At 39.6% G+C, this 144,179-nt stretch overlaps 1 protein-coding gene and 2 non-coding genes across 3 annotated transcripts; 1 reads left to right on the top strand and 2 right to left on the bottom strand.

Moving 5' to 3' along the window:
- The first annotated feature begins 108,347 nt into the window (after positions 1–108,347).
- On the top strand, positions 108,348–108,421 carry TRNAN-GUU (transfer RNA asparagine (anticodon GUU)). Its single transcript has one exon. It is a non-coding gene; the product is annotated as a tRNA-Asn (tRNA).
- Positions 108,422–108,483: 62 nt separating this feature from the next.
- On the bottom strand, positions 108,484–108,565 carry TRNAS-AGA (transfer RNA serine (anticodon AGA)). Its single transcript has one exon. It is a non-coding gene; the product is annotated as a tRNA-Ser (tRNA).
- Positions 108,566–109,282: 717 nt separating this feature from the next.
- Positions 109,283–109,579, bottom strand: LOC111876852 (polcalcin Ole e 3). Its single transcript, XM_023873417.2, has 2 exons — positions 109,341–109,579; positions 109,283–109,292 (listed from the first exon to the last, which is right to left on the bottom strand). Exons 1-2 carry the CDS (start codon positions 109,577–109,579, stop codon positions 109,283–109,285), a joined length of 249 nt encoding a protein of 82 aa, XP_023729185.2.
- Between the last annotated feature and the right edge of the window lie 34,600 nt (positions 109,580–144,179).

Here is a 144,179-nt window from a genome sequence, read left to right on the forward strand (position 1 = left end):
CAATCGAGTGAAGGCGCTTCGTACCGACAATGGAACAGAGTTTAAGAATTATGTTCTCGATCATTTTTGCGCAAAAAAGGGTATACTGCGTCAATTCAAATCTGCTCACACACCCCAACAAAATGGTGTTGCTGAAAGAAGGAACAGAACGTTAAAAGACGCCGCAAGAATGATGTTGTGTGATTCAAAACTACCAGTTTTCTTTTGGGCCGAGGCGATAAACACTGCCTGTTATGTTCAGAATCGAATGTTAATCAACAAAACTCAGATGAAAACCCCGTATGAAATTTTCTATGGTCAGTCACTTCCGTGTATTTGGCTGTCCTTGCACCCTTCTTCACTTAGATGCCAACCCGAAGTTCAATCCAAAAGCCGATGATTGTTACTTTGTAGGGTATGTTGCTCGCACGACCTATAGAGTCTACAACAAGAAGAAAAAGCAAATTGTGGAATCGTATAACGTGCGTTGGTTCGAAGAAAACGAGACAGACGCTAGAGTGGGTCCGGATTGGCTATTTGATTACACATCCCTATTCAAATCAATAAATGTGTCTTCGAGTGGCTCATCTAGATCTGTTTCTGGTTTGAAGAAGATTTCTGAAGACGAAGACGAAGAATTTGTTTACATATATCCATTTGAATCCCCTCTTCATTCATAGAGAAGTCTTCGGTTTCATCTGAAGGGGAGCCTTCTGCTACACCTGAGGGGGAGTCCGCTGCTACACCTGAGGGGGAGTCTGCTGCTACACCTCGAGGGGAGTCATCTATGCAACATGATAGTCCTAAATCTTCAGTCCAAATTTATTCTCCAGATGATGAAACTACACCTCGTATTTTAATAGAGAAAGAGTTATTCCCTAATGATGCTTCCGCTGTCTCTTCAACTTTTATGGAACTACTCTTTCCTGAACTTATCTCAAATGAGTTTGTAGCAGAGCTATCTAGAGCTGCTTAATCAGCAAATGAAGGAGGTATCAATATTCACACTCTTCCTGTCTCTCTCAATGACATCATCCAAGAAATACCTTCAAGGATTCAACGCGATCATTCGATCGACAACGTTATTGGTCAGCTAGCTGATGGTGTCAGAACCAGAAGTCACAGTGGAGATGTTAATGCTTTTCTTTACTCTTGCTTCATTTCTCAAATCGAGCCCAAGAATGTTGAAATGGCTCTAAATGAACCTAGCTGGGTAGATGCAATGCATGAGGAATTGCACCAATTTGAAAAACTCGGTGTTTGGAAGTTAGTTGAGCTGCCAAAGGGCAAGAAGTCTCTTGACACATGATGGGTTTATCGCAATAAGCAGGATGATTCAGGGGTTATAGTACGAAATAAAGCTCGATTAGTGGTTCGTGGGTTTCGACAAGTTGAGGGTCTTGATTACACTGAAGTTTATGCTCCAGTAGCTCGCATGGAGGCTATTCGTATCTTCCTAGCATATACTTCCTACATGAACTTTACCGTTTATCAAATGGACATCAAGACTGCCTTCTTGTATGGCAAGGTGAAGCAAGAAATCTATGTTGATCAACCTCCTGGGTTCGTTTATTCGAAGTTTCCACATCATGTCTACAAGTTGGATAAGACATTGTATGGGTTACATCAAGCTCCTAGAGTGTGGTATGCAACTCTAACAAAGCACTTTCTCGAACATGGTTACTCTCATGACACTATCGATCAGACGTTGTTTATCAAGCATGTCGAAAAGGACCAGATACTTGTACAAATATATGTCGACGACATTATCTTTGGGTCAACCAGTCCGCAGCTCTGCAAGGAATTCGAAAGTGTAATGAAGAAACAGTTCGAAATGAGTTCGTTGGGAGAAATGACCATGTTTTTGGGGCTTTAGGTTAAACAGAATTCAACCGGAATCCTGCTACATCAAGCCAAGTATGTGGAGGATATTCTTGAGAAGTTCGAGTTTCACGATGCTAAATCTGCTTCAACACCAATGGCTAAACGACCTCTTCTGACTCCAGATCCTGAAGCCGAATCCGTAGATCAGACTCACTATCAATCGATGATCGGATCGCTGATGTATCTTACTACAAGCCAACCTGCCATCATGTTTGCAGTTTGTCAATGCGCACGTTATCAGGCTAATCCAAAACTTTCACATCTTATTGTTGTCAAAAGAATTTTTCGGTATATCAAAGGCAGCCCAAAATTGGGTCTTTGGTATCCGAAGAATTCTGAATTTGATCTTTATGCTTTTACTGACAGTAATTATGGAGGCTGTGAGGTTGACAGGAAATCAACCTCAGGAGGATGCCAGTACCAAGGTGACAGACTAGTTTCGTGGCAATGCAAGAAGCAACACACTATCTCAACTTCTACAACAGAGGCGGAATACGTTGCTGCATCAGCTTGCTGCTCTCAAGTTATCTAGATCCAGCATCAGCTGTTGGACTACGGTTTGAATTATTTTGAAACGACCATTTATTGTGATAATGAAGCTGCCATTCAAATTGCCAAAAACCCAGTCCAACACTCTAAAACCAAGCACATCGGCATTAAAATTCATTACATCAGAGACTGTTATTAACGTTTGCTAATCCGGCTGGAACAGGTCCACACTGATAATAATGTGGCGGACTTATTCACAAAGCCATTAAACAAAGCTCGCTTCGATGTGCTTGTAGGATTTCTGAAAATGATACGTTTTGAGGATTAAGTTTTTTTTTTTTTTTTTTTTTTTTCTTCAACTCAAATTTTCAATTTTATTTTTATTTTTTTAGCTTATTTTTTAATTTTATTTTATTTTTAATTTCTTTTTTTTTTCTTGTTTCCTTAGGATAGATTAAATTTGCGCATCTTGTTTTCCTTTATCTTTATTCTCACCCATGCACAAATTTAGGGGGAGAAATAATCAAAAATCCAAAAACAAAAAAAAAATTCAAAAATCCAAAAACAATAAAAAAACACAGATAATTAAAAAAAAATATTGTTGACAGTTTCGTTTGTAGGTGTTGTGATGGGAAATGAAATTAGCAAGTGATAACGGGCAATCTGAATCGGCGTAACGTACCTAAATTGAATCGTCTACGCTCTGTGCTCGATGCGTTGGTAGGCACAAAAGATTTTAAATGAACTTGACTAGGGAGAGTTTAACCTAATGATTTTAAGGACTTGACAAATTTTGACCTAGTTAGATCTGTTTAACTTGATTTCACGACGCTCGGATAGGTTGAGCAGGGAGATATACATTGGAATCTATCGGTTGCATTAAATAACCCGTATCTAGAACTATAGATTCACTTTTCCTTGATGTGCGGATTCTGTCCTTAATTCCGGTTGGATGGGGCAATTGGTAAATTCCGATAAATTAGGTCTGTAGAATATCATTTTCTTTCTTTCTGTCTGTTAGTCATATGTTGTCTCCTTTGCGTAACTTCCAATCCGACCTGGTACACAACATATGCAACTCTATTTCTCAGCATGTTTTATATATGAAATTCCTCTTATCTGTTAGCCTTATGCTGTCTCCTTTGCGTGACTTCTAATCCGACCTGGTACACAGCATATGCAGCCTTCTACTTCTCAACCCCTCTAAAACAATAAGTAATAGAATTGTGAATCTATCCTCTCTCTGAATGGTTGTCTTCTCACTTGGTGTAAGGAGTACTCTGGAAGTTCGTGATGGCTGGGGCATGCCAGGAAGTGGGAAACACGTTCTAGTACACTTAAAATTGAACACAAACCGATTTTCTGTTGATCTCGCTGCTCGATTTAGCTGGACAACAATATCCCTGGTTGTAGTTAGTTAAATGGTCATAAGAAAATTTTATTTAAGAATTAGGGCCAATCATGATAGTAAAGTTACAATTAGATATATGCATGTATCATGTCATTGGTAAAATGTCCAAAACTGTCACAAATTTTTTTCGTGTTTAAGTGGACCATAATATTGGTGATCGATCAAACGAAGATGTGAAGATAAGGGTACCGACAAGTAGAATAAAACTGTCCAACAACTTTGATCCCAGTGTCACAAACTTAGTCACAATAGTTAAATTTTTGTGATTATGTTTTAGTCGAAGTTAAATTATTTTATTTTTATTTTATTTTTTTTGGTTTTTAATTTTAATTTTATTTTATTTTTATCAATTAAATTTTTTATGTTTTTTAATTTTTAATTTTATTTTTTACTTTCAATGTACAAAATTAAGTTATTATTTTATTTATTTTTATTTTTTAAATTTTTCTTTAGTAAAAATAATCCCCAGAAAGTTTTTTTTAATTTAATTGTGTTAGAATCTGTTTAATACAGGGCAGTTATCAGGTAAATGGTAAAAGGGTAAATAAAGGAGTTTACAGCCGGAATCTCCTGACTCTCAAGATTCCGGCCGCAAACTGCTCTCCCACCCTCTCTCTCTCCAAAAATAATTTCGTAAAATCTCGCAAATCTAATCTGACAATCTTGAAGGTAATGAGTTCTAGATCATAAATATGTATTTTATTGCGTGTTTCACAGTGTCGTTTGAGTAGAAATCGAAGAAAATTGTCCGACAGAGCTTATGGCCGCAAGCTTGGGCCGTAAACGTATTTTGACCGTGAATGGATTACGACCGCAAGCATTTATTGATTATTGTGTTGTTTGTGACCATATTCTCTCGTTTAAATGTGTTTTTTCAGGTGATGAACAAAATTGGTGTTCTTCGGCCGTAAACACAGATTCACGGCCGTAAACACTATTCTTGGGCCGTGAACTGTGTGTGACCGAGAACATTAATTTTCACATAAATAATTTTTGTTTTGACCAAATTTTCTAAATAAAACTTTTCTTTGGATCAAAATAAAAGTTAAATATTTTGGATGTTCATTTGGCATTATTTTTGTATGTTACTTTTTATGGTTGAGTGCAGGAAAATGGCAAACTTGAAATTCGCGGATATGCACAATCTTGCTATTGTGCTTGCAGATCCTCCAACTGTTCATTTAGACCTACGATCAATGATTCACAGGCTTTGGGAGTGCTGTCTGGCATCCGCTATCATAGTAAACCCTGTTGTGTATCAAAATTTAATCAGAGAATTCTAGGCAATTGCCAACGCGAGTATGGATAATGACGGTCATTTCACTGTAAAAGCTATGGTTCAGGGTTGTGAAATTGTGATCAATGAAAGCTTCATCAGAGACACACAGCTAGTTGACGATCAACCTAATTTCCCTACGGAGATTGGGATTGAAGACAAACAAAGAATGCTCAGAAGGATGAGCTACAAAGGCAATTCACCTCCGACTTTAAAGAAGCTTTTGCATCCATATTGGAGGTTTTTGGCGCATGTGTTCGTCAGCTGTGTTTCAGGGAGATGATCAGGAGCAGACGAAATTTCTCAGCGAACTACTGGTGCACTTGTTTCTCTTGTTGCAGGGGTGAAATTCAATTTCTCAAGATTCATCCTGGATGAGTTTGTTATAAACATCAGAGCCTCAACTCGAGATACTTTCTTGTTATATCCCAGATTTGTTCAGTTCTTTATCAACACTCAGTTTCTAGAAGTGAGAAAAGAGGGTGAAACTATAGATATGAAGTCTTTGGGTCCTCACATAGTAGGACTCATCAAGCAAAATCGAAGAGGAAAAATTGTTTTTCAAGGATTGTACCCTCTTGAAAAATTTGGAAAGTTCACTGAGCTGGATGAACCTACAGAATCTTATGGTTCATCTGATCAAGCTTCTTCTAAGCCAGCATCTACTGAGAAGTCATCTCCAAATAACATTGTCATTGATGTTTCTGAGGATGAAAGTACTGAAAATAAAGATACTCCCACTCCTGATGCTCATGTGGCTGTGGAACATGACAAAGTGTTTGATCGTGCTCAAGATGGTGATCTAGGAATGAATGTAGAGATTGGGGAAAATATTGGGGGAGATAAGAATGATTCTTTTAGTGACCTTGACCTCACCGGTTTTGATCACGATGATATTGCTGCTTCTTTAGCCAGTAGTGCTAACTTGGTGTCAAATGAGAATCTTGACACTATCTTCAACAATGTCGATGATGTTGTTCTTCCGACAACTGAGACAAGGGAGAAAAATGAAGTTTTTGAGACTACAACCCCTACTACAGGTCAAATGGCAAGTGTTTCAATTCCAATGGAGATGGTTATGGGATGTTCCCCTCCTGATTCTGTTTCTCCAACCACAGAGCCGTTTGTGAGTGATTTTGCAATGACACAATCTGATCAATCCCCATTGAAAATGTTGGGTTTTGAGCATTCTAACACTCCTATGGTGTACATGCAACCCTATAAACCTTGGATCTATGTTTTCTCTATAATACATGCAAATAAGAACTTTCCAAGGCTTTAATCCTAACTAGCATATTATGAAGTTCTTATACTACAAAGTACTAGTTAGATGACATACCTTTTGATGTAGCTTGATGTCTTCAAGCATTAAGAGCTTAGCCCCAATAGTGTGGAAGCCTCAAATGGAATCACAAATCACCAAAACACCTTGGAAGACTTTTAGAGACTATGGATACTTGGTTCTCTCTAGTGAAATTGGCTAGCCCTTCTTAGTGTACCACACTAGTGCCAATTTCACCAACCAAGGACATCTTTATATAGTGTGGAGGATTAGGGTTAAACCTAATACCCATGACCCTTCATTTCCTAGGATCCATGGGTTAAACACTCCATGGACTATCCATGAAAGCTTAGCCCAACCTAAATGAACTTGGCCCATTCCATATATATAAGAGTCCATATTTAATTAGTTCCTTTTTGATCACTTAATTAATTATAAATTAATTCTTGATCAATACTAATTAAATAATATGATTCCATATTAATATATTAGAACTTATAATATATTAATATTAATCATAAACATACTATTCTCAAAAGATTATCCATATAAATTGTGTCGGTGAAGTGCAACCTAAATGGACCATGCCGGGTCGGGTCAAGTACATATCAAATATAGTTATGAACTTAGACATTAATCCAACAGTCTCCCACTTGGATAAGTCTAAAACTATTATTGCGTATGACTTCAAACCTAACTGGCAATCGTAGCTCTTAAAGCCGCTGCCGAACTATGATCTTGTCAACGAACTTGTCCATTAGATAAGGGATCATATATTCCTCCATTCTAGATATCATATGGACTTAGACATGGATTATAATCATTCTCTCTGTCCATTTGTTGTTTCCCGATTTCCGATTTATGACGACTGACTAATTGAACAAATCAAATTAGTCCTGGCCCGGCCGAGCACTTCCATTTGCCATCATCAAATCATCGAGGGGTCCACAGATATCGCTTTTATCCCGAAGGTAAAAGGAATGGATAAACTTCGACGCATATGGCTTGTTCTACTACTTGTTGAATCATACACACAGGCACGTTTTGTAGCACCGAGTTACCAAATGCGTTTTCATGCAATCAATGTACAACCAACTCATAGTAACAACTCATATCTCTAGGTTTGAAGAATATAAGATATTATCATCTCATGATCACTCGTGATAAAATCCATGAAGTGATTCCAATGAGCGCGGGTTGAATCCAATACTCAGAACTTATGAGCACTCATGAGTGTTGTAGCTGTTTGTCCAACACCTTAGACCTCTACAAGCCAACCCATGACAGTCTTAATTCATATCTACTTCCAACATATGACCGACTGTGGATGGTTTGAATAACTTAGTCATTCCGGAAGAATAACCTAGTTTATTCTGGAAGTCAAAACATGCAAAATGAAACACAATAATAATTGAATCCAATATGGTATCAAAACCTATGAACATAAATAAAACACATTTTATTTATCACCATATGATTACACATTATTCATTTTATACTGTTTCAGCTATTAACTTTATTCTTGAATTTAAAACAATAGTTGTCCCATGCTCCAAGCATGTACACTATGTTTTCTAAACACTAGTCATGCCACACACCAAGTATGCATACTATGTTTGTCTATGATCTTTACTTTGTGAACTAGATCAATTGAACATAACTTCAATGATTCTCTTTTCACACTCCCAAATCCTTACTACAAATGCAAGAATTCCAAATTCATGCCATTTACTGAAATCTGTCAGATTCTAAACTTATATGCATTGAACCTCTTGTAATGATTATGCACAAAGTCAGAAAGACTTGACAACAATCATTATAGAGTATTCCAAAGGAGATCAGCTCCTTGGAAACATCCTTCTTGCATTAAGTTTCCTAATCTTACACAGATTGAATAATTTCTAACTTTGAAACATTTCCATATTCCATTTTGACTATCACTTCTGAACAGGAGTTGCCTCCTTACAGATTATGTCAATATGGTTCTTCCAGAATTATCACTATACTTCCAACTGTCCTTGAGCAACCAATCTTTTGTAAACCTTAGATTGTCCTCGACAATTGTTTAATCCTTTTAGTCATATCCAGTTCTAAACCTTTTCCCTTCTTAATGCCCCAGGCATTTGGAAAATTTAAGAAAGGATGAATATAACACATGTAATCGATCCTATATCTGAAGCATATGGGAATCGATTCATGATGTCTCACATAAAGACTAAACCAGTCTTTTGCTATAACATTTCCATTTCAATTTGCCAAGTTCTCATAATTCAGATTATGAAAAAGGATGCCGTAATCATAATCGAATTTTAGAACGCAAATAATGGACTCATATACAAAATTTCCTTATGTTGAGCCATTCCAACATGAAATTCATATATATCCTTGACTAAATGATTAAAACCTCACGATCTAAGCTTATAGATTTGAGATGAAGTATACTTTCCTCTCCCTTAATTACAACAAAACAACTCTTTCCCAATTGAAACTTTTGTTTTCTATAATTAACATTGCTAACTTGCAATACTTATCATAATTATCATGCTCCCACTAACATGATGAATATTAGCATAACACTTATGCTCCCACTAGCTTTGACATGTACTCAGAAATCAGCTGACTTTCTTACCAAAGTTCAGATTTCTGATACTAGATTGTTTTGATAAAACTTTATCAAAATCATACACCTTCCCTTAGATAGCACACTTGTGTGTCTAAACAATTATGAAGAGGGATGTCATAATCATAATGGTTAGACCTTTTTGCCACTTCTCACAAGTCCAGGTTAGTGTGTCGGTAAACCACACACGCTCCACTAACGACTTTGAGAAAGCAAATATCACAATTGCTATCTAGCTAAAATCTACTTAGTGAAAGTGTTTTCTCACCATCATTTTCATGAATCGGAGAGAAACCTTATGACACTTAGATTTAATGGTGTATGTGTTCTTATCCATGTGAATTGTCAAAACCATAGTCACGGGACAAGGATAATGACAAATCCAAACTCATATGGACTGAACTCAATCTTAACTTCTTGCCACCGGGCAGCTCAAGGGCCTGCCATTGCTTCCAAGTTGTTGTGCAGCACATTGAGAACTCTAAGAACTCATATGCAAAGCCAACTTTAACTGGAATGGGCACAGAATATGTCAACACGATAGGTTATAAACCTCAAGTCGTGTGCTAGTGAAGAACTTCAGGTTTTATTCTTGATTAGTTCTTGAGACTTTCAAGACATTTAAGACTCCCACTGTCCTCTTGACATATAAGACTTTCTTGTCAGATATTCAAGAGATAGTGTGGATTCTAATCAAGACAAACACTTCACAAAATTGGCCTAAGTTGGTCTTTGTTTTATCCAAAACATCAAAACTTACCAATTTCAAATGTACAAGAGCAGAAAACTTTTACTCTTACATTTAACAAGTGTTTTAAACCTTCTTTGAGACATATCACTCAAGTTACAATCTTGGAGTATGACTCTAAGACTTGTATTGGAACGAAGTATGACTCATCTTCTCGATTTAACCACTTCAACAATTCAAGTTCCTCTTCTTAGTCATAAGAATGCACTAAGATTTCCTTAGAGAACTAATTGTGCTATGGTTTCTTAATCATTAAGATGATCACAAAAACGGATACTAAAGTACTCTCCCATCTTTTAATATTTGAGAAACTTTTATCCTTCTGCCTAATTTGATTCCTTTTATTCGCTCTGCCTTACATTGAAATTTTTCCAATGTCTCAGAATTATACTTTAGCCTATAAGTATAACCATATTTACTAAGCTTTAGTAAATTATGACGAATAATCTTATCGATCTTTTGTGGTGGACTTAATCAGTGCATAAGAATGTGTACTCGATCCCTTAGTCCGTTACTTGACTCACATCCATGTGAACAAGTAGTTAGTCTTAATTTTCCAATACTTGAAAGTTCTCATTCATCATGCTATACAACTTGCATGATTGCAAGTTCCGGTCCAATTGAAACTTGGGTGATGAGAATCTTTCCTTATTTGCTAAATTTAGACATTACCACAAATGAAAGAATCAATTTCATATTTCTACTCTTGCTATTAATGGAATCATATAAGCAACAATTTTTTCCTCAGATACCATTGTAAGGATATTTTAAAATAAATAAAATGAAAAATTTTCTTTTATTTTAAAACTATGTGGAAAAACTTATCCTTACAATCCATATGAAAACTTGTTGTTATCTATTCCTAAGAAATATCTCATAACTCCTAACAAGTAGCTCAAGAATCCAATCTTCAAGCTAAGCGATAGAAATCCATCTACGCGATCAGATTCAACATATTCTTTCTTTAAGTTCCTTTACTTTTTTTTGATTCTTAAAACATCAACATGTAACCCAGTCACATCATGAATCAAGAATCTCAGATTAGAAACTTAGCAGAGTTACATAGTGGACTTTACCTGAAGTTGAGTCAAACTTATTGACTTCAACATCCTTAGGTAATTTTGGCAGACTCGTAACCAATGTCCCTTCCTTTGGCAATATAAACATATGGACCCTTTGATAATGGTACACGGGACTATCACAGACTTAGCTTTTCTCTTTACCATTTGGTCAACCGAGTTGACTATGGTCAATCCCTTTCCTTAGGAAGAGAATGCTTTTTCTGGATTTCCATTGTCACCATTGTCAATGTCCATAAAGTTTTAGGAAGTTGATCTTAGCAAAGATCATTAAGGGTCTTGTCATAGTCTATTTCATAGGAATCCCAAAAGAACTCACTATGTGACTTAGAAGGTGATTGAGCCACTAACTTTCTCAAGACTTTGACACCCAACTCTCCCGGCTTGTCAATATGTGACTACATCTCCATGATGTGATCACACCTAGACCTTGCCTTGCCAATAGGGCTTGAGTGACCTTAAACTTTTTAAGAACTTGTGGGTTAGGGAGAATAATTGGAGGAGGTGAAAGAAGTATGATTTCCAAGGAACATCATCTTCATTTAGGAAAGCTTGTTTCAAGAGATTTGGGAAGATCATAAATGTCTAAACCAGACATCTTTTGGGAGATATTCAAGATAGTTGATCTTAAGTCCTTAATATGACACCCAATATGAAATATTAAGGCTAGGACCCAACAAACTATTTTATAACTTATAAGAGGTATGCCGTAATCCAAGCTATAAAATATTTGAAGGTATGTGAATGACGATTCACCAATTTCCACCAAGATAAACGAAATGCATTATTAGGTTTTAATTGGTTTTGAAACTCCTAGATCTTTTGAGATTCATTGAACTGTTCAATGGAATATTTCAATCTCGAGTGTGCCCTTCAGGTTTTGTGGCTGGGATGCCGAGGATCACAAAACAAGGTGTGAAGTAACCATGCAAATTACTTGGTACCCTTAAGTGTTTACCCCTCAATCGATGTGCCGGTTAACCACACACGCTCCACCGATACTATGATAAACATTAAGTTACCCTTTGCCTACCTTGTTAAATACGAGTTAGTGTGCCGGTTAACCACACACACTCCACTAACCGACTTAAACAAAGTGCAAAGTGTAATTTCATGGATTAGCACCTTATTCACATTTTCCTAAGTAACTAAGATTGGGTATTATTAAGAGTTTAGTTACTTAGTATTTATCATTAATACTTTTAATGAAGGGAGAATTATAGTCCTGTCAAACCTGTTCGGCTAACGACCCTCCACCAGTCAAGCAAGCGGTGGGTGAGAGTGGACACCCATTAAGTTGCCATTTTATAGGGAACAACCTTATACCCACCTTATAGACCAGCTTCGTGAATGAGGCGTACTAGCGGTAAGACTGACTTTACTCTTATACATATATATATATATATATATATATATATATATATATATATATTATTAACTTATAATATTATAAAGTATAAGGGTTGAATTTTAACTCTTTAAAATTCTAATGGCTAACTTGGAATTAAAGTATTCATAAGTGAAAACTTTTCAAATTCCAAAACTTGAGGGCAAGTTTTTGAAACTATTCAAAACTAATGAATTCCATAACTAATGTGTTTAAAGTAGTTTTAATCCAAAAGCTCTTCAAGTTCCATAACTTGAGGACAAGTTATGGAAGACTTTAAACTAATAAAAGAATTAACTTTTCTTTATTTTATAACTTGAGGACAAGTTATGGAAGACTTTAAACTATACAAGACTTTAATTTATTATTTAATGAAGAGACTCTTGGTCCTCGATAACTTGAGGACAAGTTATGGAGTCATAACACCATTGAATGAGACAAGACTCTTCATTTTTGTAACCTTTGTCAACTTTTATGAGTTTTATGAAACTTAAATGTGACTTTTCATATAACTTGAGGACAAGTTACAAAAACACATTTTAGAATCAACTCTTAGATTAATTTGGATTGAAAACAATAATTTCACATAACTTTCCTATTAATCTAAGCAACTCATAAGAACAAGATAATTCAAATCAAACATTTTCATGTAATTAGTCTAAACCTTAAACTAACACAAAACATGAATCTATTGACAATTATCTTTGAAATTGGATTAGCATGAACATTAACACATCAAAAACAAGTTTATAAGTTCAAAAACATCTTAGGGTAATGTTCCTAGTCCAATTTCAGCCAAAAAAAAGTCGAATTTATGCTGTCTGGGGGTCCAACTCGTCGAGTTCATGAACCAACTTGGCGAGTTGGATCGATTTGATCACTTTTTAGGCATGGAATCGCCGAGTCTCCTGATGGACTCGCCGAGTCTGATGATCAGACAGCAATAACTTCGATTTTTTAAGCAGTTTTGCAAGTATAACAAGAAAACAAGCTGAGGCTCTGATACCACTGTTGGGTTTTGAGCATTCTAACACTCCTATGGTGTACATGCAACCCTATAAACCTTGGATCTATGTTTTCTCTATAATACATGCAAATAAGAACTTTCCAAGGCTTTAATCCTAACTAGCATATTATGAAGTTCTTATACTACAAAGTACTAGTTAGATGACATACCTTTTGATGTAGCTTGATGTCTTCAAGCTTTAAGAGCTTAGCCCCAATAGTGTGGAAGCCTCAAAAGGAATCAAAAATCACCAAAACACCTTGGAAGACTTTTAGAGAATATGGATACTTGGTTCTCTCTAGTGAAATTGGCTAGCCCTTCTTAGTGTACCACACTAGTGCCAATTTCACCAACCAAGGACATCTTTATATAGTGTGGAGGATTAGGGTTAAACCCTAATACCCATGACCTTTCATTTCCTAGGATCCATGGGTTAAACACTCCATGGACTATCCATGAAAGCTTAGCCCAACCTAAATGAACTTGGCCCATTCCATATATATAAGAGTCCATATTTAATTAGTTCCTTTTGATCACTTAATTAATTATAAATTAATTCTTGATCAATACTAATTAAATAATATGATTCCATATTAATATATTAGAACTTATAATATATTAATATTAATCATAAACATACTATTCTCAAAAGATTATCCATATAAATTGTGTCGGTGAAGTGCAACCCAAATGGACCATGCCGGGTCGGGTCAAGTACATACCAAATATAGTTATGGACTTAGACATTAATCTAACAGAAAAGACCAAGAAGGGATCCGAGGCAGGGTAAAGTAATTGCAAGACTTGTTAGCAGCCTCCCAGTATCACCTACTACTACCACTACTACCAGTATCACGACAACAAAGATGTTTGCTATGGGTTCGGGTACTGCTTTTGATGTTGGTGGTCCCTCTGTTCCATTAGGTTTTTCTACTCCTCGGTTTAATCGTGATGATGCTTCTGAGAGATTAGCCGTACATATGGCTGAGGAGCAACTTTTGACGCTTTCCCCTCATGGTAAAGGTGTTTCTATAGGAGGTGGTGGTTCTAGAGGAGATAACCTAACTATTTCCAGACTCCAGAAGGAAATATCGGTACTGAGTCAGAAAAATATTGAGCTAGATATCCAAGTGTCAGAGCTTCGAGCTGAAAATGCAAAGCTTAGTATTCAAGTGTCTGAACTTCAGTCTGATAAGTCGAGCCTTGGTGTGCAAGTAGCTGATCTTACAAATGATAAAGAGCTGAAGTCCAAACAAATTTCTGATCTTCAAGATCACTTCAATCTGCTGACTTCAAGTTATTTTGAATTGAAAAAGAAGATTGAGGAAGACTTTGGAGATAAATACCAGACATCTGCTGAAGAGTACAAGATTAATCTTCATGTCCAAGCCTTTCCAGTTATTTTGCCTACTGGTCAATCATCTGGAGTTGTTATTCATGTTGATAATGAGCCTCCTCAAGCCCCCCATGTGTTAGCAACCATTCGTAATGCTCAGGAGGAAGCAGTTAAGAAAGGACAATTATTGTTTAAAAGGAACCCTAATCAAAATGCCTCTTGGGATGAACCTTTAATTACAATGAATGAACTTGAAGTCGTTCGTTTCAGGGATACTTTTGGTGATCGGTCAGGAATTGTTTCTTGGGGATTTCATGATCCCCTCAAGTTGTGGATAGTGCTGCGGAAAAGTGGCAACTCTAAACTCTACAGAGATAGTCACGATTTCAGTCCATTGACTAGGGTTGATTTGACGGAATTGTCCCGAGCTCCTTTTTCAAATCTTACAAACAATCCGCAAGTGACCCAGTTCAAGCATTTTCTTGAAGATCAAGTCAAAAGAGGGTTTCCTACAATGCAAACTGTTGAGTCTGTGATATTTGAGCATCCAGATGTTGTCAATCACGCATATGATAAGCCTATGCAGGTGGTGATGTGGCATGCAACCAAGCAAGTCAAACAATTTCCAATGCTTCAGACCTGTCAAGACGGATCTCTCGGATCAATGAAGTATTGGGTCTTTGATGAGATCACTTCTGGTGCGGTCATATAGCTCAAGAATGGGTGCATTCGGCTCTACGACCGAAGAGATTTGTTGCAGTTTCGAAAAAGGGATATTCATCATCTTAGCAATTTTCAGATTTTGGTTGCAGAAGATATTTTTGAAGATGGTGAGAAGGTGTTCACAACGATGGTTGCAGAAATTCTCAAAAAACGAATGTGGAATGGGGCGATGGGGCAGGCGGATGTCATGGTGGTTACCAAAGGTTAACTCCGAGCTAGTCCAAACCAAGGGGGAGATTGAAGAGCTCAATTTAGTGGTTTGGTCTAGGCTTTACGATTTAATAGTAGGGAGTGTGTTGGTAGCTTGTTTTTTAATAGTTTAAGGTTGTAATGAGTTTACGGCTGTAAAATCTTCTCAGTTGTGTGGTATATAAATAGTGGGTTAGTCAGATGTTTTGTAGTTGTTGATGCCTTTAGAGTTCATGACTTCCATCAAGTTGTACCAGACGTTTATTGCTATAAAACGTGTGCAAGCTTGGTTTGTTCTCGTTCTGTGTTTATTATTTCTTTGTGTGATTTTATTTGCTTTTGATCTCTCCGGTAAGATCTATTATTTAGACCTTACAGATCTATCATCAATTAATGACTTTTCAGAGGATACAGATGACGAATTGGAGGCCAATTTGGGCAACCATTGATAATTGGCTTTTCTAACAGTCTCGGGTGGCTTTGAAATCGGATTTTTATCAGTTTGCTTGAGGCACTTGGGTTTTCCAACAGAATTGGTTGAAGACCCATTGTTGCTTCTTAACGAAACCGACCTTGGCTTGGCCATGTTTGGTTTTGGCAAACGGCTTGGGACTTTGTTATGAAAAATGTTTTTATGCTTTTGAAAAACAGCCCGTTTTCTACTCCGATCATCCTTCCAATCATCATTTCGAGAAAGATTTTTAGAGGACTTTCTAGTTAAAGACCTTCCTCTGAATGTGTTCTCTCCTCTTGGAGACTCAAAATGTACAAACATACGATTAGGACAATTCCTAGCTATATGAACACCAATACCACAACTGAAACAAATATTTTTTTATTATTAAAACTTGTACTACATTGTTCAGATTTGTTTTCCCTACCAACCCTTGCTTCTCTCACATGAACAAGAACAAGAATTAGGTTGTGAGACAAGTGAGGGTGCATTAGATGGAGAAACCTGTGAAACTGGTGGTTTTTTTATTATTATTATCACCACAAACACTAGAATTGCCAACCACATCATTCAAAACAGTATCAGACACTTTAAAACCATTCAAAACAGTATCAGAAGATGTAGAAACATCACAAAAAACATTGTCACTTGCAACATCAGAAAAATTATTGTCTTTATTTAAAACTAAAACTTCAGGTTCAGACTCAGTTTTATTTTCGGAAACAGTGGGGCCACTTGCTCCCTAAGCTACCAATACCAATAATAACACTTAGGCTAAACTGTCCTCCCTAGGTCAACTAAGTGAACTCTGGTCAAAGTCCTGGTCAAAGTCAAGCTTCCAGTTCACCCGACTCACCGAGTTGTTATACCAACTCGTCGAGTCCATGCTCCTCAAATCCCAAACAGTCCCGACTCCACTCGTCGAGACTTGCGAGAACTCGACGAGTTCTCCTTCATTTAACACTTCGGGACTATCTTTAACCGACTCGCCGAGTCCATCTTCATCGGCTATGGAGATTGTCTTGGACTCGCCGACTTCCTCCTTGAACTCGTCGAGTACCATGATCTTCATGTCCATGACGGGCACAGACTAGCTGAGTCCTTTTCTAACCCCACTCACTGATCCGACTCATAAACATAAGGGTTTGGATTTTGCGACCCAACTCGCCGATTCCATGAGCTGACTCGCCGAGTACTCCTTGTGACAACTCTATTTTGTCGATTTTAGTCTATTCCAAAACTTCCAACTCATAGATCTGGACTCCTTATGCTAGCATTGCACGTAAAGTTGCTAACTTTACGTGCATGCAAGGTGTTATGAGGCTAGAACACCCTAATCTAAATTACAATGGAGGTCTAAGTCATGAAAGGAAGCCATAACTGAGTAAAGCTTCTCACTCAGAGCTTCTAGAGCTCAGAAATGCTCAGATCCAATCTCCATTCGTCCTCATAGGCTCAATACTTGGGTTGGCCTAGGAAATGGTCCCAAAAGTGACAAGATACTAGCAAAGAAGGGGATCTAGATGATTAATAGCCAAGGTATGAGCTTCATACCTTAAAATGATCTGAGATAACACGCAAACTCTGGATATATACTCCTTTCCTTGCTCCTTTTTCCTTCAACCTTCAAGATGCACTCAAAAGGGACATTAATCTTCTCACCTAAGCTCAAGAATGAAGTTAGGTGGCTAGGGTTTCGTCTCTGGACAATGGAGGCTGTAAATGAAAACCTAGAAATGAGAATGAGATGTTTAAATAGGGTGCCAAGTCCTGAAACTAGGGTTTCCCAACCCATACCAGACTCGCCGAGTCGGTCACTTAATTTTCGTCATGGGTCACGCTCCGACTCGTTGAGTTCCTCCTTGGACTCGACGAGTTGACTCCTTTGACTTAGGTCTTTTCTTTCCTTTCCTGGTCTTCCTGATTCTGGGTGTTACAACTCTCCCGCACTTAGACTAGACTTCGTCCTTGAAGTCCGCTACGGCCAACTGTCCTGCAATCCGTTCGCATCACCCTTGCCAGATGAATATAACTCCGGCCGACCACTTCCATGGACCTTCCGCCCGGCCACTCAAAATAAAATTAGTTCTTGTAGCTAATCACCTTGAGTGCACTCTAATTCTCAACAATCCTAAGAACACATCTTACCATACTGACCATCCATCTGGTACTCCCTGGGTACTTATGATGAACATCCTAGGGGCTCACCCTCTTTTCCTTACACGTTTTCTAGCTTCCCCAAGGCAACTCTCCATGACTAACCATCTCTCCTGCCACTGTGAAGAACATTCCTTTCAAGCTATCCATTACTCCAGCCATCTAAATTATATTTCATCCTCGAAATCATTCCTTACATGCTAACTACTCCAGGTTCCCACTACAACAACAAAATTCACTGATCCACTTATCCCTACGATCCACTTATACTTGGCCATAACTCAGATAATCGTGCTATGAGTGACTTGCCACTCCCCAAGCTATCCATGAAAATCCAAAATACCATTACCGCTAGAGACCCAACACTGCCTGAAACATTGATCTGCCTAGAAACACTGAACTGCCTGAACACTGAACTGCTTGAACACTGAACTGCCTGAACATTGAAATGCTTGGAACATTGATTGCCTGAAACACTGAGTTACCTGAACACTGAACTGCCTGAAACACTGAACTGCCAGGAACACTGATTGCCTGAAACACTGAACTGCCTAAACACCATGCTGCTACATGGCTGCTTTCCAACATCTCTCGAGACCTTCCTGGTCTCAATTCATTCATCATCCATCTGAAATATCGTGTTCCAACCCGATTGCGAAGCCAAAGGACTCCCTATTTTAGTCGCCTCACACGACCTCCGAACAAAAACCTTCCCTAGAACTAGTTTCCCCTAGTTATCATGTCAGTGAGGCACTAACAACCTCCTGATCCAACCGATCGGGTCCGAGCGTCGAATCCTAATGTTACCAACCCGCGGCTAAACGTGATTTTTACATGACCAATTGTAGCCTTATATAACAAGTAACCTGAAGCAATCCATTGCTTCCTCGATATCAAAACTACAGCGGCATTCCAACAGTCTTATCACTGGCTCAACTAGGTCTAATCCATCCAGATAACTCCGAAATCCACTTTGTGGAATTCCACATCCTTACTGCTACGCCCGAACTGGGGGGCTAATGTCCCTTCCGCGTCCTAACAACGCGCTCATGTTGTCTACCAGCCAAGTGTATTCCACGGCTACGCCCACAGTCTCACAACACATTAGCACTACCTAACTGCTAGTGAACGCTACGGCTACACCTGAATACTTACAACACTCTTACACTATATGGCTGCTAGTGAATGTTACGGCTACACCCGTAGACTTACAACACTCTCAGACTATCTGGCTGCTAGTGAGTGCTACGGATACACTCGTAGACTTACAACACTCTCACACTATCTGGATGCTAGTGAATGCTACGACTACACCCGTAGACTTACAACACTCTGACATTATATGGCTGCTAGTGAATGCTACGGCTACCCCTACAGACTTACAACACTATGACACTATCTAAGTGCTAGTGAATGCTACGACTACACCCGTAGACTTTCAACACTCTGACGACGAGTATACACACGACCTATCATTCAAGACTGAACCCATGTCCTGACTGGAATCCCCAACCTGATTCCCTAAGGCTTGCTGGAAAACATTGCGGGAACGCGATCTCCTTACTGGCAAGTTTTTCCAAACTTCCATCTCACACTATCCTCAAACCACACAGCTGCCTGGGCTGTCTTCCTTTCTGATAAGGATGATACACTTATCCTAGTTTCAAAACTACTCCTACTTCTAAATCCTTGGATGATTCTCCCTTACTTTGATTCACCTAACGTCTTACAACACCCAATGCTGGAAGGATTCTCAATCCTTCTTACCATTCTATGCGCAATCTGTTGAAACCATGCTTGCCATTGCTAGTGTGCCAATACTAACCAGTCCAAAAGATCAGACCACTTCAAAGAATCCGAATACATCTCCGGTAATAACCTACTAGACCCAGGAAGCTCTGAATCTCAATTAGAGACCTCAGAAACTCCCACTATATCACGACCTCTATGTTACCCGGGACGACTAGAATACCCTTCTGATTTACAAGGTACCCAAGAAATTGCACCTTGCACAACCATAACTCACATTTGGAGTACCTTGCAAAAATTCTCTCCCTCCTCAAAGTCTCTAGCACCTCCCTCAGGTGCTCCTCGTGCTGGAATATAACCGATCTATACCCGAATGACACCTTCTCGAAGGTAGTGAGATACTACCGAGTCTCAGTCATACTTGTTATAGTTACTACATCCATAGAAACCTGCTTTACAGGGAACGACCTCTAGCTATCACTCCAAATCCAAGATATTCAAATGGCATATGACTCACTCGCAAGTAGGTAATACAATATTCCAGTATATGTACCTACTAAATCGGTGCAATAACATAACAACAACATAAATAATAATAATAATAATAATAATAATAATAATAATAATAATAATAATAATAATAATAATAATAATAATAATAATAATAATTGATAGGAAGGTAAAAGATACCTACCTCCAACATCTTGTGTTGCTCGAATCCTTGCTGAAATCAACCGGAATGCTCTGCTCCGAGACGTGGGTGCCCTTGCCCGACCCTAACGTCTACTGGCGGTTCTTGAAGTCATAGGGGTAGGAGCTGTCACCTGCCCTGCTAAACACAAACTCGGACAATGGGCCTTCTTGTGGCCCCTCCGACTGCAATGGAAACATATTGGGTCAAGTCCCTGGGCGATGGTAGCAGTACAATCTTTGCTAAAATGACCAGTCCAGACACACTTGAAATAGCCAGGATCACCACCTCTACTACTCCTAAACACACCCCCGTGCGTCCTGCCACACTTACCGAATCGGTTGCGGCCCTGGAAGCCTCTTGATCTCGAACTCGGCCCTCTAGTTCTTTTACCAGAACCTATGAGCCACTGAACCTCATCTGATTTCTTCTTCCTTTCCGACTCCCAGTTGATCTCTTGCTCCTGCGTTACCCTATTGTCCCCATCAACTGTCTGAATAACCACTGTATGATCCTGGAGCTTCTCGGTCAACCTGTCAGTGACCCTCTCGACGATGTTGGGTAGGTCCTCGCAAACAACTTGTGAAACCTCTGCAACAACCCAATCATGCAGAGAAATCTTCTAGGGATAGTGTGCCCCACTCACTCCCGACCCCTGATGGCAAGAGCTAAAAATGGGACCCCCCTCCCTGATGGATCCCTGGGATCCATAAGAATCGGGCTCTAGACGAGCCCCAATCTGCCCTGAAATTATCCCAGCCCTAGGGGCCTCAAGACGACTAACCAAAAGCTCTACGATGGCCTCCCTAACCGAACCGAATATCACAGGAGTCTGATCAATGATGTTGCACATAATCTCTGCGGAAATGACATCTCTCATCTGATCATCAAGCTGTCCGGCTCTAGAGCTTGATCCAGATCCCTCCCCGACACCTGAACTGCCAACTGGTATCTCGCACAACGTCACCATGTTGAAAACATATCACATTAATGGTCAAAATACTCATCGCTACTGAGGGATCTCACATATACTCTACAAATTCCCTGGTTTCGTCTTGGCCCCTCTTGAATCGAGTACAGATCCTATGCTTTCAGTAGTACGGGCCCATACTACCTTCTACATCTATCCGTATTTTCCTCAAGAGTTACCTTAAATCCACCAAGTCCCTTGTACTGCTACTGACCTCTGCTAATCTCATCCTAGGCTTGCCCTAGGGAAATCTATGACTCCACCCAAACCAATCCTTAGCTGCTGAAGGCCTCCTTGTAATGCCAATTAGCCATCACCTGAATACCATCACATGTGACGAGGCTCAGATAATCCTTCGAGTAGAAGACTCGTCCCTATAACGGTTGGACTCAGACAAGAGCTGTGCAATATGGCCAAATCCAGCACTCTGAGATTATTCAACCCTGATCACATGTGACGTGACGTATTCACCTAATGGCTAACTCCCATCACTCAGAGTCCCACAAAGCAGAAAGCAAGAAGCCTTCAGACACAGGAAACTGCTCAGGCAAATCTATTCTCACAACCATAAACTGTACTAGTATATAATTTTAAGCTCATACTATTAGGCATAACCTAAACAGGTTATCCTACTACTGTCTACTCAATACTAACATGCAACTCTCATAAAGCTGGAACACAAATACCAGGCACATAAGGCATCTTCCAAGATCCTTATTCCTATTCTAACATGCTGTTCTACTGAAAATGAAAACTGATAATCATAACATAAACTTGTATGGGTAATTTGGGAGTACTTACTTGAGCTCGACTGATTGCATGCACCACACCCTTTTCTATTTTCAATGTTCTTTTCTTTTCAAAAATTCTTTTCGCTTTTGCTAAAACTCTTTTCTTTTTAAGTTTCTTTTTCAAAAAAAATCAAAAGAGTTTTTCTTTTGAAAACCTCATACCACTTCCTTAGTTTGAGTTCAGACACACCCGAAAATGTGCCCGAATCCCTCAAACCAAGGCTCTAATACCAACTTGTAACGACCCAAAAATCATGACTAAAAATTTCGTTTGAAAAACATTACTTAAACCACGATTTTCAATCCATAACATGAATGATAACATAAAGTAAGAGTATTAATTGAAAACATATTCTTATCATCAGAGTAAAACATCCCAGACTGACTAACTATGGTTTGTGCCATGCGATCATCCCGAGCTCTTCCCTCCGCTACCGGAAGTACCTGAAACCAAAACTGAAAACTGTAAGCACTAATCTTAGTGAGCTCCCCCAAACTACCACATAACATACAATAACTTATAAAGCACATACTGGGCCTTGCCCACTGCATCGGACCGAAGTCCGAACTAACTGGGGCCTTGCCCCTTGCATCGGACCGAAATCCGGACTAACTGGCATGTTGCCTCCTGCATCGGACCAAATTCCAGACTAACTGGGGCCTTGCCCCCTACATCGGACCAAAATCCGGACTAACTTGGGCCTTGCCCACTACATCGGACCGAAGTCCGGACTAACTGCGGCCTTGCCCCCTGCATCGGACCAAAGTCCGGGCTAACTGAACATAGCATAACATGATCATAGCATATAACATAATCACATATACTGCATACTACATCGGACCAAGGCCCGGACTAACTAACACATAAGCATGCCCGAATCACAAAGACATCAAGCATACTGAACTACTACATCAGACCAAAGTCTGGAACTACTGTTATCTAAACGGGTTGTTATTGTAGTCGTAGACCCATTCCTACTCGAAGGAAAACTCACATGAACTGCTGAACTTGGCTGATAAGCCTCTGGCTGCTAACCGACAACTCTCTGAAATGCTGCTCCTCTAGCTCCTTGAGCTACCAATACCAATAATAACACTTAGGCTAAACTGTCCTCCCGAGGTAAACTAAGTCAACTCTAGTCAAAGTTCTGGTCAAAGTCAACCTGCCAGTTGACCCGACTCGCCGAGTTGTTATACCAACTCGCCGAGTCCATGCTCCTCAAATCCCAAACAATCCCGACTCCAATTGTCGAGTCTAGCGAGAACTCAACGAGTTCCCTTTCATTTAACACTTCAGGACTATCTTTAACCGACTCGTCGAGTTGTTCTACAACTCGCCGAGTCCATCTTCATCGGCTAAGGATATTGTCTTGGACTCCTCGAGTTCCTCCTTGAACTCGCCGAGTACCATGATCTTCATGTCCATCATGGGCACAGACTAGCTGAGTCCTTTTCTAAACCCACTCATAAATAGAAGGGTTTGGGTTTTGCGACCCAACTCGCTGAGTCCATGAGCTGAATCGCCGAGTCCTTCGTGTGACAACTCTATTATGTCAATTTTAGTCTATTCCAACACTTCCAACTCATATATCTGGAGTCCTTATGCTAGCATTGCACGTAAAGTTGCTAACTTTACGTGCATGCAAGGTGTTATGAGGCTAGAACACCCTAATCTAAATTACAATGGAGGTCTAAGTCATGAAAGGAAGCCATAACTGAGTAAAGCTTCTCACTCAGAGCTTCTAGAGCTCAGAAATGCTCATATCTAATCTCCATTCGTCCTCATAGGCTCAATACTTGGGTTGGCCTAGGAAATGGTCCCAAAAGTGACAAGATACTAGCAAAGAAGGGGATCTAGATGATTAATAGCCAAGGTATGAGCTTCATACCTTAAAATGATCAGAGATAATAACCAAACTCTGGATATATACTCCTTTCCTTGCTCCTTTCTCCTTCAACCTTCAAGATGCACTCAAAAGGGACCTTAATCTTCTCACCTAAGCTCAAGAATGAAGTTGGGTGGCTAGGGTTTCGTCCCTCGACAATGGAGGATATAAATGAAACCCTAGAATTGAGAATGAGATGTTTAAATAGGGTGCCAAGTCCCGAAACTAGGGTTTCCCAACCCATACCAGACTCCCCGAGTCAGTCTTCCTAACTCGCCGAGTCGGTCACTTAACTTGCGACACGGGTCACGCTCCGACTCATCGAGTTCCTCCTTGGACTCGACGAGTTGACTCCTTTGACTTAGGGATTTTCTTTCCTTTCCTGGTCTTCCTGATTCTGGGTGTTACATCTAAATTTGGTTATATAATTGAATTATATTGCGTTTTGGTCACTAAGTTTTAGAAAGTGTGAAAAAAGGTCCCGTGGTGGCAATTTGGTAAAAGTTGGGAATTGATGAGTACGTCGTGTGTATGTGTATGTACGTTAGGCGTACTAAGGTGCACCTTAGTACACTGGGCACACATTCGTGTGCAGGGCATACGTGGATTTCATGCAAAACCTAATTTCAGGGATTTGGCTCATATTTAAGCAACCTTATAGACTTATAACCTCTTCTTATCCAGCCTCCTTCTATGATTTCGAACCTCAAGCAATCCTAAAGCAAGAAAGATCAAAACTTGAGCCTTTTAGAGAGTTTTTGAGTGCTTTGGAAGAGAGAAAAGGGTGGTGAGAAGATCCCGGCGTTAAGAGCACTTTGGATTTGGGATTTCATCTTGGGTTGCAACATCTTGAAGGTATAAACCTTGCATCTTTTCCACCTTATCGTGTAGATCTATGTTTTTTTCTCTTTAAGTCACCTTTTTGCTCCTAAAATGATGATTCATGAACATAACGTGTTCTTGACCTATTAAGTTGTCGTTTCAGACACTTAGAAGGGCTCCGGGTCATAAAAATGGATTCCAAGTGGTTGGTTTTTCCCCATGCCTCATTTAGGAGGTCCTAATGGGTTAAGAAGTTGAGTTAAGCCGTTAATGGACATGAAAATTCATAAAGTTGAAAACTTTATGACTCTTGACAGTATTTTAGTCATGGATCTGAAAAATAGACGTGAGTGCTTAAGCCATTAAGCACTTATTGAGTTTTAAAGCATCTGGGAGTACACCCTATGTACTTGGAGTACACACTCCATACGAGGTCATTCACCACGATGGTTGTCAACATGCGAGTATGCCCTGCATACTCACTCTGAGTTTACTTAGCTGGGTTAACTCAGTTGACTTAGTTGATTTGACCTGTTTGACATTGGTCATTTGGTTGGAATGGGTGTCAATTAGAGCTGAAATTTGGAGTCGAGACCTCTTCAACTTTTGTCCAGTTTGTGAGGTGAGTTCTCCCTCACTATACTTACGGGAGGAAGGCACCAAGGCCAGTCCATTGGATTAGATATCCTATTATGTAATAGTATGTTGTCATGTTCTGTATCATGGTATATATGATTATGGTATGCTTAGTGATCTGTAGATCTACGTGACTGTCTGTGGACTAATTATATGTTTACCTGTTATATGTGCACATATATTTGGTTGGTGATTGATGCTTTAATGATTTGTGTCTAAGCCAACAGACCGAGGGCATTCCAACCCGATGGTTGATTGGGTCCGAGGGCATTCCATCTAGAGTATGACTGGACCAATAGTATATTCTCATTCCAGCTCGATGGTTGACAGGACCCATAGTATACTAGTATTCCAACCCGATGGTTGATTGGGCCTGGGGTATTCCAGTATGATCGTTAATTGGACACGACATGCTGTTATTGTATATACTGTATGTTTATGCATTGGTACTTTGGTGAAGCTCACTAAACGTTAGCTTACATTTTTGGGTTATGTTTCAGGTACCTTGGATGACCTCAGGAAGGCAAAGACGCGACCATACACATCCTCTTGTTTATGAATTATGATTTTGGGAGACTCTGATGTTGGAAAATGTTTTGAAAAATATGATTTGTAAACATTTATGAATTCGGGTGATTTTTAAAAGTTTAAGATTATTGTGATTTTTATGGATGTTACAAATACCTACTAAAAGATCAAGACACGAAGGACTGAATCGCGCCCGATTCAAATAACATACGGGCATGCAAAGAATTCACTAAGAATGTACCTATTAGAAACATAAATCTAAGCATACCATAAAAGAATCGGCATAACAATAAATAGGAACATACCAGTCATGATGTCTAATGTTGCTCTGGCCTCCTAGGCAGTGAGCTGAAAAGCGTGGCCCTGAACCCTCGGGGGCTCTACCCTGCCCTGACGCCCATTGGTGATCCACAGAGTGGCTGGCGCTAGGGCCTGCGTCGGCTTGGCAGGGAGCAATGGATAATTGAACTTCAGATGGCCAACCTGATCATAGTGGTAGCAAATCCTGCTACTCGAAACTTGGGATGGCTGGTGACAATCTGTAACACCCAGAATTAGAGAGACTAAGAAAGGAAAGGAAAACCCTAAGTCAAGGGGTCAACTCGTCGAGTCCATAGGTGAACTCGATGAGTCCGAGCGAGATCCGGGTCGAAGAGTAAGTGACTGCATCGACGAGTCGGAGAGTGGACTCGGCGAGTCCGGTCTGGATTGGGAAAACCCTAAGTTCGGGACTTGGTGCCCTATCTAAACGTCTCATTCTCTTCCCTAGGGTTCCTATACAGTCTCTCTCACCCAGAATACCTAACCCTAGCCACCATATCCATTTTGAGCAAGATCTAACCTTGGTGAAGTGATTTGAAGCTTGGAAGAGAAGGAGGTTCATAGTGGTGCAAGAGGAAGCCTTGGATACAGAGTTCGTGTGACTTTTCAAATCCTTTGAGGTAATAAGATGACCTTATTGCATTAAGATCTATCTTATGGTTGAGATTTGGGCATTTTGAGTATGGAGAAGGTTTATTTCGAGTTTGGAGTAGATCTGAGGTTACTACCTTAGATCTAGGCAATTAAGGATCTAGAAAGCCATAAAGTTTATGCCAATAAGTCGTTGGTGAAGCCCCTTTGTCACAAACCCTAGCCCTAGAGTGTTTTAAGCCTATAGCTCCTTGGTTTCACGTAAAGTTTGCAACTTTACGTGAGGAATAGACTTTGTAAGGGTGGATCTACAAGATGGAGCCCCTGCACAGCTCGAAAAGCCACTGTATGGATTAAGAACGGAAGCTACTCGGTGAGTCACATGGGTGGAATCAGCGAGTTGGATGAAGATAGGCAGGAACTCGACGATTTGGAAGAACAACTTGGCGAGTCTGTTGAATATTGCCATGGACACGGCGAGTTTGTTCTTGGACTCGACGAGTTGGATCGCAGAACCTCAACCTTTTCTGGTTAAGACTTAGATCGGTGAGTTGAGTGGTGACTCAGTGAGTTGGGCAGGATGGGACTCAGAGATCGTTGAACTCGATGAGTCTTGGGGTGACTTGGCGAGCTGAGTCGTTTTATGGGAGTTTCTGAATTCATGGACTCGACGAGTCTTGGGGTGACTCGGCGAGTAGAGTCAGTCAAGAGGGTTGACTTTGACCAGGAATTTGACATTGGCAAGAGTGGATTTAGATAGCTTCTTAGAGTTCTGTTTGGATCTAAGTGTTATATATATTGATATTGGTAGCTCGGGGAGCTAGTGGAGCAGCGGTTCAGAGAATTGTCGGTCAACAGTCAGAGGGTTATCAGCAAGAGTTCCTCAGTGCAAGTGAGTTTCCCTTTTGTGTGAATGGGTCTAAGGCCACATTTCCGACCCATGTAGTTATGAGTAGGAAGACCCGGGGGTTAGCCCTAGGAACTGTTTGCTATTATGATATTCAGGACCAAGGTCCGATGTCAGGCGGGTGCCCAAGGATTGGTTTGCATGATAGAGTATACTTGATGTCTGTGTGATGCATGTATGTGCCTGGTAGGAAGGTGAGTGTGGGCGAGGTCCCGTATCTCACCAATAGCAAAGTACGGACGGTGTTCCATATCTTATTAGTAGCAGAGCATGGGCGAGGCCCAAGATAGGTATGGAGTGAGTGTGGGTGTGGGCACATATCTCACTTACAGTAGGACCTTGGACGGGGTTCCATGACTCACTAGTGACAGGATAGGGGCGAGGCCTAAGGACAAGATTATAGTAGGGTATGTTCAGTTATGTGTTGTATGCTAATTGTATTATGTGGTTTGCAGGTGGGGCCCAGAGACAGGCAGGGCCTAAGAGAAACAGATTTGTATCCGAGCGGGGCTCGAAGCCAGGTGGGGCCTGGAGCGGCGGGGCCGTTGTAGCGGGCGAGGCTTGAAGTGGCAGGCGAGGCCCGAAATAGTGGGTGTGGCCTAGTATGTGCAGTATGTGTTTATGTAGGGTATGTGGTAGGTTGGGGGAACTCACTAAGCTTCGTGCTTACGGTTTTCAGTTTTGTTTTCAGGTACTTCCGGTAGCGGAGGGAAGAGCTCGAGGTGATCGCATGGCACACACCATATATTAGTCAGCCTGGGATGTTTTACTCTGATAATGAAATTATGTTTTGGAATTAATACTCTGAATTATGTTATGCTTTATGATATGTTTTTATAAAAATTGATTTAGTAATGATTTAAAGAACAAAGAATTGGTACGGATTTTTGGGATGTTACACAATCCCTCGCATAGTGGCCCTCCTTTTCACACTTTTGGCATCCATAAGTAAATTAATAAGGACCCTCATGAACCTTGCCGCACTTATCATAAGTGCAGCCCTCTGACTCACATATCTCAAATTAGTGAACTTAAGTCGTTTCTCTGTAGGATGAGACTGCATAGGGGCCGGCCTCTTCTCCCTTGTTTAAAGGTCCATCTTAATCTCACTCCGTATCGCGGCCTCCTGAAAATCAAGGAGTGAACCATAACGCTGAGTCGATACAAACTGACGGATGTCCATCTTGAGCATGCTCAAGTACCAAGTCATCTGAGTTGGCTCAGAAGCAGCAAACTCAGGGAAAAACAATGCTCTCTTTGCAAACATCTTGGTGATCTCCGTCATTGACTTGGTCCCCTACCTCATATCCCAATACTCATGGGCCAGCCTCTACCACTCCACCGATGAAACATATCTCGAGCGGAACATCTCAGAGAACTGCTCCCATGATACTGCAGCACACTGCTCCAGAGTGTATGGACTAGTAACCAGTCTCCACCAATCCTTTTCTCCCGAACTAAAAAGGTTTATAGTGCACTTGACCTTCTGGTCAGCTAGGCAAGAGAAAGTAAAGAAACATCCCTTAACATCTAACAGCCGTATGGCAACCCGAACCATTTTCCGTTAAAGTTAGCCATTTTCCGTTAAATAAATTTCACCTTTTTATTTGTTCCGTTAAATTTCTATGGCTTGGAAAATCATTTAAGTTCTATATAATTAAAGTTATATACGAGTCGAAAACAAAATCACACGAAACCCGAGTTTCCTTCAAAAATCGGTTGATTAGTGTTCACGGTCGTGAACCCGTTCATGGCCGTAAACCTGTTTATGGTGGGTGGACCCCACCACCAACCATACTCCCAGACTATATATACATGAGCGCTACCCTCATTTACACTTTTTTAACCCCAAGATTTCTCAAGTTGTCTCTTCATCTAACATTCTATTCACCTTAAAACACGTTTGGTAGCATCTAACACCAACCTTTTCTTCGATTCAAACATAGTTGTTCTTGAGTTCACGGTCGTACAGCCTTCAAATCTTCAAACCTTCAAGGGCTGCAAACCGTTAACGGTCGTGAACACTTCAAAAATTCATAATTCCTTCAAGAACACCATTCATGGCCGTAAACCCTTCAAGGGGCTATTCACGGCCGAGAACAGTTCACGACCATAATCCCCTTCATGGCTGCAAACCTTCCTAAATGGTGAACTCGGCTGAAAACCAGCTTTCCCCGATTCAATCGAGTCCCGATAACATTCTAAACCAAAAGAAATTGTTTTTCCAACACTATAAATAATGGTTTCGCTAATAAAATGCATAAATGTATTTAATTGATATTAGGATCCCGTTAAGTGCCGCGCACACCAACTCGAGGGTCCTCATTTCCAGCTTTATTGTCCAACATTTCACGCAACCAACTGGGAGTTCATACCCCTATACTTTTATAATTTTTAATGTTTTCGTGAGTATCCAAGCCAAACACAAATGATTTGTGAATTTATACAAAAGGATTTCAAAACACTTAAAATTCATGCAATGGATATAATCACACGGTTTCCACATTTTAGAAAAATATTTAAATATTTTATCCCTTTTGTATTATGTTGAGCATAAGGGACATTTTCGATTTACTATCAAATTGCATAGTTTTCGAATCAATTCATGAACCAAATACAAAATATGCATGCAAACTATAATAGGTATAGTTTGGTGTTTCAATATACAGTATTACAAATTCAGAGCTTATACATTGCTAAACACATAAACTATGACATACTTAGTTTATGATATTCTCAGGTAACAAGGATACTTTATTACATAATTAGTTAGTATAATTATTGCGCTATAAAGTATAAACATGGGTTCAAATACAACAGATGAATATAGAACTGCACGTAAACTAGATTATACAGAATTGTGAGACTCTACTTCAAAATTATACCATTTGGTCTACTGAACTAAATCCTATCATAGTATAACCAGAGTCTCCCGGATGGAGAGCGTGAGATTTGTGAATAGATCTACTCGGAACTGACAATCTTGCACCTAAACTGGTAGCTACAATTAGGCAGGCATGCCTGGGGTGACAAATGTCATATATCTGACACTTGAAGAACATCGTAAAGGTAACTAGGTCATATCAAGCATGGGTATACAACTCAAAATAGTATAAACTAACCTTTTGTTTACTGGATTTTATTCCTTTTTAGTTTTATTTTCAATAATAGAACTATTTCATAATACAACTAGAGGAATCTAGGGATTTCCACTCATAGTTTTATTTTCAGTAATGAAACTACTATACATACTAGTGATAGCCTGGGTTTTTCATATAAAAAGGGTTTTACTTCCAAAACAATCTTATATAATTCATCCGGTGGTAAACAGGCAATCAAACTAATACTTTATGGAACGTTGTATGAAACTCATGTGTTAGAAAATGTTGGAATTTCTTGGAAACATGTAAACATTTTTAACTGAATCATTAACATAATTTCATTACAAAAACTTGCTTATGAAGTCTCCAGCTTAATAGTGATACTCTTTTCAAAACCGCTTGTATTCTCAGGAAATCAGTAGATAGGTACCTCATCAAACTTTTGAGAAGACGGAGAATATATAGTCACGTCTTTATTTAGTTACTTTTGATGTATATAAATATGAATCAAACAGATGTAAATACCTTTTTTATATATATTCAATGTAATGGTTGTGTTTACTTTGATTACTATGATGCAACTATTATGATACTACATATGACGTCATCCACCCCGAATGTTTTCGCCATTCCGATTTGAGGGTGTGACCGATTGGTATCAGAGCTATTCTTTATAGTGAACTAAGTATACCGAACCTTACATGGTATACAACTATAAACACTAAAGGGATGAAGCACTCTGAAACCAAAAATATACTTTAAAAATTTAAGTATTTTACAAAAGTATACAAGTATACATATGTACAAGAAGCTAGCATAGTAGGAACTACATAAAAAATTAGGGCGAGTTGGACACTGCGGTTAAACCTGAATAGTTGTGTAGTCATATGTGGGGCCAATATAACCTGATCAACTATATTTGTCCAAGATATGACCAACATGTGTTTGGGAGTAATTGTGGTGTTGTGACAAGTCTAAAACTCACCAAATCATATACAAATAAAGCACATAGTTAAAATACTATAGGAGTATTCTATGGTTCTATAACACTGCACAGAGTTATCACTAGTAGTAATAATCCTTATAAACGAAAGACCTGCATATCCTTGTTTATGTTATTACACCTTTAATGTAGATCTCTATTATCATTGTAAGATTTAGATATATCTTGCTCGGAAATATCCGATTCTTGATCAGTATAGAAGGCTTATTGTCATTTTCCCCTTTTATCTTTTAGAAAAAGATGTGTCCCAGGAAGAGACCCAACAGAAAGAGCAACAACACTCTGAAAGATTCTCAGCCACCACTTCCTCATTTCGATCCTGCCATGTTCCAGGCAGCAATTACAGTCATTGTGGCTGTCGCGATGGCGTAAATGAATCCTAGTGGTTAGGACACCAGAAGGAGTGTTCCTACAAAGATTTCATTAATGCGAAGCCCAAATCTTTCGACGACAATGGAGGAGTTATTTCCCTAACCCGTGGTTCGAGAAGATCGAAACGATTTTTGAGATTTGTGCTTGTTCTAAGGCCAGCAAGGTGAAGTTTGTTGATTGTACATTCATTGATAAAGCATTGACTTGGTGCAACAGTAGGGTCAAATCCATAACTCTACCAGTAACAAATGCCATGGGTTGGGAGAGTTTAAAAGAACTTATTCTTGTTGAGTACTGCCCAAGAGGCAAAATGAAGAAGTTGGAGCACGAGCTTTGGAACCTAAAGATGAATACAGCTAGATTCTGCGATCTGGCTCTTCTCTATCCGGGGATGGTCACCCCGGAAAGAAAGAAAATAGAGAGGTATATTTGGGGATTGACGCCCCCAACTCAAGGAAATGTTTTGGTTGCTAAACCTCTCACATTCAACAACGCCAAGTGTTTAGCGCAAACTCTTATAGATCACGAGGTTGATCTTGATGCAATGCCAGCCGCTCTGGAACCATCAAAGGAGAGTGGTGGAAAGAAAAAGTTTTAGAACAAGCGTAAGGGCTAGCCTTCGCAGGATCCCTCCAAGAAACAACAAGTAGTGGCATTTCATGCTGCTACCACTCTTGTCGCTATTCCTGCAGCTCAAGCACCTGCCAGTAGATATGCTGGTACTCTTCCAAGGTGAGACAAGTGCAACTTTCATCATCACAGACCATGCCATGATTTGCAATGCAAGAGTTGTGGCAAGAAGGAGCATATAGCTCGATTTTGCAAAACACCAGCCCAACCCACCAATCAGACTCCTAGAGCGGGCATTGGTCAAGCCTATTATGGCTGTAGGGAGATCGGGCACTTCAAGAGGAATTGCCCCTATGCAACAACACCTGGCAACACAGGGATAGAGCTAGCGATGGGCCAGGAGGAGGCACTTGCTGATCCCACCGTTGTTACGGGTACGTTCCTCCTCGATAACTCTTATGCATGCATTCTTTTCGATTCTGGTGCAGAGAAAAGTTTTGTTAGTCATGCATTTAAGCATCAACTCAAGCATAAGCCCCAACCTTTAACCAAAAAATTTACCGTCGAGATGGCTAACGGAAAGAAAGAGATCACTAACGACATATTCATCGGTTGTACCCTTACCCTAAATGACCATTCCTTTCCAATCGACCTTATGCCAGTTTCCATTAAAAGCTTCGATGTCATCATTGGAATGGATTGGTTGTGCCCCAATCATGTTGATATCTTTTGTTATGAAAAATCTATTCGCCTCAATCTTCCCTTTGGCAAAACTCTTATTATCTATGGTGATAAACTCAGCTCAAACTTTCGTATCATTTCATGCATCAAAGCCCTTAAATATCTGCGAAAGGAATGCATGCATTCCTAGCCCATGTCATTAATGAGAAGCAGGAAGTTAAATACTTTTAGAGCATCCCCGAATTCTGCAACTTTCCTGATGACTTCCCCGAAGATCTTCTCGGAATCCCTCCCGAGCGCCAAGTCGAGTTCCGTATCGACTTAATTCCCGGAGCTACTCCTGTAGCTAAATCCCCATACCGTCTAGCGCCGGCAGAAATGCAAGAATTATCTAGCCAACTCAATGAACTACTCAGTAAGGGATTCATCAGACCAAGTTCCTCATCCTAGGTAGCCCCGGTCTTGTTTGTGAAAAAGAAAGATGGATCCTTTCGGATGTGCATAGATTATCGTGAATTGAATAAGCTTACCATCAAAAACCGTTATCCCTACCCAGAATCAACGAACTCTTCGATCAACTCCAAGGAGCTGGCTATTTCTCAAAAATAGACCTGAGATTAGGGTACCACCAGTTGCGAGTCCATGAGAGTGATGTTCCCAAGGCAGCATTCCGAACTCGCTATGGTCACTACGAGTTTGAAGTAATGCCCTTTGGTCTAACCAACGCACCCGTAGTATTCATGGATCTAATGAATCAGGTGTGCCGCCCTTACCTAGATAAATTCATAATAGTGTTCATTGATGATATACTTGTCTACTCTAGGAGTGAGGAAGATCATAGACAGCACTTGAGCTAGTGCTAGAAACTCTAAGGGCGGAGAAACTTTATATAAATTTTTCAAAGTGCGAATTCTAGATCAATAAAGTAACCTTCTTTGGTCACGTGGTTAGCGAGGAAGGCATACACATGGACCATTCCAAAATCAAGGCGATTGAGAGTTGGTCAGTACCGAAGACACCCACATAACTTCGTCAATTCTTGGGTCCCGCTGGCTACTACCCTAGGTTTATCTAGAATTTCTCCAGGATTGCTAAGCCTTTAACCACCCTGACTTAGAAAGGTGTACCCTTTAGTTGGGGAGAAAAGCAAGACACTGCGTTCCAAACATTGAAGCAGGCCTTATGCAATGCACCTATCTTGTCTCTACCTGAGGGGACGGAGGACTTCACGGTCTTCTGTGAAGCATCCAATCAGGGCCTAGGCTGTGTGCTCATGCAGCGAGGAAAGGTTATTGCCTATGCCTTCAAACAGCTAAAAGCACACAAAGTTAATTATACAAATCATGATTTGGAGTTGGGAGCAATGGTCTTTACGTTAAAGATTTGGAGACATTATCACTACAGAACCAAGTGTACTATCTTCATCGACCATAAAAGCCTGCAACATATTTTCGATCAGAAAGAGTTGAACATGAGGCAACGACGGTGGGTAGAACTACTCAGTGATTATGAGTGTGAAATACGCTACCATCCCGGCAAGGCCAATGTGGTAGTAGATGCCCTCAACCGAAAGGAATATTCAAGTCATAAAGTGAAGGCACTGACAATGACCATCCATTCCCATCTGTCCGCTCAAATTAAAGAGGCTCAACTGGAAGCCTTTAAACTAGAAAACATAGTAGATGAAGCATTTAGGGGAATGGAGAAGAACTTGGAGATTAGAGGAGATGGAGTTTACTATTTCATGAACTGGATCTGTACCCCAAAGTTCGACGGTTACAGGGAGGTTGTCATGAACGACGCTCACAAGACTAGATACTCCGTTCACCCAGGTTCGGATAAGATGTACCTGGATCTTAAAAAGCTCTATTGGTGGCCAAACATGAAAGCAGAGATCGCTACTTTCATGGGCAAGTGCCTGACTTGCACCAAGCTGAAAGTCGAATACCAAAATCCCTAAGGTCTACTTCAGTAACCAGAAATACCTGAGTGGAAGTGGGAAAGGATTACGATGGATTTCATCACCAAGTTGCCCAAGTCTCCGAGTGGGTACAACGCCATCTGGGTAATTGTTGATCGATTGACTCAATCCGCCCACTTCCTACCAATCAAAGGAACATTCAAGATGGAGAGACTTACACAAATCTACATCCAAGAGATAGTTCGTCTGCATGGTGTGCCTGTGTCCGTTATCTCCAATTGAGATAACAGATTCACCTCGAGATTTTGGCAGTCACTACAGAAGGCTCTTGGAACTAAGCTGGAGATGAGCACAAATTATCATCCACAAAATGATGGACAGGGTGAGAGGATCGCTCATACATTGGAAGACATCTTGAGGGCATGTGTTATAGAATCTGGCAAGTCATGGGACACCCATTTTCCCTTGGTCGAGTTCTCCTACAACAACAACAATCACACTAGCATCAAATTTGCACTATTTAAAGCCCTCTATGGTCGTAAGTGCAGATCCCCTCTATGTTGGGCTGAGGTGGGTGACACATAGTTAGCTAGAAGTCAAGTCCTAGATAGCTCTCTCACTGGCCCAGAAATCATCTAGAAACCACAGAAAAGATCGTACAAATCCGGGAACGAATAAAGGCTTCAAGAGATTGACAAAAGAGCCACGTCGATAAGAGATGAAAACCCTTGGAGTTCCAGGTTAGTGACTATGTTCTATTGAAGGTCTCACCCTGGAAAGGCATGATACGCTTTTGAAAGCGTGGAAAGCTGAATCCAAGATACATAGGAATAATCGTGATCCTCGCTAGGATTGGTCTCGTAGCATACAAACTTCATTTACCCCAAGAGCTTAGCAATATCCATCCCGTCTTCAACGTCTCGAACCTTAAAAAGTATCCATCCGATGAAACCTTTGTGATCCCTCTTGATGAGATCGTGGTCAACGAGAACCTTAATTTCGTGGAAGAACCAGTCGAAATCATGGATCGAGAAGTCAAAAGAACGAAACAAAGTCGCATACCGATAGTGAGGGTCCACTGGAATGCCAAGCGGGGACCTGAATTCACTTGGGAGCGTGAAGACCAAATGAAACAGAAGTATCCACATCTTTTTTTCGAATCCATGATTTGCATTTTATGTTTGAATTTCAGGACGAAATTCCCTCTATCGGGGGGATGATGTGGCAACCCGAACCTTTTTCCGTTAAAGTTAGCCATTTTTCGTTAAATAAATTTCGCATTTTTATTTGTTCCGTTAAATTTCTATGGCTTGGAAAATCATTTAAGTTTTTTATAATTAAACTAATATATGAGTCGGAACTAAAATCACACGAAAACCCAAGTTACCTTCAAAAATCATCAAAAATCGGTTTGATTAGTGTTCACGGACGTGAAACCGTTCACGACCGTAAACCTGTTTATGGTGGGTGGACCCCACCACCGACCATACTCCCAGGCTATATATACGTGACCCCTACCCTCACTTACACTTTTCTGACCGCGAACACACTCCCCCTTTCTAAAAACCCCCACCTGAAAACCCGAGATTTCTCAAGTTTTCTCTTCATCTAACACTCTATTCACCTTAAAACACGTTTGGGAGCATCTGACACCAACCTTTACGTCGATTCAAACATAGTTGTTCTTGAGTTCACAGCCGTACACCCTTCAAATCTTCAAACCTTCAAGGGCCGTAAACCGTTCACGACCGTGAACCCTTCAAAAATTCATAATTCCTTCAAGAACGTCTTTCACGGCTGTAAACCCTTCAAGGGGCTGTTCATGGCGGAGAACAGTTCATGGACGTAATCCCCTTCACGGCCGCAAACCTTCCTAAGTGGTGGACTTGGCTGAAAACCGGCTTTCCCTGATTCAATCGAGTCCCGGTAACGTTCCTAAACCAAAACAAGTGTCTTTCCAACACTATAAATAACTGTTTCACTAATAAAATGCATAAATGTATTTAATTGATATTAGGACCCCGTTAATTGCCACGTACACCAACTCGAGGGTCCTCATTTCCAGTTTCATTGTCCGACATTTCACGCAACCAACTGTAAGTTCATACCCCTATAGTTTTATGATTTTTAATGTTTTCAAGGTGAGAATACAAGCCAAACACAAATGATTTGTGAATTTATACAAAAGGATTTCAAAACACTTAAAACATATGCAATGGATATAGTCACACGGTTTGCACGTTTCATAAAAATATTTAGATATTTTATCCCTTTTGTATTATGCTGAGCATAAGGGACGTTTTCGACTTACTGCCAAATTGCATAGTTTTCAGATCAATTCATGAACCAAATACAAAATATTCATGCAAACCATAATAGGTATAGTTTGGGGTTTCAATATACAGTATTACAAATTCAGAGCTTATACGTTTCTAAACACATAAACTATGACAGACTTAGTTTATGATATTCTTGGGCAACAACGTTACTTTATTACATAATTATTTAAGTATAATTATTGTTCTATAAAGTATAAACACGGGTTCAAATACAACAGATCAATACAAAACAACATGTAAACTAGATTATACAGAATTATGAGACTCTACTTCAAAATTTTACCCTTTGGTGTACTGAACTAAATCCTATCATAGTATAACCAGAGTCTCCTGGAGGGAGAGCATGAGATTTGTGAATATATCTATTCGAGATTGGCAATCCCACTCCTAAACTGCTAGCTATAGTTAGGCAGACATGCCTGGGGTGACAAGTGTCATATATCCGACACTTGAAGAACATCGTAAAGGTCACTAGGTCATATCAAGCATAATTATACGACTCACAATAGTATAAACTAACCTTTTGTTTACTGGATTTCATTCTTCTTTAGTTTAGTTTCATTAAAAGGACTATGTCATAATACAACTAGATGATTCTAGGGATTTCAACTCATAGTTTTACTTTTAGTAATGAAACTACTATACATACCGGTGATAGCCTGGGTTTTTTCATACAAAAAGGGTTTTACATTCAAAAAAGTCTTATACAATTCATCCGGTGATAAACCGACAATCAAACTAGTACTTTATGGAACATTGTAAGAAACTCATATGTTAGAAAATGTTGGATTTTCTAGGAAACATGTAAACATTTTTCACTGAATCATTAATAGAATTTCATTACAAAAAAACATGCTTATGAACTCTCCAGCTTAATGTTGATACTCTTTTCAAAACCACTTGTATTCTCAAGAAATCAGTATATAGGTACCTCAACAGACTTTTGAGAAGACGGAAGATATAGAGTCACGTCTTTGTTTTGTTGCTTTCGATGTATATAAATATGAATCAAACAGATGTTGATACCTGTTTATATATATTCAACGTAATGGTTGTGGTTAGTTTGATTACTATGATGCAACTGTTGTGATAATACATATGACGTCATCCACCCTCAAACGTTTCCACCATTCCGGTGTGGGGGTGTGACAAGCTGCTTCATGGCAGTCATCGGATCTTGAAACCCATCAAACACCGAGGGTTTTGTATTGTCGAAGTACCGGTATAAGAAACCCCTCCCATCGCAATGGTTGCGGTGGGTGTAGCAACAATAGCCATTGAAAGTGTAGCTTATCGGTCATCAAAGAACTCCATCATGGTGGTCTTGATAGACCCAAACAAATCTAATATATGCCCACGGACAATAGAAACAACCTCCTCATAGATAATCTCCCTAACTCGGTCCTCAGTCAATCCTGGCCCATCCTGACCACCCAGTCTTGATCCAGATCGCCACGTGAACACCATACTGAAAATAAACCAGAGAGATATCAGATAAAATGCATATCATACTATAGGGACCATTTCCCAGCAAAACCCTAAGGGTTGTAAGTTCCCTGATACGTGTACGGGTCCTATGCTTCAAGTAGTACGAGCCCATACTACCTTCCACACAGGCCCATATTTGTCTTAAAAGATCATCACAACAACCCTAACCATACTCAATAAAATACGCATACATCCTATTCTCACTTCCTAGAGAAAGGCTAAACAATCCTCAATTGGTCGGCTGACCCCACATAACTCATCCACGAAACTTCCACCAACCCTACAACACCAGCGTATGCTAATCATACGTAACACTGGATCCTATGGACACTCGCATACTTGATTCTACACTAAGACCACAACCAAACAATGAAGAGGAAATAAGGCTAAATCAAACATTCTCAGGCTGTAAAATCTTAGTTATGTACAATTTTGATGCATATACTAAGCAACTACAGTAATGATGTAAATTTCATATAAGGAAGAACCCTAGGCTATCAGGCATCATATAATCTGTAACGCCCCGATCCTCAAGTATGGTTTAAATAATATTTCTTGTGTTCAGGCCTACTCAACGAGTTGGTTGCCCTACTTGTCGAGTAGCATCGGGGTGGGATCGTGTGATAAGCGACCAACTCGACGAGACCATATTGGGACTCGGCGAGTAGGAGCTGGCAGATGAAACCCTAAATCTTGGGGTTTTACATTCTATTTAAAGGAACCTCAGCCCCCTTTGTGCCTCTTTACAGTTCTGGAGAGCCCTGTGAGACCCTAATCCGTGTGTGTGTGTGTTCCTTTGTGTGTTGAAGCTTGAGAAGAGGACCTTTGGAGGGAGAAGGCTTGGAGGAGAAGGAGATTGGAGCAAGTAGAGTGTGGGAATCAACATTCACCTCAACTATCATCTTCTAGAGGTACTCAAATCGCCATTTCCTTGTAGATCTCTTCTATTGGTTGAGTTCTAGGGTTTCTTTATGAGATGTTAAGTTGGTAAGATGAGCTATGGGCTAGATCTGAAGTTGTAACTTCAGATCTGGGCCCTTCTTGGGTTCTAGAAGCATAAAGTCATAGTCTTGGTCTTGATTGAGGTCCCTCTTGAGCATGAAGCTCCATAAAGAACTTAAATTAGGCATTTAGGTCCTTTGTAGCTATGCATGCACGTAAAGTTTGCAACTTTACGTAAAAAGCATGCCCTAGAAGCTTGGATTTGTGATTTGGAGCCGCTGCATGACTCAAAACAAGTCTGTATAGAAAAAGGTCTGAATGGACTCGGCGAGTCATATGAAGATAGCTGTGGACTCGACGAGTAGGATGAGCAACTCGGCTAGTCCGATGAAGATTGCCATAGACTAGACGAGTTATATGAACAACTCGGCGAGTCGGATGAGTTTTCCCCAAGTTATGAATGCGTGTGTATCTGTCGTGTTGCTAGAAGGGAACCCGGCGAGTAGCCTTAAAGTTTTGATCGAGAATCGTAAGAACTCGGCGAGTCACCCCGTTGACTCGACGAGTGGGAAGGAGTTTCAAGGAACTCGGAGAGTAGCCTCGGGTACTCGGCGAGTTAATTTCAACATGTACTGTTGACCTTGGCTAAGGACTTTGACTTTGGGTCAAGGGTAAAATGGCCATTTTACCCTCAGTTCAGTTATCGGTATCTGATTAAGTGTTTATGGAAATTGTAGCCGGAGAATTCCAGAGTAGCAGTCATCCAACTTTGGATTTAGCATCTCAGCAGTTAGAGTTACGAGGTGAGTTTTCTTTCTAGTAGGAACAGGTCTACGGCCACAATGCCGACCCGTCTATTTAGCAGTAGATCCGGACTTTGGTCCTGTTGGATAAGGTGTCTAAGTCCATAACTATTTCGGGCTTGTACTTGACCCGACCCGGCATGGTCCATTTGGGTTGCATGGAACCATGCAATTGGTTAGACTAAATGAGAGATATAACACTTGGAGATTATTAATATATTATAAGTTCTAATATATTAATAATATTATTTGATTAGTTTGATCAAGAATTAATTTGGAATTAATTAAGTGATCAAAGGTTAACTAATTAAATATATGGGTTCATCCATATCTTGTATAGTGGGCTAAGAGGCTCCATGGATTATCAAGTTGGGTTCTACCCATAGGATGCTCCATGGATGCTCCATGGGAGTTACAAACCCATGGGTCATGGAAATGAAGAGTCATGACACATTAGGGTTTACATGGTGTAACCCTAGATGTGTCAACACTATATAAGGATCCCATTCTCCACCAAAATCGGTACTACTAAGAAACAAGAGGGCTTGGCCGATTTTGAGAAGTGTGTGTTATCTCAAGAGTCTTTCCAAGAGCATTTGGTGTTCTGTGAAGCATTTGAGGCATCACACTTGGGGTGCTAGGCTCACAAGGTTTCAAGGAACACAAGCAACAACAAGGTAAGTTATTCTATCTATGATTCAAGTTAAAATTGTTCCCCATGTATGCTAGATAGGAATATAACCTTGGAATTCAACTTTGCATGATAATTAGACAAACATAGATCCAAGGTTATTAGGGTTGCATGTACACTTAGGAAGTGTTAGAATGCTCAAAACCCATCAGTGGCATCAGAGCCTAGGCTTGTTTGTTTGTTATTTGTGCTTAAAAGTTGAAGAAAGTCGAAAATCTTGTTGTCTGACTGATGGACTCGGCGAGTCCATGGGGAGGACTCGACGAGTTCATGTGTATCTTCAACCTACTCGGCGAGTAGGTTTATGCACTCGGCGAGTAGGGTCGACAGAGTGCATAATTTCGATTTGTGTTGCTGGAAATGGATTAGAATCATTACCCTAAAATGTTTTGGTACTTGAAAACTTATTTTAGAAGGTGTAATGTCTTTTCTAACTCATTTACAACAACAAATTATCAAAATTACAAAGATTAAATGTGATTTTGATTCTTGAAAGTGTTCATAGTCATATTCTTGTTCTTATGATGTTTAGATGATCATAGGAATTATTTGTAACCTATGTGGTAGATTAATTCATGATCATAATGTGTTTTAATGGAGTCCATAACTTGTCCTCAAGTTATGGAAAACCAAAAGTCTCTTGGATTAAAAAAACCATTAAAAGAACACAAGAGTTAGAAAAATGAAAAGTCCTCATTTTATTACTCTATTAAACTCATAAGTTACAAGAAATGAAAAGTTTTGAAAGATTACAAAACTTGCCCTCAAGTTTTGGAACAAGTAAAGTTAAGTTAAAACTTTAGTTCCAACCCCTAGAATTTAAAAGTTAAAATTCAACCCTTATACTTATATTATTATGATTTAATAATTATATATATATGTATAAGAACAAAGTCGTCTTACCGCTAGTACGCCTCATTCACGAAGCCGGTCTATAAGGTGGGTATAAGGTTGTTGCCTATAAAATGGTGACTTAATGGGTGTCCACTCTCACCCACCGCTTGCTTGATCGGTGGAGGGTCGTTAGCCGAACGGGTAAGACAAGGACTTATTAATTCTCATTCAAAGTATGATGAATATTATAAAGTAACTAAATGTTTTATTAAATTCCCAATCTTAGTTACTTTAGGAAAAATGTGAATAAGGTGCTATTCCATGAAATTACACTTTACACTTTGATTAAGTCGTTGGTGGAGCGTGTGTGGTTAACCGGCACACTAACTTGGACTTAACAAGGTAGGTAAAGGGTGACTTAGGGTTTATTATAGTATCGATGGAGCGTGTGTGGTTAACCGGCACATCGATTGAGTAATAAACTTTAAGGGTACCAAGTGATTTGCATGGTTACTTCACACCTCGTTTTGTGATCCTCGGTATCCCAGTCACAAAACTTGGAGGGCACACTCGAGATTGAAACATGCCTTTGAAAAGTTCATTGAATCTCAAAGAATCTAGGAATTTCTAAGAACCATTCAAAAACCTAATACTAAAATATTGCGGTTTTCGTGGTGGAAATTGGTGAATCGTCATTCACCTACCTTTCAAATATGATATAGCTTAGATTACGGCATACCTCTTCTAAGTTATATTATATTGTGATTGGATCCTAGCCTTAATATTACATTTGGGTGTTTTATTAAGGACTCTCTTATATCTAAACTAATCTTGTCCTCTTTCCTTCAGATGTCTTTCAACAATGCTTCTGGCTCTAATCCTAATGGCTCCTTTTCCCTTATGAACTTGTGTGGGAAAGTCACCCTTGATGGATCCAACTTCAATGAGTGGATCAGAAACATCAGGATGATTACCCGCTACGAGGACAAAGAATATGTCCTTGACAAGGAGCTTAAGGAGATTGATGAGTCCACTGCAACTCCTCAGGAGATCGCTGAATTTCGGGCACATGAAAGGGATGCTACGAAAGTGGCTTGTATCATGATGGCCACGATGACAGCGGAACTCCAAAAGTCTTATGAGGATTTCTACCCTTATGAAATGCACCAAGATTTGATGGAAAGATACCATCAAAGTGCAAGACAAGAGAGGTATGAAATCATCAGCTCCATGATAACAACCATGATGAAGGACGGGGAATCCGTCACGATCCACATGCAGAAAATGCAAAGGTATGTGGATCGTTTGCTGAAGCTTAATGTGAACTTCCCGGAGGATCTTGCAATAGATATTATTTTGCATTCCTTACCATCGTGCTATGATCAATTCCGCATGACATATCACATGAACAAGGAAGAAGTCACACTCAGCAAACTTCAGGGACTTCTCAAGACCGCAGAATCAGGTCTTAAGGGGAAGTCGGTTGCTATCACTCCTAATCAAAACTCTACTCCGGTTTTGGCAATCGGGAAAAGTCGAGGGAGGAAGAGAAAGAGCTCTTTTAAGGGTACCAAGGTTCGGACCCTTGATGGCTCTTCTTCAAGTGGAACCAAGAAAGGTTTCATTACTCCTTCTTCTGACCCAAAAGAGGCTGAATGCTTCTATTGCCATGAAAAAGCTCATTGGAAGCGGAACTGCCCAAAATACCAGCAAGATGTGAAGGATGGGAAAGTTAAACCCAACCATGCAGGTATTTACACTATCATTTCTAATAACTCACCCCATTCTAATTCTTGGGTCCTTGATACCGGTTGTGGTATTCACATTTGTTGTGACTTGCAGGGACTAAGAAGAAGTGAGGATGTGGAGCAAGGAAGGATAAACTTGATCATGGGGAATAGGAAAGCTATATCTGTTACCAAGATTGGAGTTTATACTTTATCGCTAAGTAGTGGGTTTAGTTTAGATTTGAATAAGTGTTGTTATTCGCCAGGAATGGCAAGAAATATTATTTCCTTTCATGCTTTGTACAAACAAGGGTTTACCTTTTCATTTAATAATGAAGTTGGTTCTATAGATGTTTTCTATAATAATGTCTTTTATTTTAAATCATTACCTTGTGATGGTGTGTATGAAGCTGTATCTGTTGTAGATAACTTGGGAAATAATGTTTTGTGCATTGATTCTACTAATAATAACTTGGATAAAGCATCTTTATGGCACTGTCGTCTTGGACATATAAGCAAGAAACGCATAGGCCAACTCCAAAAGGATGGAGTCTTGGAGTCGTTTGACCTAAAGTCAGATGATAGTTGCGAATCATGCTTACTTGGAAAAATGACAAAGTCACCCTTCACAGGTTCGTGTGAGAGGGGTGAAGGTTTGTTGGACCTTATACACACGGATGTGTGTGGACCATTCAAACATGCCACAAGGGATGCTAATCGTTATTATTTGACTTTTACTGATGATTATAGTAGATATGGATATGTCTACTTGATCAAGCATAAGTCAGAGACTTTCGAGAGGTTTAAGGAATTTAAACAGGAAGTCGAGAATCAATTGGGCAGGAACATTAAGATGCTTCGATCCGATCGTGGTGGTGAGTATCTTAGTTCAGAGTTCCTCGACTATCTAAGGGAATGTGGGATAGTCTCACAATTGACACCTCCCAGGACACCACAGTTGAATGGTGTGGTTGAGAGGCGTAATCGAACCTTGTTGGATATGGTTCGTTCCATGATGAGTCGAGCTTCGCTACCAATCTCATTCTGGGGGTATGCCTTAGAGACTGCCACCCATATTCTTAATCTAGTCCCTACAAAGAAAGTTGCCAAAACTCCTCACGAGATGTGGACTGGTAAAGTACCTAAACTAGACCACATCAAGATTTGGGGCTGCGAGGCTTTCGTGAGACGCGAGACGCATGATAAGCTCGAACCCCGAAGCGAGAGGTGTATTTTCATCGGCTACCCACAGCATTCCTTTGGTTACCTCTTCTACAGACCTAGTGACAATGTGGTCTTTGTACCAAGAAGAGGAGTCTTTCGAGAAAGAGAGTTTATAAGCCAAGGAGACAGTGGGAGGCAAATTGATCTTGAAGAAATTCAAGAATCAAGAGGTGAAGGAACTTCAAACTCTAGCCCTCAACTTGAGGAGGAAACTCCTGTTGAGCCAATTGACAAATCTGTACCTCTGAGACGTTCCACGAGAGTTAGGAGTGCACCTGAGCATTACTATGGATTCCATATTACTGCAGAAGGTGAGACACTTATTAGTGACGAAACACTAGTAAGTCAAGATGACCCTAACAGCTACGAGGAAGCCATGGCAGGCCCCGAGTCTGCTAAATGGAAAGAGGCTATGGATAGCGAGATACAATCCATGTATAACAATCAAGTTTGGAACTTGGTTGAAAATGTACCAGGTCGTAAGACAGTAGGGTGCAAATGGGTCTTCAAGAAGAAGACCGACATGGATGGTAAAGTACACACTTATAAGGCTAGACTGGTTGCAAAGGGCTTCTCTCAAATTCCTGGAGTGGACTATGATGAGACCTTTTCTCCGGTAGCCAAGATTAAGTCTATTCGGGTTCTGTTAGCCATAGCTGCATTTCATGATTATGAAATATGGCAGATGGATGTCAAAACCGCTTTCCTTAATGGGAAGTTGGCTGAAGATGTTTACATGAGTCAGCCAGAGGGTTTTGTCAGCAACGAGTACCCTAATAGAGTGTGTAAGCTTGAGAAATCCATTTATGGATTGAAGCAAGCACCTCGCAGATGGAATCTTTGCTTTGATGAAAAGGTCAAGGAATTTGGCTTTTCTAGGAGTGAAGATGAATCTTGTGTGTATGTCAAGGCTAGTGGGAGTATAGTTAGCTTCTTGGTATTGTATGTGGATGACATACTACTCATAGGAAACGACATTCCAACCCTGCAGGAAGTAAAGTCCTGGCTTGGGAAGTGTTTCGCTATGAAGGACCTTGGTGAAGCTGCCTATATTCTAGGGATAAGAATCTTGAGAGATCGGAGTAAAAGACTAATTGGACTTAGTCAGAGTACCTACTTGGATAAAGTGCTGAAGCGATTCAGCATGCAGGATTCCAAGAAAGGAGAGTTACCCATCCAGAGTAACACCAGATTGAGTAAGACACAAAGCCCTAGCACTGAGGCTGAGATAGCAGAAATGAGTCGAACACCTCACGCTTCGGCTGTAGGATCGATCATGTATGCTATGACGTGTACTCGACCCGATGTAGCTTTTGCCTTGAGCATGGTTAGCAGGTATCAGGCGAACCCTGGCAAGGCACACTGGACTGCGGTAAAGAATATCCTCAAGTACCTACGGAGGACTAAGGACTGGGTCCTTACCCTTGGTGGAAGTGATGACTTGAGAGTTGTAGGGTATAGTGATGCTAGCTTTCAGACTGATAGGGATAATTTCCACTCTCAGTCGGGCTGGGTCTTTACCCTAAACGGAGGAGCAATTTCTTGGAAGAGTTCCAAGCAAGAGACAGTGGCTGATTCTACTTGTGAATCAGAGTATATTGCAGCTAGCGAAGCAGCAAAGGAAGCGATATGGCTGAGGAACTTCATTGGAGACCTTGGAGTTGTACCAGCTATTAAAGAGCCAATGGAAATTTTCTGTGATAGTGAAAGTGTTGTTGCCTTAGCTAAGGAACCAAGGGATCATGGGAGATCCAGACACATCGACAGAAAATACCATTTCATCAGACATCGGATCGAAGAAGGACTCCTCGTGGCAAAGAGGGTATCATCGGATGAGAACCCAGCAGATCCCCTCACGAAGGGACTGAGTAGGGTTAAGCATCTCCAGCATGCTCGGAGCATAGGGCTGAAGGATGATATAAGTTTTAGTAGTTAGATAACCCAGAAATTTGTAAAGTGTAATTGACATTTGATGATGAATAAAAGGAGTTTTATTTATGAGTAAAGTGTTGCTATCTCTTGTCGATCGTTTACTATATTTCTTTTGCATGTTTTGACTTCCAGAATAATTTTGTTTGGTGTAACATATTATTCAAACCTCCACAGTCGGTCATATGTCGGAAGTAGGTATGAATCAAGACTGTCATGATTGGTTGTAGAGGTCTAAGGTGTTGGACAAGGCTACAACAATCATGAGTGCTCATAAGTTCTGAGCATTGGACTCAACCCACGCTCACTGGAATCACTTCATGGAATTCTATCTCGAGTGATCGTGAGACGGTAATATCATATAAGTCTTCAAACCTAGAGATATGATTTGTTACTTACGAGTTGGTTATGCATTGACTGTACGAAACCGCATTGGTAACTCGATGTTATAAAACGTACTTTTGTGTGTAATTCAATGAGTGGTAGAACAAACATATGAGTCGAAGTTTATCTGTTCCTTCTTGGATTAGAAGCTGATATCTGGGCCCCTCGATGATTTTGTTTTGACCCATGTACCGGGCCCGGTCAGAACTAAGTTGATGTGTTCAATTAAGTTCTATGTCAAACAAATCGGAAATCGGGAAACAAATGCTGGACAATAAGCAAGACAATGTTCCATGTATTTGTCCGGCTGATATCTAGAACGGAGGATTATATGATCACTTATCTTAAATGGCGTACTATCATCTTCTCAGTTCCGAGAAACCTTGAAAGAGCTACGATTGCCGGTCGGTTCCTGAAGTACTAGAGATATAGTTATTAGACTTATCCAAGTGGGAGACTGTTGGATAAGGTGTCTAAGTCCATAACTATTTCGGGCTTGTACTTGACCCGACCCGGCATGGTCCATTTGGGTTGCATGGCACCATGCAATTGGTTAGACTAAATGAGAGAAATAACACTTGGAGATTATTAATATATTATAAGTTCTAATATATTAATAATATTATTTGATTAGTTTGATCAAGAATTAATTTGGAATTAATTAAGTGATCAAAGGTTAACTAATTAAATATATGGGTTCATCCATATCTTGTATAGTGGGCTAAGAGGCTCCATGGATTATCAAGTTGGGTTCTACCCATAGGATGCTCCATGGATGCTCCATGGGAGTTACAAACCCATGGGTCATGGAAATGAAGAGTCATGACACATTAGGGTTTACATGGTGTAACCCTAGATGTGTCAACACTATATAAGGATCCCATTCTCCACCAAAATCGGTACTACTAAGAAACAAGAGGGCTTGGCCGATTTTGAGAAGTGTGTGTTATCTCAAGAGTCTTTCCAAGAGCATTTGGTGTTGTGTGAAGCATTTGAGGCATCACACTTGGGGTGCTAGGCTCACAAGGTTTCAAGGAACACAAGCAACAACAAGGTAAGTTATTCTATCTATGATTCAAGTTAAAATTGTTCCCCATGTATGCTAGATAGGAATATAACCTTGGAATTCAACTTTGCATGATAATTAGACAAACATAGATCCAAGGTTATTAGGGTTGCATGTACACTTAGGAAGTGTTAGAATGCTCAAAACCCATCAGGTCTGATGCAGTAGTTCAGTGTGTTGGATGTCTTTGTGATTCAAGCATGTTTTTGTGCTATGTGTTCCAGACTTCGGTCCGATGCAGTATGTAGTATATTTGCTTATGCTAGTTGATATGTTTATGCTATGCTATGTTCATCTAGTTTCCGAACTTCGGTCCGATGCAGGGGACGGGGTCCCACTCTGTTCCAGACTTCGGTCGGATGCAGTTAGTTCCGAACTTCGGTCCGATGCAGGGGACGGGGTCCCAGTCAGTTCCGGACTTTGGTCCGATGCAGTTAGTTCCGGACTTCGGTCCGATGCAGGGGACGGGGTCCCAGTTAGTTCCGGACTCCGGTCCGATGCAGTTTCCGGACTTTGGTCTGATGCAGTGGGCAAGGCCCAATAGTTGTTTATGTGTTATTGTATGGTATGTGGTAGTTTGGGGGAGCTCACTAAGCTTCGTGCTTACATTTTCGGTTTTTGGTTTCAGGTACTTCCGCTAGTAAGGAGAAGAGCTCGGGATGATAGCATCGCACACACCATAGCTTCAGTTTTCTTATCCTGGGAGTTTTCATTAGAAACTGTGATATGTTTTGATACAGTTGTTATGTACATTTGTTATGATCTTTTAGGATACTTGTTCCACAGTTTTCGGTGGCATGTCATCGACGATGTAATTTTTAGTATTAGTAAAACAAAAAATTTTGGGTCGTATTTTTGGACGTTACATAATCAAGAAATTCATATCATTAAATTTGTGAAGATCCCTAGCCTATTACTAACATGCTGTTCTAACATATCATAATATCGAATAATAGTGTGCTAACTTGGGGTCTACTTACTGGATCCGGTTGATCGTACACTTTAGATCCTTTCTTGTTTATTTTTTTAAACAATTTGGACATCATTTTCAAAACCTTTGTAGTTCCTTAGTTAGCGACTGGATTCAGATGTATGTTCCTCTAATTCACTCAAACTAAGGCTCTAATACCAACATGTAACGACTCAAAAATCACAACAATTTTAAACTTTTCAAAAAAAAACCCATAATCATAAAATGTTTTCAAAAATCATTGTTTCCAAAGTGTTTATCAATATCATAGTATCCCAAAATCATAAGACCATAAAACAGGAGGATGTGTACGGACATGCCATCGCCTTCCTGTGATCATCAAAAGTAGATGAAACAATAAACTAAACTGTTAGCCAAAGCTTAGTGAGTTCCCCCAGAGTACCACAATATAAACATAACAAACAACAACATGCATAAATGAGCCATCAGCCTAACCGGACCATGTCGCTGGGCCTACAGCCTATCTAGACCACTCTTCGAGCCTTCCGCATGACTGGACCACCTCGTAGGGCCTACAGCCAATCGGGACCGCTCTCTGGGCCTTCGGCCTAACTGGACCACCTGTAACATCTGGATTCCTAGGTATATTATTTTATTCTTTTATATTGAATTTTTTGAGAGAAACTCGATGAGTAGGAGCCCCGACTCGCCGAGTAGGATCGCGATTGGAGTGGTCTGATTAATGAGGGACTCGGCGAGTCCATGCTGTTTAATGAAACCCTAATTTCTCGGGTTTGCGCCTTATTTAAAGGCCCTTATGGCCGTCATTTGTGGCCACCAGTCCAGTGAGAGAAACCCTAGAGTGCTGGAGCGTTTTGAGAGAGAGAAGAAGCCATTCTTGACCTTTGTGGTGTTGTTTAGCAAGAAGAAGGAGGTTCTAGCCAAGTGAAAACAAAGGAGGTTGCTATTCTGAGGATTTGAAGCTAAGACCATTTCATTTGAGGTATTACTTCGACCCTTCTTCTGTTTTGGGAAAGATAGATGGTTTTAGGGTTTCTTGTGCCCTTAGCTAAGTCGATTGGAGGTCCAAATAGTCCCTTCTGCTGATGAGACTTTAGATCTGGATCCATAGACGTCTAGAGAGCCTTATTCTTCATGCGTTATGAAGAACAATGGAGGTCATGACCTTGGGTTAAGGTATTTGGGGCTAAATCATCATATATGGTCATATGGTTGTTGCATGTGCATCAAGATTGAGACTTTACATGATTATAGTGCTTGGAAAGGCCAGATCTATGGATTAGAGGAACAGATCTAACCTTAGAAGGTCGTTTGAGTGAGTGCATGGAATGTACTCGCCGAGTCCATGGGAGGACTCGACAAGTTGAGTCGGGTTGCCCCACGACTCGCGATCTGTGTCGACTCATGGAATTTAGGGTTGAATCAGTGAGTCAAGGGAGAACCAGGGGCGAAGAGGACAGGCGTCTACTAGCCGAGTCACCTTAGTCCATTCGGCGAGTAGGGTCAGTTGTGATCGTTCACTTTCATTGACCTTTAGGATTTCGGTCAACAGTTGGACTTTTGAGTCAAGGAGAGGTAAAATGGTCTTTTACCCTTCTGACGGATCATAGAAGGGGGTTTAATCTAGTCTTTGAGTGCCATTACTTATCGAGGATATTTTTCGTGTGATTAGGCGGGGGCTAGACCAATAGATTCGTGTATGAGATCATCCGAGATACCCGAGGTGAGTCTTCTCACTATACTGTACTTGGAAGGGTACCTATGTGTGACCGGAAGGTCTGGTATGCTATGAGATATATGCATTGTATGCTATGAGTTGCCTGTTTTGTATGCGCTATGTATGTGATAAGTATGTTATGCTTGATATGGGCCGGAAGGCATTATGATATGGGCCGGAAGGCATTATGATGTGGACCGGAATGTCAGGGAGTTATGGACCGGAAGGTCGAAACGGGTAGGACCGGAAGGTTTACCAGGTTGGGACGGAAGTCTCCTGAGACACATAGACCGGAAGCTCGTGTGGAGTATGGCCTGGAAAGGCGTATGTGTTTAAGTGGAATATTGGGGAACTCATTAAGATTCTTGCTTACAGTGTTTATGTGTAATGTGTTTCAGGTACTAGTGAGAACCGTGGGAAGGCGCTGGCATGACTCGTACATACACAGGCAGATTTGGATATGTTTGATCTTAGGATAGATATGTTTTGTATTATGACCATGTTACATTGGATTCTATGGTTTGTCTTGAATGAAATTATGTTTTAAAGAAATGAAAAATTGTTTTGAAAATTTACGTTGTTACAAGGTGGTATCAGAGCCTTGGTTTGAGGGATTCGGATGCACCTTCGGGCGTAACTGAACTCAAACTAAGGATTTGAGAAAATTTTCAAACGATAAAAAACTAATTTTTCTAAAAAGCAAGAGATTTTGAGACAACCAGAGCATAGCAGTGTGTACGGTCAGCCAGTGCCCGAATGGTGAACCCCCAAAATGCCCTTACGTTATGTGTTATGAGATATGATATGTTATATTATGCATGCTAGAGTTGGCTAGGTATTCATATTATGACTAGAGTGGCCTGATTTTGTGATGCCTTAGCCTAGGAAGGATTGTGCTGCTATGTGATGCTTGAGAGTGAGTAGGTAGCAGTGAGGGGCTGATAAGAGGTCTACCGAAGGGTAGCCTATGCCAGTGAGATATAGAGTACTTGTGATCTGGGATCCAAAGAGGAGGACTTAGGGTGAATACTGACGCGGTGTAGGCAGTAGTATAAGGGCCCGTACTACCAAAGACACCAGAGCAGTGCGCACTCTAAGAAAAATCCTTTGGGTACTAAGGAACAAGTAGGGTCAAGTTATCGAGTGTAAGCATGATCAAAAGAGTCTTGGATATTATTATGTTATATTTCAGAGACACCATGGTTGGGACACGCCACAGACCTGAGGCGAACGGTGTGAGTGACGAGGAGCTTCATCAGATGATCCATGATGAGGTGGCTGCGGCGATTAGGTTCGAGATTCCGGAGATATTTGGGTCTATCAAGACCACAATGATTGAGACTTTCAATGAGCGGTACGTCGCGGTGATTGAGGTTGTAGCCGCTGCAGCTACAGCAGCTGTGGCTACTGCTAGGCCCCAGGGAGGTGACTCATTATTGTTTTGGGAGTTCAGCAACACGAAGCCACCCGAGTTTGATGGGATGCAGGATCCGATCGCTGCGATGAGATGGATTGCTGAAATTGAGGGATGCTTCTATACGTGTTCATGTCCGAAGCATGTGAGGGTACGGTTCGCTTTGAACCAGCTTCGCTTGGGAGCGAAGGATTGGTGGATGTTCATGACAGCGAGCTTCACTCTTGCAGAGATTTTAGCGATGACCTGGGAGAGGTTCACCACCATGTTCAGAGACGAGTATGTTCCCCCGATGGAGAGGGAACGGTTGGTTCAGGAGTTCTTGACCCTCAAGCAGGGTAATGATTCGGTTATTGTGGCCACCCGGAAGTTTAATGAGAGGGCGATGTTCTGCCCTGAGCAGGTGTCTTCTGAGCAGGCACAGATGAGTCGATATTTGAGCATTCTGAGGAGGGACATTCAAGAGTTCATGTCGAACTCGACGTACCGGACATTTGCTGAGCTCTAGGGAAATGCCCGAAAGAGGGAGATTGAGTTGGAGACTCAGGCCAGGGAGGAGGATGAGTCTCAGAGGATGGATCGACGGCTGGCTCAGTCTCAGCCGGCAGCCAAGCGGACCAAGTCCGCTGATTCGAGGACCGGAGGCCAGAAGGGCCACACTTGCGGGATGTGCGGAAAGGGTCATGAGGGGGCCTATCGATCGGGTGCTTGCTAAAAATGTGGCAAGGAGGCTCATATCGCCAAGGATTGCCCTAAGATATTTATGGTTTGCTTTCATTGCAACCAGACGGGCCATCGGAAGGTCGAGTGTCAACAGTTGCATCAGGGGTCAGCATAGGGATATGCACCTGCTGCTAGGGTTACCGAGGTTCGACCAGTGAAGGCCGAGGCTCCGAATGCTCGTGGGAGAGCTTTCCAATTGACTGCGGAGGAGGTCCGCGCAGCGTTCGATTTCGTGGCTGGTACTTATCTTGTGAGGTTTGTACCTGCTTTGGTGTTATTTGACTCGGGTGTGAGTCGGTCATTTGTTTCCTTGGCATTTAATCAGCACATTAGTATCCGTTGAGAGGCGTTGAGTCGACCTCTGTGAGTTTCCATAGCTGATGAGCGAGCAATGTATGCTATGAATGTGGTTCGAGGATGTATCCTTGAGATCTTCGGTGTGGAGTTCTCGATAGATCTGGTCCCGATTACGATGGGGCACGTGTGTGTTATAGTGGGCATGGATTGGTTAATACGATTTGGAGTTGTTATATACTGCGAGTGTCAGTTGGTGACGATACAAGACCCCAGTGGGGGAGTGCTTGCCGTGTATGGCGAGGGAACCCGATCTGGGTCAGCGTTTTGCTCGGCTGCCAGGGCAAGACAGAGTTTGCAGCAGGGCTGCAATGGATTCGTAGCCTATGTGTTGGACACGTGAATGGCTGCTGGGAGGCCAGTTTCGTTTGATGAGGTCCCGATAGTGTGCGAGTTCCCGGATGTTTTTCCCGAGGAATTGCCAGCTGTGCCTCCCGAGAGGCAAGTGGAGTTCTGTATCGATTTTGTTCCGGGAGCAGCACCTATCGCCAAGACGCCTTATCGCCTCGCGCTGCCAGAGATGCAGGAGTTACCCTCGCAGGTTCAGGAGCTACTAGGAAAGGGTTTTATTCGACCGAGCAGCTCGCCTTGGGGAGCACCGATCCTTTTTGTCAAGAAAAAGGATGGTTCACATCGGATGTGCATTGATTATCGGGAGTTGAACAAGTTGACGGTCAAGAACCGTTATCCATTGCCGAGGATTGATGATCTGTTCGATCAGTTGCAGGGGGCGTCTTGGTTCTCCAAGATAGACTTGAGGTCGGGTTATCATCAGATGACGGTTTGGGATTACGATATCCAAAAAACAGCGTTTAGAACTCGTTATGGGCATTACGAGTTCATGGTGATTCCTTTTGGGCTCACCAATGCACCATCTGCGTTCATGGATCTCATGAACAGGGTGTGCAGGCCGATGTTGGATTGGTCGGTGATCGTATTCATTGATGATATTCTGGTGTATTCGAAATCTAGAGAGTAGCACAAGGAGCATTTGAGGAAGATCCTTGCAGTTCTGAGATCGGAGAGGCTTTATGCTAAATTCTCCAAGTGTGAGTTCTGGTTACGAGAGGTTCAGTTTTTGGGACATCTCGTCAACCAGAATGGGATATTGGTCAATTCGGCCAAGATTGAGGCAGTCATGAGGTGGGAGGTGTCGAGATCACCCACCGAGATCATGGGCTTTCTTGGATTGGTCGGCTATTATCGGAGATTTATTAAGGATTTCTCCAAGATCATCGTGCCACTTACCAAGATGACTCGAAAGGGTGTCGCTTTTTCCTGGGGTCCGGAGCAGCAGACCTCATTTGAGACACTTCGCCAGAAGATGTGCGAAGCCCCGGTGCTCGCACTCCCGGAAGGGATGGAGGATTTTGTGGTGTACTGTGATGCATTGATATCCGGGTTGGGAGCAGTGCTTATGCAGAGGGGGCATCTGATAGACTATGCATCAAGACAGCTGAAGCCTCATGAGTCGAGGTATCTCACCCACAACCTGGAGCTGGGGGCTGTAGTGTTCGCCCTCAAGATCTGGCGTCATTATCTGTATGGGGTTCGGTGTACCATATACACGGACCACAAGAGTCTCAAGTACTTGATGGATTAGCCCAAACTAAATATGCGCCAGAGGAGATGGTTGGATGTGGTAAAGGATAACGATTGTGAGATCCTGTACCGCCTGGGCAAGGCTAATGTGGTAGCCGACGCTTTGAGCCGTAGGGTAGAGAGCGCCCCGATACGAGATGTTTGTATGAGGTTGGCAGTGATGACTTCGGTGTTGGACACCATTCGAGGGGCCCAGGCTGAGGCCATTAGGCCGGAGAACCATAAGAGAGAGCGGGTTATCGATCAGGTATCGAGGTTCGTTACCAATAGTCGGGGACTTATGACTTTTCAGGGCCGGATTTTGGTACTGTTTGTGGGTGGAGCGCGTACCTTCTTGATGGAGGAGGCCCATAAGTCGAGGTTCTCGATCGATCCTGGGGCCAATAACATGTTTTTGGACCTAAAAAGGGATTATTGGTGGCCCTGTATGAAGAGGGATGTCGCATGGTTCGTGGAGAGGTGCTTGACCTATCGCAGGGTTAAGGCCGAGCACCAGCGTCCACATGGTAGGTTGCAGCCATTGGAGATTCCCGAGTGGAAGTGGGAGCAGGTTACCATGGATTTTATCACCAAATTGCCAAGGACTGCTAGAGGTGTCAATGTAATTTGGGTGATTGTGGATAGGTTGACAAAGAGCACTCACTTTCTTGCTATCAGTGAGAGCTTTTCTGCCGAGAGGCTGGCAAAGTTGTATGTAAGGGAGGTGGTATTGCGGCATGGAGTTCCGATCTCGATTGTTTTCAGATCGAGATGTGAGATTTACTTCCAGGTTTTAGAAGACGTTTCACGAGGAGTTGGGTACGATGTTGCACCTCAGTATCGCATACCACCCACAGACTGATGGGCAGAGTGAGCGGACGATTCAGACGCTCGAGGACATGCTCCGAGCATGTGTGTTGGATTCCAGCGGGAATTGGGACATGTACTTGCCCTTGGCAGAGTTTTCCTACAACAACAGCCATCATTCGAGCATTGGTATGCCACCCTTTGAGCTGTTGTATGGGAGGAGGTGTCGGACCCCCATTTGTTGGGGATAGGTAGGGCAGCGTGTGATGGGCAGTACGGAGATCGTGTTTCAGACGACAGAGTAGATACAGCAGGTCAAACAGAGATTGTAGACCGCTCAGAGTCATCAGAAAAGTTATGCAGACAGGCGACGATCCGAGCTCGAGTTTCAAGTCGGTGACTTCGTACTCCTGAAGGTATCTCCTAGGAAAGGAGTTATCCGATTCAGGAAGAGAGGCAAGTTGGGGCCTCGATATATTGGTCCTTTCAGGGTGACCGCCAAAGTGGGCAGAGTAGCATATCGTTTGGAGCTACCTGCGGAATTGAGTCAGATTCATGATACCTTCCACGTATCTCAGTTGAGGAAGTGTGTCGTCGATGAGTCGGTAGTGGTCCCCCTAGAGGACATTCAGGGGATGCGAGCCTGAACTATGTTAAGAGGCCGATCGCGATCCGGGATTAGAGGGTCAAGATTTTGAGAAACAAGGAGGTGTCATTGGTTCAGGTCCAGTAGCAACATCGGAAGCAGTCTGAGCTGACTTGGGAGCCAGATGTAGAGATACGTGAGCAATACCCAGAGTTATTTGCTGAGAGAGATTTCGAGGGCGAAGTCTGATTCTAGTGGGGGAGAATTGTAACATCCGGATTCCCAAGTATATTGTTTTATTCTTTTATATTGAATCTGGATCCATAGAGGTCCATAGAGGTCCAGAGAGCCTTATTCTTCAAGCTTTATGAAGAACAATGGAGGTCATGACCTTGGGTTAAGGTATTTGGGGCTAAATCATCATATATGGTCATATAGTTGTTGCATGTGCATCAAGATTGAGACTTTACATGATTATAGTGCTTGGAAAGGCCAGATCTATGGTTTAGAGGAACAGATATGACCTCAGAAGGTCATTTGAGTGAGTGCATGGCATGTACTCGCCGAGTCCATGGGAGGACTCGACGAGTTGAGTCGGGTTGCCCCGCGACTCGCGATCTGCGTCGATTCGTGGAATTTAGGGTTGACTCCGTGAGTCAAAGGAGAACCAGGGATGAAAAGGACAGGTGTGTACTCGTCGAGTCACCTTAGTCCACTCGGCGAGTAGGGTCAGTTGTGATCGTTGACTTTCGTTGACCTTAAGGATTTCGGTCAACAGTTGGACTTTTGAGTCAAGGAGGGGTAAAATGGTCTTTTACCCTTCTGAAGGATCATAGAAGGGGGTTTAATCTAGCCTTTGAGAGCCATTACTTAACGAGGATATTTTGCATGTGATTAGGTGGGGGATAGACCAATAGATTCGTGTGCGAGATCATCCGAGATGCCCGAGGTGAGTCTTCTCACTATACTGTACCTGGAAGGGTACCTATGTGTGGCCAGAAGGTCTGGTATGCTATGAGATATATGCATGGTATGCTATGAGTTGCCTGTTTTGTATGCGCTATGTGTGTGATAAGTATGTTATGCTTGATATGGGCCGGAAGGCATTATGATATGGTCAGGAAGGCATTATGATGTGGACCGGAAGGTTAGGGAGTTATGCACCGGAAGGTCGACACAGGTAGGACCGGAAGGTTTACCGGGTTGGGACGGAAGTCCCCTGAGACACATAGACCGGAAGGTCGTGTGGAGTATGGCCTGGAAAGGCGTATGTGTGTAAGTGGTATATTGGGGAACTCACTAAGCTTCTTTCTTACAGTGTTTATGTGTAATGTGTTTCAGGTACTAGTGAGGACCGTAGGAAGGCGCCGGCATGACTCGTACACACACATGCGGATTTGGATATGTTTGATCTTGGGATTGATATGTTTTGTATTATGACCATGTTTCATTGGATTCTATGGTTTGTCTTGAATGAAATTATGTTTTAAAGAAATGAAAATTTGTTTTGAAAATTTACGTTGTTACACCGCCTCACAAGGCCTACAGTCTATCCGGACCACCCCGTGTATCTTGGCCTTCATCACAAAGCAGGACCGCCTCAACCCAACCAAACATAACATGTCGACGTATACATAACAAATAACATAAAACCAGACAAACAAACAGATCCACAGATCATTACCGCATGCTAACATCCTATATACTAGGATACCGATCTAACAGACCTCTAGAACATAATAACATACTTTCATATAATAGGATATCCAATATAAGGGGTTAGCCTTGATGCCTTCGATCCATAAGTATTGTGAGGAAGACTCACCTCACAGTTTGACGAAAGGCTGAATGATAAACTTGTCTAAATACCAGCTCTACACGTCACCTATTCAATTGACAGAGACCAAGACTCAAAAATTGCTCAAAATACCCAAAATACCCTTAAGTCAAACTTAGTAAACCTTGGTCAAAGTCAACAAGTCAACGGAGTCAACACAGCCGAGTCAACTCAGTCGAGTTAACTTAGTCTTCGCACACGGGCATACAAGCGTCCGAGGCACCAATGCCATATCTGCATACGTGCAGCATACCCCGTGATACACCCAACGTATGCAGCGTCCCTTCTCTTAGCCTATTTAACACTTATTTCTTTGACTTAATTCTTCTAATTAGCAAAACTAACCACCAAGACCATATTTTTATGGCTTAAGACCCCTCCTAAGGTCTGAAAGGATGACTTATTGGGTCAAGAACATGCCATGCTCAAGAATCGCCATATTTGGGAGAAAAAGTTTCTTAAAGGAAGAAATGTATAGATCTACAAGATGGAGTGATCAAGTTGCAAACTTTATACCTCCTAGAGGTTGCTAACAAGGAGGAAATCCCAGATCCAAGATGCTTCCAAGCTCTAAGCTCTTATCACTACATTCTTCTCCTTAAATAACACTTCCAAAACACACTAATGGACTCAAAATGCATTGTTCTCACTTAGTGTTTGCTTGGGGGGTGTTTCCACATAAGGAAGCTGATGAAGAAATTAGACATGAAGATATAATGTGGTTTAAATATGGACCAAACACTAAAAATTAAAGTTAGCACATTCCTCACGTACGCCCCGTGTACGAAGTATACGCCCTACGTACTAGGGCGTGTCCTAGTACGCTTGGCGTACACAACGTACGCTCAGCGTACTACACTTCAACCAAATTACCATATTTCCACTATGGTCCATTTTGCAATCCTTTTCGATCCCAAGGGCTAAAATGCAATATTATTCAAACATAGGGTTGAAATTGAAATTTCCTTAACATCAGGATGTTACACTACTATCGTTACTATGACGTATAATGAAGCGATGTATGGGGTACATACAGTCACATAGCTTGGTTATCGGCTCACTTCAAACATTAACTAAAAACTCTCTCTCTCTTACTACAAACCATGGGCTTGGTTGTTTTCAAAACTATTTTAAGTATGGATTTACTTATGTAGAGATACAATTTGGTTTCTGAAACAAATTCAGAGGCTTTTTACAAACATTTATTTAAGTATGGTTATACGTACAAAGGAAATACTTTTTCGACTTTTAAAAATATCTTACTGTTGTTAGCAGAAAACCTATAACTCTCACCCACCTTGTGTTGACTCTCAAATTACAAGTATTCTCAAGGAATCAGTAATTTAAAGCATTCAGACAATGGAAAATCATGGATTGCAGGTGATTTAATTTATTAGTTTTTGTTATGTTTTCCTATCTGTTATGGCATTTCATGTATTACCATTATATGTAAGAACCTTGTATTTAAACTTAAAGATGAAATACAAATATTTTTTTGTTTATTGTTGTACTTGTGCTTAATATTGTCACACCCCAAAACCAAGAACGGCAGAAACGTTCCAGGGTGGAGGACGTCATGTACAGTATCACAACAGTGTATAATAGTAAACAAGCAACAACATCATCCATTTCATTATAAGTAAAGTTTTAATACATGTGTGTTCTTTCATTGTAATAAGACACCAAAAATATACAATCAAAATAAAAGACGAGACTTGTCTGCTCCTTCTTCTCAAAACCTGGCCACCGTACCTGTCTACTGATGACCTGAGAATACAAGTTATTTTGAAAGAGAGTATCAGCTTTATAGCTGGTGAATTCATAAGTATTTAAGTGTCATTGTCTTGCTTACTAAAAGCTGTTTTAAAAGTCATGTAAACCTTTAAATGAAAGTGTTGATGTAAGTATGTAAAGCCCTAGAAAATCCCTTATTTTCTATTAGTTTGAGATGTAGTCTTCTACCAAGACCCGAATGTTTTGTTATGACAATGTAGTCTTCTACCAAGACCCGAATGTTTTGTAAGTAAAATGATAGTTTTTCCTTTCTATTGACTAGTACTAAAAGTACTTAGTCTAACTCTTTCTTTAGGTAAATGTATCACAAAATAAAGTAAAATAGGAAAATGATATGATAATCTTCTACCAAGACCTAAACGTTTTGTAAGTAAAATGATAGTTTTTCCTTTCTGTTGACTAGTACTAAAAGTACTTAGTCTAACTCATTGTTTATGTGAATATATCACAAAATAAAGTAAATAGGAAAAATAATATGATAGTCTTTTACCAAGACCTAAACGTTTTGTAAGTAAAATGATAGTTTTTCCTTTCTATTGACTAGTACTAAAAGTACTTAGTCTAACTCATCGTTTATGTGAATATATCACAAAATAAAGTAAATAGGAAAAATATAACCATGTAAGTGTTATCCCTGGGTGACCAGGATTATCACGACATCGCCGAAGCAAAAGGTATACCCTATGAACATCCGAAGATTGTCCCCTCACCCTCTGAAGCGGCAGCAGGGTGGAGGGAGGGTTAGTCCCGTATCAGCGTTAACCTAATAATCATCCGAAGACTTGCATCTCATCCTCTGTTGCAACAGTAGGATGGAGGAATGGTGAGTTCCGTAACTGACTCCTAATATCAGTAACAACCTTATACATCCGTAGATGTTCATCACCCAGTGTTGCTAACAGTTGGGTTCCGGAAGTAGTCCCATCTAGACATCCCGTCGAATAGGGATAGGTAGGAAAATTTACACAGAAGGTACAAATAAATCTTCCTAATATAAGTGATAACCTTAGACCTCCGTAGATGGTCATCTACCACTGCTGTTAATCAGATGGGATTCGGAATGGTTACTCCCGCCGAGATATCCCATTGAACCGGGATAGGAAAGATAATATATACAGAAAATACTAATAAATCATCCTCACAAGTTGAGATACTAGTATCCAGGTAAGTGAATACAGGATAATATATCTATGTAACAGTGTTCATGTATGGTATTCATGTAAGGGTGTTCATGTATCAGGTAAGTATATGTAAACATGTTCATGTATCAAGTAAGCATATGTAAATGTACTCATGTATCAGGTAATGTACTGGTGTGGACTCATGAATGAACTGACTCTTGTGTGATTCCTTGTAATAGGAATAATGTTTGATATCTTCAAATTATCCCTATGATAATTTACTGAAAGGTAATTTTGTTCAAGTAGGTTTATACACTCTTACTACTCAAGGGTGTCGGAAAACTAAATGAAAGATGTAAACTATAACAACAATACATATATAAGATTATAAGTGTATATGCATAGTTTAGTTCAAGAATGTAAAATGGTTTTGTAATACATTTAAGGGTTTTGAACAAATATAAAAGTTACTTGATGTCATTTTGATAATCATTTCATAAGTAATACATTTGATAACAAAGTATTTTAAAGATAGAAAACCATTTCATGCATCACATTTTGTAGTATGTGAAATCTGTTGAATGAAAACATAGTTATAAAATACATAGAGATGATTTAATAATATGCTATTTTCTACTTGTATTCCCCCCCCCCATTAAAGTGTTTAAAATCATTTAAAAAATTGATTAGGGGTATGAACTCACCTATTGTGGGTGATACGGATGAACTGAAGAGGTAGGACTGCTAGGTGTCAAGTGAAGTCTTGAACACACTTACGATCCTAGTTAACATATAATTTCACATATATGTAACAAATTAGTCTATAAAAAAATAATAAACAAGTCAAGACACCCTAGGACATGCTAAACACCTTTATGAAGTGTTATTAGCCTCTAGGATTGCATCTAAGCGTTTGTAGGGGAAGCTATTGCGTGTAGGGCACAAGGAAAACTCCACCATCAAGTTCCGGCCCTAATAACACTACCAAATGAGTTTACGGCCGTGAAATCATGCGTTTACGGCCGTGAACTCATACTTATGTGACCATTTGATGTTTGATGCTCTATAAGGCCCTAATAAGCATTTTTACTTAATGGCTTGGTCTATGGAAGAGGTTGTCATGGGGATGGAATCCAGCCATGTTATCTATGTGAGAATTTGGGGTAAGAAAATAATTATTAGACGAACTAATTAGATAATTATTTAGGAAATCTTCATTAGTTCCATCGCTATTTGTAAAGTGCATACCAGTTATATGTAATCAACACAGGATAGACCTTCGAATAAGTGACCTCGACTCCAAATTTACAAGGAATAGTGGTAAAGCAACAATTTCACCTATTCTAAGTCTATAACATCCTAGTTACATATAACTTTAGTGTATCCACTTAGCAATTATCAACTTAGGAATGAAGATTTCATTTTAGTTCTCAACTATAAAGTACTTATAGTAACACAAAACACCCTTATGGTATTTTAGACTTAGGTTCTGTTATAATGTTCTCGTTGTGGTAATGTTGGTAAGTTTTTAGACTTGTTGCCATATCACAACCATTCTTGGGCATGTGCTAATCACTCTTTGGAACAGCATAGTTGATCAGGCTATGCCACTCCCAAGAGTGACCATACATCCCCGAGCTTACCTGTGATATTCAACAATCATAATACTTTTGTTCTTGTCATTGTGACACTGATTTTAGTATGAATGCAGGCACGTATACTTTGTTAAATGTTTTATTATTTAAAAGTATAAACTCTTAGACAGAGTGTTTTAATCCCAATGTGTTTATAGTTAGTATATCTTTTATGGGTTGATATATATAGTTCACTATAAACAATGCTCTGATACCAATCTATCACACCCCAAAACTAAGAACGGCGGAAACGTTCCGGGGTGGAGGACGTCATGTACAGTCTCACAACAATGTATAATAGTAAACAAGCAACAACATCATCCATTGCATTATAAGTAAAGTTTTAATACATGTGTGTTCTTTCATTGTAATAAGACACCAAAAATATACAATCAAAATAAAAGACGAGACTTGTCTGCTCCTTCTTCTCAAAACCTGGCCACCGTACCTGTCTACTGATGACCTAAGAATACAAGTTATTTTGAAAGAGAGTATCAGCTTTAAAGCTGGTGAATTCATAAGTATTTAAGTGTCATTGTCTTGCTTACTAAAAGCTGTTTTAAAAGTCATGTAAACCTTTAAATGAAAGTGTTGATGTAAGTATGAAAAGCCCTAGAAAATCCCTTATTTTCTATTAGTTTGAGATGTATTCTTCTACCAAGACCCGAATGTATCAGGTAATGTACTGGTGTGGACTCATGAATGAACTGACTCTTGTGTGATTCCTTGTAATAGGAATAATGTTTGATATCTTCAAATTATCCCTATGATAATTTACTGAAAGGTAATTTTGTTCAAGTAGGTTTATACACTCTTACTACTCAAGGGTGTGGGAAAACTAAATGAAAGATATAAACTATAACAACAATACATATATAAGATTATAAGTGTATATGCATAGTTTAGTTCAAGAATGTAAAATGGTTTTGTAATACATTTAAGGGTTTTGAACAAATATAAAAGTGACTTGATGTCATTTTGATAATCATTTCGTAAGTAATACATTTGATAACAAAGTATTTTAAAGACAGAAAACCATTTCATGCATCACATTTTGTAGTATGTGAAATCTGTTGAACAAAAACACAGTTATAAAATACATAGAGATGATTTAATAACATGCTATTTTCTACTTGTATCCCCCCCGCCCATTAAAGCATTTAAAATCATTTAAAACATTGATTAGGGGTATGAACTCACCTATTGTGGGTGATACGGATGAACTGAAGAGGTAGGACTGCTAGGTGTCAAGTGAAGTCTTGAACACACTTACGATCCTAGTTAACATATAATTTCACATATATGTAACAAATTATTCTATAAACAACTAATAAACAAGTCAAGACACCCTAGGACATGCTAAACACCTTTATCAAGTGTTATTAGCCTCTAGGATTGCATCTAAGTGTTTGTAGGGGAAGCTATTGCGTGTAGGGCTCAAGGAAAACTCCACCATGAAGTTCACGGCCCTAATCACACTACCAAATGAATTTACGGCTGTGAACTCATGCGTTTACAGCCGTGAACTCATACTTATGTGACCATTTGATGTTTGATGCTCTATAACGCCCTAATAAGCATTTTTACTTAATGGCTTGGTCTATGGAAGAGTTTATGGCATAATATAACTCCTTTTAGGAGTTTACAGCCCTGGGACCATATTCCCTTGGAGATTACAGCCGTAATCTCCCTTGGGAGGATGTTTATGGTGTTTTTAAGTCCCTAAATTAACTAGGAACTAAACTAGGCTATTGTACAAGGCTTAAGAAGAGTTTATGGCACCATTTTATGGTGTTCACAGCCCTAGAACCTTTTGCGTCATGAACACCTTACTCTTGGTGTTCTAAGTGTGTTAGCTAGTCAATAACTCATTTAGGTACATGCCCAAATTAGTATCTTGTCTTAAGGAGGATTTTTAAGGCAATATGGCACTTAAACATGGAGTTCACGGCCCAAGAACCTCCTTGGCCGTGAACTCTCTTTCACCCCTTGAATCTTAATAGTTTTGGTGTCCTAAACATGAAATGGTGGGTTCTAGTTCGAGTTCCATGTCTTTGAGGGACTTTGGGACACCTTTAGCCCTTAAAATGGAGTTTACTCCCCAAGTGTTCTTGGGCGGTAAACTCATGAATCTTAGGGTTTTGTTTGTTTTCTAGTCTCAAACACACTTATATACAAGCCTAAGTTCGTTACCTAACATGGGGAAAAGACTAGGTAGCATTTAAGCCACATATAGGAGTTTACTCTCCAAGAACGTTCTTGGGCGGTAAACTCCCGAATCTCACAGATTTGATATGTAATCAAAGTTATTAAGCACATAATAAGCATTATAAGACAACTAGAGAAGTGTACTCACGATTTGGGATAAAAACCCGAAGATCCGTGAGAGAGAAAATGGCTTTTCTCTAGTTGGAAATGCGAATAATGAATGAACTTGGTTCAGAATTCTATTTATAGTCCTAAGATATTTTTGTCAGAAAATATTTTTATTCCTGAAATGATTTCTAATATAACAGAGTGTTGGAATAACAGTGTTGCACAAAACCCTAGTGCAACCACTCTCCTAATATCTCCTTAAGTGTAAATCCTGAAAAACTGCCAAACTTATACCCGAAGTTTGGAATTTCACTGAAACTGTTCTAAGCTCTATTGGCTTGATATGGTTTGTTCAGAATGGAAATTTCGGGTTGTTACAAATATTTAGTTTATCTATGATCCATGAACTTAGTCAAACATCACTACATGTTTCGATGCCTCGATCAGGGGTGTGACAGAGTTGATGACTTAATGGATTAATGACTCAAATTATTAAGAAATTGCCTCAAAATATGGTCACGAAGTGACATAGGGAATGTTAATACGTGACAATGGTGGATCTTTCGTCTATCTTGTCCTATTGTGTTCACGACGTTACCAAGGAGGGTTCTCATCATGAGGCCTGCTGAATGAGTTATCCGTGACCGAGTTGGTTGATTTGGTGTTTGATCGAGTTTGGAGTCGAGTTGAGCACGTTCTCACGATGTGACCAAGGCTTGGTCATGACGTGAGCATCAACCGTTGGTATTTCTGGCTGTTGACTTACCGTTGACCTTTGACTTTTTAAACGGTTTGAGTTTTGGTCAAACTTGAAGGAATTGGGTTATTGATTATGTTCCTTCCGTGTTTTGGTGTCAGTTAGCTCGCGGGAGCAATCAATGCAGAGAGTGAATGTGTCGTAGTGTTTCTTGGGTCTCCAATTTAGGTGAGTTTCTTCACAATACTATGTATTGCAGTGTATATCCTTGTATTTTGGGATATAGGTATTGTAGTAAAGTGGTTAGAGAACTAGTATATTGGTGATCGTTTAGTGAAGAGCCCTAGGGGCTGTATGTAGTTACGTAGGATAACATGAGAACGCTTGATCTAGGCTTTCTTGGATGTTACTTGTTTGCTTGTGGCTATAGTGTGATCTCTTGTTCAAATTTCTATCTCACCACTGGTTACATATAGCTCCAGTAGTGGGTTGTTAGACAGGTAGACTACGGCAGATAGTTGCATAAGCTTATGTGATTGTTTTATTACTTACTTTTTTCATATGTCGACATATTTTGGTGGGGTGGGTTGAGGTGGTCCTGCTTTGTGTTGTATGCCAACAAAATCGGAAGCAATCCAATCACAGGCTGAGGGCCGGGAGGGAATTTCAGTCTTAAGTTGTGGGCTCGGGAGTAATCTAGTCATAGGATGATGACGGGGAGGGCATTCTAGTCTTATGATGTGGGCTCGGGGGCAATCCAATCTTTGTTTTATAGGCCTGGTGGCAATCCAGTCATCATGTTGTGGGCCCAGGAGCAATCCAGTCTTCGTGTTATGGGCCTTATGTGCATGCATTGTATGTATATTGTGGTGTATGGTATTTTAGGGGAACTCACTAAGATTTGGCTTACAGTTGTGGATTAAATGTTTTTTAGGTACCTGTGATGATCGTGGGAAGGTGAAGGCATGACTGTACATATTAATCAGCAACAATGGAGATTTCGCGTTTATGACCTTACTTTGATTTTATAACAAATGTACTTAGGAACAAATGGTTTTCTTAACTTGGATTCTATAAATGTGAATGTTTACTTTAATTAAAAATGAAATTTTTTGTTGTGAAAATAGGAAGTTACAATATTCATGATATATATATAATGGAAACCCTACTCATACTTATTGCACCCAATATTAATATATCGGTTGAGTAGTTTTGCCACTTGAATTTATCTACAAAAGATTCTTAAAGATAATCATTTCATAAAGAATTTCCCCTTTAAAATGACATGTAACAAGAACTATTATTAGAATGACTCCATTGATATACATAAAAAATAGCTACACATATAGGCGGTGACAATGTTGTTATTTTCTTTAAGGTCATGTGATAACATGCACCCAAAATTAATAAGCACTTGATGATCAACAATTTGTACATGTTAAGATAATACGTTCATGGGCTCAATGATGTTGGAAATCATAGAATAAAATTATAATTCATAGAAATATGATCTTGCCTAATTTTATGGCAAATCTTGTTGGGTATAATACATACTCGAGGTAAATCATGACATTGAATAACAATATTTTTCAAAAATTGACCATCTATATGTTTTGCATGAATTTCCTCTCACTTACGATGTGAAATTGGCTTATGAGGGTAATTACCTTTTGTTTTGTTTATATTTGTGTAGCTTTTTTGTAGACATCTAGGTAACGAACATGTTGGAAGTGTTCACATATGACCAATATGAGCGGATGTAGAACACTTCCAACAAGTTCGTTACCTAGATGTGTATAAAAAAGTTACGTAAATATGAAAAAAAACAAAAAGGTAATTACCCTGATAAGTCAGTTTCCCTTTATATTAAGGTGGTCGATCATAATTGTTTGTAATATTAATAGATTTAGTTAAATTTCCTTAAAACAATATTTATGACCATTTATGAGCTTTTAAATTGGCCATGACATGTTAGGAGCTGTTTTTGATAACATAATTATCAAATAGCTCTATATATGAGACAAGAGTAATGTCATCGATATACTACATGGAGCAAACTTCATTAAAGATGTAATACATGGTGCAAACTTCATTAAAGACGATATCCTTCTTCATGTTATCGCTCTACATCTCTAGTAATTTTAGTCTCTATTACAGGTCATTGGTTCATGACTTGTTGTTTATTTTTCTCTAATGAATTGAAAATGCTTTGCAGGTATGCAAATCTCAAGTATTTCGGTTGAAACAGATGTTGGTGTGAGCAGTTGTTGCGACATATATGATAATTGGCATATTTATTGTCGAATTGGTATGCCAACATGTATTCTCAATTTTTGCATGTCTACATAGTAAATTTTAATTTATATATTTGATATCTTAAATCAATAGAATTCTATAAAATGACGATGTGTTTTCCCCTATCAAATCTAGAGTTTTTTTTACTAAAGTAGTGTATTTTAAAAGAAAAAAACTGCACAAATAGTCCTTGTGGTATGTCGAAAATTGTCATTTGGGTCCAAAAAAGTTTGGACTAGCACCAGATGTCCAAAGTTTTCATTTTGTTGCAAATTCGGTCCAATTTGTTTGAATTTTTTTAAAATGTCGATTTTACCCTTTGTATTTTCTTTTTCTGATTTTTTGTTATGGAAAACAAATTATTCTCTTTCTCTATCAAGTATATCGATGTAACATCTCAATTTATGATTTTTGAGATTAGACAACAAGTTCAAACTTTATCACAAGTACATTTAAAACAAAATCCGTTCCCATTTTAATGATTTACAAAGTAGAGTTCAACAACCTAGGTACTTCCAAAAAGCATAAAGACCCATAGAGATAACACCATTAATGTACAAAATATTTACAAGTTAATTGAATGTCTAAGCTTTCTTCAACTTAATAGACTCCAACAAGCCATGCTATTTTTGGTTTCTTTGTGCCAAATGTTGAGGAGCTCATCAATAGAGTCCAATAGGTCATACATAATAATGTTATGACTCAAAGATCTCTGAAAGCGGTTTTTAAAATAATAAGTTCCATCATCCATAATTTTTTGAAAGAGAAAAAAGTTCGATCAATAAGCATAGAAAAGACCAAAAAAAGATAATAAAGCTGCAATAAGTGAATTGAAAGATTTGGTGTGAAGATAAATTGAGAATCAGTTTAGCATGCCTTTGAATCCTTTGAATGACCTATGAAATAAATTTGATCCTCCACAGTTAGACAAATCCGTATTTTGAAAAGCATGAAACCAAGAATGGAATTTCGGTGTCCAGAACTAAAAATTACCTTCTGTAACATCCTATTTCTCTCAACTAAGAACTAATCAATTTCATCCTTTCTTCTTTCGAATGTAGGAGATTAGATTCTAACATTTTAAATTTAAATCATTGTTGTTTCTTGTTGTTTTAATTGGAGCATTCTCATCTGTTTGTTGCTTCATGCTCTTGAATTAAACATTTTATTTTCTTGACAATCATAGATAACTTTTCCAACAAAAAACTAGATTTATCTTTGAAGACAAATTAACAACGAGCCATTCTTATCCCCCAATTCACTAAGTTCTTTAGAAACCTTGTTTGCAAATCTACTAATTCCTCTTTAAGATAGTTTTTATCCTATGCTTTCATTAACATTAATTATAACAATAGGTTTATATTCACATATAAACTCTCTTTCATTATGTTAATTTTATCTTATGACTTGAAAGATAGGTCTTTTGAGCCGTAAGATGACCTCACATTATGTTGTTTCTTCAATATGGCAACAAAGATGTTGGGATGAAAAGTTCTTCATTCATGACTTTATAAATGTTCGACTTTTGTAAAACCCACTTGCATGTGGTGCTTTAGCCTTTAGACCCATTTGATTGTTAGAGTGAGAGAGAGAGACATGTAAACACGTCTATATAAGGTGGGTTTGTCCACTTATAGAGGTGTGCTTGAGAGATGTAGAAGTGAGTGTGTAAGTGTGTGTTAATTATGTATTCTAGATCTAGATCTTTTTTGTAACACAATATACATTCAATATATCTCTTAAACACCCAAATTACCATGTTCAATTGTGCAAGCTTTAATTCTGCATGCCAAACCATGTTCTTTGTCACTACAATTGGTATCAGAGATGGTCTTCAAGATCAAGGTGATATTTGAAGAACGATTCTTGATTTGGCAATTTTTGTCGCAATTTGATCAATTTTGGTGAGTCTCTCTCTATGATCTCTCATAATTTCATTTAAATCGTGCGTAATGTTTTTAAATTTTGATCGTTTGACTCGTTGGATCAAATTTTTCTTGAAAAACCCATTTGTTGTGGTCCAATAATTTTTCGTTGATCAAAGCCCGATTCAATCCTATTTGTTTGTTCGATTCAATTTTCAAATTGCATTTGTTTGTTTGAATTGAAATTTATGCTCAAAATTTTTATGATCCAAAATTTCGAATTCCTTACTGTTCATTTCATCTAAGCCCAATGTCTATTAACGATTATTGTTCATAAATCATAAAGTCCTTAAATCAAAGTTTGAAGCCCAATTGATGTAATCTACTACTGTTCATGGTTCACTTTTGTGAATTCATGAGATCACAATTTTTTTTCTTCCATCGCTTATTTTAATTTGAATATCCAGATCGTATCTTGCACTCATAAATTCAGTTCTTTTCGCACATAATAAATTTTGATTTTCACTTATAATGAGTCGCATATTCAGTTTTTGATTCAATGTCTTAACATAATGAGTCAAAATATAATTGCATATGATATTCAATCGATCGGATGTGTGGTTCGTCAGACAACTTGTACACTTGCTTTATCTGGTTGTATAATTGTATCAGTTCGTCATCAACAATTATTTCATCAATTACTCTTCTGCTTGTTGTTTGTTAAAATCATTTTGGGAATCAATTTCAGTTGATTTGTCTAAACATAAAAGTGATTATAATCAAGATGTCGATTTTTGAGTCTAGTGAAAAGTCAAACTCAAAGTCCAAATAAGTGTTCTTGATGAATCTGGAAGTCGATTTAGAAAGAGGACTGATTGAAATAGCTTGGATTCGATGTTGGAGTCCATGTTAATTTCGACATCTAAGTTCAAATCAAGAGTAGTTGATTTTGATCTGCTGGGGATTGAATGTGTTTTTGGGATTTGTGGGTCGACTGAGAATGATGATTTCAAAGGCTTGATTTTGATTGATACTTGGATATTGAAGATCGATTGGGTGTTGGGTTTGTATACAGGAATCGATTTTATTTGGATAGATGAAGAACGAACAGATGAAGAGATTTGATTGTTGATTTCGAATATTTGGAGTCTATGTTCGTTGTTTTGATATCGTTTTGGGATCGTGGTTTGATGGTCGAAGAGATGGGATCACTGTCATGATTTGAAGGATTGATTTGGAATCAAGTATTGAGGATCGATGTGTGAAGAATTGATTTATGGAATCGATTGCAAAGGTGATCGATTCGAAGGGTACTTGCGTTGGGTTTGGGAAGAACTGTAAGGAACGAACAACGAAAAACGAAGACTGTAAGAACAGATGGCTTACACCAAAAAGCGAAGGGTAATAGATGATTGAAAAAAAAAATCGAAGAACGAAGAACTGGGTTAACGTACGAAGGGGGTACTGTTTATTACTGTTCATAATAGAGCCTTCATATGTTTCGTATCTTTGGTTAATTGAAAAAAAAAACGAAGGGTTATATTTTTGGGTGTATTTTTCGAAGGGTATAGATTTACGAAGAGGAGAGAGAAAGTATCCTCCTCTTGGTATGTTGATGAATTGAAAGGAAATGACATATTTTCGAAAACAGCCCTTGAACCTTCGAATTTTTGACACTTCGAAAATTAAAGCAAGTTTCGAATTTTTGACACTTTTCACCCAACTTCGAAAATTGTTTGAGGCTTCGCATTTTTGGAACAAGTCTTCGTATGTTTGAGCAGAAAGGGCAGAATTTTCGAAGATGGTCCCTGAGGCTTCGAATTTTTGGCAGTTTGCACCCAAATTCGAAAAGGACTATTTTTTCCGAAAATTAAAGATTGTGCATTTCAGGCCCCTGCAGTTTGTGCAAATTGACACTTTCTACCCAGCTTTGGAAAAAGGGAGAGTTTTGCATATTTTGCTGTTTTTGGCGCAACGGGTCACTGCAGAATTTTGAAATTGACAATTTCTACCCATTTTTGAGAAATTTTGTCAAATGCAATCCGTTAACGGCAATAAAAGTTGAATATTTTTTGGGTTTTCTGGATTGAAGCACAAAGTTTATGCCACATGTTAAGGGGGAGTTTTGACACGAAAACTTCCGAATAGAGCACGTTCTTTTTCCTTTGGAGTTTTATAATCAAATTTCGATTATAAAAAGGGGGAGAAGTTTTATATGGAAATTCGAACTTGAATTTTTCATAGTACGCGGATTTAAAGACCGAAGTGATCTTGAAGTTTTGAAGCCTATGAGATGATGCAATTGGATGTTCGGAAGTGATATATTTGAAATGGGTTTGGTTTTATTGAAGATTTTTGGGGTGTGTTTTTATGCGCAACTTTTGGGTGATTATTTGGAGTTTGGAATACTCTTAATCATTCGTTGCTGCTCGGATTGTATGGTCTCACATCCTAGAGCCCAAATTGAAGAGTCATGGAAGAATTGAAGATTGAAGTTCATTTCGACATGTGTCACCTTTGAGGCTCGAACCGCGTAGTGCTTGATTTTGTAAGATATGAAATGGGTCATTCATTCCTAACTTTGAGGGGGAGAATGTTGGGATGCAAAGTTCTTCATTCATGACTTTGTAAATGTTTGACTTTTGTAAAACCCACTTGCATGTGGTGCTTTAGCCTTTAGACCCATTTGATTGTTAGAGTGAGAGAGAGAGAGAGACATGTAAACACCTCTATATAAGGTGGGTTTGTCCACTTATAGAGGTGTGCTTGAGAGATGTAGAAGTGAGTGTGTAATTGTGTGTTAATTATGTAGTCTAGATCTAGATCTTTTTTTGTAACACCATATACATTCAATATATCTCTTAAACACCCAAATCACCATGTTCAATTGTTTAAGCTTTAATTCCGCATGCCAACCCATGTTCTTTGTCACTACAAAAGAAAGTAACATTTTCATCATCCTCTGCTCATAGAGCAGCACATATGATACGGGTAGGGTATTTCAAGTTACTCTTGATAAGTATGATAAGGAAAAATTATTGATTTTATCTCAGTGTGATTGTATCGCCGCCATTTACAATATGTTTAGATTATTTGGCTAGTTCCACAGGGAACCATCCATCGAAAAATGACATGTATGTATCATTTACAATAACCTTCAGATACGTAGAAGATGCGGGAACAATCATCCCTTTTCTTTCTATGTATTTCTTCTTGATGCCAAGTGGAAGGCTTGCAATCCAAACTTACAAGTAAAATTGTAGGGACCTCTTTGGATAGGTATAAAGTATAAACTATTACAATAGTCATTCCTCTTAGTTCAATGTCCTTCCTAAACTAATTAGTGGCATTCATTATGTTTTTAGAATTCAGATAGTTACATGTGGATTTTCAGTATCCCAACATCTATTTGGCCAACCTTTCTGAATCCAAGGTCTAAAATTAAGGATATATACTCTAAAGTTCTAATATTTTCATCAATTTGATAAGAATGTCCTAAACTTTATTTTTTTTATAGTAAAGTCCTAACTACTGACATTTTTTGACACGTTTACCCTTTTTCCGGTCAACCAGTGATTAGGACTTTATTGTAAAAAATAAATAAAGTTTATGACCTTTTTGTCAAATCGTGAATTAGGGCTTTACTATCAAAAAGATAAAGTATATGAATTTTTTGTCAAATTGTTGAAAATATTTGACTTTAGTGTATATATCCCCTATTTTGTTAGAAATTTAATGTTATGATAATCTTTAAGCATAAGAGTTATTGAAACCTACTTTGGTCGGCTAGATCCTATTGAAATCCTTATTATTTGCTTCTTGTTATATAGTTTTTTTAATCTCAACAAACCTACATTGAAAAAAAAATGGAGATAATCAAGAAAGAAAGAAATAACTAGGGTTGTGTTTGCTTTTTGCAATCCTAAAAATGGAGAAGCAAGAAATCGAAAAAAAAAAAAAAAAAAAAAAAAAAAAACTATCATTCTTATCCATTCTCCACATTCACACCCTTTTAACTAGACATGTGTTGTATGTGTTTATTCAATATGTCCCCACTTATCGGTTCAAGATTTGGTGGTGAACCAAGAAGAAAGTTTTTCAAGTTTTCTCACCCTCTCTAGCTATTTCTTTTGCATCTGCTTCCCCTGATCATGATTGTATCAGGGTAAAGATGATGATGGTAAGAAAAATAGTGGTGCTGAAACAAAGATCACAATTAAAAGTTCATGGGCTACGGAAATACACTAAAGTCCCAATATTTTCAATGATTTGACACAAAAGTGCTAAACTTTATTTTTTTTTTACAGTAAAGTCCTAATTCACGATTTGACAAGAAATTCCTAAACTTTATTTTTTTAACAGTAAAGTCCGAATTACTGGCTAACCGGAAAAATGAATAAATATGTCAAACCCTGCCAGTAGTAATGTCACACCCCCGAACCAAATTGCGGAAACGTCCGGCGGTTGGGTGACTTCATCTTGTAATATCATCATAGTGTATATAAGTGAATCAAAGACAACATCATTATCACACACGAAATATAACAACCATCCTAGTTTACATCAGTATGTTGGTTTACAAATTACATTCCAAATGACAAATATATGATGATAACAAAAATACACAAAAATCCACGTGCTCTTGATGACCAACCTGCTTAACGATTCCCTGAGAATACAAGTTATTTTGAAAACGGTCAACATATATAATGTTGGTGAGCTCATAAGCATGTTTGTAAGAAAATTTTTGTACAATTTGTAAACTCCAGAAAATCCGATATTTTCCGCAAAAATTGTTTGAGCGTTTTGTTTCAAATCTTGTATTATAGCATGTGTGTTCATATTTTGAAAATGTATAAAGAGAGAGTTCCAAAATTTTTTCTATTTTCTGTTGTAGTAAAATATAAGGCATCGTGTTTGTTTCCTAGAAAATCTGATATTTTCTGTTGGTAAAAGAGTTGTAGTCTTTAAACCATAAGACCCGAGTGTAATAGAAATGAATACTTTGTACGTGTATCAAAAGTATAGTATAGGTATTCCATAAATTTATCATGTTGTTAAACTCTATGTGAGTCGTTATAACCATGCTTGATATGACTGATCTGCCTGTCATGACGTTTTTTAGGCGTCAAACTTGTTTAAGGTAAGACATTTGTCACCCTAGATTGGCCTAGTCTAGCTGTAGAGAATAGCTCAGGTGCGGGATTGTCAACCCTATATAGATCTATACACAAACTCTCGCTCTCCCTCCAGGAGACTCTAGTTATAACTACATGACTTACGACTGTACACTAGGTAGGCACGAATGAAAGAACGTCTCACAAGAACCTTAACTAAATTTACGCGAACAGTGTATCACATTGTTTACCGTTTTAAAATAATGTTTAAAGTATGCATTTGATTACATGAAATTGGTGATGAAAATACCATTTTTTTAATCAAAGTGTCAATTATTGTTTGTTATTGGTCCGATTAACATAAAATGTATAGTGATGCCCAATAAGAAAATCAATGGGCATATAAGGCCCAAATAACATGTAATGGGAACACAAGGCAAAATAAGCATGTAAATAGGTATTTAAGGCCCAATAAACATGAAATGAATATGTGAGGCCCATCAAACATGTAAATGGGTCAATAAGGCCCAATAAACATGTAATGAATATACAAGGCCCAATTAAAGTGAAAATGGCGTAATTAGCCCGTTTGTTATTACAATGCTTGTTTTAGTTTAATTACTACCAAAGTGAAATAAAAGACCCACTTTACTTAGAAATGACCTTTTTGGCCTAAATAATGAAGATTTTTCAATAAAAGCCCACTTTTGTCGAATTTTAATTATTTGGCCCACTAAAACCAAAATCTACAACAAAGTCCCATTTTCATTTCAAATGACATTTTTAGCCCATTAAAGACGAATGTTTGTAAATAAGGCCCATTTTGAAAAAAAAAATGACATTTTAAGTCCATTAAGGCCAAAAATTTACATTTCAAGCCCATGAAACTATGAACTTCCACATAAGGCCCCGCTTTTATGAAAAATGACCATTTTAGCCCATTTAAACCCTGAAGGCCCAAAATTAGCCTATTTTTGTCAAAAATAACACTTTTGACCTATATAAAACCGTGAATGTCATAATAATTCCTTTTTATAAAAAAAATGACTCTTTTGACCCCTTTCAAACTGTGAATGTCATAATAATTCCTTTTTATAAAAAAAAAATGACTCTTTTGACCCCTTTCAAACTGTGAATGTTTTAAAAAACCATTTTTATCCAAAAATGACCCTTTTGGTCCTCTCAAAACCGTGAGATGTCACAAAAAGGCTCACTTTTTGTTTACTAGTCCAAAATGGCCCTTTTTGCATTATTTCTTTGTTTTTCTAGTAACTTTTGCATGTTTAATATTTTCAATATAATATGAAGTTACTTCTAAGATTTTGTATACAAATATCACCAATATTTGGAAGATATTTCGAATTTTGTGAGGGTTTAGCAAGCTTTTCATGACGTGTTCACAACATATAACATGAAATACACATATACATGCATAAATACCTAGATCTAATACAAAACCAACTTGTATTCTCCCCCAAAACATAGTAAAACTGAAAACAAGGGGGTATGAAGCTCACCTTGGTGATGGATTCCGTTTTGATGAAGAATTGAAAGAGAATGAAGGTGTTTTCGGCCTTGGAGTGCTGCTTTGGGAAGAGTTTCAAACTTAAGAAGTTCTAAGAAGCTTAAACATGAAATGAAGGAAGTTATGAGAGTAAATCCTTAACACAAAATGGAATAATTCAACTTGAGTTTATATGATCTTACCACATGTTTGAAGCTTGAAGTGATCTTCTTGCACACACCCAAACTCATGAATTTGTAGAGGTAAAAGTGAGAGAGTTCTTGAGAGTTTAGAGAGAACTTAGAAATGGAATGAAGTTTGAAATGGGGGGGAGGGCGAGTCTTAGAGAGGAAGAGAGAGGAAAGAAATATCTTGCCTTGAAGTATGAGATTCTTAGATGTATCTGAGGTTAAATGCATGGATATCCTCAATGCAATAAGGAGGTGTCAAGTATTTAGATCAATTAAACTTTTTTTACATACATACATACATACATATATATATATATATATATATATATATATATATATATATATATATATATATATATATATAAAACCGAGAATGGAGATGGGGGTGAAAAGAAAAGGGGTGTTGGGCTAGTATTGAATATCAACCGAAAATATAAGGTCCAATAAGGAAAGTTTCGGCCCATTAGGACCACATATGTGTTTATGGCCCAAAGTGATAGAATGAATAAGTTTTTGGCCCATATAATTAAAGAAGATGGTTTTCGGCCCAATAAGGCCCATGATGAGTCTTATGGCCCAAAACGCTATTGTTTATTGAATGTGGGTCCAAATAGGGCCCAAATGAGGTTTCTTGGCCCAAAAGAATCAAGTTGAGGGTTTATTGGTCCATTAGGCCCAATAAGAGAATACTGGTCCAATAAAAGTTTGAACCGGGAAGTTAGGATTTCAAACCCAAAGTTGAGTGAGTGTAGTGCATTGAATTAGGTTTTGGGCTTCACGTGTGAATTTTGATTCGAATTGTTTTTGAATTAATAACATGTATAAAATAATACTTAGGGTTACAAGAATTCTCCAAAAGTAATTACACATGGATAGAATTTCTTAGCCTTAAAGTACTAGTTGTGACAAGTAAGCACTTTACTGTCAAAAAAATAAAGTTTAGAACTTTCTTGTCAAATCGATGAAAATATTGGGACTTTAGTGTATATATCCCCTAAAATTAACCTCGTATATGAAGTTGCCCTAATAGTGATAAAGAATCCACAGCCGCACAACAACCCATGATTGTATCAGGGTAAAGATGATGATGGTAAGAAAAATAGTGGTGCTGAAACAAAAGCTCACAATTAAAAGTTCTTGCGCTACAGAAATACACTGAAGTCCCAATATTTTCAATGATTTGACACAAAAGTCGTAAAATTTATTTTTTTTTACAGTAAAGTCCTAATTCACGATTTGACAAGAAAGTCCTATACTTTATTTTTTTAACAGTAAAGTCCTAATTACCGGCTAACCGGAAAAATGAATAAATGTGTCAAACCCTGGCGGTAGTAATGTCACACCCCCGAACCAAATTGCGGAAACATCCGACGGTTGGGTGACTTTATGTTGTAATATCACCATAGTGTATATAAGTGAATCAAAGACAACATCATTATAACACACGAAATATAACAACCATCCTAGTTTACATCAGTGTGTTGGTTTACAAATTACATTCCAAATGTCAAATGTATGATGATAACAAAAATACACAAAAATACACGTGCTCTTGATGACCAACCTGCTTAACGATTCCCTGAGAATACAAGTTATTTTGAAAACGGTCAACATATATAATGTTGGTGAGCTCATAAGCATGTTTGTAAGAAAATTTTTGTACCATTTGTAAAATCCAGAAAATCCGATATTTTCCGCAAAAATTGTTTGAGCGTTTTGTTTCAAATCTTGTATTATAGCATGTGTGTCCATATTTTGAAAATGTATAAAGAGAGAGTTCCAAAATTTTCTATATATTATGTTGTAGTAAAATGTAAGGTATCGTGTTTGTTTCCCAGAAAATCAGATATTTGTATCAAAAGTATAGTATAGGTATTCCGTAAATTTATCGTGTTGTTAAACTCTATGTGAGTCGTTATAACCATGCTTGATATGACTGATCTGCCTGTCATGACGTTTTTCACGCGTCAAACTTGTTTAAGGTAAGACATTTGTAAACCTAGATTGGCCAAATCTAGCTGTAGCGAACAACTCAGGTGCGGGGTTGTCAACCCCGTATAGATCTATACACAAATTCTCGCTATCGCTCCAGGAGACTCTAGTTATAACTACAGGACTTACGACTGTACACTAGTTAAGCACGAATGAAAGAACATCTCACAAGAACCTTAACTAAATTTATGCGAACAGTGTATCACATTGTTTACCATTTTAAAATAATGTTTCGAGTATGCATTTGATTACAAGACATTGGTGATGAAAATACCATTTTTTTAATTAAAGTGTCAATTATTGTTTGTTATTGGTCCGATTAACATAAAATGTATAGTGATGCCCAATAAGAAAATCAATGGGCCTATAAGGCCCAAATAACATGTAATGGGAACACAAGGCCCAATAAGCATGTAAATAGGTATTTAAGGCCCAATAAACATGAAATGAATATACGAGGCCCATCAAACGTGTAAATGGGTCAATAAGGCCCAACATGTAATGAATATACAAGGCCCAATTAAAGTGAAAATGACGTAATTAGCCCGTTTGTTATTACAATGCTTGTTTTTGCTTAATTACTAACAAAGTGAAATAAAAGGCCCACGTTACTTAGAAATGACCTTTTTGGCCCAAATAATCAAGATTTTTCAATAAAAGCCCACTTTTGTCAAATTTTAATTATTTGGCCCATTAAAACCCAAATCTACAACAAAGTCCCATTTTCATTTCAAATGACATTTTTAGCCCATTAAAAACCGAATGTTTGTAAATAAGGCCCATTTTGATAAAAATGTCATTTTAAGTCCATTAAGGCCAAAAATTTACATTTCAAGCCCATGAAACCGTGAACTTCCACATAAGGCCCCTTTTTATGAAAAATGACCATTTTAGCCCATTTAAACCATGAAGGCCCAGAATAAGCCTATTTTGTCAAAAATAACACTTTTGACTTATATAAAACCATGAATGTCATAATAATTCCTTTTTATAAAAAAATGACTCTTTTGACCCCTTTAAAACTGTGAATGTCTTAAAAAACCATTTTTATCCAAAAATGACTCTTTTGGTCCTCTCAAAACCGTGAGTTGTCACAAAAGGCTAACTTTTTGTTTACTTGTCAAAAATGGCCCTTTTTGCATTATTTCTTTGTTTTTCTAGTAACTTTTGCATGCTTAATATTTTCAATATAATACAAAGTTACTTCTAACATTTTGTATACAAATATCACCAATATTTGGAAGATATTTCGAATTTTGTGAGGGTTTAGAAAGCTTTTCATGACATATTCACAACATATAACATGAAATACACACATACATGCATAAATACCTAGATCTAACACAAAACCAACTTGTATTCTCCCCCAAAACATAGTAAAACCGAAAACAAGGGGGTATGAAGCTCACCTTGGTGATGGATTCAGTTTTGATGAAGAATTGAAAGAGAATGAAGGTGTTTTCAGCCTTGGAGTGTTGCTTTGGGAAGAGTTTCGAACTTAAGAAGTTCTAAGAAGCTTAAACATGAAATAAAGGTAGTTATGAGAGTAAATCCTTAACACAAAATGGAGTAATTCAACTTGAGTTTATATGATCTTACCACAAATGTGAAGCTTGAAGTGATATTCTTGCACACACCCAAACTCACGAATTTGAAGAAGTAAAAGTGAGAGAGTTCTTGAGAGTTTAGAGAGAACTTAGAAATGGAATGAAGTTTGAAATGGGGGGGACGAGTTTTAGAGAGGAAGAGAGAGGAGAGAAATATATTGCCTTGAAGTATGAGATTCTTAGATGTATGTGAGGTTAGATGCATGGATATCCTCAATGCAATAAGGAGGGGTGAAGTATTTAGATCAATTAAACTTTTTTTACATACATACATACATAAATACATATATATATATATATATATATATATATATATATATATATATATATATATATATATATATATATATAACCGAGAATGGAGAAAGGGTGAAAAGAAAAGGGGTGTTGGGCTAGTATTGAATATCAACCGAAAATATAAGGTCCAATAAGGAAATTTTTGGCCCATTATGACCACATATGTGTTTATGGCCCAAAGTGATAGAATGAGTAGGTTTTTGGCCCATATAATTAAAGAAGATGGTTTTCGGCTCAATAAGGCCCATGATGAGTCTTATGGCCCAAAACGCTATTGTTTATTGAATGTGGGTCAAAATAGGGCCCAAATGAGGTTTCTTAGCCCAAAAGAATCAAGTTGAGGGTTTATTGGTCTATTAGGCCCAATAAGAGGATACTGGTCCAATAAAAGTTTGAACCGGGAAGTTAGGATTTCAAACCCAAAGTTGAGTGAGTGTAGTGCATTGAATTAGTTGTAACATCCCGAAATATCAAGAGTAGAGTTGAAGGGCTAAAAGAGTAGATTGGAAAAAGAGGAACTCAGCGAGTCCATGGGTGGACTCGGCGAGTAGGGTCGCGAATTGGTCGCGTGTTAAGTGGCCAACTCGGCGAGTCAGAGGCTGGACTCGGCGAGTAGGCGCTGAGTGGAGAAAACCCTAATTCTCGGGGTTGAGCCCTATATAAAGAACATAACATTCATTCCCCCAGCCTCTTTACTCATCCTCAAGTCCAGAAACCCTAACCTTCGTGTGTGAGTGGATCAAGTTGCATTTGGAAGCTTGGAGAAGCAATTGTTGAGGAAATCTTGAAGGGTAGGAGGCTTGGAGTAAGGGGCTTTGCTTGGATTCGAGTTTCATTGCTGTTGGGGCGTTCTTTTGAGGTATTATCTCGTTCTTGGGCTGTTACTCATATAGATTCATCATCTTGGGGTTTATGGGAGCTCATCTTGGTATGTTTTGGAGTTTGGAGGTTAGATCTGAGGTTGCTACCTCAGATCTGGAGTGGTGATGGTCCAAATATGCATAAAGTCCCTGTGTTTGAGTGTTTAGTGAAGCCATCATGTCCCAAACCCTAGCCCTAGAGTGTAAAAGGCCTAGATCTCTTTGGATTCACGTAAAGTTTGCCACTTTACGTGATCGATGGGTTGTAGTAGGCTAGATCTATGTTTTTGATCAATTGCATGGCCTGGAATGCTTCTGTATGGATTCAGACCGGTGGTACTCGGCGACTCACATGGGTATACTTGGCGAGTAGCTTGAAGATGAGCTGAAACTCGACGAGTTGGAAGAACAACTCGCCGAGTTGGATGAAGATGGCCTGGAACTCGACGAGTTTGAAGAACAGCTCGACGAGTAGGTTGAAGATAGCCTTAGACTCGACGAGTCTGTTCTTGGACTCGGTGATTCTTGTCGAAGATGATGGGTTTTGAGCATTCTAACACTTCTTAAGTGTACATGCACCCCTAATAACCTTGGATCTATGTTTGTCTAATTATCATGCAAAGTTGAATTCCAAGGTTATATTCCTATCTAGCATACATGGGGAACAATTTCTAACTTGAATGAAAGATAGAATAACTTACTTTGTTGTTGCTTATGTTCCTTGAAACCTTGTGAGCCTAGCACCCCAAGTGTGATGCCTCAAATGCTTCACACAACACCAAATGCTCTTGGAAAGACTTTTGAGAGAATACACACTACTTGAAATCGGCCTAGCCCTCTAGTTTCTTATGTGTAGCCGATTTTGGTGGAGAATGGGACTCTTATATAGTGTTGACACATCTAGGGTTACACCATGTCAACCCTAATGTGTCGTGACTCTTCATTTCCATGACCCATGGGTTTGTAACTCCCATGGAGCATCCTATGGGTAGAACCCAACTTGATAATCCATGGAGCCTCTTAGCCCACTATACAAGATATGAATGATTTACATAATCAACCCATATATTTAATTAGTTATCTTTTGATCACTTAATTAGTTCCAAATTAATTCTTTGATCAAACTAATCAAATAATATTATTAATATATTAGAACTTATAATATATTAATAATCTCCAAGTGTTATTTCTCTCATTTAGTCTATACAATTGCATGGTGCCATGCAACCCAAATGGACCATGCCGGGTCGGGTCAAGTACTGACCCGAAATAGTTATGGACTTAGACACCTTATCCAACAGTCTCCCACTTGGATAAGTCTAATAACTATAACTCCAGTACTTCAGGAACCATCCGGCAATCGTAGCTCTTTCAAGGTCTCTTGGAACTGAGAAGATGTTGATACGCCATTTAAGATATGTGATCATATAATCCTCTGTTCTAGATATCAGCCGGACAAATACATGGAACAATGTCTTACTTATTGTCTAGCAGTTTGTTTCTCGATTTCCGATTTGTTTGACAAAGAACTTAATTGAACACATAAACTTAGTTCTGACCGGGCCCGGTACATAGGTCAAAACAAAATCATCGAGGGGCCCAGATATCAGCTTCTAATCCAAGAAGGAACACATAAACTTCGACTCATATGTTTGTTCTACCACTCATTGAATTATACACAAAATCACGTTTTATAACATCGAGTTACCAATGCGTTTTCGTACAATCAATGCATAACCAACTTGTAAGTAACAAATCATATCTCTAGGTTTGAAGACTTATATGATATTACCGTCTCACGATCACTCGAGATAGAATTCCATGAAGTGATTCCAGTGAGCGTGGGTTGAGTCCAATGCTCAGAACTTATGAGCACTCATGATTGTTGTAGCCTTGTCCAACACCTTAGACCTCTGCAACCAATCATGACAGTCTTGATTCATACCTACTTCCGACATATGACCGATTGTGGAGCTTTGAATAATATGTTATACCAAACAAAATTATTCTGGAAGTCAAAACATGCAAAAGAAATATAGTAAACGATCGACAAGACATAGCAACACTTTACTCATAAATAAAACACCTTTTATTCATCATCTAATGTCAATTACACTTTACAAATTTCAAGGTTATCTAACTACTAAATCTAATATCATCTTTCAGCCCTATGCTCCGAGCATGCTGGAGATGCTTAACCCGAGTCAGTCCCTTCATGAGGGGATCTGCTGGGTTCTCATCTGATGATACCCTCTTTTCCATGAGGAGTCCTTCTTCTATCCGATGTCTGATAAAATGGTATTTTCTGTCGATGTGTCTGGATCTCCCGTGATCCCTTGGTTCCTTGGCTAAGGCAACAACACTTTCACTATCACAGAAAATTTCCGTTGGCTCTTTAATAGTTGGTACAACTCCAAGGTCTCCAATGAAGTTCTTCAGCCATATCACCTCCTTTGCCGCCTCGCTAGCTGCAATATACTCTGATTCACAAGTTGAATCAGCCAATGTTTCTTGCTTGGAACTCTTCCAAGAAATTGCTCCTCCATTTAGGGTAAAGACCCAGCCTGACTGAGAGCGAAAATTATCCCTATCAGTCTGGAAGCTAGCATCACTATACCCTACAACTCTCAAGTCATCACTCCCACCGAGGGTAAGGACCCAGTCCTTAGTCCTCCATAGGTACTTGAGGATATTCTTTACCGCAGTCCAGTGTGCCTTGCCAGGGTTCGCCTGATACCTGCTAACCATGCTCAAGGCAAAGGCTACATCAGGTCGAGTACACGTCATAGCATACATGATCGATCCTACAGCCGAAGCATAAGGTATTCGACTCATTTCTGCTATCTCAGCCTCTATGCTAGGGCTTTGTGTCTTACTCAATCTGGTGTTACTCTGGATGGGTAACTCTCCTTTCTTGGAGTCCTGCATGCTGAATCTCTTCAGCACCTTATCCAAGTAGGTACTCTGACTAAGTCCAATTAGTCTTTTACTCCGATCTCTCAAGATCCTTATCCATAGAATATAGGCAGCTTCTCATAGGTCCTTCATAGAGAAACACTTCCCAAGCCAGGACTTAACTTCCTGTAGAGTTGGGATGTCATTTCCTATGAGTAGTATGTCATCCACATACAACACCAAAAAGCTAACTATACTCCCACTAGCCTTGACATACACGCAAGACTCATCTTCACTCCTAGAAAAGCCAAATTCTTTGACCTTTTCATAAAAGCAAAGATTCCATCTGCGAGGTGCTTGCTTCAATCCATAAATGGATTTCTCAAGCTTACACACTCTATTAGGGTACTCGTTGCTGACAAAACCCTCTGGCTGACTCATGTAAACATCTTCAGCCAACTTTCCATTAAGGAAAGTGGTTTTGACATCCATTTGCCATATTTCATAGTCATGAAATGTAGTTATGGCCAACAGAACCCGAATAGACTTAATCTTGGCTACTGGAGAAAAGGTCTCATCATAGTCCACTCCAGGAATTTGAGAGAAGCCCTTTGCAACCAGTCTAGCCTTGTAAGTGTGTACTTTACCATCCATGTCGGTCTTCTTCTTGAAGACCCATTTGCACCCTACTGTCTTACGACCTGATACATTTTCAACCAAGTTCCAAACTTGATTGTCATAGATGGACTGTATTTTGCTGTCCATTGCCTCTTTCCACTTGGCTGACTCAGGGCCTGCCATGGCTTCCGCGTAACTGCTAGGTTCATCCAGACCTATCAGTGTCTTATCACTTATAAGTGTATCACCTTCTGCAGTAATGTGGAATCCATAGTAATGCTCAGGAGCATTCCTAACCCTTGTGGACCGCCTCAGAGGTACAAACTTGTCAATTGGCTCAACAGGAGTTTCCTCCTCAAGTTGAGTGCTAGAGTTTGAAGTTCCTTCACCGCTTGACTCTTGAATTTCTTCAAGATCAACTTGCCTCCTACTGTTTCCTTGGCTTATGAACTCTCTCTCTAAAGAAAGCCCTCCTAGCTACAAAGACCACATTTTCACTAGGTCTGTAGAAGAGGTAACCAAAGGATTGTTGTGGGTAGCCGATGAAAATACACCTCTCGCTTCGGGGTTCGAGCTTATCATGAGTCTCGCGTCTCACGAAAGCCTCGCAACCCCAAATCTTGATGTGGTCTAGTTTGGGTACTTTACCAGTCCACACCTCGTGAGGAGTTTTGGCAACTTTCTTTGTAGGGACTAGATTAAGGATATGGGCGGCAGTCTCTAAGGCATACCCCCAAAATGAGATTAATAGCGAAGCTCGACTCATCATGGAACGAACCATATCCAACAAGGTTCGATTACGCCTCTCAGCCACACCATTCAACTGTGGTGTCCTGGGAGGTGTCAATTGTGAGACTATCCCACATTCCCTTAGATAGTTAAGGAACTTTGAACTAAGATACTCACCACCAAGATCAGATCGAAGCATCTTAATGTTCCTGCCCAATTGATTCTTAACTTCCTATTTAAATTCCTTAAACCTTTCGAAAGTCTCTGACTTATGCTTGATCAAGTAGACATATCCATATCTACTGTAATCATCAGTAAAAGTCAAATAATAATGATTAGCATCCCTTGTGGCATGTTTGAATGGTCCACACACATCCGTGTGTACAAGGTCCAACAAACCTTCACCCCTCTCACACGAGCCTGTGAAGGGTGAATTTGTCATTTTTCCAAGTAAGCATGATTCGCAACTATCATCTGAATTTAGATCAAATGACTCCAAGACTCCATCCTTTTGGAGTTGGCCTATGCGTTTCTTGCTTATATGTCCAAGACGACAATGCCATAATGATTATTTATCCAAGTTATTATTATTAATAGAATCAATACACGATAAATTATTTCCTAAGTTATCAACCACAGATACTGTTTCATACACGCCATCACAAGGTAATGCTTTAAAATAAAGAACATTATTAAAGAAAGCATTAATCGAACCAACTTCATTATCAAACAAAAGGTGAAACCTTGTTTATACAATGCATGAAAGGAAATAATATTTCTTGCCATTTCTGGCGAATAACAACACTTATTCAAATCTAAATTGAACCCACTACTTAGCGATAAAGTATAAACTCCAATCTTGGTGACATGTAAAGCTTTCCTATTCCCCATGATCAAGTTTATTCTTCCTTGCTCCACATTCTCACTTCTTCTTAGTCCCTGCAAGTCACAACAAATGTGAATACCACAACCGGTATCAAGGACCTAAGATTTAGAATGGGGTGAGTTATTAGAAATGATAGTGTAAATACCTGCATGGTTGGGTTTAACTTTCCCATCCTTCACATCTTGCTGGTATTTTGGGCAGTTCCGCTTCCAATGTGATTTTTCATGGCAATAGAAGCATTCAGCCTCTTTTGGGTCAGAAGAAGGAGTGACGAAACCTTTCTTGGTTCCACTTGAAGAAGAGCCATCAAGGGTCCGAGCCTTGGTACCCTTAGAAGTGCTCTTTCTCTTCTTCCCTCGATTTTTCCCGATTGCCAAAACCGGAGTAGAATTTGGAGTAGGAGTGTTAACAACCGACTTCCCTTTAAGACCTGTTTCTGCGGTCTTGAGAAGTCCTTGAAGTTTGCTGAGTGTAACCTCTTCCTTATTCATGTGATATGTCATGCGGAATTGATCATAGCACAATGGTAAGGAGTGAAAAATGATATCTATTGCAAGCTCCTCAGGGAATTTCACATTAAGCTTCAGCAATCGATCCACATACCTTTGCATTTTCTGCATGTGGCTCGTGACGGATTCCCCGTCCTTCAGCATGGTTGTTATCATGAAGCAGATGATTTCATACCTCTCTTGTCGTGCACTTTGATGGTATCTTTCCATCAGACCTTGGTGCATGTCATAAGGGTAGAAATCCTCATAAGACTTTTGGAGTTCCGCTGTCATCGTGGCCATCATGATGCATGCCACTTTCGTAGCATCCCTTTCATGTGCCTGAAAGTCAGCGATCTCCTGAGGAGTTGCAGTGGTCTCATCAATCTCCTTAAGCTCCTTGTCAAGGACATATTCTTTGTCCTCGTAGCGGGTAATCATCCTGATGTTTCTGATCCACTCATTGAAGTTGGATCCATCAAAAGTGACTTTCCCACACAATTTCATAAGGGTAAAGGAGCCATTAGGGTTAGAGCCAGAAGCAGCATTGTTTGAAGACATCTGAAGAAAAGGACAAGATTAATTTAGATATTAAGAGAGTCCTTAATAAAACACCCAATTGTAATATTAAGGCTAGGATCCAATCACAATATATTATAACTTAGAAGAGGTCTGCCGTAATTCAAGCTATAACATATTTGAAAGGTAGGTGAATGACGATTCACCAATTTCCACCACGAAAACCGAAATATTAAATATTAGGTTTTTGATTGGTTCTTAGAAATTCCTAGATTCTTTGAGATTCAATGAACTTTTCAAAGGCATGTTTCAATCTCGAGTGTGCCCTCCAAGTTTTGTGACTGGGATACCGAGGATCACAAAACGAGGTGTGGAGTAACCATGCAAATCACTTGGTACCCTTAAAGTTTATCACTCAATCGATGTGCCGGTAAACCACACACGCTCCACCGATACTATAATAAACTTTAAGTCACCCTTTACCTACCTTGTTAAGTCCAACTTAGTGTGCCGGTTAACCACACATACTCCACCAACGACTTAAACAAAGTGTAAAGTGTAATTTCATGGATTAGCACCTTATTCACATTTTTCCTAAAGTAACTAAGATTGGGAATTTAATAAAACATTTAGTTACTTTATAATATTCATCATACTTTTAATGAGAATTTATAAGTCCTTGTCTTACCCGTTCGGCTAACGACCCTCCACCGGTCAAGCAAGCGGTGGGTGAGAGTGGACACCCATTAAGTTGTCATTTTATAGGCAACAACCTTATACCCACCTTACAGACCGGCTTCGTGAATGAGGCGTACTAGCGGTAAGACGACTTTGTTCTTATAGATATATATATTTATTAAATCATAATAATATAAGTATAAGGGTTGAATTTTAACTTTTAAAATTCTAAGGGTTGGAACTAAAGTTTTTAACATGACTTTACTTGTTCCAAAACTTGAGGGCAAGTTTTGTAAACTTTCAAAACTTTTCATTTATTGTAACTTATGAGTTTATTAGAGTAATAAAAATGAAGACTCTTCATTTTTCTAACTCTTGTGTTCTTTTAATGGTTTTAACTCAAGTGACTTTTGGTTTTCCATAACTTGAGGACAAGTTATGGACTCCATTAAAACACATTATGATCAAGATTTAAACTACCACATAGGTTACATATAATTCCTATGATCATCTAAACATCATAAGATCAAGAACATGAACATGAGCACTTTCATGAATCAAAACTACACTTAAAACTTTGTAATTTTGATAACAAGTTGTTGTAAATGGAATAGCAAAGACATTACACCATCTAAAACAAGTTTTCAAGTACCAAAATAGTTTAGGGTAATGTTTCTAGTCCATTTCCAGCAACTAAAGTCGAAAATCTGCACTCTGTGGCTCCTACTTGCCGAGTGCATGAACCTACTCGGCGAGTAGGTTGAAGATACAAGTGAACTCGGCGAGTCTCCCCATGGACTCGGCGAGTTCATCAGGCAGACAGCAAGTTTTTCGACTTTTTTCAACTTTTAAGCACAAATAACAAACAAACAAGCCTAGGTTCTGATACCACTGATGGGTTTTGAGCATTCTAACACTTCCTAAGTGTACATGCACCCCTAATAACCTTGGATCTATGTTTGTTTAATTATCATGCAAAGTTGAATTCCAAGGTTATATTCCTATCTAGCATACATGGGGAACAATTTCTAACTTGAATGAAAGATAGAATAACTTACCTTGTTGTTGCTTATGTTCCTTGAAACCTTGTGAGCCTAGCACCCCAAGTGTGATGCCTCAAATGCTTCACACAACACCAAATGCTCTTGGAAAGACTTTTGAGAGAATACACACTACTTGAAATCGGCCTAGCCCTCTAGTTTCTTATGTGTAGCCGATTTTGGTGGAGAATGGGACTCTTATATAGTGTTGACACATCTAGGGTTACACCATGGCAACCCTAATGTGTCATGACTCTTCATTTCCATGACCCATGGGTTTGTAACTCCCATGGAGCATCCTATGGGTAGAACCCAACTTGATAATCCATGGAGCCTCTTAGCCCACTATACAAGATATGAATGATTTACATAATCAACCCATATATTTAATTAGTTATCTTTTGATCACTTAATTAGTTCCAAATTAATTCTTTGATCAAACTAATCAAATAATATTATTAATATATTAGAACTTATAATATATTAATAATCTCCAAATGTTATTTCTCTCATTTAGTCTATCCAATTGCATGGTGCCATGCAACCCAAATGGACCATGCCGGGTCGGGTCAAGTACTGACCCAAAATAGTTATGGACTTAGACACCTTATCCAACAGAAGAGTCCCAATCTTTTCTGGTTGAGCCGTGAATCGGTGAGTCAAGGGGATGACTCGGTGAGTTGTATGTGAGTGGACTCAGAGTTGTTGAACTCAACGAGTCTCGGGGTGACTCGGCGAGTTGAGTCACGGATTGGAGAATTTCTGAGCATGGGGACTCGGCGAGTCATCGGGTTGACTCGACGAGTAGAGTCGGTCAGGGGTTGACTTTGACCAAGGGTTGACCAGTGGTTTCCAGGGGCAGTTTGGTAATTGTTGGATATTGCTTTGAGTATAGTAGCCTTGGTGGTTGTCCAGTGGTGGAGATCGTATCAGTGATCGGAGCAGTTTGGGTTATCTGTTCAGTCAGCAGTTTCGAGGTGAGTTATCCTCACTATATCAACAGGGTCTAAGGCACCAAGGCCGACCCTTATCGGATTGAGATCCGGGTATTTGTTGTTATGTTATTGCTTTGATATGTTTACATCCTGGTAGCTAGGATGGTATATGTTAGAGACCTGGTTGAGATAGGTATCCTGAGATGTAGGGTGATGCTATGCTAGTGACCGGTTAGGTCGGTATCCTAGTTAGGATGATGATATGTTATGTGATCTATTGATCGGCTTGTTGACTGTGAATTGCTATATGATTTTATGTTTATGTGCACATGGTTGTTTGGACTGGAGTTGGGTTGACGCGGATCCTGCTTTATGTTGTAGGCCAAGATACCCAGGGCGGACCGGTTGTCTCGAAGGCCCAGCGAGCGGTCCAGATAGGCTGTAGGCCCCAAGAGGGCGGACCAAATGTACCGAGGCTCGGAGAGTGGACCAGGCCGACTGAAGGCCCAGTGCGGGCGGACCAGTCATACTGTAGACTCAAAGAGTGGACCAGGTGGATTGAAGGCTCGGTGTGGGCGGACCAATCACACTGCAGACTCGATGTATGTCGTTAGATTCGGAGAGTGGACCAGGTGGATTGAAGGCCCGGTGCGGGCGGACCAATCACACTGTAGACTCGAGGTATATAGCTAGACTCGGAGGGTGGACCAGGTGGACTGTTGGCTGGTGCGACGGACCAGTCACACATTAGATCCGAAGTGCATGGCTCTTTTGTGATCGGATATGTTATGGCATGTTATGCATGTATGGTATATGTGCTTGATATTTTGGGGATATCTCACTAAGCTTTCAGGCTTACAGTTGTGGTTTAATGTTTTTCAGGTTCTTCAGGAGACCGTGGCAAGGCGAAGGCGTGATCGTACGGCTCCTCGTGTTTATATTGTGATGAGATTCTGAGAACACTTAAAATAAATTGTATTGAAAACGTTTTTGTTATAACTTTAATGGAATCGGGTTGTTTTCGAAAATTTTAAATTGGTTGAAATTTTTGGTCGTGACAAGTTGGTATCAGAGCCTTGGTTTGAGTGAATTGGAGAAACACTCGTGTGACTCCAGTCTCAAATCGAGGAGAGTTTTCAAAAAAGAATTTAAAATGGTTTTCAAAATGAGTAAAGGAGGACGCGGAGGTACGATCAGCCGGAGCCAATAAGTAACCCCAAAATACCATGCATGTTATTTGTTTTTGAGCTTTGATAGAACAGCATGCTAGTGCTAGGCTAGGGGTCTTCAGGATTTCATGATAATGTTGCCTGATTTATGATGCCTGTAGCCTAGGGTTTCCTTGTGAGAGATTTCTAGTGTTCCTCTAGTTGTGAGGGTTGAGCGTTGTTATACATGTTTTCACTAGGGTGTTGTGGTAGTACTTCATACAAATATGGGTAGGTGTGGAAGGTAGTATGGGCCCGTACTACTGAAAGCACAGGACCTATACGCGTATCAGGGAAACCATGACCTCTAGGGTTGGGTTGAGAGAGTTGATTCCCGAGATAGTGGGAAGTGTCTGAGATTTTGTGTGGTGTTTTTCAGTATGGAGATTCCGAGGCATGCTGGGAGTGGATCCGGATCAGGATCGGGAGCAGGAGAGGGAGTTCCGGGCGGGTCAGTACCGCCCGAGGTTATTGGTCAGATGAGCGCATACGAGTTGGATGCGAGGATTCGTGAGGTCCTGCATGATGAGATTGCTGAGTTGTTCCGGGCTGAGTTGCCGGAGCTGTTTGGGTCGATCAAGACCGCCATGGTTAAGTATTTTGATGAGCGCTATGCAGCTCTCACAGAGACGGCTGCCGCGGCGGCTACAGCAACTGTAGCAGCGGCAGGGGAGGTGCTGGTCGGGGCTTTCAGTATCGAGACTTTGATAATACGAAGCCTCCCACCTTCGATGGAGTTCAGGACCCGATTGTTGCTATGAGGTGGTTATCGGACGTGGAGGGGTGTTTCTTCACGTGTTCATGCCCTGCTAAGCAGAGGGTGAGGTGTGCTCTGAACCTGTTGAGGCTCGGGGTGAAGGATTGGTGGAGATTGACCACGGGGTCATATTCGGATGCGCAGAGGGCTGCGGTTTCATGGGATCAGTTCAGGGAGATGTTCAGCAGTCACTATGTTCTGCGACTTGAGAGGGAGAGATTGGCTCAGTAGTTCCTTGAGCTGAAGCAGGATTTAGAGTCGGTGACTGAGATCACCAGGATGTTCACTGAGAGGGCGATGTTCTGCCCTGAGTTTGCTTCGGAGCAGGCTCAGATGTCTCGATATCTGAGCATGCTCAAGAGGGATATTAGACAGTTTGTGTCTATGTAGAGGTGCGAGACCTTGTTGGAGTTGCAGGAGGCCGCCAGGCGGCGCGAGTTAGAGATTGAGTTACAAATGCGTGAGTTGAGGCAGGCTCCAGTGCAGTTGTAGCCGGTGCCAAAACGGTCCAAGATCGTTGATTCTAGAGTAGGGGATTTGAGTAGCCACACTTGTGGAAAGTATGGAAGAAGTCACACCGGATTTTGTAGGTCCGATGGTGCATGCCGCAAATGTGGAAAGGAGGGGCACTATGCGAGGGATTGTCGGCAGTCAACGCCGGTTCGGGATTTGAGGATTTGTTACCATTGTCATCAGGTTGGATATTTGAGGGTCAACTGTCCACAGCTCGCTGCAGGACCGGTGTAGGCTCCAGCACCGGCCACTTTGAGGATCACGGGTGGAGGTCAGGGTGGAGCGAAGCCCCCAAGAGCTCAGGGTCGTGCTTTTCAGCTTGCAGCAGAGGAGGTCGGAGCAGTGCCGGATGCAGCTGCGGGTATGTTTCTTCCTTGATGTCTTGTTATCTTATGATTATTGTGGATTATTGTTTATGTGCTAGTAATCTTTGTGTGGTTCTTGGTGTTGGGTTTTGAGCAATCTAACACTTCCTAAGTGTGCATGCAACCCTAATAAACCTTGGATCTATGTTTGTCTAAATACATGCAAAATAATAATTTTCCAAGGTTTATAACCTATCTAACATGGCATGGGGAACATTTCAACATAAAAGAGTTAGAAGAGATTACATACCTTTGTTGTGTTGGGTTCTTAGGAGTTTGAGGGCCAAGCACCAATAGTGTGAATGCCTCAAATGGAATCACAAACACCACAAACTCTTGGAAAACTTTGAGAGAGTATACACACTCTTGTATTTTTCGGCCACACACATGCACACACACACTAGAACACTAGCTTTCTCTTAGGCTATCTTAGGCTCTTTTTCATGCTCCATAAGCATGCTTATATAGTATGCATGGTTAGGGTGAAACCCTAATAACCCATGTCTTTTCCTATACCAAGGATCCATGGGTTAAAAGCTCCATGGACTATCCATGGACTTCCACATAAGCCTAGCCCATTAACAAATGAGTATTAGCCCACACTATATAAAACAAATAGCCCATAATTTAATTAGTATTCTTTTAATCTCTAAATTAATCCATAATTAATTTAAGACTAAAACTAATTAAATAACGTAACTTCATATTAATATATTATAACTCATAATATATTAATAAACATATGTGTATTACTCTCATAAAATTATCCATAATAGTTTGGATGAGATGCAACCCAAATGGACCATGCCGGTCGGGTCAAGTATATACCAAATAAGTTATGGACTTAGACACCTTATCCAACAGACTCCCACTTGGATAAGTCTAATAACTATATTTGCCTATAACTTCAGGAACCAACCAACAATCGTAGCTCTCGAAAACTCCCTCGAACAATGAAGACTCTGTCGAACTATGAAGCGCCATTTTAGATAAGTGATCACATAATCCTCTGTTCTCATGATATCAGCCGGACAAACACATGGAACTATGTCTTGCTTATTGTCTAGCAGTTGTTTCTCGATTATCCGATTTGTTTGACGAAGAACTTCACTGAACACATCGGTTTAGTTCTGACCAGGCCTGGTATATGGGTCAACACAAAATCATCGAGGGGCCCGGATATCGCTTCTATTTCTAGAAGGAACAGATAAACTTCGACTGATATGCTTGTTCTACTACTTATTGAATTGTACACAAAGGCACGTTTTATAACATCAAGTTACTGATGCGTTTACGTGCAATCAATGCACAACCAACTCATAGGTAACAACTCATATCTCTAGGTTTAAAGATTTATATGATGTTATCGTCTCACGATCACTCGAGATAAATTCCATGAAGTGATACAAGTGAGCGTGGGTTTATACCAATACTCATAACTTATGAGTACTCATGAATGTTGTAGCAACCATTGCCATGCCTAAACACCTTTAAGGCATCTACAAACCCAATTCATGACAATCTTGATTCATACCTACTTCCGACGTATGATCGATTGTGGAGGTTTGAACAAATTAATTATTCTGGAAGTCAAAACATGCAAAACTGAAACAATAGTAAATAATTGACAATGATAGTAACACTTTACTCATAAATAAATCACAAATTTTATTCATCATCAAACGTCGATTACATTTTACAAGTTTCAGGAAAACTATCTAATCTGTAAAACTAATATCGTCCCTCAGCCCGATGCGTCTCGCATGCTGAAAATGCTTAACCCTCGTCAGTCCCTTCGTAAGGGGATCTGCAGGATTCTCATCTGACGATATCCTCCTAGTCACAAGGAGTCCTTCTTCAATCTTGTGTCTTATGAAGTGATATTTTCTGTCAATGTGTCGGGACCTGCCATGATCTCTTGGTTCCTTGGCTAAGGTAACCGCAGCATTGTTGTCACAGAAAATCTCTATAGGTTCCTTAATAGCTGGTACAACTCCAAGGTCTCCGATGAAGTTCTTTAGCCATATCGCCTCCTTCGCTGCTTCACTCGCTGCTATATACTCTGATTCACAAGTCGAATCAGCCACCGTCTCCTGCTTGGAACTCTTCCAAGAAATTGCCCCTCCATTTAAGGTAAAGATCCAGCCTGACTGAGAGCGGAAATTATCCCTATCAGTCTGAAAACCAGCATCACTATACCCTAATATTCTCAAGTCATCACTGCCACCAAGGGTAAGGACCCAATCCTTAGTCCTCCGCAGGTACTTGAGAATGTTCTTTACCGCGGTCCAATGAGCCTTGCCAGGGTTCCCCTGATACCTGCTGACCATGCTCAAAGCAAATGCCACATCAGGACGGGTACAAGTCATAGCATACATGATCGAGCCAACTGCGGAAGCATATGGTAATTGGCTCATCTCAGCTATCTCAGCCTCTGTACTCGGACTCTGAGTCTTACTCAGTTTGGTATTGCTTTGGATCGGTAAATCTCCTTTCTTGGAATTCTCCATGTTGAACCTTTTCAACACCTTATCCAAGTAGATACTCTGACTAAGTCCAATTAGTCTTCTACTCCTTTCTCTTAATATCCTTATCCCTAGGATATAGGTAGCCTCCCCTAGGTCCTTCATAGCAAAGCACTTCCCAAGCCAGGACTTAACCTCCTGCAAGGTTGGGATGTCATTTCCTATGAGTAGTATGTCATCCACATACAGTACCAAGAAGCTAACTATACTCCCACTAGCTCTGACATACACGCAAGACTCATCTTCGCTTCTCAAGAAGCCAAACTCTTTTACCTTCTCATCAAAACAAAGATTCCAGCTACGAGATGCTTGTTTTAATCCATAAATGGATTTCTTAAGCTTGCATACTCTATTAGGGTACTCTGCATTGACAAAACCCTCTGGCTGATTCATGTACACATCCTCAGTCAACTTTCCATTAAGGAAAGCGGTTTTGACATCCATTTGCCATATTTCATAATCATGAAATGCTGCAATGGCTAACATAACCCTAATAGACTTAATCTTGGCCACCGGCGAGAAGGTTTCATCATAATCAATACCTTGAGTTTGAGTAAAACCCTTCGCAACCAGTCGAGCCTTATAAGTATGCACTTTTCCTTCCATGTCGGTCTTCTTTTTGAAGATCCATTTGCACCCGACTGTTTTACGGCCTGGTACATTGTCAACCAAGTTCCAAACTTGATTGTCATACATGGACTGTATCTCGCTGTCCATAGCCTCCTTCCATTTAGCAGACTCCGGGCCTGCCATGGCTTCCTTAACACTGCTAGGTTCATCCAAATTTACTAGTGTACTATCACTAATAAACGTATCACCTTCCGTAGTAATATGAAAACCATAATAAAACGAAGGTGTGTTCCTAACCCGTGTGGAACGTCTCGGAGGTACAGACTCGTCAGCTGGATCAACAGGAGTTTCTTCCTCAGGTTGATTGCTAGTATCTGAGGTTCCTTCACCAATTGATTCTTGAATTTCTTCAAGATCAATCTGCCTCCCACTGTCTCCTTGGCTTATAAATTCTTTCTCGCGAAAGATCCCTCTTCGTGCTACAAAGACCACATTCTCACTGGGTCTGTAGAAAAGGTAACCGAAGGATTTCTGTGGGTAGCCGATGAAAATACACCTTTCACTTCGGGGTTCAAGCTTATCATGAGTTTCTCGCCTCACGAATGCTTCGCAACCCCAAATTTTGATGTGGTCCAAATTGGGAACCTTCCCAGTCCACATCTCATGAGGTGTTTTGGTAACCTTCTTTGTAGGGACTAGATTAAGGATATGGGCGGCAGTCTCTAAGGCATACCCCCAAAAAGAGATTGGTAACGAAACTCGACTCATCATAGAGCGAACCATGTCCAACAAGGTACGATTACGCCTCTCAGCTACACCATTCAGCTGTGGTGTCCTGGGAGGAGTCAATTGTGAGACAATCCCACACTCCTTAAGATAGTCAAGGAACTCGGTACTAAGATACTCACCACCTCGATCGGATCGAAGCATCTTAATGTTCCTGCCCAATTGATTTTCTACTTCCTGTTTGAATTCCTTAAACCTTTCAAAGGTTTCGGACTTGTGTTTGATCAAGTAGACATACCCATATCTACTATAATCATCAATAAAAGTCACATAATACCGATTAGCGTCCCTTGTGGCGGTTTTGAATGGCCCACATACATCAGTATGTATTAGGTCCAACAAACCTTCACCCCTCTCACAAGTTCCAGTGAAGGGTGATTTTGTCATTTTTCCAAGTAGACAAGATTCACAACTATCATCTGATTTGAGGTCAAATGATTCCAAGACTCCACTCTTTTGGAGTTGGTCTATGCGTTTCTTGTTTACATGTCCAAGACGACAATGCCACAATGATGCTTTATCTAGGCTAGCAGAAGAATCAATATACAACACATTATTTCCTAAGTTGTCTACAATCGACACAGTTTCATACACGCCATCACAAGGTAATGCTTTAAAATAAAACACATTATTAAAGAAAGCATTAATACCACCACATTCATTATCAAACGAAAAGGTAAAACCTTGTTTGTACAATGCATGAAAAGAAATAATATTCCTCGCCATTTCAGACGAGTATACACATTTATTCAAATCTAATTTTAACCCATTATTAAGCAACAAGGTATAAACTCCAATCTTGGAAACAGGTGAAGCCTTCCTATTCCCCATGATTAAGTTTATCTTCCCGTGCTCCACATCCTCACTTCTTCTTAGGCCCTGCAAATCAGAACATATGTGAATACCACATCCTGTATCAAGCACCCAAGAGTTAGAATATGTTGAGTAATTAGACAATATAGTGTAAATACCTGCATAGGTGGGTTTCACTTTCCCATCCTTTAGATCCTGCAAGTACTTAGGGCAGTTTCGCTTCCAGTGTGCCTTTTCATGGCAATAAAAGCATTCAGCATCCTTTGGAATGGCAGAAGGAGTGACAGAACCGTTCTTAGTCTTGGATGAGGAGCCTTCAAGAGACTTTCCCTTGGTACCCTTCGAAGGGTGTTTCCTCTTTTTCCCTTTGCCTTGCCCAATAGCTAAAACAGGGGTAGAAGTTGGAGTAGGAGTAGTAGAGGTAACAACCGCTTTACCCTTAAGACCGGTTTCAGCGGTCTTCAAGAGTCCTTGAAGCTTGCTGAGAGTAACTTCCTCCTTGTTCATATGATATGTCATTCGAAAATGATCATAACAAGAAGGCAAGGAGTGCAAAATGATGTCAATTGCTAACTCCTCGGGGATGTTAACATTCAGCTTCAGCAAACGGTCCACATACCTTTGCATCTTTTGCATGTGGCTCGTGACGGATTCACCGTCCTTCATGCGGGTAGTTATTATGGAGGAGATTATTTCATACCGCTCCTGACGAGCACTCTGATGGTACCTTTCCATCAGGTCTTGGTGCATCTCAAAAGGGTAGAAATCTTCATATGACTTTTGGAGCTCGGCTGTCATCGTGGCCATCATGATACATGCCACCTTAGTAGCATCTCTCTCATGAGTCCTGAATTCAGCGATCTCCTCAGGAGTAGCAGTAGACTCATCAAGTTCTTTTAACTCCTTATCGAGGACATATTCCTTGTCCTCGTAACGAGTAACCATCCTGATGTTCCTAATCCAATCCATGAAGTTGGAACCATCAAAGATGACCCTCCCACAAAGATTCATGAGAGAGAAAGAACCAGTTGGGTTAGAGCCTGAAGCATTAGTGTTGGAAGACATCTGAAAGAAGAAAGTAAGTTTAGATTAGATATTTAGGATCCTTAATAAGACACCCAAATGTAATATTAAGGCTAGGATCCAATCACAATATATTACACTTAGAAGAGGGATGCCGTAATCTAAGTAATAATATATTTGAAAGGTAGGCGAATGACGATTCACCAATTTCCACCATGAAAACGAAATGATTAATTAGGTTTAATTGGATTTGAAATTCCTAGATTCTTTTGAGATTCATTGAACTTTTCAATGGCATGTTTCAATCTCGATTGTGCCCTTCAAGTTTTGTGACTGGGATGCCGAGGATCACAAAACAAGGTGTGAATAACCATGCTAACTCACTTGGTACTCCTAATATTATCACCTAATCAATGTGCCGGTTAACCACACACGCTCCATTGATCTATGACAACATTAAGTTACCCTTCGTGATCCTTACTAGTCTAATTAGTGTGCCGGTTAACCACACACGCTCCACTAACGACTTGGTAAGGTACAAAGTGTGAATTCCATGGATTAGCACCATGTTCACATTTTCCTAAAATAACTAAGATTGGGAATTAAAAGAGTTTAGTTATTTTATAATATTCATTATACTTTTAATGAGGATTTAAAGTCGTTGTTCTACCCGTTCGGCTAACGACCCTCCACCGATCAAGCAAGCGGTGGGTGAGAGTATACACCCATTAAGTCGCCATTTTATAGGCAACAACCTTATACCCACCTTATAGACCGGCTTCGTGAATGAGGCCTACTAACGGTAAAACGACTTATTCTTATACATATATATAATAATTAACCATTAATGTTATAAATAGTATAAGGGTTGAATTTTAACTATTAAAACTCTAAGGTTTGGAATTAAAGTTTATTAAAGTGTGTGAAACTTTACAAATTCCAAAACTTGAGGACAAGTTTTGTAACTTTGCAAAACTCTTCATTTCATAACTTATGAATTAAAGGTTCATAAAAATGAAGACTCTTCATTTTCATGTAACTTATGTGTTTTAAGTGTGTGTTAAAAGAAAGTGACCTTTGGTAATCCATAACTTGAGGACAAATTATGGACTCCATTAAAACACATAAATGATTAAGAATTAATTCTAAACAATTCAGCAAATAATTCCTATCATTTTCTAAATTCATAAGAACATGAACATGATCATCAAAAATTCAAGAATTATATGAACACATAAAATCATGGATTTTTGATATATGCTATTGTAAATGGATTAGAACAACCATTACACCAACTAAAATAAGTTTTACAACACCAAAACAATTTAGGGTAATGTTTCCAGTCCATTTCCAGCAGCAAAAGTCGAGATTCTGCATTCTTTCGATCCTACTCGCCGAGTGCATGAACGGACTCGTCGAGTAGGTTGAAGTTTGCCTTGGACTCGGCGAGTCCCCCCAATGGACTCGGCGAGTCTAGCATGCAGACAGCAACGATTTCGACTTTTTTCACTATTTTGCATCAAGTATCAAACAAGCAAGCCTAGGCTCTGATACCACTGTTGGGTTTTGAGCAATCTAACACTTCCTAAGTGTGCATGCAACCCTAATAAACCTTGGATCTATGTTTGTCTAAATACATGCAAAATAATAATTTTCCAAGGTTTATAACCTATCTAACATGGCATGGGGAACATTTCAACATAAAAGAGTTAGAAGAGATTACATACCTTTGTTGTGTTGGGTTCTTAGGAGTTTGAGGGCCAAGCACCAATAGTGTGAATGCCTCAAATGGAATCACAAACACCACAAACTCTTGGAAAACTTTGAGAGAGTATACACACTCTTGTATTTTTCGGCCACACACATGCACACACACACTAGAACACTAGCTTTCTCTTAGGCTATCTTAGGCTCTTTTTCATGCTCCATAAGCATGCTTATATAGTATGCATGGTTAGGGTGAAACCCTAATAACCCATGTCTTTTCCTATACCAAGGATCCATGGGTTAAAAGCTCCATGGACTATCCATGGACTTCCACATAAGCCTAGCCCATTAACAAATGAGTATTAGCCCACACTATATAAAACAAATAGCCCATAATTTAATTAGTATTCTTTTAATCTCTAAATTAATCCATAATTAATTTAAGACTAAAACTAATTAAATAACGTAACTTCATATTAATATATTATAACTCATAATATATTAATAAACATATGTGTATTACTCTCATAAAATTATCCATAATAGTTTGGATGAGATGCAACCCAAATGGACCATGCCGGTCGGGTCAAGTATATACCAAATAAGTTATGGACTTAGACACCTTATCCAACACTTGGTGTGGTATTTGTTGTTTTTGAGAGTTATGGTATGATTATGGGTTAGTGCTGGGAATTTCGTTGGTTATCATTCATGGGGTTGTTAGTGGGAATCTGGCGTTGGTCTGAATGTCGGGTAGCATCTGCCTTCTGATGAGTGGTTAGTTGCAGATTGAGTTTCTTTCGAGCGGGAGGATCAATGTGGAAATGTGATGTTGTGAAGGTTGCTAGTGCTAGTGGGAAATCAGTACGCGTGTAAGTGTGGTGTTGTGTAGGGTTGTTTTGGGAGGTCGGTGATAGCGACCGGTGGTTGATAGTCAGTGCCCTAAGTGGGGGAGAATTGGAAAATTCTCCGGATGATCGATGAGTATGTGAGATTGTTGAGCTGTCTGGGATTCAGCAGTGTTCTGTCAGCCAAGAGCATAGGCTGGCATGAGTAAGTGGCAGGCATGCGGGGCGGAATACAGACCAAGGGTACTTATTTGCGGAGGATCTGGGATCAGGCCAGGATTGAGTTGTGTGATGGAGATAGAGTTCAGAACCCCTAGAGGGCTAGATCGGTATGCATGGGAAGATTTCCCGGAGAGATAACTCGGAATGATGAATGCTAGTTGAGCGGTCTGGATATACTGAAGGCCGGTAGGCGTACCAGTAAGGCCGAAGGCTCGAAGAACGGTCCAGCTAAACTGAAGGCACTGAAAGAGGTCCAGATTGGATGAAGGTTCTGAGAGTGGTCCAGATTGGCTGAAGGCCTGGTGAGGCGGTCCAGTCATGCTGAAGACTCTGCAGGTATTGTTGGATTCGGTTCAAGGATATGGATGGTGTATTTTGCAGTGTGATTGCATTAGAAGGTCTGGTCCCGGGTAGTGATCTTGATTAGTTGAGATAGTGCATGGGCTTGAGGGTCCCTGCGATCAGAGTCGGAGCATGTGTGTTGGATAGATAGCGGTTACGCTATGAAGGAGTGGTGTAGCGTTGGACGAGCACCGCGGCACTTGTCGGAGTGACAAGGCGGCCAAGTGGATTCCTTGGTAAAGGAATGAGAGAGGAGTGTAACTCCGAGAGGGAGTGCAAGTTCACGGAAGTGAAAGCAACAGAGTAGAGTTATGATTAGAGTGATCCGAGTATGGTCATTGAGCAGTGTATTTGTGAAAGTGGGATTAAATCACATCCGGTTTGGGATGTCTGTTGAGGTCACTGAAGGAATTCCACGGGTATAGAGCCAAGAGGCTCGGAAGGGATGCAGGGAGGGAGTCTCGGGCTCTCAGTGTGATTCTGATCAGGGAAGTGCGTATGTAGCAGTGGTTCATCCTGGGGGATATTTGGAGATGTCATCAGTGTATCGGGTTTTCCTAACCTGAGGGTGCTAGAGTTAGTTCAACATGTGTATGTGATTGCAAGAGGAGAACTCATGGGAGTTGCTCTGAAGAATGTGTCTTTCTGTTAGCAAAATGACTAGAGTTGGACTCGAATCAGGAATCCGGTGGTGCATGGTTATTTCTAACTCATATGGGTCGAGTGATGGTTGTGATTTGGAGCAGTGTTGCATCATGGGTAGTACTCAGTTGTTAAGTGGAGTTATCAGAGGGTAAAGCCGGTGGCCGGCTTGAGTCAGTGGTTAGGACACCGTAAGAAAGGAAAAAGTGAGCTTCTGGTTTCTATGGTTGTGTTTTGAGGAACCTGGTTGGGTTAATGCCAGGTGGTGCGTGGCGGGAGTATTTTTAGAGTTGAGTCGTTGCAGGCTTCGAGGACGAAGCCTAATTTAAGTGGGGGGGAATTGTAACATCCCGAAATATCAAGAGTAGAGTTGAAGGGCTAAAAGAGTATATTGGAAAAAGAGGAACTCGACGAGTCCATGGGTGGACTCGGCGAGTAGGGTCACGAATTGGTCGCGTGTTAAGTGGCCGACTCGGCGAGTCAGAGGCTGGACTCGGCGAGTAGGCGCTAAGTGGAGAAAACCCTAATTCTCGGGGTTGAGCCCTATATAAAGAACATAACATTCATTCCCCCAACCTCTTTACTCATCCTCAAGTCCAAAAACCCTAACCTTCGTGTGTGAGTAGATCAAGTTGCATTTGGAATCTTGGAGAAGCAATTGCTGAGGAAATCTTGAAGGGTAGGAGGCTTGGAGCAAGGGGCTTTGCTTGGATTCGAGTTTCATTGTTGTTGGGGCGTTCTTTTGAGGTATTATCTCGTTCTTGGCCTGTTACTCATATAGATTCATCATCTTGGGGTTTATGGGAGCTCATATTGGTATGTTTTGGAGTTTGGAGGTTAGATCTAAGGTTGCTACCTCAGATCTGGAGTGGTGATGGTCCAAATATGCATAAAGTCCCTGTGTTTGAGTGTTTAGTGAAGCCATCATGTCCCAAACCCTAGCCCTAGAGTGTAAAAGGCCTAGATCTCTTTGGATTCACGTAAAGTTTGCCACTTTACGTGATGGATGGGTTGTAGGAGGCTAGATCTATGTTTTGGATCAATTGCATGGCCTGGAATGCTTCTGTATGGATTCAGACTGGTGGTACTCGGCGAGTCACATGGGTAGACTCGGCGAGTAGCTTGAAGATGAGCTGAAACTCGACGAGTTGGAAGAACAACTTGGCGAGTAGGTTGAAGATAGCCTTAGACTCGACGAGTCTGTTCTTGGACTCGGCGGGTCTTGTCAAAGAGTCCCAATCTTTTCTGGTTGAGCCGTGAATCGGTGAGTCAAGGGGATGACTCGGTGAGTTGTATGTGAGTGGACTCAGAGTTGTTGAACTCGGCGAGTCTCGGGGTGACTCGGAGAGTTGAGTCGTGGATTGGAGAATTTCTGAGCATAGGAACTCGGCGAGTAGAGTCAGTCAAGGGTTGACTTTGACCAAGGGTTGACCAGTGGTTTCCAGGGGCAGTTTGGTAATTGTTGAATATTGTTTTGAGTATAGTGCCTTGGTGGTTGTCCAGTGGTGGAGATCGTATCAGTGATCGGAGCAGCTTGGGTTATCTGTTCAGTCAGCAGTTTCGAGGTGATTTTTCCTCACTATATCAACAGGGTCTAAGGCACCAAGGTTGGCCCTTATCGGATTGATATCCGGGTATTTGTTGTTATGTTATTGCTTTGATATGTTTAGATCCTGGTAGCTAGGATGGTATATGTTAGAGACCTGGTTAAGATAGGTATCCTGAGATGTAGGGTGATGTTATGCTAGTGACTGGTTAGGTCGGTATCCTGGTTAGGATGATGATATGTTATGTGATCTGTTGATCGGCTTGTTGACTATGAATTGCTATATGATTTTATGTTTATGTGCACATGGTTGTTTGAACTGGAGTTGGGTTGAGGTGGGTCCTGCTTTGTGATGTAGGCCAAGATACCCAGGGCGGACCGGTTGTCCCGAAGGCCCAGCGAGCGGTCCGGATAGGCTGTAGGCCCTAAGAGGGCGGACCAGATATACCGAGGCTCGGAGAGTGGACCAGGCCGACTGAAGGCCCGGTGCGGGCGAACCAGTCATATTGTAGACTCAGAGAGTGGACCAGGTGGATTGAAGGCCCGGTGCGGGCGGACCAATCACACTGCAGACTCGATGTATGTCGTTAGATTCGGAGAGTGGACCAGGTGGATTGAAGGCCCGGTGCGGGCGGACCAATCACACTGTAGACTCGAGGTATATAGCTAGACTCGGAGGGTGGACTAGGTGGACTGTTGGCTGGTGCGACGGACCAGTCACACATTAGATCCGAAGTGCATGGCTCTTTTGTGATCGGATATGTTATGGCATGTTATGCATGTATGGTATATGTGCTTGATATTTTGGGGATATCTCACTAAGCTTTCAGGCTTACAGTTGTGGTTTAATGTTTTTCAGGTTCTTCAGGAGACCGTGGCAAGGCGAAGGCGTGATCGTACAGCTCCTCGTGTTTATATTGTGATGAGATTCTGAGAACACTTAAAATAAATTGTATTGAAAACGTTTTTGTTATAACTTTAATGGAATCGGGTTGTTTTCGAAAATTTTAAATTGGTTGAAATTTTTGGTCGTTACATTAGGTTTAGGGCTTCATGTGTGAATTTTGATTCGAATTGGTTTTGAATTAATAACATGTATAACATAATACTTAGGGTTACAAGAATTCTCCAAAAGTAATTACACATGGATAGAATTTCCTAACCTTAAAGTACTAGTTGTGACAAGTAAGCACTTTACTGTCAAAAAAATAAAGTTTAGAACTTTCTTGTCAAATCGATGAAAATATTGGGACTTGAGTGTATATACCCCCTAAAATTAACCTCGTATATGAAGTTGCCCTAATAGTGATAAAGAATCCACAACGACACAACAACCCATGTCTTCTGAAAGATTAAAAAGTGCATATAATATTATACTTAATTAAAAGCACAAAATGTTTCAAAAAAAGTACATAAGAATGACTATCTTCAAATTACCTCAATGGAAAAGGGAAAGCTTCATATACTTAGAGGTTGATATACAAGAACTTAGGGTTCACCAAATCAAATAGTTGGTATCTGTGTAGAAGAACGAACCGAAGTTGGAATTGAGTTATGGTATCAAAGTCGATGGAAAGGAGTTGTTATGAGAGTAAGAAACTAGAGATGTCAACACTGACATGGATGATAGCCATGACATATCAAAACGAGTAGTAGTTCTCTTTCATTCTCATTGTGAGTACATTAATTAAGCGTCAATGGAAGAGGGGTAACAATGAAGGCCATCATTTCAACAATATCAAATTAGAAGAACCCAAACAAAGTCAGCTGGCCCGGCGGGAAGAGATCTCAGCCGAACAGAAAGACGTAAACAGGGAACTATTATTAAATGGTTTTTTTAGATACTTGAGGCGTGGGAAGGAGAAATCAAGAACTGAAGAACATAAGATTAAAAAAACATCACATTATTCTGCTTTGAAAGAAGCATATGGAGATGTATTGAAAGCTACCTGCAAAACAAATGCCCTGTTGAAATAAGTTCCACGTGTAACCATCGATGATTCATCTATTTGAGGTGGAAAAGGGAAGCAGGAGGTGGCAAGCAGCTTGGAAAGTCTTTGTGAAGAAATTGATATGAGGCGGTGTGAACCAAACGCCCAACGTGAGGTAAGGATGACCGGGGGATGAAAGTTGGCAGGGAGCTTACCACTGTATACGATAAAAGTCGCCGCCCACAACCTTCTTATTGGAGGAAGGAAGACGGTTATCGACGTGGATCTTAAGTTCACATCTTTAACATATACATAATGTTATATATATATATATATATATATATATATATATATATATATATAAACACATACAGAAACACACACATCATGCACACATTAGTACATATATTTGTATTAGGAGTCTCTAAAGAATGTCTCCTTGTGTCCATGCCTAGATGTTAAGTTTGTAATGAAGTTATATTTTAACTTTAGATGTTGGTAATGGTAGTTACTAATGTTTTATGACCTTACACAATATTGACTTGTTTATTTATTTGGTTTGTTTAACATATTTAAGCGTGTCAGGGTTTCCGCCAAGAAAGAGATACTTATGAATTTTTTGACTGACCTGGTAGAAGGAATGTCAACCCTTTGACCGGCTGACATACTGGTTTTTGGATAGGTTGGAGCGAAACACATTTATGTGGACCTTACAGGGGTATCCCCTCTCGTAGGCTTGAGGGCTTGGGGTTTACAGGCGGGACATACTGCTTTAAAAGTTGCTACATGCAAAGTCAAAAAACATGAATCCTGCTTGGAAAATCAACACATGTTCATACCATTTATATTTGATAGGTTTGGTTTTCTTGTGTTGGATGTGAAGAAACTTCTTAATACAGTATAATAGATAATGCATAACAATGTTACATTTTTAGATCTACGGATATAGTTTTCAAAATAATTTATTTTATCATACAAAATGTTTAGCGACGATGTTTGTTGCCCATTTGACTTTTCACTCATTATATCAATGTGATCACTTTTTTATTTATAAAACAAAACTAATCATAAAGCAATAAAAAAATTCTGCATCCATTATATTTCGTACCACGTACGCCTATTAAATATAAGTGGAATGTCCTATTAATTAGCCAGATCCAATTATAATGCAACTTACAATGAAATATTCTAGAACACATTGAACAAAACTTACATAATAATAACTAGTTTCGGTATCCGTCAACATATAACAACCAAAAGTTCATATTCAACTATATTGTATACTTTCTTTGCATTAAATCCATTGAGTATCTAATCCAACGGTATCAGATGTTGCTCTCATTCGTTAAAATTGAATGTTGAAGTCTTATTTGTGCAATATTTAAAATTATAAGTAGTTTATGAATATAGTAAATTTGACCTTACAAATTAAATAGGTTATTGTCATACGTCAAATTAAACAATTATTTTTATATTACTTATTTTAAAACACTAATTTCATGTTTGTGATGTAGCTGGAATAGCTCAGTTGGTTAGAGCGTGTGGCTGTTAACCACAAGGTCGGAGGTTCAAGCCCTCCTTCTAGCGATATTTAATCATTTTTATTTTGTTTCTAAAATGAAGAAAAGAAAAAAACTTAAAGTTAAAAACGTGAGCGGCAGGATTCGAACCTGCGCGGGCAAAGCCCACATGATTTCTAGTCATGCCCGATAACCACTCCGGCACGCTCACATTATGATTAATTGTTACTAATTCTATTAACACTTTTACTAGTTATTTATTTTATTTATTATTTTTTTTATATATATAACAGTTATTTTTATATATTGCTTTTATAGCTAACTATGTTAATTGTTCAGCTGTGGATCTAATTTTCATCAGTTTATGCTTTTTATGATTTATATCTTATATTGGTTATATGATTGGGCAATTGAGAAACCAGCATCTTGCAGTCTTAATGATATGGTGATTTTATATCATTATCACATGTAAAAAATATTTAAATAATTTATTTATTTATCATTCAAAATTGTTATTCACAAAGTTTCCATTTTAATTCAACATTAATTTCTGATATAAGAGTAGAACACTAATTTTATGTCATTCAGCATAAGTATGAGCAATAGTTTTCATTTACTGTTTATTCAAATCATAACTTATTTATTCATGCTAACGGAATTAAAAACACGTGCCATAGGTTTTGTTCAAAATCTTTCACTTTTTTAATGACAAAATATTTTTATTAAAGAAAGACTAATTGGAAAACCAAATACAAATATAAAACGATTACTTTTAAAGCATGTCGCATTTAATTATCCCAACAATAAATATAAAGGAAGGAAAAGAAAACAAGTAATGTTTCCTTTTCAACTCTTAAAATCTGTCAAAAGAAAATTTCTACTTCTTCTTAAACTATACATCAAATGACAACATTACTTGTAAGAAACCTTAGAGAAATCTATAACAAAACAAATACATTCGTTCTCAAAAAGATTATTATAACAACCTTGCGACATCTTTCATCAATAATCTATTAGCATTATAAAAATCTGTAAATTCCTGAAACGATATGTACCCATCTCCATCTGTATCAAGTTTAGTCATCATACGTTGGATTTGCTCATCTGACACACAACCGAGTGTCTTCAAGTTTTTCGCGAGCTCAGCTGCCGAGACTTTTCCATCTCCGTTGTCATCAAATCGTTTAAAAATCCATTCCCGTTCTTCTAAAGTATCGTCCGCCATTATGCTTTTCTAATAATTACATTGACATTGTTGGTTTTGATTTTATGTTTTTACTTAAATATGTGTTTGATTTGTTTTGAGCGAGAAGATATTAATGATGAACCCATAAATTGGTGAACATGCATGGTTGTCCCTTAATCACGGATTGCCTCCTATTTTTTGTGATGTAAATACTAAACATAATTAGAATCAGCCATTTTCCACAACATAAACCTTATAAAGAAAATTTAGAAAGATTTAGGTGATGATTGTTTTTTTAGAGGTAAAATGTATGCAGTTTGCGGATCATATTTGTAGACATCTACAGACGAAGAAGTGGACCAAACATCTGCAGTATATAAGAAAAATATTATTTGTTTTTTTAAAGTCTGCATGTTTTGTAAAAAAATATTTAAATAAATTGCTTTTTTGAAACTTAAAAGACTATTTCAATCATTATTGTTTTACAATGTCCAAATTAAATGTATACAACTATCATTATAACTTTTTTAATTTTTTTTAATTTTTTTTTAATTTTTAAATTTTTTATTAATATTTAAAATTCAAAATATTTATTTTATATAATTAGAAAACACATTAATTATTATGTTTTCATGTATTCGTCGTCTAACTTATTAAATTATTGGATATTACTTTTAAAACTACTATATTTCTACACGCATTATTTTAAATAGAATTATATTTTAAGTGATATTTGAAGTAATGCTAATTGAAAAAAAAGAGTATGGTGTATGAAAGTCATGTATCCCACATCCATTCACTGAACAAAGAAAACAAGGGTGAGACTTTTATATAAAGAAGACATAACTGAATATAAAATTGAATAGCAGTGGCCTTTTGATTTTTATAATAATAATTAAGGATTGCGTCATTTTTTTTAATTTTATATAAATTACAAGAACATATGGTTGAAGAGGTAAGAAGTGGGTGAATCAAATCTGTCCAAAAGAGAGGACGTGCATACCTTTTTAAATCTGTGGTCTTTTAAAAAACAAACGGTCTGCAAGTTTAAATGTTTGCGTGCCGTCTGCACAACGCATACAAAAGTGGCAAAGAAGAGATTTTGAGAAAAAACAAATAACATCTTAGTTATTAAACTGTCTAAACTTAAGCCTCAATTGACTATAAACCGTTAATCTAATGATGAAGTTTTATTAAGCTGAAATAAGTCATCCATTTACCACCAATATTGATTAGCTTCATTGAACAAATAACTTGGATGTTGAAAACCTTCCGTGAAAAGTTAATGACAGTATCTATATAGTATCTATATGGTTAAGGGTGGAAAAGATAGACATTCTTAATTAAAACCAATGTACTCTTTGTATGTGTAATGATAAGATATATGCTTCATTATCAAGATTTGGAAGAGATGAGAAGTAGTAGTGGGCTATATCGAAAGCACCCTCTCTCTCGAACAAATAATCTCATCATATATCGGGTCGAGCAACCGCATCAGCAGCGGAGTTCGGAACCTGATGAAAGTGTCAAAAACGACCTACCCAATTCCAATAAGGGATTTTGTGTTACTAATGATCAACTACAAGAATCATACATGACAGAGACACATAAATAGTACCTTCTGATACACATAATCCCCTCATTAACAGTATAATACTGTGACATCCCCAAAATCTGGACCAGAAAAAACCGATTTCATTTATGCTTTTTAAAATAATTTCAGAGTAAATCCTTTTGATTTAAAAGTGTTGCGGAATTTGTTTCCAAAACAAAACACGATAAAATAATATTTACCAAAGTATTTCATCAAGGGATGCATTTTCATTATATAATCAAAACTCGGGATGTCATGTTCCGATACAGACCATAAAGCATAAACGATAACATTACAAGTCATTTAACAAATATATACATATACACACTTGTAAACAAAACAACTTGATGATTCAACCATCTTATGCCCTCGCGCCACCACCTGTAATACAAATAAAACTGAGTGGGTCAGCCTTGGGAGCCTGGTGAGCATATAGGGTTTTCAACCCACAATAAATAAATTATATTTAATTTCACCAACCAATCCCTATCCCGATTACCCATTCCCGTTATCCTCACTTTACGTCCCTAAAATAACATCTATCTCAAGGGACATAATCTAGGATTTTCATCGGGACGAACATCACTGCGAAGGGGTTTCCTCAACAATAGATATCCTAAAGGCAACCATGAGGGGGATAGAGTACACCGGTGAACACATCGTTCACAACACCTACAGGTTATGAACCTGCTAGTCTTCCACTGGACAGTCTAGAAAGAGTCCGTGGTCGTTATCCATACTCCGTTGAATAACTAGATCAACAACAACAACAACATCGAGGCCTCTCATCTGTTTATTACACACCAACTATCTACCCATATTCTACCCAACATATTAGTAGATAAAATATATACTTTCATACATAGTTTGAAACCTGATATCATTTTCATTCAATATATATTCCACATAACATATGAGGCATACCCACGTAACACGTATTTCATAGAAAGCAATTCAGATCTATGAGATGGAAGAGGGTGAACATACATTCACACACATAACAACAAATTCTACACATAACACGTATTTCGTATAAAATACTCCTTAATCATGCGTTAGAAGAAAGTAACTACACACTCACACATATAAATACCAATATACTTAACTACACTCGAACCATACTTGTATTATTATCGTGTTTATGAAAGGTAGTATACACTCACTTGATCAGAAGACGATCGGACAGCACTACGACTTGCAGAAGTAGTAATCCTCAGCAGATCTGGAAGATCTTCACAAAAATCGAACTTCTCGCGGGCAGAGCTTCGACTTGGGAACCGCACTTTTCGGGATCTTCGGGATCTCGGGACTTGCCTCGGGGCTCGAGAATGATACCGGGGCTTCGGGGTATTTCTGGAACGCAAATTGATGCAAAACGGGAGAGAGAAGAGAGAAAATGAACAAAACTCTCGGCTGCCCTCGCAAGCCTTTTATAGAGGCTGAGCCTCGCACGTACGCGGGGCGTACGCCTGTACGCGGGGCATACAGGTCCGAAATCGTCACTGCGTTCGTCATCCGAAACCACTTGCTGCGAGTGTCGACATCTTCGGAGTACGCGGGGCGTACCTCGGATGAGTCCGATGACTCGTCCTCGGATAATACCGGAATTTTCAATTAAAAATAAATACAAATTAATTAATAAACTTCGGAAATTCATATCTTCTTCATACGAACTCCGTTTTCGACGTTCTTTATATCCACGAGAAGGTGAGACTACGCACTACAACTTTCGTTTAGACTCCGTCGGCTAATTTTGACTTTATTTTTATTATTTATTTTTAATAGGCCGCGACAGAAAATCTTCGTTATAAATTCATAACTTCTTCGTTTGACGTCCGTTCTCGCCTAACTTTTTATCGCTTCAATACCAACAACGAGACCTTCGATCCTCATTTAGAATGCTTCGGCTAAAAACCGCTCGATCTCAAATCGAGTATTTCAGGCTGCATACCGCAAAGTCGAAACTTCGATAAATCATAACTTCCTCATACGAAGTCAGATTTGGGCGTTCTATATATATTCGGAAACCTCGTTTCAACTACTACAACATTATCCAAAGATATTAAGTTTATTTTACACTTAAATTTTGACGCTTATTTTTATTCTTAATTAATCAAACCACATAATTAAGCAATTAAGCACAAAACACATACTACTCAAATAATACACTCTTATTATTTCAAAACGGGTTACAAAGGTTAACCTAGACTATTACATTGCTAAAAATGGGAAGCCCGGAAACACAGGCGTTACAATTCTCTCCACCTTAGAATGATTCCGTCCCCGGAATCACACATCAACAAACAAATGCGGATAGCGACCCATCATGTCACTCTCCGTCTCCCAGGTGAGATTCGGCCCATTCGTGTGTTTCCATCGGACAAGCACTAACCCAACCATCTTGCGTCGCAATTTCTTAGTCTTTCGGTCAACAATTGCCTCTGGTTCCTCAATCAACCTTTTGTTCTCATCGATTCTCAACTCCTAAAGTGGAATCATGTTGGGAACTTCTCCCGTGAACTTCCTCAAATAACACACATGAAAAGTGTTATGAATTCCATTCAGTTCTTCTGGTAGTTCGAGCTTGTAAGCTTGGTTCCCAATTCTCTGAAGAACTTTAAACGGTCCAATAAACCTTGGACTCAACTTTTCCCTTTTACCAAATCTTATAAGTCCCTTCCACGGCGAGACTTTAAGCAAAACCGAATCCCCAACCTCAAAAGTCATCGGTCTTCGCTTCTTGTCAGCATAGCTCTTTTGACGATCTTGAGCTGCTAACCTTCTTTCCCTGATTATTTTCAACTTTTCAGCAGTTTAATGAACCAACTCCGGTCCCATAAACTGCTTTTCCCCATCCTCAAGCCAACAAGACGGTGTACGACACTTCTGTCCATACAAAGCTTGGTAAGGTGCCATCTTAATGCTCGAGTGGAAACTATTATTGTAGGAAAATTCTACCGAAGGTAAATGTTCATCCCAATTACCTAAGAATTCCAAGGTACATGCTCTTAGCATATCTTCAAGCGTTTGTATCGTTCTTTCGCTCTGACCATCAGTCTGCGGATGGTAAGCTGTACTTAAACATAACTTGGTACCCAATTCCTCTTGTAGACTTTTCCAAAATTGTGAGGTGAAACGGCTATCACGATCCGACACAATCGTTAACGGAACACCGTGAAGCCTCACAATTTCCTTCACATAAGAATTCGCAAGCTTCTCCATAGACCATTTCTCCTTGGCCGCTATGAAATGTGCACTCTTAGTGAATCGATCAGCGACCACCCAAATCATCTCGTGACCATTCTTTGTTCTGGGCAGTTTAGTGACAAAATCCATAGCAATGTCTTCCCACTTACCCATTGGCACAGGCAAAGGTTCTAAACTCCCGTACGGTTTCTGATGTTGTGTCTTTACTCTCGCGCAAGTCACACACTCAGCCACATACTTTGCAACATCAAGCTTCATCGTTGGCCACCAGTAGTAGGGTTTCAGGTCCCTATACATTTTAGTGCTACCCGGATGAATCGAGTACATGGTCTTGTGAGCTTCTTCCATCAGAAGATCTCTGACTCCTCCAGACTTAGGTACCCAAATCCGATCTTGGAACACCTTCAGTCTGTGACTGTTTACACTGAACACTAACGTTTTGCCCAAACGTTCCTCCTTTCGGTCATTTTTCTCAGAAGCTTCGCTTTGAGCTTTCTTTATACTTTCCACAATAGTCGAGACAACTTCAATTCTCAACGCTCTTGGCCTTTTCCTTTCAAGATTGACTTTCCGACTGAGAGCATCAGCAACAACATTAGCTTTACCGTGGTGGTAAAGTATCTCGCAGTCGTAGTCCTTAAGTAATTCCAGCCAGCGTCGTTGCCTCATATTCAATTCCTTCTGATTAAAGAGATATTGGAGACTCTTATGATCAGTGAAAAGTTTGCACTTCGTGCCATAGAGGTAATGCCTCCATATTTTTAGAGCGAAAACTACTGCTGCCAACTCCAAATCATGAGTCGGGTAATTCTTTTCATGCTCTTTCAGCTGTCGAGACGCATATGCTATCACCTTTTCTCTTTGGGTCAAAACACAACCCAATCCAACCCCAGACGCATCGCTATAAACGGCGAAGTCTTTAACTCCATCGGGTAGAGAAAGTATCGGTGCCTCGCATAGTTTCTTCTTTAGCTTCTCGAATGCTTCTTTATGCTTATCACTCCAAGCATAAGTAGCTCCCTTGTGGGTCAAAGCTGACAACGGACTAGCGATCGAAGAAAAGCCTTGGATAAACCTTCGGTAATATCCAACTAATCCTAAAAAGCTTCGAATCTCCGTGGGACTTTTCGGTTGTTCCCACTTCATCACCGCTTCAATCTTTGCTGGATCAACCATTATACCTTCTTGGTTGACCACATGACCCAAGAATTGAACTTCACGAATCCAAAAATCACATTTGGAGAACTTAGCATACAGTTTCTCCTTCTTCAAGACTTCTAACACTTCTCGCAAGTGTCTTCCATGCTTCTCTTGGCTTTTCGAGTAAATCAGAATGTCGTCTATGAACACTATCACGGATTTATCAAGGAAAGGATTACAAACCATATTCATTAAATCCATGAATGCTGCTGGAGCATTGGTTAGTCCAAACGACATAACCAAGAACTCGTAGTGTCCATATCTAGTTCTGAATGCAGTCTTCTCTATATCCTGCTCTCTTACTTTCAGCTGATGATATCCTGACCTTAGGTCGATCTTCGAGAAATAGCTCGAACCTTGCAATTGATCAAACAGGTCATCAATTCTTGGCAACGGATATCTATTCTTTATTGTTGCCTTGTTCAGCTCTCTATAATCAATGCACATTCTCATACTTCCATCTTTCTTCTTTACAAATAACATCGGAGCTCCCCAGGGTGATGAACTAGGTCTAATGAAGCCTTTGTCCAATAAATCCTGAAGTTGCATTATTAGCTCCTTCATCTCCGTAGGTGCTAATCGATAAGGTGCTTTTGCAATTGGCGTTGTTCATGGCAACAAGTCAATACGGAATTCCACTTGTCGATCAGGCGGTAATCCAGGAAGATCTTCGGGAAATACTTCCGGATAATCACACACAACTGGAATATTCTGCATCACCTTCTTTTCCTTCTTAGCATCGATCACGAATGCTAAGTATGATGTACACCCTTTGGTCAAACATTTTCTGGCTTTCATTAGGGAAATGATTCCAGAAATCATTCTGCGTTTGTCCCCATACACCATAAACGAATCTTTCCCAGGCAGGTTTACTTTGACTATTTTCTTCTTGCATAAAATTTCGGCATCGTTGGCGCTAAGCCAATCCATTCCCAAAACGATGTCGAAACCATTTAGTTCTATAGGCAATAATTCCTCGTGGAACTTATTCCCATTCAGATCAATTAAGATGTTTTTCATACGATGGCTAACAGGTACAAACTTGCCACTAGCAACTTCGACTAATAAGGCATCATCTAGTCTAACAACAGGCAAAGCTAGCTTTCTACCAAATTCATGCGATATAAAGGAGTAGTTGGCTCCAGAATCAAATAAAATTTGGGCAGACAATTCGTTAACGAGAAAGTTACCTGAAGCGACATCAGCTTCATCTTTAGCAGCTTCCAATGTCATCTGGAATGCTCTCGCCTTTGGCTTTGGTGGAATGTTGGGTCTAGCTGCGTCCTTCTTCTTCGGGCAGTCCCTCGACATGTGTCCCTCCTCACCACAACCATAGCAAACTTTCTTAGTGAGGGTACATTCATTGGCATAGTTCCCTGGCTTTCCACACTTGTAGCATGTGTTCGCCACCTCACATCTTCCATGATGCTTCTTCTTACATTTGTCGCACCACTTCGCTTCACCTCCACTTCCCCTCGAACCAGACTTCGAGAACTTGTTTTTCTTGTTGGACCCTGAAGTTCCATCGAGCTTCCTCTTTTCACCAACATCTGTCCTTTCTAGACCCTTTTCCTTCTGCTGGGCCTCCACATTCTTAGCTGCACGAACAACCGTTTTCAGAGTAGTTGCCATCTTGACTGTCGGACCAAAGTCGGCAGGCAGTCCATTAGCAAACCTCTCTATCTTGGAGAGTTCCATTGGCACTAGGTACGGAAACAACTTCATTTTCTTAGTAAATGCAGTAGCATAGTCGTCTATGCTCATCTTCCCCTTCTTCAAGTTTTGGAACTCATTGTTCAGATCAATCAGATCTATTTCTGAAAAATACTGCACCCTTAGTTGCTCCAAGAACTCCTCCCATGACATTTTCAGGGCTTCTCCTCGTGACATAGTATCTTCCAACAACTTCCACCAACTCAAGACTCCAGTCTTCAGTTGTCTAACCGCAAAGACGGTCTTCTATTTGTTGCTACAGTCGCAACTTTCAAATACCATCTCCATTTCGGAGATCCAATCCATTATCTCAACAGGCTTTGGGCTTCCAGAAAGACTTGGCGGCTTGGCGCCCAAGAAGTTCTTGTACGTTCGCCCATCCTTGTTGTTTCTCCTTTCTGGATCGTTCCTTCGTTCTCCTTGAGTCCCAACTTGACTCATAATGCGACTATTGTTCCCTTCCTCCGATTGCTCGGGAATCAATTCAGGTTCCTCAATAGGTATGATAGGTTCATCCCTATTATCATGCAACATTTGTCACATCTCCTCCCTTTGTTCGACTAGCATAGCCCGAATCATGGCTTGCACCACAGCCATTGTTATTGGTTCTGGTGGTGCTGCTACAACAGGTATTTGCTCAATAACTGGCGGTTGATTCCTGTTTTCATCCGCGTTTCCAACGCCACTCCTTGTTCTCACCATTTTTGATCTACACACCGAATAATTTCACCTTATTACTCCAAACGATTACATGCTAGTTCTAATATCGTATACATACGCTTAGAATCCTAAACATATAAACCTTCAGATCCGGTTGGCAACAAACCGTAGATCCGAACAAATAATATCATATATGGCAACATATAACATTTAGCACATAAAAGAATTTTAGGCAACTTTCCTAAAATAAACTAGTGCTCGTGTCTAAAATCCAACAGACACACATCTCAAAATTCCACTTAGCATTCTAGGTTTAAGTCTAGAAATCCTACAAATTCCTAGTTCGCTTAAACTAATGCTCTGATACCAACTGTGACATCCCCAAAATCTCGACCTGAAAAGACCGATTTCATTTATGCTTTTTAAAATATTTTCAGAGTAAATCCTTTTGATTTAAAGTGTTGCGGAATTTGTTCCCAAAACAAAACACGATAAAATAATATTTACCAAAGCATTTCATCAAGAGATGCATTGTCATTATATAATCAAAACTCGGGATGTCATGTTCCGATACAGACCATAAAGCATAAACGATAACATTACAAGTCATTTAACAAATATATACATATACAGACTTGTAAACAAAACAACTTGATGATTCAACCATCTTATGCCCTCGCGCCACTACCTGTAATACAAATAAAACTGAGTGGGTCAGGCTTGGGAGCCTGGTGAGCATATAGGGTTTTCAACCCACAATAAATAAATTATATTTAATTTCACCAACCAATCCCTATCCCGATTACCCATTCCCGTTATCCTCACTTTACGTCCCTAAAATAATATCTATCTCAAGGGACATAATCTAGGATTTTCATCGGGACGAACATCACTACGAAGGGGTTTCCTCAACAATAGATATCCTAAAGGCAACCATGAGGGGGATAGAGTACACCGGTGAACACATCGTTCACAACACCTACAGGTTATGAACCTGCTAGTCTTCCACTGGACAGTCTAGAAAGAGTCCGTGGTCGTTATCCATACTCCGTTGAATAACTAGATCAACAACAACAACAACATCGAGGCCTCTCATCTGTTTATTACACACCAACTATCTACCCATATTCTACCCAACATATTAGTAGATAAAATATATACTTTCATACATAGTTTGAAACCTGATATCATTTTCATTCAATATATATTCCACATAACATATGAGGCATACCCACGTAACACGTATTTCATAGAAAGCAATTCAGATCTATGAGATGGAAGAGGGTGAACATACATTCACACACATAACAACAAATTCTACACATAACACGTATTTCGTATAAAATACTCCTTAATCATGCGTTAGAAGAAAGTAACTACACACTCACACATATAAATACCAATATACTTAACTACACTCGAACCATACTTGTATTATTATCGTGTTTATGAAAGGTAGTATACACTCACTTGATCAGAAGACGATCGGACAGCACTACGACTTGCAGAAGTAGTAATCCTCAGCAGATCTGGAAGATCTTCACAAAAATCGAACTTCTCGCGGGCAGAGCTTCGACTTGGGAACCGCACTTTTCGGGATCTTCGGGATCTCGGGACTTGCCTCGGGGCTCGAGAATGATACCGGGGCTTCGGGGTATTTCTGGAACGCAAATTGATGCAAAACGGGAGAGAGAAGAGAGAAAATGAACAAAACTCTCGGCTGCCCTCGCAAGCCTTTTATAGAGGCTGAGCCTCGCACGTACGCGGGGCGTACAGGTCCGAAATCGTCACTGCGTTCGTCATCCGAAGCCACTTGCTGCGAGTGTCGACATCTTCGGAGTATGCGGGGCGTACACGAGTACGCGGGGTGTGCCTCGGATGAGTCCGATGACTCGTCCTCGGATAATACCGGAATTTTCAATTAAAAATAAATACAAATTAATTAATAAACTTCAGAAATTCATATCTTCTTCATACCAACTCCGTTTTCGACATTCTTTATATCCACAAGAAGGTGAGACTACACTCTACAAATTTCGTTTAGACTCCGTCGGCTAATTTTGAATTTATTTTTATTATTTATTTTTAATAGGCCGCGACAGAAAAACTTCGTTATAAATTCATAACTTCTTCGTTTGACGTCCGTTCTCGCCTAACTTTTTATCGCTTCGATACCAACAACGAGACCTTCGATCCTCGTTTAGAATGCTTTGGCTAAAAACCGCTCGATCTCAAATCGAGTATTTCAGCCTGCATACCGCAAAGTCGAAACTTCGATAAATCATAACTTCCTCATACGAAGTCAGATTTGGGCGTTCTATATATATTCGGAAACCTCGTTTCAACTACTACAACATTATCCAAAGATATTAAGTTTATTTTACACTTAAATTTTGACGCTTATTTTTATTCTTAATTAATCAAACCACATAATTAAGCAATTAAGCACAAAACACATACTACTCAAATAATACACTCTTATTATTTCAAAACGGGTTACAAAGGTTAACCTAGACTATTACATTGCTAAAAATGGCATTCCCGGAAACACAGGCGTTACAAATACCTCCTCCATAGGAGGGGGTATCACCAAGTAACATCTTACTACCAAATTCTATGTAAAGCTGTCATACACTCTTTCGAGTAATACACCCCCAACTTAGGGGCCAAAGCATAATATCAAGACACCTAAAGATTACATTGACCATAACGTTTTCTTTGTGATCAATAAGCCTTGGAACATCCAACTTGAGAAAGAAGACTCTAGCTCTCAATTAATCTCACCACAAGCCTCTCCCCCCAGGACTTGGTTACATCATTGGCATCATCTGTGCGTCTTGAAAACTAACAACCCTTAGCTCGAGTCACTAACAACCCTTAGATTTAGGGTTGTTCACTATTTGGATAAAACCGAATTGTCAAATTGGACAATTTGGATTGGACTATTTGGTTCAGATATTCGGATTTTCGGATTAGTGTTTGACAAAACTGAATTATTATTTTGGATTTCGAATTGATTTTGGTTTATAAAATAAGAACCAACTAGTCCAAAAAAACCGAATAACAATTTTTTATGTATTTATTTTCAATATATCTATAATTATTTATTAAGTTTATATATTTTTTATATATGTTAAAAAAGTTTTACCTAATAAAGTACATTAATATGTACTTTCTCTCAAAAGTTTTTTTATCTATTAAATAATAAACTACAATATGTCTTCTTAGTGGTTTTTTATAAATTTTAAACCACAAGTAAATAAATTGTTTTTGCTTTTATAAAATTAGATCATATTATAATTATATGTCCTTTTAAAATGTTATGGTTTTTGAAAACCGAATTATAAAAACCGATCCAACCGAATTGTAATTGGATCGGATCAGATTGGATTTGAATTTAGTTTGAACTATTTGGATCCATATTTTGAAAACCGAAATCATTTTGGATTTACTTAATTGGATCGGATCAAACCAATCCATCCAAATGAACACCCCTACTTAGATCTAGTCCCGATAACAACCTAACCCTTGTGAAGTTAACAACATTCTCACAAAATTGCTAAAAAAATCAACTTTCCATGCATACACATAAATTCAAGAGATCGACTCCATAAAGACGTTGATGGTATCCAGTGTAAGACATGCATCAATTGGTGGATTATAATCTGATGACATCGAATAACCCCCACACACTACCAAGGAGTCGAATGTCTCCTCATCCAATCTCGAATAGGACACACAACTATAAGTCCCTAATTTGCCCGGGTATCAGTCAGATCCGTTTGATGGTGTGGAATCTCAATCAAATGTATGATGTCAGATCAAATAGAAGAGAAGGAGAAGAAGAATAATATGAATCTTGAATGTATTGATAATATGAATTAAGTTCCTTACATAAGATTCACCCACACAAACGTTCCTTTCTCTCTGGCCGTAAAATCCTTAGGGTTCATCCATCTCTACTCCTCACCCTAACACCTATATATATACATGTTGAATATGGGCGGGAGAACATGGGCCGTAAACCTGTTTACAGCCGTAAACACAGCCGTAAACGCCTTACGACTGTAAACACCAAATTGTTTACGGTCCAAGACACAAAAAATATATTTTTCTAGAAAAGTAAAGTATAAACCATATTTTTGACCCAACAATCTCCCCCTTGGTTTATAACTTTCTTTTCTTAATTGACCCAACAAGCTCCCCCTAAAGAGTAGCTGACTTTTCTTGTTAATCTTCAATGGGAGCTTTGGCTTCAACTTTAATCTTTGATGACTTCACAGCTTTAAGATGAACTTGATGAATCTTCAATAAATGACTTCATCTTGAGCAGTTGGGAATTTCTTCAGAATTTGACATTGAACGCACGTTGGGTGAGGAGGCTTGACGTACTGATTCTTGAAAAATAGCGCTTTCAGCTTGAGAATCTTCAGAGAGAACATTAGAGAGAACAAATCATCTGGATCACTTCAACAGGTTTAAAATAGCAGTAGACTGATTGAGGAGGCTTCAATGCAATCCGTCACATAATCTTCAATTTCAGCTTCACCTTGCTTCTAGGGTTTAAAGATTGAATTTGAAAGAAAAATCTTCATTTCTTCCTCATTCGAATGAGAATTCTTCGATGCTCGCGGACGAAGCCTTTGGCTCAGAAATCTTCGACACAAACTCCATGAGTTTCATCTTCACCTGAAATCACTTTTCAAGACAAAACAAAACTAAAAGAAAACTTAGCACACAAATTAAAAGAAAAACAAAAAAATTTTTGGATTTTTGATTTTTCTGAACAAGAAATAAAACAGAATAACACTATTTTTGGATTTTTAATTTTTTTTTTTAATTTTTCTTTGATTTTTGAAATTTTCTGATTTTTTTATTTTCATTATTTTTTTAATTTTTTAATTCTCCCATAATATTTAAATTAGAAGAAACTATGACAAATTTAACAAAAATAAAAATGATATCTAACTTTAAGAGTGATTTGGGATCAAAGTTTTTAGACAGCCTTTATCCACTTGTCGGTACCTTCTATCTTCACGTCTTTGTCTGGTTGATCGCCGGTATTGTGGTCCACTTAAACACGAAAAAAAAATGTGACAGATTTAGGACACACTATTTGTTACAAGACAAAGTGAACTTAAGTTCCTAAAAATTATATATGATCCTAATTTCTTAGATACTATATCTTAAGGACCATTCATCCGACGATGACCATGGATATTGTTGTCCACCTAAATTGAGCAGCGAGATCTATAGACAATCTTTGAGTCAATTTTAATGGTACTGGAACATGTTTCCCGCTTCCTGATATCCCCAGCCATCAAGAACTTCCAGAGTACTCCTTACACCGGGTGAGCAGACAACCATTCAGAGAGAGGATAGATTCAGAATTATATTACTTAATACTTCAGAGGGGTTGAGAAGTAGAAGTTTGCATATGCTGTGTACCAGGTCGGATTAAAAGTCACGCAAAGGAGACAGTATATGGCTAACAGATAAGAAGTATTTCACATATATAACAAGCAGAGAAATAGAGTTGCATATGTTGTGTACCAGGTCGGATTGGAAGTCACGCAAAGGAGACAACATATGACTAACAGACGGAAAGAAAGAAAATGATATTCTACAGACCTAATTTATCGAAATTTACCAGTCGCCCCATCCAACCGGAATTAAGGACATAATCCGCACATCAAGGAAAAGTTAAACCACGGTTCCAAGTACGGGTTCATTTAATGTGACGAGCAGATTCCCATATATATCTCACTGCTCAACCTATTCGAGCGTCGTATTGTCAGGCTGAACGTATCTAACTAGGTCAAGATTTGTCAAGTCTATAAATTTCCTAAGTTCAACTCTGCCTAGTCAAGTCCATTTAAAATTTTTCGTGCCTACCGACGCATCAAACCAGAGCATAGACCCTTCAACTTCGGGTATGTTACGCAGACTCAGGTTGCCTGTTATCACTTGATAATATCACTTCCCCAGAACATCTCCCTCGAGCAGCACATTTCATAACCAACAATTTTTTTTGTTATTTTTTAATTTTCTAATGTTTTTGGAATTTTTTTAAATTTTCTAATTTTTGTTTTGTTTTTTTTATTTCTCCCCCTAAATTTGTGCATAGGAGAGAAATGAAAGTAAATTCGCAAATTTAAACTATCCTAAAACAAAAATTAGTCTTTAAAGCGAATCAGCTTAAGAAAAACTCAGGAGTATAGAGAAGAAAACTCAAACCGTAAGTCACCGATTGAATTTGCATCCAGAAGGTCTGAGAACAGCACGCATAATCTCAGAACAGATCTGAAAATTCTTCATGTCATTAAGCACTAACCCCGTTTGTGATCTCTTCCTTTATTCATTTTGTCACAACTGGAAATTTTGTGTCATGTAATCTATACATTCAAGCTAATGTGAATCAAAAACTTCAATCAAATACATTATACTAGTGCTACAAACAGTCATCAAACAATTGGAAACTTTAGAAGTTCTTGTTTAAGTCCATTTTGGGCTAGAACTTCCTTATTGGATCCAAATGGACCAATAAGCTTCCAAATAGACTAACATGGGCTTAGAACCCTAATTGGGCTCTAATTGGACCCACACTTATTTATCTCAATATTTTGGGCCATATTGGGTCTAGAATGAAATAAATCACAAGCTTGGATCCATAATTTAACCTAGCCTAGCTTAATAAAGCATAAAAATCACAATTTTATTTTATAAGGCCAATAAGCACCCAAACTACCTCAAATATTGGGCTTAAGGGCAAAAAGCCCAAAAATCTTTTTTTTCTCTTCCCATTCTCGGCCTAAGGCCCAAACCCAAAGAAAAATGGAAGTGTTGACTTTGGATGCCACCTCACTTTTACCCAAAGGATATCCATGCATTGTATCTCATTTTTCCATGCAAGTATCACTTCAAAGATCACCTCACTTCTTCCTCTCTCTCACTCTCGGCCATACACACACACACACCACAAAAATCTCTCAACTCTCTCTCAAGAATACTCAAGAACATCCCTCCCTCTCCACTCAAAAATCTCGAGTTCTAGGAAGCATTCAAGAGGAAATCTCCACAAAATTCTTCATCCAAGGTAAGATTATGCATAGATCTATGCTTTAAATTCTTTTTGTTATCAAAATCCTTTCCTAAACTATGCAAAAATCGTGATCTTGCACCCTAGAACCATCTCAAACTCGAGATCTACCAAGGAAAGGTGCTAAGGCCAAAAATCACCAAGTTTTCTTCCATCTTTTCTTCCAAAAACCGAAACCACACCCAAGGTGAGCTTCATACCCCCTATTTTCTGTTTTTATGAGCTTTGTGGGGGGGGGGGGGGGGAATACAAGTGAAAGTGTAGATCTATATGTGTTTATATGCCTTGTATGATTTCCATGCTTATATGTATGCTTTTATATGTTTTAATGTTGGATCTAGCCATAAAACTCCTCAAAACCGAGATATAACTTATATTATATGATTTTAGCATGAAATGTATTTCTACATACAAAGTGTTTCAAGGAAGATAGCTAAATGGTTTAGTAACAATTTTCTTTAAGCTAAAAACACAAATTTTGGGCCAAAAATGTGAAAAATACAAAATTAAGGGCCCAAATTGACATTTCCCAGATTCTGATGGATGAAGTGTGCCAAAACAGTTTCCATAAAACTATTTCTGGAATTATACTCAATTAGAGGATTAAAAACATGAATTTCAAGCTTAATGGGCTAAAAATGAAAATTTCGGCCCAATGAGGCCCATTATGCGAATTTTCCTGTTTTGGAGGGCCAAAACTGTGATTTTCTATAAAACAGTGGACCATAAGTGATCCAAGTCCTTTTCAAAGGTTTAAAATGATTTTTAAATTTAAAAAGGACCAAAGTTGCAAAAATTTTACAATTTGGGCCAAAATTGTCAAAATTGCGAAAAGAAGGGTATTAACCGAGAAAACTGAAATTTCAGGGACTTAAGCTGTTTCTATGAAAAATATGCTGGAAAATGTTTATTTCAATAATTTTTGGTGTTAAAATGTCAAGAAAATTGATTTAAGGACCAAACCGGAAAAATATTTTAAATAAAGGGTTGAAAAAGTAAATTTTACAAACGAGGAGGGGCTGAAAACAGAAAATTTTCATGACTAATTCAATACATACAATTTGACCAAGTAATGGTACTACAACTATCGACAAAATACAATACACTACAACACCAAAAGTCGTTGTTAAACGAATTGGTTCGGTCTCGAACCAATAAAAATCCGAAACCACTAACACAACGATACTATGACACTACAATGCTATGATTCATACAAATAACGATTCGGAATTCATTATACATGTGCACAGACGTCTACGCACTATCTTTGGGCCCCACAAGTGTAAAATCTTGTTCGTTGAGCCTAGCTAGCCCGACGACCTGATCTTAAGGCCCAAAGACTTCATCTTACGAAGTGTTGGGTTTTACCAATCCGACACGACGTAACCGGACTTTCAATGGCTATAGACTACTGGTCCCCAAGGGTCCTTTAGTGTCGCTAGTAGAGTCTGCCTTTTTGCGAGGCGGGTCTGGGACCCCTCGTACCTTTTTATCCCCAACCGGCTAATGGAGTCGTCGAGGCCTTCGTGCCCTCCTTCTCTTCGGATGTGGGACTACAGGACGGTTGGATAACGTGATTAGTACGGACGACGCCTTCGGGGTCGTTAGTATTGCTATAGACTAGTCGTTTGTGTAACGCGTGTTTGTAGCGGATAATCATGCTCAAAAATAATCCAATGTCGTCTGGAATGATAACTTCATGCGTTGCAATGGTTTCAAGAAATTTCATGGAATTCAAAGAATTAGGAAAACATCGGGTTTTCCTAGGGTTTTCAATACATACAATTTCAGAATACATACGATTACAACGAACAATATTTTACAAGTATAGAAAACAAACAAGCATACTTATGGATCTTCACACCTTTTTGACTATACTATTTTCAGAAAATATCGGATTTTCTGGCGGTTTTCAAACGACGCGAAACATTGTTTTTTTTTTTTTATACAACTTATGAACTCACCAACATTTCATATGTTGACGTTTTTCAAAATACTTGTATTCTCAGGGAACCAGTGAATCAAAGGAAATCGTATTTCAGTGATGGCTTGCAGTTTATTTATGTATGAATCGAACAAATTATTGTGGAATGTAATGTTTAAACAATGTATTTCATGTAAACTCTACTGGTTGTACAATACTAATGCATGGTGACGAATGTTGTTATGTTTCATATATATTCAATGTTATGGTATTCAATTGAGTCACGACAGCCCCCGGACGTTTCCGCCGTCTGGTTCGGGGGTGTGACAGGTTGGTATCAGAGCTTTGTTTATAGTGAACTAGCATGTCGAGCCATACATTGATATGCAACTATAAACCAAAAAGAGGGACTAACATAACTCTGAACAAAACAAGTAAATAAAACACACTTGCTTGCAGTAGGGATAAGGACCTAACGCCGAATCAAACACAATAATGCTGGTATCTCGGTTAATTCGGGACTGTTCTTAGTGATACCAAGGAGTGAATGTAGCCTGATCAACTACATTCTCTCCAAGGTAAAACTAACACACGTCTTGATGAGATCGGGATAGCCAGGAAACCTAAAACTATACCCTTTATCACCCAAAAAGAGAACGTTTGCTTAGTCTGTACAATAGTCATAGCATCCTAGGATAATGATAGCATATTTACGTACTCGCACAGACAGCATGGCTGGTTTTCATCACCCTGGAGACCCCTACTTCCCTAATCAGGGAAACAACGGGTGGCTAGAGGAGGAGGAGGAGCCTGAGGAAGAGCCCGAAGAGGAACCTGAGGAGGACCCCGAAGAAGAATCTGACGGGGAACCGGAGGCAGAAGTCGAGGGCGAGCCTGCCGAACCCGAAGAAGACGAAGAACCTTTCGGAGAGGAGCTCGATGACAGCGAAGGGGGTGATTCGGACGCAGAGTCCGAGGTCATCGACCCCCCTTACCCGATCAGGGTGCCTGCTTACCGTGTGGGCCCCACTGGACCTACCCCTCCTTGGGGCATTGATCTTTGGAGATGGAGCAGACATCAGGGACAGCGACCCCCGTTTGGCATGTCATGTGAGTTCTTTGACTTGAGGGACGGAGGACCGGCCGACCGAGCCCTACCGGTCATGGTGAGACGATTGCGGGACACCGGCGACCTTGCTCAGGACACTGCTGATCAAGTGCGCCAGTTGTGGACTAGGGTCGAGTGTGCGGAGCAGGAGACGCGTGACGTCCTCCGGGAGTTTCACATGAGGCAGGTGAGGTGGGAGTCTCGACTTCAGGACGCAGAACGCCTAGTGGCTCGTCTTCAGGGAGCATCCACATCTTCGGAACCACCTCCTGACGCAGCTCATCGCGGTTAGGGATAGACTCATCATAGTAGATCATTAGGAACTATGTTATGTACTCCGGTTCTATGTTTAAGTGACTACACTACTCATGGAGCCGTTATGCTGTCAGATTAGTGTTACTTATGTATGCTCTTACGAGCAAATTTTCTTGTACTAAACTCGGATAATATTAAATAAACTTTTATATGTTTTGCTATGATATTCTCAGTTGTTATGTGTTGAGACGTTATGATTATATGTTCGATGGTAGTAAAGTTTAGGTTCGTACCATACACCTAGTTAGTAGGGTCACAACCTCACAGAAACCGCGTACACTCAACATCTTTCCGTTTCATGACAGAAAGATGCCTCGCCCAGCTACTCGAGGAAATCCCGAACCAACCCCGCCCGAAGTTGACTCCATGCTTTCCAGGCAGCCGTGTCCGCTGCAGTCACAACAGCTATGGCACAACTTCACCGAGGGAACAACGGAGGAGGCAATGGTCAAGGCTCCGAAAGTTCGAACAACGGGACAAACCAAGGACTCACCAAAACGTGCACCTACAAGGACTTTGCGAACGCTAAACCCCGAACTTTCAACGGCACGGGAGGGGTGATTTCCTTGAAGAGATGGATCGAGAAGGTAGAGTCGGTGTTTGAGATATGCGAATGCCCCGAGCAGATGAAGGTGAAGTTCGCGGCCTGCACTTTCGTGGACCAAGCCCTCACTTGGTGGAATGGACATGTGGAAGCTATGACACTTCCTGTCGCCAACTCTATCCCATGGGCAGAAATGAAAGAAATGTTAATGGCTGAGTACTGCCCCCGAGGCGAAATTCAAAGGATGGAGCAGGAACTATGGAATCTCACGGTGCAGAATGCTAACATCGACGCATACATCTCGAGATTCAGCGAATTATCCCTATTGTGCCCGGGTATGATCACGTCAGAAGGGAAGAAGGTTGAACGATTCATTTGGGGACTGACATCCCCCATTCAAGGGAATGTGATAGCTGCGAACCCTGAAACTTTTGACAGTGCGAAGAGATTGGCAAAGAGGCTGTACGATCATAACAACATAAGAGGTGAGAAACCAATAGAGACTGAGAAGAAAAAGGAGGGTGATGGCAGGAGAGGGAAGAACCCCAAGAGGAAGGGGCATCAGGGCCCCGAGACCTCTAAAAGGCAGCAAACAGTGGCAGTTAACGCTGTCACCGCACCGGTTCCAGTCACCCCACATGCTCCAGCCTCAGCTGCTTCAAATGCTTCAAGACCCTACTCCGGTAATCTTCCTAGTTGCAATAAGTGCGGCCTCCACCATCACGGCGAATGCAGGGAACTCCATTGCACCAGTTGCAACCGAAGGGGACACACTGCAAGGTTCTGCAGAACGTACCCTCCTAGGAACCAGAGTCAGGGGAACAACCAGAACAACAACAACAACAACAACTACCGCAATAACAACAACACCAATGCCGGCGGCAATAATGCAGGGTCTAGCCACAACTGCTACGGGTGTGGAAGGACGGGACATTTTCGTCGAGATTGCCCTAACAACAACTCAGGAAACAGAGGAGCAGGAAGAATGCTGACTATGGGTCAGAGTGATGCAGTCCAGGATCCCGCAGTTGTGACCGGTACGTTCCTCTTAAACCACACCTATGCATGCATCTTATTTGATACCGGAGCGGAACGAAGTTTCGTAAGCGAGAAGTTTAAACATTTATTAAAACAACAACCCCAGAGGCTAGATGAAACATATACGGTAGAAATGGCCAATGGGAAAACCGAATCCACTAAGGAGATTTACACTGGATGTACCCTAACCCTTAACCAGCACGTCTTTCGAATAGACCTAATGCCAATATCAATTAGGAGTTTCGATGTAATTATCGGCATGGATTGGTTAAGCCCCCACCATGCTGAGATTTTGTGCCGCGAGAAGGCCGTTCGCCTTCGTCTTCCGAATCACGAAACCCTAGTGATCTACGGAGACAAACCCAGTACGAATCTCCGCCTCATCTCGTGCATCAAAGCACAAAAACACCTGCGAAAGAACAATTTGGCGTTCCTGGCTCACATAGTGGACAGGACCAAAGAAGAAACTAACATCCAAGACATTCCGGTAGCGTGTGAATTCCCGGACGTGTTTCCTGAAGATCTTCCGGGAGTACCCCCAGAGAGACAGGTTGAGTTCCGAATCGACCTCGTTCCAGGAGCGACTCCCCTCGCTAAATCACCATATCGATTGGCTCCTGCTGAAATGCAGGAATTGTCCAGCCAACTCAGTGAGCTTCTGGACAAGGGATTTATCCGACCTAGCTACTCGCCGTGGGGAGCCCCAGTGCTCTTTGTCAAAAAGAAGGACGGATCTTTCAGAATGTGCATCAATTACAGAGAGTTGAATAAACTCACTGTTAAAAACCGCTACCCACTCCCCCGAATCGATGATCTATTCGACCAGCTCCAAGGAGCTAGTTATTTCTCCAAAATAGATCTACGGTCCGGATACCACCAACTCAAGGTCCGAGAAGAGGATATTCCCAAAACTGCTTTCCGAACCCGCTATGGACATTATGAATTCGTTGTAATGCCCTTCGGTTTAACAAATGCACCTGCCGCATTTATGGACCTAATGAATCGAATCTGTCGACCGTTTCTGGACAACTTCGTCATTGTGTTTATCGATGACATCCTCGTTTATTCTCGAAGCAAAGAGGAGCATGGCCAACATCTCCGACAAGTCCTAGAGACGCTGCGATCGGAAAAGCTTTACGCCAAACTCTCTAAGTGTGAGTTTTGGCTACGGAGCGTGAATTTTCTAGGTCACGTAGTTAGCCAAGACGGAATTCATGTGGATCCCACTAAGGTCAAAGATGTGGAGGGATGGGCAACTCCGACTACGCCCACAGAAATTCGTCAGTTTTTAGGCCTAGCAGGCTACAATACGAGATTCATCAAAAACTTCTCTAAAATCGCCAAGCCACTTACCTTGCTTACGCAAAAGAGCATGCCATTCAAATGGACAGACCGGCAAGAGATTGCGTTTCAAACCTTGAAGCAAGCTCTCTGTAGCGCTCCTGTACTATCACTACCTGAAGGAACAGAAGATTTTGTAGGCTACTGTGACGCGTCGAATCAAGGCCTAGGTTGCGTTCTCATGCAACGTGGAAGAGTGATAGCATATGCGTCCTGCCAACTAAAGACGCATGAGGTAAATTATACGACCCATGACCTAGAACTGGGAGCTGTGGTTTTTGCTCTAAAAATTTGGAGGCACTACCTGTATGGTACAAAGTGCACCATCTTCACAGACCACAAGAGCCTCCAGCACATCTTGAATCAAAAGGAGCTGAACATGAGACAGCGGCGATGGGTGGAATTACTAAATGACTATGAATGCGAGATCAAGTACCATCCAGGCAAGGCCAACGTGGTAGCTGACGCATTAAGTCGGAAGGAGTACACCAATCGCCGTACGAAAACGCACTCGATAACCATTCAGTCTCATCTGGCCACTCAAATTGCATCAGTCCAGTTAGAGGCTATGAAAGCGGAAAATAGAACTAGCGAGGCATTACGCGGAATGGAGAAGAACCTGGAAGTCAAAGAGAATGGGGTATACTACTTCATGAACCGTATTTGGGTCCCAAAAATCGGAGGGTTTAGGGAGACCATTATGAAGGAAGCCCACAAGACACGATACTCCATTCATCCCGGTTCGGACAAGATGTACTTGGACATCAAGCAACACTATTGGTGGCCTAACATGAAGGCGGAAATCACGACTTACGTTGGTAAGTGTCTTACGTGCGCCAAAGTAAAAGTGGAATACCAGAAACCTTCCGGATTGTTACAACAACCGGCAATCCCTGAGTGGAAATGGGAGGGGATATCTATGGACTTCGTGACCAAGCTGCCCAAGACGTCGGACAGACTGGACACCATATGGGTAATAATCGACCGACTGACGAAATCTGCCCATTTCCTACCAATCAAAGAGTCCTACAAGATGGAGAGACTGACGTGGTTGTACCTACGAGAGATCGTAAGACTCCATGGAGTGCCAAAATCTATCATCTCGGATAGGGACAGTAGGTTCACGTCGCGGTTTTGGCAATCACTCCACAAAGCAATTGGAACTCATCTTGATATGAGCACCGCGTATCACCCACAAACGGACGGTCAGAGCGAACGAACCATTCAGACGCTTGAAGACATGCTTCGTGCATGTTTGATAGACTTTGGAAAGTCTTGGGATACCCACCTACCGTTGATTGAGTTCTCATATAACAATAGTTACCATTCGAGCATCAAGGTGGCCCCTTTCGAAGCACTATACGGACGTAGATGTAGGTCACCGTTATGTTGGGCTGAAGTAGGTGACACCCAGCTAGCAAGAACACATACGTCAAACAGGGCATTAACGGGACCGGAAATCATTCGCGAGACCACAGAAAAGATTGTCCAGATCAAAGCTCGATTACAAGCATCGCGTGACCGGCAAAAGAGCTACGCTGATAAACGGCGAAAGCCCTTAGAATTTCAGGTCGGTGATCGAGTACTGTTAAAGGTCTCACCCTGGAAAGGGGTTATACGTTTCGGAAAATGGGGAAAGCTGAACCCGCGATACATTGGACCTTTCGAAATCGTCGCCCGAATAGGCCCGGTAGCCTACAGACTACAACTACCCGCGGAGCTAAACGGTGTACACCCCGTGTTTCATGTCTCTAATCTGAAAAAGTGCCTATCAGATGAAACCCTTGTCATTCCTCTTGACGAAATCGAAATCAATGAGAATCTCCTGTTCGTCGAAGAACCAATCGAAATCATGGACAGGGAGGTGAAGCGTACTAAGCAGAGCCGCATCCCGATCGTGAAGGTACGGTGGAACGCAAAGCGTGGGCCAGAATTCACATGGGAACGCGAAGATCAAATGAAGCAGAAGTACCCTCACCTATTCTAGCATTCTCAAATCTAGCTTTCAAACAAAATTTTGGGACGAAATTCCCTCTAACGGGGGGATGATGTCACAACTGAAAATTTTGAGCCATGTAATCTATACATTCAAGTTAATGTGAATCAAAAACTTCAATCAAATACATCATACAAGTACTACAAGTAGTCATCAAACAATTGGAAACTTTAGAAGTTCTTGTTTAAGTCCATTTTGGGCTAGAACTTCCTTATTGGATCTAAATGGACCAATAAGCTTCCAAATAGACTAACATGGGCTTAGAACCCTAATTGGGCTCTAATTGGACCCACACTTATTTATCTCAATATTTTGGGCCATATTGGGTCTAGAATGAAATAAATCACAAGCTTGGATCCATAATTTAACCTAGCCTAGCTTAATAAAGCATAAAAATCACAATTTTATTTTATAAGGCCAATAAGCACCCAAACTACCTCAAATATTGGGCTTAAGGGCAAAAAGCCCAAAAATCTTTTTTTTTTCTCTTCCCATTCTCGGCCCAAGGCCCAAACCCAAAGAAAAATGGAAGTGTTGACTTTGGATGCCACCTCACTTTTACCCAAAGGATATCCATGCATTGTATCTCATTTTTCCATGCAAGTATCACTTCAAAGATCACCTCACTTCTTCCTCTCTCTCACTCTCGGCCATACACACACACACACCACAAAAATCTCTCAACTCTCTCTCAAGAATACTCAAGAACATCCCTCCCTCTCCACTCAAAAATCTCGAGTTCTAGGAAGCATTCAAGAGGAAATCTCCACAAAATTCTTCATCCAAGGTAAGATTATGCATAGATCTATGCTTTAAATTCTTTTTGTTATCAAAATCCTTTCCTAAACTATGCAAAAATCGTGATCTTGCACCCTAGAACCATCTCAAACTCGAGATCTACCAAGGAAAGGTGCTAAGGCCAAAAATCACCAAGTTTTCTTCCATCTTTTCTTCCAAAAACCGAAACCACACCCAAGGTGAGCTTCATACCCCCTATTTTCTGTTTTTATGAGTTTTGTGGGGGGGGGGGGGGTGGGGGAATACAAGTGAAAGTGTAGATCTATATGTGTTTATATGCCTTGTATGATTTCCATGCTTATATGTATGCTTTTATGTGTTTTAATGTTGGATCTAGCCATAAAACTCCTCAAAACCGAGATATAACTTATGTTATATGATTTTAGCATGAAATGTATTTCTACATACAAAGTGTTTCAAGAAAGATAGCTAAATGGTTTAGTAACAATTTTCTTTAAGCTAAAAACACAAATTTTGGGCCAAAAATGTGAAAAATACAACATTAAGGGCCCAAATTGACATTTCCCAGATTCTGATGGATGAAGTGTGCCAAAACAGTTTCCATAAAACTATTTCTGGAATTATACTCAATTAGAGGATTAAAAACATGAATTTCAAGCTTAATGGGCTAAAAATGAAAATTTCGGCCCAATGAGGCCCATTATGCGAATTTTCCTGTTTTGGAGGGCCAAAACTGTGATTTTCTATAAAACAGTGGACCATAAGTGATCCAAGTCCTTTTCAAAGGTTTAAAATGATTTTTAAATTTAAAAAGGACCAAAGTTGCAAAAATTTTACAATTTGGGCCAAAATTGTCAAAATTGCGAAAAGAAGGGTATTAACCGAGAAAACTGAAATTTCAGGGACTTAAGCTGTTTCTATGAAAAATATGCTGGAAAATGTTTATTTCAATAATTTTTGGTGTTAAAATGTCAAGAAAATTGATTTAAGGACCAAACCGGAAAAATATTTTAAATAAAGGGTTGAAAAAGTAAATTTTACAAACGAGGAGGGGCTGAAAACAGAAAATTTTCATGACTAATTCAATACATACAATTTGACCAAGTAATGGTACTACAACTATCGACAAAATACAATACACTACAACACCAAAAGTCGTTGTTAAACGAATTGGTTCGGTCTCGAACCAATAAAAATCCGAAACCACTAACACAACGATACTATGACACTACAATGCTATGATTCATACAAATAACGATTCGGAATTCATTATACATGTGCACAGACGTCTACGCACTATCTTTGGGCCCCACAAGTGTAAAATCTTGTTCGTTGAGCCTAGCTAGCCTGACGACCTGATCTTAAGGCCCAAAGACTTCATCTTACGAAGTGTTGGGTTTTACCAATCCGACATGACGTAACCGGACTTTCAATGGCTGTAGACTACTGGTCCCCAAGGGTCCTTTAGTGTCGCTAGTAGAGTCTGCCTTTTTGCGAGGCGGGTCTGGGACCCCTCGTACCTTTTTATCCCCAACCGGCTAATGGAGTCGTCGAGGCCTTCGTGCCCTCCTTCTCTTCGGATGTGGGACTACAGGACGGTTGGATAACGTGATTAGTACGGACGACGCCTTCGGGGTCGTTAGTATTGCTATAGACTAGTCGTTTGTGTAACGCGTGTTTGTAGCGGATAATCATGCTCAAAAATAATCCAATGTCGTCTGGAATGATAACTTCATGCGTTGCAATGGTTTCAAGAAATTTCATGGAATTCAAAGAATTAGGAAAACATCGGGTTTTCCTAGGGTTTTCAATACATACAATTTCAGAATACATACGATTTCAACGAACAATATTTTACAAGTATAGAAAACAAACAAGCATACTTATGGATCTTCACACCTTTTTGACTATACTATTTTCAGAAAATATCGGATTTTCTGGCGGTTTTCAAACGACGCGAAACATTGTTTTTTTTTTTATACAACTTATGAACTCACCAACATTTCATATGTTGACGTTTTTCAAAATACTTGTATTCTCAGGGAACCAGTGAATCAAAGGAAATCGTATTTCAGTGATGGCTTGCAGTTTATTTATGTATGAATCGAACAAATTATTGTGGAATGTAATGTTTAAACAATGTATTTCATGTAAACTCTACTGGTTGTACAATACTAATGCATGGTGACGAATGTTGTTATGTTTCATATATATTCAATGTTATGGTATTCAATTGAGTCACGACAGCCCCCGGACGTTTCCGCCGTCTGGTTCGGGGGTGTGACACATTTCTTTCTTTCTTCCTTTCCCACAAAAGGACACATACTCTCAAACAAAGGTCTGAATGTTGTACAGTTGAGAGATGTCCCCTATCATGTGCCTGGAACAGCCACTACCAACAAACCGAAGTTTGATGATATGTCTCCATAGCCGCTCCGACACAGAGCGGGATTAGTTGGTCTTTGGAACCCAGTCCATTTTGAAACTGGGTCGACCTTTGTCATCAATGCAGGGTACTCTCTCCCATGACATATCCTGCTTATCACAAACAAAAGACGATGAAACGTTAGAAGCATTAGGAGATTTGGGAGTTTTCACCTTTGGTACCCATCTATATTCGGGTTTAACCCATTTCTTGTTCGATCTGATGGGTGCCTCGGCACTTTCTTTGGAACTTGAAGCCGACTGTCGAGATGATTTTGACCTAGCCGGTCTTGGTTTTGTTGGGGCATCTCTTGAATTGGACTTCTTGGTCGGCATTCCCTTCTTGCCCTTGGGATTTTGATTCTTCGCCTTGGAAGATTGATTCTTGCCCTTGGAAGATTGATTCTTGGCCTTCTCCCTCTTGGCGCGTTCTGCTAGCCTTGTGCATAGTAAGGAACATATGCGCGATTTGGACAATTTCTGGCAATGTGTCCAGGTGTTCCACAGTGAAAACATGTCTTTTTCTTCACTGTGAAGTTGTTTCTTCCTGCCCCTGGTGGCGTATCCTTGCCTTGTCTCTTGTTGTTCCTACATGCACACTTGCAGGAGGCACTCTGTTTCCCTGGAATTGGTGGCCTATATTTCTCAACGGCAGGTTTGTTAGGAGTAATAGAATTCGAAGCAACAGATTCAGAGTTCAAGGAGTCATCGGTTTGTTCAGTAGTGTTCTCCTTGTTCTCATCTTCTACTACTTTACCTGCATATGAAGTAGCAACATTAGTATCTTCAATATTAATAACTCCTCCTAACACAAATCCAGCTCGTTTGCCATATTGAAGATGTGGCTCCCTGTCAGTTTCGTCCTGTGTCATAGGGATGGATGTGTAGTTATGATTATAAGGAGGAGGTACACTATCATACCCTAGACCCTTGTTTTGATTTTCTTTGAATTTTAATTGGGTTTCATATAAGGACTCGACTGTCTGACTTGACGCAGTATAATTTTTGAAACTGACATCAGTTTTTCCACACTTAATTTTTAAAGCATCAAGTTCTTCAGTTACAGCAGCAAGTTGTCTCTTAACATAATCATAATTTTCACACTTGTTGCTATACTCTTCCTAAAGTTTCCTAAAGTCCTTGGTTTTTGCTTCTAACTCAGCCTTCAGGGGTTTCTGTCCTTTCCTGAGTTGATATCCTTCATATCTCAGGTCCTCAACTTCTCTTTTAAATAAATCAATTTGTTCCCGAAGAAATTTAATCGTGGCTTCACAAGCTGGAGTACATGTAACTTCAGTGACTGGAATGTTTTTAGAACTCATTGTTTCTCTACACTTCAAAGCATCAAATTCTTGAATTACATCAACAAGACTAAGATGATTGAGATCTTTTGTCTTCTTCATGATAGCCACGTTAATATCCCACGATTTCGGAAGTGAATTCAATATCTTTTTGTTTATCTCAGATTTGGACAAGAAGATCCCAGCTATATTCATCTCAGTAGTGAGTGTGGTAAATCGCTACAACTGAGTTTCGAGGGTTTCTCCAGGGATATAATCGAACATGTTGAAATTTTATCTTAACATATCCTGACGACTCTCTTTCATGTCTTTATCTCCCTCGTTGACCTTAAAATCAATTAAAAAGCACAACTAGAAGCCAAAATCAAACATAAAAGTCAAACCCTTTGATTATAAACCTCAAAACTCAACCTTAAAAGTCAAATTTAAAAGGTTAAACTCAAAAGTCAAACTTGAAAAGTCAAACTTAAAAGTCAAACCAAAAAGCTAAATTTGAAAATTTAAAAGTTAAACGAAAAAGTCAAAGTTTAAAGTCAAAGGTCAAACTTGGAAGTCAAAGTCAAAAATTATGGTCAAAAGTTAAAAAAAATAAAAGTCAAAAATTAAAATTTATTAATTTTAATTTAATTTATTATTTTTTTATTTTGGATGAAAAAGGAAATTAAAATTAAAAGAAATTGAGTTTCAGGGTTAAAAGTGAAAAAAATGTGAAAAAGAAACCGAGAAAAACGGGTTATAGTTTAAATTTCTAAAGGTTGTAACAAGTGATCAACTAGCCGAGTTGGTAAGGCGTGAGTGCTCTTGATTTCGAGGTCGCGAGTTCTAAACCCGACACCCCCCTTTTTTTTAATTAAACGTTGTGCGGCTTGCTGCCGCTTAGCCGGCTTCCCTAGCCGCGATCCGAGTCGAGCCGAAATCGGAGCCGAGGCCGCAAACTCCGGCCGAAAACCTCCGGCGACCGTGAACAGTTTCCGGCCGTGAACACCGAAACCCACCCGCCAGCCGCAAACTCCTCGCTGATTACGACAAAAAACAATGATTTTTCGACTTTGAAGCTCCAAAACTCGATCAAAAACCTTTTTTTTATGAAAAACACGAAGACCAAACCCCCCTTATTTTTGCGAGATCTATCCAAAAACGCAAAAATATTTCGAAAATAAGATCAAATAATGCCCCAAATATGACAAAATTGACTGATACAACTTGGCTCTGACACCAATTGTAAGTCCCTAAATTGTCCGTGTATCAGTCAGATCCGTTTGATGGTGTGGAATCCCAATCAAACGGATGATGTCAGATCAAATAGAAGAGAATGAGAAGAAGAATAATATGAATCTTGAATGTATTGATAATATGAATTACGTTCCTTACACAAGATTCACCCACACAAACGTTCATTTCTCTCTGGCCGTAAACTCCTTAGGGTTCATCCATCTCTACTCCTCACCCTAACACCTATATATATTCATATTGAATATGGGCCAGAGAACATGGGCCGTAAATGGGTTTACGGCCGTAAACCTGTTTACAGCCGTAAACACCTTACGGCCGTAAACACCAAATTGTTTACGGTCCAAGACCAAAAAATATATTTTTCTAGAAAAGTAAAGTATAAATCATATTTTTGACCCAACAATCCATCATGTGTACATTGATAGAGGAAGTTATGTGGACATAATGTTCGAGTTATGTTACAAACAACGACGAAAAGTAAGCCATTATGATCTAGTCATGACGCCAAAAGAAATAACAAGTAGCAAAAAACTACCTGGATTGTAGGAACTAGCCATAAAATAAGTCATCAATGATCTATTTAAGGACCAACTAGTCTGAACTAGAAAAAATCTTCCACCTTACACTCAAGAAAAATTAACAAAGCTATTGAGGAGATACCAATATGTCTATTCCGAGGAACTGTCCAATATGGTAGGGGTCTCAGAAGAAATCATCGAATACAACTTAAATGTCAACCCATCCTAAAGCATAAAAAACCGTAAGAAAAGTGGTCAAGCTGGATATCAAAATGAAGTCATCAACTCAGAAGTTAGCAACTTTGTCAAAGTAGGAATCCTACAAGAAGCAACAATCCTTGTATGAATTTTAAACCGAGTCATTGTAAAAAAATCTAATGGGTCCCTATGCATGTGAATCGACTTCGCCAAATTGAAAAAGTATGTCCTAGAGACTACTATCCTTTACCAGATATAGATCAAAAATTTGAGTCCCCACATGAATTCTAGTGGAAATGTTTCCTACTTAAAGATGACATAAAAAGGAAATTGAAGAAAAGAAAGCATTCTATATTGACCATGACACATTTTTCTACCTAAGGAATTTGAAGGAGGCAGTTGGAGGTGGAGCTTTCCTGTCAGATTTCTCGTCGAAAAACTATCGTTGTAGGTCATCTGTGGTCGGGGATATGGAGAGATGAGGTGGTTGTTGCTTGAGGCTATTATTTGGTAAAATATCTCTCTCACCTAGCTTTTCTTTTCCTTTCTTTATTTTTTTCTTACTCTAAACCACCATGAACCACCATTGGCGCCACCTTGTAGTGGTGTGGTAGTGAACTTTCAATTTCACGGTTAATAGTTGTTATCTAAGTACTTTTCTTTCTTTCCCTTTCTAGTAGTTCACTTTGGTGTAGGAAGTTTTAACCAACATTTTGATGGGTTTCGAGCAAAACACAAATTCTATGTAGCACATGCAAACCCTAAAACTTTGGATCTAGGTTTCTCTATTATACATGAAAATTATCCAAAGCCTACAAACCCTAGATCTAGCATACAAAATCCAAAAATAACAAATAAAACAAGTTTAGATGATTACATTGATTGTTGCTTGAAGATCTTTAGCTTGTGAGAACCTAGCACCTCAAACGTGATGCCTCTAATGGATCACAAACACCAAAGCAAGTTGGGTTTTCTTGGAGAGAGAGGATGAGAGGCTCAAAATCGGCTCTAAGACTTCTTAGGGTTATCGGGTGCCGAATTCTGAAGCCTTAGGGGTCTTTATATAGTGGAGCTACTAGGGTTTCAGTCAAACCCCTAATTAGATAGCTTAGGCCTTAATCAGTCCAATGGAAGCTTCTGGAATAAGGCCTTGAACAATTTCAACGTGGGCTTCCACCCTAATTTCGTCCACCCCTTAATCCATATGATCCACAACCCAAAATCAAATTATCTTATAATTGCAATTCCAGTCCCCTAAGTTTAATTAATATCTTTTGATCAAAAAATTAATTTTTTAATTAATTCTTGACCAGTATTAACTAATCCATATGATTTCTCTTTTAATATATTATTCATATAATATATTAATAAACCATAATATCATCTTTCTCCACTAATCATCCAGTCAAGTTGCTCCGGTGAACGCAACCCAAAATGACCATGCTACAACCGGGTCAAGTACATACCAAATATAGTTATGGACTCAGACACTAATCCAACAGTCTCCCACTTGGATAAGTCTAATAACAATGGATGCAAGTATGACTTCAAAATTCGATTAGCAATCGTAACTCTTGAAATTTGCTGTCGAACTCTGACTCGTCCTTTAGATAAAGGAATCGTATAGTCCTCCGCTCTCAAGATATTGTGCGGATAAATACATGAAACATAGTCATACTTATTGTCCAACAGTTTGTTTGTCGATCTATGATTTGTCTAACATAGAACTTAATTAAACACATCAACTCAATCCTGATCGGGTCTGGAACATAAGTCAAACCAAATTATCGAGGGGCCCAGATATCTCTTTTACCCTCTCAGGATAAAAGGAACAGATAAACTTCGACTTATATGCATTTACTATTCACTCATCAAATCATACACAAAAATGTGTTTTATAACATCAAGTTACTTATGCGTTTACGCATTATCAATGCATAACCAAATCGCAAACAACAAACCATATATCTAGGTTTAAAGACTATATGATATTAGCGTCTTACGATCACTCGTGATAAATTCCATGAAGTGATACCAGTATGCGTGGGTTTAACCAATGCTCAAAACTTATTTCATAAGCACTCATGAACGTTGCAACAAACTTTTTCTATGTCTAATACATTTTAGACAATCTACAAGCCGATTCATGATAGTCTTCTTTCATACCTACTTCCAAAGTATAAGCGACCGTGGACAGTTCGAATAATCTTATTATTCAGGAACTCAAAACATGCAAAGTGAAACAATATGTAAATAATTAACACAAGACAGTAACTTTACTCATAAATAATACTCCTTTATTTAATCATCAAATGTTAATTATAATTTATCCATTACACGTTTCAAAACTATCTAATCACTAAAACTTATATCGTCCTTCAGCCCAATGATCCTAGCATGCTGCAAGTGCTTAACCCTACTCAGTCCCTTAAGGGGATCTGCTGGGTTATCTTCTGATGATATCCTCTTCACTACGAGGAGTACTTCTTCTATCCGATGTCTGATAAAGTGATATTTCCTGTCAATATGCTTGGATCTGCCATGATCCCTCGGTTCCTTGGTTAAGGCAATCACACCTTCGTTATCATAGAAACTTTCCATAGGCTCCTTTATAGCTGGTACAACTCCAAGGTCTCCGATGACGTTCTTCAACCATATTGCCTCCTTCGACGCTTCGCTCGCCACTATGTACTCTATTCGCACATTGAATCAACTATGGTCTCCTGCTTGGAACTTTTCCAAGTCACTGCTCCTCCATTTAGGGTAAAAACACAGCCCGACTGAGAGTGAAAGTTGTCTCGGTCGGTCTAAAACTGGCGTCACTATACCCTCGTACCCTTAAGTCATCACTCCCACCGAGGATAAGAAACCATTCTTTGGTCCTCCGAAGGTACTTAAGAATTTTCTTAACTGTGGTTTAATGTGCTTTGCCAGGGTTCCCTTGATATCTACTGACCATGCTCAAAGCGAAGGCCACATCAGGGAGAGTACAAGTCATAGCATACATGATCGAGCCAACTGTGGAAGCGTAAGGTACTTGACTCATCTCTGCTATCTCGGATTCGGTACTCGGGCGATGAGTCTTACTCAACTTTGCATTGCTTTGGATCGGTAACTCCAATTTCTTGGAATTTTCCTTACTAAAATGTTTAAGCACCTTATCCAAGTAAGTACTTTGACTAAGTCCTATTAGTCTTTTACTTATGTTTCTCACTATCCTTATTCCCAGAATATAGGCAGCCTCTTCGAGGTCCTTTATAGCGAAACACTTCCCAAGCCAGGACTTAACCTACTGCAGGGTTGGGATGTCGTTTCCTATGAGTAGTATGTCATCAACATACAATACGAGGAATCTAACTATACTAACACTGGCTTTGACATATACACAGGACTCATCCTTGCTTCGCAGGAAGCCAAACTCTTTAACTTTCTCATCGAAACAAAGATTCCATCTGCGAGATGCTTGTTTCAATCCATAAATGGATTTCTCAAGCTTACACACTCTATTAGGGTGCTTCGCATCGAAAAAAACCCTATAACTAACTTATGTAAACATCCTCAGCCAACTTAACATTAACGAAAGCAGTTTTGACATCCATCTGCCATATTTCATAATCATGAAACGCAACTATGGCTAGGATAACCCTAATAGACTGTATCTTTGCAACTGGTGAGAAGGTCTCATCATAGTAAACTTTGGAAGTTTGAGTAAAGCCCTTTGCAACCGATCACGCCTTATAAGTGTGTACTTTCCCATCCATGTTGGTCTTCTTCTTGAAAATTTGTTTGCACCCGACCGTCTTACGACTTGGTACATTGTCAACCAAATTCCAAACTTGGTTGTCATACATGGACCGCATCTCGTTGTCCATAGCCTCTTTCCATTTTGCAGACTCTGGGCCTACCATGGCTTCCTTGTAGCTGTTAGGTTCATCTAGATTTACTAGTGTACTATCACTAATAAACGTATCACTTTCAGTAGTAATATGAAAACCATAAAAATCTAGTGGAACACTAACTCTATTAGAACGTCTAAGAGGTAGGGACTCATCAGCAGGTTTAACAGGAGTTTCCTCCTCAGGTTGAGCGCCAGTGTTAGAGGTTCCTTCATCGTTCGATTCTTGAAGCTCTTCAAGATCGATTTGCCTCCCACTATCCCCTTGGCTTATGAGTTCTCTCTCTCTGAAAACCCCTCTCCTCGCAACGAAGGCAACATTGTACTTGGTCTATAGAAGAGATATCCAAAGGACTTATGCAGGTAGCCGATGAAAATACATTGCTCACTATGAGATTCAAGCTTGTCATGAGTCTCTCGTCTTATAAAACCCTCGCAGCCCCAAACCTCGATATGTGCCAATGAGGGAGTTTGCCTTGCCCACATCTCGTGAGGTGTTTTGGAAACCTTCTTTGTAGGGACTAGGTTAAGGATATGGGTGGCAATCTCTAAGGCATACCCCTAAAATGAAA

This window comes from Lactuca sativa, chromosome 4 (assembly GCF_002870075.4).
Source record: "Lactuca sativa cultivar Salinas chromosome 4, Lsat_Salinas_v11, whole genome shotgun sequence".
NCBI lineage: Eukaryota > Viridiplantae > Streptophyta > Magnoliopsida > Asterales > Asteraceae > Lactuca > Lactuca sativa.

Coding starts and splice junctions, on each gene's coding strand:
- LOC111876852 (XM_023873417.2), bottom strand. CDS start 109,579: ATGGCGGACGATACTTTAGAAGAACGGGAATGGATTTTTAAACGATTT.